This window comes from Pseudophryne corroboree, chromosome 6 (genome assembly GCF_028390025.1).
Source record: "Pseudophryne corroboree isolate aPseCor3 chromosome 6, aPseCor3.hap2, whole genome shotgun sequence".
NCBI lineage: Eukaryota > Metazoa > Chordata > Amphibia > Anura > Myobatrachidae > Pseudophryne > Pseudophryne corroboree.
The window spans coordinates 166,944,161-167,088,339 of record NC_086449.1 but is presented as its reverse complement, the minus strand read 5'-3'; the positions used below and the strand labels follow the sequence as shown (position 1 = coordinate 167,088,339).

The 144,179-nt window shown below is 47.1% G+C and overlaps 2 protein-coding genes across 6 annotated transcripts; one reads left to right on the top strand and one right to left on the bottom strand.

Moving 5' to 3' along the window:
* Positions 1-12,917: 12,917 nt before the first annotated feature.
* On the top strand, positions 12,918-32,380 carry LOC134936826 (low molecular weight neuronal intermediate filament-like). The gene is made up of 4 exons (XM_063932096.1): positions 12,918-13,745; positions 29,314-29,634; positions 30,270-30,394; positions 31,915-32,380. The coding sequence occupies exons 1-4, from the start codon at positions 13,047-13,049 to the stop codon at positions 32,156-32,158; spliced, it is 1,389 nt and encodes a 462-aa protein (XP_063788166.1). The 5' UTR covers positions 12,918-13,046; the 3' UTR covers positions 32,159-32,380.
* Positions 32,381-46,248: 13,868 nt separating this feature from the next.
* C6H2orf42 (chromosome 6 C2orf42 homolog) lies at positions 46,249-121,542 on the bottom strand. Of its 5 annotated transcripts, none has more exons than XM_063932090.1 (9): positions 121,343-121,542; positions 117,670-118,505; positions 110,478-110,603; positions 110,301-110,393; positions 88,770-88,874; positions 85,950-86,057; positions 85,625-85,725; positions 83,246-83,405; positions 46,249-47,207 (listed from the first exon to the last, which is right to left on the bottom strand). In XM_063932090.1, the coding sequence occupies exons 2-9, from the start codon at positions 118,490-118,492 to the stop codon at positions 46,996-46,998; spliced, it is 1,728 nt and encodes a 575-aa protein (XP_063788160.1). In that variant the 5' UTR covers positions 118,493-118,505; positions 121,343-121,542; the 3' UTR covers positions 46,249-46,995. The 5 variants fall into 5 exon arrangements, with proteins under 5 accessions (XP_063788160.1, XP_063788163.1, XP_063788161.1 ...); XM_063932093.1 differs by lacking the exon at positions 121,343-121,542 and adding an exon at positions 121,183-121,320; XM_063932091.1 differs by lacking the exon at positions 121,343-121,542 and adding an exon at positions 121,055-121,157.
* Between the last annotated feature and the right edge of the window lie 22,637 nt (positions 121,543-144,179).

The following is a 144,179-nucleotide window of genomic DNA, read 5'->3' as shown; positions in this document are numbered from 1 at the left end:
AGGACTGGAGTACTACTACTTGCTGATAGTGTGACCAGTGACCATTGACCACCAGTTTAATTAATCCGTTCTCTGACTGAAAAAAAAACGATACACAGTGTGACACAGTCACATACCATATCTGTGCTCAGCCTCAGTGTGCTGCATCATCATATGTAATACTGTATATCTGACTGTGCTGAGTGCTCACTGCTCACACAGCTTAATTGTGGGGGAGACTGGGGAGCAGTTAGAGCAGGAGTACATAAATAATATATTTTAAGTACAGTGCACACTTTTGCTGCCAGAGTGCCACACTGCCAGTGTGACTGACCAGTGACCACACTGACCACCAGTATATTGTGATTGTCTGCTTAGGACGGAGTACTACTTGCTGATAGTGTGACCAGTGACCACCACCAGTTTAATTAATCCGTTCTCTGCCTGAAAAAAATCGATACACAGTGTGACACAGTCACATACCATATCTGTGCTCAGCCCAGTGTGCTGCATCATATGTAATACTGTATATCATTATCTGACTGTGCTGAATGCTCACTGCTCACACAGCTTAATTGTGGGGGAGACTGGGGAGCAGTTATAGCAGGAGTACATATTTTAAGTACAGTGCACACTTTTGCTGCCAGAGTGCCACTGTCAGTGTGACTGACCAGTGACCACTGACCACCAGTATATTGTGATTGTCTGCTTACCACCAGTATATTGTGATTGTCTGCCTGAAAAAGTTAAACACTCGTCGTGTGGTGTTTTTATAAACGCATTCTGCAGACAGTGTCCAGCAGGTCCGTCATTACATAATATATACCTGTCCGGCTGCAGTACTAGTGTGATATATATATTTTAATTTTATCTCATTATCATCCAGTCTATATTAGCAGCAGACACAGTACGGTAGTCCACGGCTGTAGCTACCTCTGTGTCGGCAGTCGCTCGTCCATCCATAATTGTATACCACCTACCCGTGGTTTTTTTTTTTCTATCTTCTTGATACTAGTAGCTTACTTTAGGAGTCTGCAGTGCTGACAGACAGTGTCCAGCAGGTCCGTCATTACATAATATATACCTGTCCGGCTGCAGTACTAGTGTGATATATATATATATTTTAATTTTATCTCATTATCATCCAGTCTATATTAGCAGCAGACACAGTACGGTAGTCCACGGCTGTAGCTACCTCTGTGTCGGCAGTCGCTCGTCCATCCATAATTGTATACCACCTACCCGTGTTTTTTTTTTTTTTCTATCTTCTTGATACTAGTAGCTTACTTTAGGAGTCTGCAGTGCTGACAGACAGTGTCCAGCAGGTCTGTCATTACATAATATATACCTGTCCGGCTGCAGTACTAGTGTGATATATATATATATTTTAATTGTATCTCATTATCATCCAGTCTATATTAGCAGCAGACACAGTACGGTAGTCCACGGCTGTAGCTACCTCTGTGTCGGCAGTCGCTCGTCCATCCATAATTGTATACCACCTACCCATGGTTTTTTTTTTCTTCTATCTTCTTGATACTAGTAGCTTACTTTAGGAGTCTGCAGTGCTGACAGACAGTGTCCAGCAGGTCCGTCATTACATAATATATACCTGTCCGGCTGCAGTACTAGTGTGATATATATATATATATATTTTAATTTTATCTCATTATCATCCAGTCTATATTAGCAGCAGACACAGTACGGTAGTCCACGGCTGTAGCTACCTCTGTGTCGGCAGTCGCTCGTCATCCATAAGTATACTAGTATCCATCCATCTCCATTGTTTACCTGAGGTGCCTTTTAGTTGTGCCTATTAAAATATGGAGAACAAAAATGTTGAGGTTCCAAAAATAGGGAAAGATCAAGATCCACTTCCACCTCGTGCTGAAGCTGCTGCCACTAGTCATGGCCGAGACGATGAAATTCCATCAACGTCGTCTGCCAAGGCCGATGCCCAATGTCATAGTACAGAGCATGTAAAATCCAAAACACCAAATATCAGTAAAAAAAGGACTCAAAAATCTAAAATAAAATTGTCGGAGGAGAAGCGTAAACTTGCCAATATGCCATTTACCACACGGAGTGGCAAGGAACGGCTGAGGCCCTGGCCTATGTTCATGGCTAGTGGTTCAGCTTCACATGAGGATGGAAGCACTCAGCCTCTCACTAGAAAAATGAAAAGACTCAAGCTGGCAAAAGCACAGCAAAGAACTGTGCGTTCTTCGAAATCCCAAACCCACAAGGAGAGTCCAATTGTGTCGGTTGCGATGCCTGACCTTCCCAACACTGGACGTGAAGAGCATGCGCCTTCCACCATTTGCATGCCCCCTGCAAGTGCTGGAAGGAGCACCCGCAGTCCAGTTCCTGATAGTCAGATTGAAGATGTCAGTGTTGAAGTACACCAGGATGAGGAGGATATGGGTGTTGCTGGCGCTGGGGAGGAAATTGACAAGGAGGATTCTGATGGTGAGGTGGTTTGTTTAAGTCAGGCACCCGGGGAGACACCTGTTGTCCGTGGGAGGAATATGGCCATTGACATGCCTGGTGAAAATACCAAAAAAATCAGCTCTTCGGTGTGGAAGTATTTCAACAGAAATGCGGACAACATTTGACAAGCCGTGTGTTGCCTTTGTCAAGCTGTAATAAGTAGGGGTAAGGACGTTAACCACCTCGGAACATCCTCCCTTATACGTCACCTGCAGCGCATTCATAATAAGTCAGTGACAAGTTCAAAAACTTTGGGCGACAGCGGAAGCAGTCCACTGACCAGTAAATCCCTTCCTCTTGTAACCAAGCTCACGCAAACCACCCCACCAACTCCCTCAGTGTCAATTTCCTCCTTCCCCAGGAATGCCAATAGTCCTGCAGGCCATGTCACTGGCAATTCTGACGAGTCCTCTCCTGCCTGGGATTCCTCCGATGCATCCTTGCGTGTAACGCCTACTGCTGCTGGCGCTGCTGTTGTTGCTGCTGGGAGTCGATGGTCATCCCAGAGGGGAAGTCGTAAGACCACTTTTACTACTTCCACCAAGCAATTGACTGTCCAACAGTCCTTTGCGAGGAAGATGAAATATCACAGCAGTCATCCTGCTGCAAAGCGGATAACTGAGGCCTTGGCATCCTGGGTGGTGAGAAACGTGGTTCCGGTATCCATCATTACTGCAGAGCCAACTAGAGACTTGTTGGAGGTACTGTGTCCCCGGTACCAAATACCATCTAGGTTCCATTTCTCTAGGCAGGCGATACCGAAAATGTACACAGACCTCAGAAAAAGAGTCACCAGTGTCCTAAAAAATGCAGCTGTACCCAATGTCCACTTAACCACGGACATGTGGACAAGTGGAGCAGGGCAGGGTCAGGACTATATGACTGTGACAGCCCACTGGGTAGATGTATGGGCTCCCGCCGCAAGAACAGCAGCGGCGGCACCAGTAGCAGCATCTCGCAAACGCCAACTCTTTCCTAGGCAGGCTACGCTTTGTATCACCGGTTTCCAGAATACGCACACAGCTGAAAACCTCTTACGGCAACTGAGGAAGATCATCGCGGAATGGCTTACCCCAATTGGACTCTCCTGTGGATTTGTGGCATCGGACAACGCCAGCAATATTGTGTGTGCATTAAATCTGGGCAAATTCCAGCACGTCCCATGTTTTGCACATACCTTGAATTTGGTGGTGCAGAATTATTTAAAAAATGAGAGGGGCGTGCAAGAGATTCTGTCGGTGGCCAGAAGAATTGCGGGACACTTTCGGCGTACAGGCACCACGTGAGAAGACTGGAGCAACACCAAAAACGCCTGAACCTGCCCTGCCATCATCTGAAGCAAGAAGTGGTAACGAGGTGGAATTCAACCCTCTATATGCTTCAGAGGTTGGAGGAGCAGCAAAAGGCCATTCAAGCCTATACAATTGAGCACGATATAGGAGGTGGAATGCACCTGTCTCAAGCGCAGTGGAGAATGATTTCAACGTTGTGCAAGGTTCTGCAACCTTTTGAACTTGCCACACGTGAAGTCAGTTCAGACACTGCCAGCCTGAGTCAGGTCATTCCCCTCATCAGGCTTTTGCAGAAGAAGCTGGAGACATTGAAGGAGGAGCTAACACAGAGCGATTCCGCTAGGCATGTGGGACTTGTGGATGGAGCCCTTAATTCGCTTAACAAGGATTCACGGGTGGTCAATCTGTTGAAATCAGAGCACTACATTTTGGCCACCGTGCTCGATCCTAGATTTAAAACCTACCTTGGATCTCTCTTTCCGGCAGACACAAGTCTGCTGGGGTTCAAAGACCTGCTGGTGAGAAAATTGTCAAGTCAAGCGGAACGCGACCTGTCAACATCTCCTCCTTCACATTCTCCCGCAACTGGGGGTGCGAGGAAAAGGCTCAGAATTCCGAGCCCACCAGCTGGCGGTGATGCAGGGCAGTCTGGAGCGACTGCTGATGCTGACATCTGGTCCGGACTGAAGGACCTGCCAACGATTACGGACATGTTGTCTACTGGCACTGCATATGATTCTCTCCCCATTGAAAGAATGGTGGAGGATTATATGAGTGACCGCATCCAAGTAGGCACGTCAGACAGTCCGTACTTATACTGGCAGGAAAAAGGCAATTTGGAGGCCCTTGCACAAACTGGCTTTATTCTACCTAAGTTGCCCTCCCACAAGTGTGTACTCCGAAAGAGTGTTTAGTGCCGCCTCTCACCTTGTCAGCAATCGGCGTACGAGGTTACTTCCAGAAAATGTGGAGAAGATGATGTTCATTAAAATGAATTATAATCAATTCCTCCGTGGAGACATTGACCAGCAGCAATTGCCTCCACAAAGTACACAGGGAGCTGAGATGGTGGATTCCAGTGGGGACGAATTGATAATCTGTGAGGAGGGGGATGTAGTTGTACACAGTGATATATCGGAGGATGATGATGAGGTGGACATCTTGCCTCTGTAGAGCCAGTTTGTGCAAGGAGAGATTAATTGCTTCTTTTTTGGTGGGGGTCCAAACCAACCCGTCATTTCAGTCACAGTCATGTGGCAGACCCTGTCACTGAAATGATGGGTTGGTTAAAGTGTGCATGTCCTGTTTATACAACATAAGGGTGGGTGGGAGGGCCCAAGGACAATTCCATCTTGCACCTCTTTTTTCTTTAATTTTTCTTTGCGTCATGTGCTGTTTGGGGAGTATTTTTTTGAAGGGCCATCCTGCGTGACACTGCAGTGCCACTCCTAGATGGGCCAGGTGTTTGTGTCGGCCACTTGGGTCGCTGAGCTTAGTCACACAGCTACCTCATTGCGCCTCTTTTTTTCTTTGCGTCATGTGCTGTTTGGGGAGTGTTTTTTGGAAGGGCCATCCTGCGTGACACTGCAGTGCCACTCCTAGATGGGCCAGGTGTTTGTGTCGGCCACTTGGGTCGTTGAGCTTAGTCACACAGCTACCTCATTGCGCCTCTTTTTTTCTTTGCGTCATGTGCTGTTTGGGGAGTGTTTTTTGGAAGGGCCATCCTGCGTGACACTGCAGTGCCACTCCTAGATGGGCCAGGTGTTTGTGTCGGCCACTTGGGTCGTTGAGCTTAGTCACACAGCTACCTCATTGCGCCTCTTTTTTTCTTTGCGTCATGTGCTGTTTGGGGAGTGTTTTTTGGAAGGGCCATCCTGCGTGACACTGCAGTGCCACTCCTAGATGGGCCAGGTGTTTGTGTCGGCCACTTGGGTCGCTTAGCTTAGTCATCCAGCGACCTCGGTGCAAATTTTAGGACTAAAAATAATATTGTGAGGTGTGAGGTGTTCAGAATAGACTGAAAATGAGTGGAAATTATGGTTTTTGAGGTTAATAATACTTTGGGATCAAAATGACCCCCAAATTCTATGATTTAAGCTGTTTTTTAGGGTTTTTTGAAAAAAACACCCGAATCCAAAACACACCCGAATCCGACAAAAAAAATTCGGTGAGGTTTTGCCAAAACGCGTTCGAACCCAAAACACGGCCGCGGAACCGAACCCAAAACCAAAACACAAAACCCGAAAAATTTCAAGTGCACATCCCTAGTACCCTATCACACACCTCATATATTTATTTACGCTCTCAGACAGGAGAAACTGTGCGCCGCTAGCGTATTACAGTACATACATCATAGCCCAGCCGGCTTCTGGCCACCAACGGCGGCTGATTGAGTATGGCAGGGGCTGGGGGAAGCGACCCCACCTCCCTGCTTACGGCCATGAGAGTGGCCGCGGAGCCCGGTCACCCTGCCTGTGATGGGAGGAGGAGCAACAATGAATGCCCGGGGAGGAAGGAGAGTACCAGGTTGCTGCTGTTGCTACCTGCCATGACTGGTCAGTAGTATAAGGCAGGAGTCCACTACAGGCTGACAGGCAGCTAGCGTGGCCCCAAATGCTATAAAGTGTACCGGCTCAGGGGGCAGATGTCACCCTGCCTAGCCCGCCACTGACAGGGATGGGGCCTTTAAGACTCAATGCTCACTGCTACGTACCCTGTACATCCCTCATTGAATTTCCTGATTTGATCTGGGCAAACCATGTTGCCAGAGCCGGCCCCAACCAATACGATGCCCTAGGCAAAATTTTGGCTGGTGTCCCCTAGCACCACTGCTAGTTCCGCCTCTGACCCTGCACCCCTTTCTCAGCACCTTCACCCCTCACCGATAGCAATCTACATTTTGGACTTCTTATCCCCTATATTTTAAATAGGAACATTGCGCACATTCGGTGCACAGCCCAAAAAGAGGTGTGGTCTTGCTTGGAAGGGGCATAATAATACACCCAATTCGGGCATGGCTACACAATAATACAGTTACACCCAATTCAAATTACGCACACAGTAGTGCAACTTTATTCACATGCAATAGTTTCTCTAATTCACATTATATCACACAGTAGTACCACTTTACCTTATATACATTACTAATAACAGTAGTGCCCCTTATTCACATTACATCACACTGAATTGCTCTTTATTCACATTACACCACACCAAATTGCTCTTTATTCACATTAGACCACACAGTAGTGCCCTTTCTATATGTTACGTAACACAATAGAGTTCCATATACACATATGCCGCACATTAATAATGCCCTTATACACATAATGACACACATAATGTCCCTTTCACATATGCCACACATTATTAGTGCACTTATGCACATAATAACTCACATAATGCCCTTTACACATTTGCTGCACATTATTAATTCATTTATACACATGACACACATAATGCCCCATACACATATGCCAAACACTACTGCACAACCAACCCACCTGCGAAAAGAACTCACATTGCCGCTAAAACTGGTAGCTTTGCTAATGTCGGGCACCTTCTTTGATGAAAATACATCTTATATGCATTACTATGTGGCTAGGATGCACAAACAGCTTCTGATTAAAATGATATTCTGCATGCCTATATTCTGTGTGCGACTGTGGCCGTATCTGCATATGAAATGCTACTTTATAGTGATTTCCAGGAATACACTGTAACGTAGCCTTTCGCATGCAGATACAGCGGCAGTCACACAAAGAATATAGGCATGCTGCATATCATTTTAATAAGCAGAGGCTGCTTGTGCCCCTAGGCATTTGCCTAGTTTGCCTATGCCTGCTCATCTGTTGTATGTATCACACACATTCTGGCTGCCTTTATTTTAACATTGTGATGTGATGTGTGTTAACATTGGCTAGGATGCTCCCAATCCCAAACCTAAATCTGCACATTACACATTTGCTCCCCTTGACCCCACCTCAGCAGCACCACATGATCTTGTGCTGCAAATTGTATTCATGTACTTAAGGCTCTTCATTAATCATAGTGCTTGTTGTTTTCCACACAAGAAATCTGGGAGTATCAAATTATGAGAGGAGCACTGAGGCTGCAAATACATCATGTTGTTTTTGGGTGTTGAGTGCAGTGTATCAGTGTGTCTTGCCACTAATCCTAACTACAAATGTATACTATTGTATCCAAGATTTGTCTGTAATCCTAGGACTATATACATTTTTAAGAAGCAGAATTGCAACAAAATATGTCTGAGCCAAACCCCTCCCCAACTCATCCAAACCCAGAACATCTGTCCAAAGGGGCTTATCCAGGTCTCATCAACCACCATAACCCAGTCGGCGGTGCCACTGCACACGAGCAGGCACCGTCTTGCGCATGCACAGGTGCCAAATGAGATCGGAGCGCAATGAATGCGAGTTCTCAGGACGAGCGGGGTGGGGTGGGGGCGATGGAGGGAGCGTTGCGGGGGCGGTGTGGGGAAAACGTGGCGGATTGGTGGTGTTTTTGGGGTGGTTGCATGATGTAACACGCAGCCACTCTGATGAGAAAAATGGCGGCAGACACTGGGCAGCCCATTCTGCATGCTGGGCGGCCTTGCCCTGTGATGGACGGCCCCCAGCATGCGAAAGAAAGGACTGCAGAGTCTACTTTTTAGCAGAATAGCAATCCGTACTGAATAACCCCAAAACCAAGAATATGAACAGCCCAGACATATGATCCACAGACATTATTAAAGTTGCCATCCCAAATTATTGACATTTAACTTGATGATGTGATAAAACTATTCCATACCAGTAGTGGTCCCAATTTTAAAAAGGCAGTCACAACGTGACCATAGATGGTGGCTTGGATCGGATGTCTGCACATGGCAATGTCATACGCAGAAATCACCACCGACCTTCTGCTAAAACTAAATACAAGGTCAGTTCTCCATGCTAATCCTACATCTCTGCCACTTTCAACACTGTTGCCCAGCACTCCTGCACATACTTCACTAAACTGGCCTTCATGGCACTGCTGTTTCCAGCTTCAGTTACCTCCTCCTTCCTGCTGTTGCTCCTCCTCCCCTCACATTACACATTGGGGTCCCACAAGTATCCATCTCAACTCCTCTGCTCTTCTGACTGCATATATCTCATCCCTTCTATCTCCTGCACACCTCTATGCCGATGACACCCAAATCTACCTCTCCTCCCAAACACTTCGCCTTCACTTCTTTCTGATGTATCCTGCTGTCGCCCAACTAGCTAAAGCTCAACCTGTCCCACACCTTTACAGTCTCCAGATGTCCCCACATACAGTATCTCTTTCAATGGGGACAGCGGACAGCATCAGTGCCAGATTAACAGCAGGGCATATGGGGCAATTGCCCAGGGCCCCCACACACATGCCCACCCCCCAACATTTATACATCGCCAGTATTGGGGGCACTGTGGCATTACTGAACTGGGATTTGTGTGACATTTAATTAGATTTACTAAAGCTTCTAAAACAGACATGTGGAGGTGTTGCCCATAGCAACTAATCAGATATTTTTCTATAATTTTCTAGAATGCAAAAGCTAAATAATAGCTATAATCTGATTGGTTGTTATGGGCAACATCCCCACTTTTTATTTTTAGAAGCTTTAGTAAATCTGCTCCTTAATGTGAACTGGAGGCCCTACATTTGTGGTACTGGTAGTATTTACATATTACACATTTTAATAGCATCGCTGCACACCTTGGGGGTCATTCCAACCCTATCGCTTGCTGCAGTTTATCGCAGCAATCGGGTCGGATCTGCGCATGCGCCGGAGCCGCAGTGCGCCGGCACATGATAGACAGTTGAAGGCCGCTGTTCCCTTGCGATCGCCTCTGCCTGACAGAGGGGGCAGAGCGGCGGCATTTGGCCACCGTTATGGGGGCGTGGTCCAGCCAACAGAGGCATGGCCAGACTGTGCGGGGGGGCCGCAGCGGCTGCATGACGTCACGCGCAGCCGCTGCGACCAAGGGCAGCGACGAGCAACTCCCGGCCAGCGACGAGCAACTCCCGGCCAGCCGCAGGAGCTGCGCTGGCCGGGAGTTACTCAGCAAGTACAAAAGCATCGCCGCTATGCAATGCTTTTGTACTTGTGCGGGGGGAAGCCGGACAGACATGCGGGGCGGACTAGCCCTGTGCTGGGCATCCCCCCGCATGTCTGGGAACATGATCGTAGCTGTGCTAAATTTAGCACAGCTACGATCAACTCGGAATGACCCCCCCATTGTCACTTCCACGTTCAAACATTAGCCAGATAACATCATTTCTCACCTTTGATGCTTCAAAATGTTTTACCCAATCTCTCATTATTTCCCACCTCAACTCCTGCACCATCCTCCTGCCTGGCCTCCCTCTGTCAATATTTAACACTGCAGCACGACTGATCTTCCTGCTCCTAAGCTCCACTTCTATCTGCCCGCTCTCTTCACTGAATCCAATACAAACTTCTCACCCTCACCTACAAAGCCTTCTGCCAAAACACACCCACTACATCTCTAACCTCATCTCACCCCATATTCCATCGGGTGTGGTTCATCAAATCGACAGTGTCTAGGTCGACAATGTTTAGGTCGACCACTATAGGTCGACAGTCACTAGGTCGACATGGATGGAAGGTCAACAGGGTTTCTAGGTCGACATGTGCTAGGTCGACAGGTCTAAAGGTCGACATGATGATTTGTTTTTTTTTTTGTCGTTTTCTTCGTAGAGTGACCGGGATCCCAAATGAGTGCACCGCGTCCGCTCGCCATGCTTCGGGCATGGTGCCTTCGCTCCGCTACCGCTTCGCTCGGCACACTTTCAAGTTCCAATCGTAGTCCACGTGGATCGTTAAGTATGAAAAAATTCAAAAAAATAAAAAAAAATTGAAAAACTCATGTCGACCTTTAGACATGTCGACCTAGCACATGTCGACCTAGAAACCCTGTCGATCTTCCGACCATGTCGACCTAGTGACTGTCGACCTGTAGTGGTCGACCTAAACATTGTCGACCTAGACACTGTCGATCTTCAGACCGGATCCCATTCCATCCCACCCAGTCCACTTTGCCAATGATATGTGCCATAAATCCCACAGGTAACCACGTACCACTCCCATGATTTCTCTTGTGACGTTCCTCACCTATGGAATACATTTTTATGCCTAAAGTGGACATTTTTCCAGTCTCCAAAGAATAAAAAGATCCTTAAAAATCCTGTTCATGAAAGACTCCCACCTAACTCCTCTCTCGCTGACCCATCTGCCTCTGACCATATTCTCTCTGCATGTCGCTCTTGTCTGTCCATAAGAATGTAAGCACTGACGAGCAGGGCCCTCTCTCCCCTTGTCTGCTCCAGGTTCATCCACCTGTGAATCCTTGTATCTTGGCACTGGTTTGTTATATACCTTACCTATGACACTTTATGTACAGTATTATACAAGATTGTATGCTACATCAATGCTTCTTGACTATCCTGTAGTTTTGCCTTTGCTTGATTTGCCAGTTGTGACGCTCATCCAATTACAGCAGAGTGCTTTTTGTTTCTGTAATAATGCTTTAGCTGCACTGCACATATCCCCTTTATTAAACCTAGGAAAAGTAAAGCCCTACATACACTACAGGATAGAATTACATCTTTCATAACTACATTTTCTGGCAAAACAATAGCATCTTTATTGTCTGTTCTGTCCAGTGCAGAAGACTGCTCTTTTCTTTAGAGCTTTGATGATGATATATCACTTTCATAGCTTGGCCAGATACATGTTCTGCCCGATACCTGCACCTTTTACTAAACGTATTTGTGTAACAAAAATATTTACAAAAATAATGGCATATGGCTTAATAACAGTAAGCATCAACCATATCAATAATTGTTTCAGGTTGTATGTTGCCCTGCTCTTTGGTACAAGTGCTGATGCAAGATGACAGGTACAATATAAATATATATATATATATATATATATATATATATACACACACACACACATACAAATTCATACATGCACCAATAGATATTTTCCTCCACCTTTCTATGACTCTACAATGTGCTGTCTTTGTCGCTTGGTGTCCCATCTGAGCCAATCATGCACTTGTGGTTAGTGTAGGGGTCAGTGGGTGTGGGCACTGCTGCAGTTATCCTTCCGTCAGACTGCAGGATTGTGCCTTCCCTACCTTCCACACCCACCAAATCTTCCTGCAGTAGGGTGGTCCATGTACAGTATCTAGAGGAACTGGGCAGATTAGAGAACTACAAGGAGGGACTGACGTGACATACAAACTGTTATTGTACTAGGATGTTGATAATTGCCGACCTGCATGTATATACATACATACATATATAGATAGATAGATAGATAGATAGATAGATAGAGAGAGAGAGAGAGAGAGAGAGAGAGAGAGAGAGAGAGAGAATGATGGGAGGATGACTTCTGACTGCTGGCATCACAGGGTTAATAGAACAGTCTATTGTCCCTTTATGAATTATATTTCTTATACTCAGGATATTTCAGATATATGACATATTTGCACTGCCCAGGCCCCTATAAAACATCAGTTTATTTTAAATTGAGAAAGTTTGAAAAATAAAATTACTTTGCCATATGAAAACTACATGCATATAATCTTATCATTTTAATACTTTCACATTTAAGAGACAAAAGTATAATGCTAATATTTACAGCTACTCCAGTATAATGATGAGAAAATAACGAAGATCTATCCAGCACGTAAACAGTTAACAGAAAAGGGTGTGTACAGTCCCTGCAGCCATACTCTTATTGTCTATTCTCTATATTCTGCAGGTCACTTTTGGAAGGCAATGTGTCTTCTGCTACTAGAAACTATTTTATGATTTCTGCATTTAAAAAAAAAAAAATTATATGTGCCATATTCATGCTACACTACATCTGCTTACTGTATAATTAATAGAAATAGATCAATTAATAAAGTACTGATATTTTTTACACAGTGTTGCAATGTACTGTATTCCTCACCTGCAGCAGGACAGCATTGAGGAGAAATGATTAACCCTTTCCTGCCTGATGGGATAACTGGTTGCTGAAAGGGCTGCAGAGAATGTTGCATAGATAGATCACGTGCTGCAGTTGTGGGTGTGACTAGGTCTTAGCCTGGGTGGATGTGCAGCATGTTCCTGTATATATAGTGATGCTGGTGAGTCTGCAGTGTGCTTGTGTGCTGCCTGGAAGAAGGAAGGTATCATATCCTTAGTCATCCCAAGAAGCATCACCATCTCCAAGGCTAAACCATGACTTCCAGGGATCTCTACACATCATCCTACAAGAAAATCTTTGGGGAGTCTCCCAGGTCATCTAGCCACCTCTACAATACCAGCTCTAGAACATCTCAGGCATACAGACCCAGGGACACCTACACCAGCGTGTCTTCCTATAGAAAGATCAGCAGGTCCCCCACCAGCCACCAGGACCACTTTGACTTGTCCCAGTCCACAGCCCTCAGCAACGAGCTGAAGATAGTGAGGACCAATGAGAAGGAACAACTGCAGGGTCTCAATGACCGTTTTGTCACCTACATCGAGAAGGTCCACCATCTGGAGCAGCAGAACAAGCTGCTTGAAACAGAGGTGACCTTGCTCAGGCAGAAGCAGTCAGAGCCCTCCAGGCTGAGCCAGATCTATGAGCTGGAGCTCAGGGAGCTTAGGTCCAGGCTGGAGGAACAACTCCATGAGAAAGACCAAGCTCATCTGGACTGCCAACACCTGGAGAACTGCATTCATCAACTGCAGGAGAAGCTGGAGCAGGAGGCTGGCAAGAGAGAGGAGGCTGAGGAGGCTATGAAGAACTTCAGGAAGGACGTGGACCAAGCTACCCTGGACCGACTACAGCTGGAGAAGAAGGTGGAAGCCCTGCTGGATGAGCTGGCGTTCCTGAGGAAGGTCCATGAGGAGGAGGTGACTGAGCTGCAGGCTGCAGTGACAGAGGCACAGGTGGGTCCCAGGCAGAGGAAGAAGGGGCTGATGCCTAGCAGGGCGGTGGCTCATGCTGCGGAGGGGGGAGCAGGGGGACGGAGTGCAGTGCAGTTTGCTGAGCACGTGTCTCTGCCAGTGCAGTCCAAGCCAGTGCATTGCCTTTGCTCTGCAGCATTTAATTGTATACCTTAAACTAAACATATCCTTGCAGTCGTAAAACATTGGAGGTACTATTACAATTATACAGCCAGATCTTTTTATACACCATGTGAGAAATTGCAGGTTGTTGTCCCCCTCCCATTATTGCACAGGGGACAGGAGATATCTGGATTCAGGAGCAGTTTGTTATGTCAGGAGGAGTTTGTTAGGAGAAAATTGTTCCAGAGGACAGGCTCTGAATTGGTTGTCAGTTTCATTATATAGGGTCCATAATATTTCTGTAGCAGGGTGTCTGTGTGTCACTAGCTCAGACTGAGACACCACTGAAGACAATTACTGTATACATTGTTTCTCCTGTCCATTGCAGAAGGAAACGTATTTAGGGAAAGGGCTGAATGACAAGGCTACAGCTGCAGAATCTAGAGAAGAGGATTTAGCAGTAGTGATTTTATTGTCAGGGATTTTATTGTCAGGTTTACATAGGCACAGTACAAGGGAATGATACAGTATGTGTGGGTGTGTATTGTACGCACTAATAAGGGAATCCCTGATAAATGCAGACACCAGCACAGTGGCTGAAGCGTAACAAAACCAATGGATGCTTTATAAACACAGTGAGATCCTGCCAGAATAAACCACATCGGGTAGATAGAATGCAATGAGAATAGGGAAAACATCAAACACAAGAAACAGAAGCATTTCTATTTAATTGTCATAATGTATGCTATGTGTGTGATGTGCGTGTATACACTTACTGACATGTGTTATGGTGACACAGTACAAAATAATGTATTTTGTTATAATGGAATACAAATATATATTTTAGGTGTGGATTTGTTTTGCTTTTGTGATAATATTTTTTAGAATTGTTATGTATATTTCCTAGTAGAAGAGAAGAGATAGTTTCAATATTATACCATATATAAATCGATATACAATGACGTAGCTAATGTATAGTTGGGATACGGTCAGGATCCCGGCAGTCGAAATACTGAGGCCAGAATCTCGACACTATTTGGAATGCCGGCACCAGCATCCCGTATAGTTATTTATAAGTACTTTAAGTCAGCTAAGAGTCGTCAAGCTTAGTAAAGACTAATGTGATACAAAGGGGTCGATGTAATTACAGGTGACTTGCCGTCTAGCAGTGCCACGATGCTCAGCTACGCACATTATCCGCCATATATGGTACCCACAACATCCCTAGTTTCTTGGGTACATGTATGGGAGGAAATTCAATTAGGTGTGATATAATCGCTCTATGCTTGACTCGCGGTACCCTGGACTCCAGTCATGAGTAAGTGTGGATGTATGGTGCACTTACGGTACCGCCATACTCACAGGCATTTGTATGCAGCCCAATAGGGTTGTATACAAAAATCCATGAGTCCGGGGTGAGATCAGCTGCGAAAGGGCAAACTGCAGTGCTGTTGCCTGCAATGGCAACTCGTCCCCTTTGCGGCTTATTGGATTGACCCCATAGATTTTTTTCACAGCCCCATAGTGCTGTGAGCTAAATTATGTAATTGCAAGCCGCAAGGGGGGCCAGTTCCAATGCCATTCCTGGCTAATTAACGCCATTGCAATGGCAATTTACCCCCCTTGTGTGTGGACGCATGTTAAATGAATTCCCCCCATGGTGTGCTATTAAAAAGGGCTGCAGTGTGCCCTTCCTGAATGACGTATTGCAGCCCTCGTTTTTCAATTGAATTGCCCTCAAATGAGTATATGCCGTTAGCAGCAATGGCTGCCAGGAGATGGCGGCATTGTGACCGGTTCTCTGGAACCTTGTGACCAACATCACCAAAGTTTCATTTAGCACCCTGCAATGTTTTGTTACCATAATTAGTAGGGATGTCCGCCTCCACACTTTGCAGCTAATTGGAAACCCCTTTATGGTGCCCTTATATATAATAATAATAATAATAATAATAATAATAATACTATCAATTACAAGTACACTTGGCAGAAATGGAGCTGTTTATATATGTGTACATTTTTAATGTATATTTGCTGTGCACCTAAATACAGGTAAGTGTTCTGTTATTTGCAGCTTCAGAGAGAGTTATTTGAAAAAAGATGAAGACGTATGGTGCGCTGGAAGCTGCCCAATGAATACCAAGTGAAAAAAAGGTGTCACCTCACACCACAAATATTATCAAAAACACAAAATGTCACCAGGTTCTCTTCAGGCGCTTGATTAAAGTCTCTGAGGATATTTCTGAGTATTCTTATTCAACACCAGTTCTTGCCCTCAGAAAGAAATAAAGTGCACAATAGTATAGTACTGTCAACCTTTAGACAAAAATAATCTACGAATAAGGTATAATTCGTACCAGATGGTAGTGTCTAAATAATAGACAATATGCGTGATATAAGAGAGAGGATAAGGGTTTTTCTTGAGTGGTCCTCAGTGATTCATCCGCCCATCACTCCATATGAAAGATTCTCATAAAAAAGGGGATAAGGGCAAAAATAGTGTAATACTGCTTTCACGGATATATAAAACCAAATTGGATAGTTGGACTCTCACCATAATAAAGGCATCACAAGGCAATGTATATGGTACAGGAGGGAGGATATGAATTTTCCTCATACGGTCCCCAGTATTTCATCCACACATCATTCCATAGTTAAGATTCTCATAAAAACAGAATAGGAACAAATATAGTATAATACTGCTTTAATAAATATAAAAAGCCAAATGGGATGGCTGGACTCTCACCATAAGATGGAAATAACAAGGCAGATAGAAAAATAAACCAGGCGTCCCCAGCACCTCGCAAGTCCTCCTATGGGTCCTATCCAGACTCCCACTTGGTCACCAGCCAACGCGTTTCAATACTTTGAAGTATCTTTTTCAAGGCATATGTTGTTCCTGTTCCAGAGGATATCCTATTTATACCCCCATACTGATGACATCATCTCTCATAAGCAAACGCCTATTTCCAGACATGGATTTACCTATCCTCTAAACATCCTATACTTAACATTATTACACATCCCATCCCCTTATCCTTTCCAGACATTTAGTGTTTCCCTCCTTGGCGGCAAATGTTCTGATCTCCCGAAATCTGCCTCTCAACCCCCCGGTTCCTTGAGTGATGTCACATCCGCCGGGTGACCCGCACGTGTATTCCACCGCTCTCTCCGATAGCGAAGTACTTCCGTTTCCGTCACTTCCGGTCACGGCAGATTCCGCGTTTACGTCACTTCCGGTCCAGGCGGATTTTGCGTTCCACCGTTAATTCCGGGATTTTCCTTATATTCAGCCGCTCAACACATAATAAAAGTGTCCTCTGTTGTTGGGGTATTTATTTGATAGGCCAATAGTCACTCATTTTTCCAAGGATAAAATCCAGCACCATGTGTAAATAAAAAATAAATATAATTAGATATTACTAATAATACAAAGTATATTTACACATGGTGCTGGATTTTATCCTTGGAAAAATGAGTGACTATTGGCCTATCAAATAAATACCCCAACAACAGAGGACACTTTTATTATGTGTTGAGCGGCTGAATATAAAGAAAATCCCGGAATTAACGGTGGAACGCAAAATCCGCCGGGACCGGAAGTGACGTAAACGCGGAATCTGCCGGGACCGGAAGTGACGGAAACGGAAGTACGTCGCTATCGGAGAGAGCGGTGGAATACACGTGCGGGTCACCCGGCGGATGTGACATCACTCAAGGAACCGGGGGGTTGAGAGGCAGATTTCGGGAGATCAGAACATTTGCCGCCAAGGAGGGAAACACTAAATGTCTGGAAAGGATAAGGGGATGGGATGTGTAATAATGTTAAGTATAGGATGTTTAGAGGATAGGTAAATCCATGTCTGGAAATAGGCGTTTGCTTATGAGAGATGATGTCATCAGTATGGGGGTATAAATAGGATATCCTCTGGAACAGGAACAACATATGCCTTGAAAAAGATACTTCAAAGTATTGAAACGCGTTGGCTGGTGACCAAGTGGGAGTCTGGATAGGACCCATAGGAGGACTTGCGAGGTGCTGGGGACGCCTGGTTTATTTTTCTATCTGCCTTGTTATTTCCATCTTATGGTGAGAGTCCAGCCATCCCATTTGGCTTTTTATATTTATTAAAGCAGTATTATACTATATTTGTTCCTATTCTGTTTTTATGAGAATCTTAACTATGGAATGATGTGTGGATGAAATACTGGGGACAGTATGAGGAAAATTCATATCCTCCCTCCTGTACCATATACATTGCCTTGTGATGCCTTTATTATGGTGAGAGTCCAACTATTCAATTTGGTTTTATATATCCGTGAAAGCAGTATTACACTATTTTTGCCCTTATCCCCTTTTTTATGAGAATCTTTCATATGGAGTGATGGGCGGATGAATCACTGAGGACCACTCAAGAAAAACCCTTATCCTCTCTCTTATATCACGCATATTGTCTATTATTTAGACACTACCATCTGGTACGAATTAATTATACCTTATTCGTAGATTATTTTTGTCTAAAGGTTGACAGTACTATACTATTGTGCACTTTATTTCTTTCTGAGGGCAAGAACTGGTGTTGAATAAGAATACTCAGAAATATCCTCAGAGACTTTTTAATCAAGCGCCTGAAGAGAACCTGGTGACATTTTGAGCTTCAGAGAGAGGCCCATTGTGTGTTCTTCAGAGATAGGAAATTAGATGCATAGGAAAATAATCTTCCCCCTTGTTATCTCTATCATCTTTCATATTGATTATTTTGCATATATATTTGAGAATGCTAGTAGCGGTTGTATTATAAGGCAGCTAGTCCTTTTTGTTGAGTGGCATATTAATGAGCAACACAAAGCCACTCTTCTAATTATAGAAATTAACTCATTGTGGCTTGAGTAAATCATTTATAGTTTGTCAGGGAGAAGTAAAACCTGAGTACACCCACAGACTGGACAGAATGAAGTACCATTGAGTTTACAATCCAGGAGGATGGAACATCTGTGACGCGTTGGAGCCACAGCGCACACAATCAGTTCCTGCATCTCTTTTCCCTCATTTGCATACAGTGCCATAGGCAAACAAGATGAATTCCATAAAACAAAATGGCTATAGGATGGAATCATTTTTGAAACAAATAGCTAGTATGATCTATAGATAGTTTTTTATGTTCTAGCCAGTCATGCATAATCAGAAAAGGTAGGGGAAGTGGGAACAGAAGGTAATGTAATAACGCTGCCTTTGTCACTGCAGACATTCAGAAATACTGTAAGGCAACCAATGACATTGTCTGTAATGGTGTGGGGAAGTAGTGACAGAGGAGAATGGATTATTGTCTTACATGAGAAAGAGGTGACCTGAAAAATCTGATCTATGCAGGCAGGAGGAGTCACTGCAATGTCTTTATTGTCAGGACGAAGCAGGAATCAATTTCTCCTTCACAGATGAGTGGAAATAACCGAGAGAGATGTACAGGGTGAAGTCATAGATTCGTGCTGAAGTCCACTGGGAATAGATTTGGGACCCCACCTTAAAAATATTTAGTCGGTATATAATAACTAAAATTTGAAAGCACCATAACATCTTGGTCAACATTTAATTCTATATCAACCTAGATGTATATGTTGATCAAATAAATCAATTATATTAATATACATATATATATATATATATATATATATATATATAGAGATAGAGATAGAGAGAGAGAGAGAGAGAGAGAGGAAGGAAACAAATCCTCAGTCAAACTCCCAATATGCATTCTGAAATATCAGCACCCATTTTTCCTCCTCGGACCCCTACATTCCGGATTAGCCATCTGTCATTCCCAAGTAGTTCTGAATTCCTGCCGGTAATAGCCTGTACCACATCTTCTATTAGTCATCTGCCTCGGTGATCGCTATAGTAGGGCTAGGAAGGAGACATGTTCAAATCTTCATGTATTCCTATATTTATGTTTGCTGAGATATGAATTGTCCTCTGACCATTTACAAAATGGGTTTTTCCATTAAATGAGCACATATTGCTTATATATTTTATCAATAAATGTATCATATGTATTATATTCATATATAGCAAAGGCGGATATCACCATTAAAAAAATAAAATAATAATAATAATCTTTTCTGTATAACAACTTTCTTTTAAACTTCCGCCTCACTCAGGTGGCATTGCAGACTTGTTCCTATGAGTGTGACCCTATATCTTCCCTGGGCTAGATGACACATGTTTTATGGACTATTGTCCTTTTAACTCTCTATCGGCTGATGTCTCCCATTTATGAACATAGCTAATTAACTTCATATAAAATAAAAACTCAGACACATATTTGCCATGGAAAATTATCAGCTTTTATTTATTTAGACAGAAATTATGGTGGCAAAGAACCAACGACCTAAATATAATTTAAAGAATAATTTTTGGCCCGCAGACAACTTGCTGCAATGTTCTGATCCCCCGATGGCTAGGTTGGGGAATCGTGGATATTAAACATGTTTGAAAATACGGAATCCTCAATCCCTACCAAAAACGGTTGGTATCAGCAAATCAGTGATTTTAAACATGTTTAATTTACCAGATTCCCCAATAGATCGTCGATCATTGAAGGCCGCTGATCAGTGTATCCAGTCGGCAGATCAGCGTTGTTGCACCTGGGAAGCGGGGCAGTGATGTATGTGGACCTTAACTGTAACAAATAAACTGTGGGCCAACTGCCCTCTCACAACCTCAACAAATCAAATAAGGATGGGGCCAGCTTCCAGCTCATCTTTACGAATCCAAGTCGAATGGGAACCAACTGCCAGCCCATTTGGGAAATTAAGTTTAGGATGATGGGATTCAAAGTCCCCTCCCAATGACACAAGAAGCCTATCTGGAGCGATGGTGCCGCTGATCCCAGTAGGATAATATAAGCCTATCTCATGCACTGGTGGGCAGAGTACAACCAAACGGGTCTTCTTTCCTGCAAAGACCGACACAAAACCACAACCCCAAGAAAGAGACCTCCCCCTAATTCTAACACCAAGATAATCTTCCACATATACCTCTATGGTTGGTCCATAAGCCCTATCAGACTAACTGCCCCAGCAGATTAACCCTTCATGCTCCTAAATGAGACCTGGCCCTTGGCCTAGAGGTTTATGCTACGCCTTTCAGATATAAAATGATCTCTGTATTGTTTCTCCCACGCTCAACATATGGGCTTCTTGCCAGGCATTCACAGGTGGACCTATTTATACACAAGCCATTTATTACAGGTAATATAGACAATCGGGAAACTTATTCACAGTTTAAATTGTACCTATGTAATCTTTAATAAAAAGAAATAAATAAATAATCTAGATAAATGTGTCCTCTGCACATGAACGTTTCAGAGGGATTCATTTGTCTACAGACTTGCTCTCCCTCTGGAGAGGAATGGTAATAAGACTTAAAGATTGCAGTGTCCGTCCTGCATTTTATTCCCTCAATCTTCTGTGTCCAGATGTTCATTTAATGCATTTGTCTTACCCACAATACCTTGGGTTCCACCTCTGGGATTTACCATCAGCTGTCACTGGGTTAACACTTTCACTGCCAGAGAGATGTTCATTGTGCTTATTATTTTTACAGCATTGTACACTCTCCTCTGCTTTTCTCATATTGAATATAAAAACACTTAAATGTCAGTTTTTGATCACACATTGACAAGTAATGATCAGATGCCTAATAGTGTAGATAAAGGCCATGAAGGTTATAATGCTATATGTGCCAGTCAGTGCCTGATCAACCATGATTAGGCTGCTGCCTAGAGCACTGGGACTTGGGGAAGGGGGCTGGGGGGTGCCACGCAGGTGGCAGCCAGTGAATAAAATGAAGACATACTTGCCTACTCTCCCGGAACAGCCTGGAGGCTCCCAAATTAAGTAAGTAGTACAGACATTGAATTGTGTCATCATGGCCCCAGCAGCCACTCCATAAGGGCGGTAATCACGGCATTGTCTAGCGAGGTTGTGACAACAATGATGCAACTGCGTCACCATGTCACCATCACCTCCCACTTCTGTTGCCCCATATCCCCCACAGTGCCGACCTGCCTGTCCTCTCCTGGAGGGGGCAGCCCTGAGGTCAGCAAGTAAGAATGAAGACTTAATTCATTTCATATAAGCGGTGGACACACAGCCAGTTAAAGCTGCGTGTTGGTTATCTGGTCATCGCAAAGCGGATTTGAGGGGAAAGTGTTTAATGTGACTGCCAGATGGCTGTAGCGATGTTCTCATTTTACTTACTGCTAAAGCCTTTATGCACATTGTGCTACAGCGCCATCTGGGTAGCTGGAAGAGCTCAGAACAAGAAGATAAAATTAACTTGCGCCTAAAAGACTGCGACTCGGGTCACCACTCCTAAGGAGCACCACTCCTCAAAACAATACACAACCAGAAAAAAATGGAACGGCTCCCAAGAGCTGCCTTATATGTATACACCAGTCACTTTTCGTTGGATTCCAAAGATAAATCCTCAAAAGAAAGAAAGAAAGAAAGAAAGAAAGAAAGAAAGAAAGGAATACATTCATGCAGTGTCAATGTCCATATGTGTATTAATTATTCGTATAGATGATCCTCAACTGACCTTTGGGCTATGCCCTATGTTCACATCAAGGTTTCTTTATATCTCCAAAATTCATAAAATCACTTCTTAGCTTATTGGAATATGGCTCACCTTCGGTAAATGCCCTATGTGCATCAAAAGGTTTCTTTCTAGTACCCCATTCATCAGGATCAGGCTGAACGATGTCTGGCTCTTATATTGTCACGATATATGGAGTACATCAAACCAACAATCCATGCAGTATCAGGTATAAACCGATTTATTCGTATAAAAATATAAAAGTATATACAGTCCACTATACCATAGGTCACAAAAATACACAATATTCCCAACCGGCAAGATCTATATTACCGCACACCCCTCAGATGAAAAAAACGGGGGAAAAAAGGGGAATCATGTGTAAGGTAAAGCAGATGTAGCAAAAAAGGTCTTTACCAATTCCTCACGATAAGTGACGTTGTGGACCTATGGAAAATGTCGCAATTCCACCGGTGCGTTTCAGAATCAATGTTCCTTCATCAAGGTGTGGGTGGAAGAGCTGCATGTCATTATCTTTAGAGTTGTCCTTGCATTATTCAGAAGCCAAAGTGTCCTTTACACTGCACAGACATCATTAGATCAGTAGGTACCTTGGCCCTCATTCCGAGTTGTTCGCTCGTTCTTTTTCATCGCATCGCAGCGATTTTCCGCAAACTGCGCATGCGCAATGTTCGCACTGCGACTGCGCAAAGTAAATTTGCTAAGAAGTTTGGTATTTTACTCACGGCATTACAAGGTTTTTTCTTCGTTCTGGTGATCGTTGTGTGATTGACAGGAAGTGGGTGTTTCTGGGCGGAAACTGGCCGTTTTATGGGAGTGTGTGAAAAAACGTTGCCGTTTCTGGGAAAAACGCGGGAGTGGCTGAAGAAACGGGGGAGTGTCTGGGCGAATGCTGGGTGTGTTTGTGACGTCAAACCAGGAACGACAAGCACTGAACTGATCGCACTAGAAGAGTAAGTCTCGAGCTACTCAGAAACTGCACAGAAAAATCTTTTCGCAATATTGCGAATACTTCGTTCGCAATTCTGCTAAGCTAAGATACACTCCCAGAGGGCGGCGGCTTAGCGTGTGTACTGCTACGAAAAGCGGCTAGCGAGCGAACAACTCGGAATGAGGGCCCTAGCTCAAACATGTCAGTTGTACAAACATGCCGACATTCTGGCTGCTCCCCCCCGTGCATAGGATCAGGGCGCTGAACGGGGTCGGAGCATTACAGCGCTATCATGTCATTGTTTCTCCACTCTCTCTGCACAATGCCAAGATTACCAGCATTGTGAGTCAGGAGGCGGGCCCATGATTACTTGATTCTGCGTGAATCGTGATATCGGACAACCCCACGGGACCGCGACAACTGCAGGGGACTGCGGGTGGGGGGCGTCTAGCCAAGAGACTTGACCACTCTTCCGGGAGGCCGGGAGCACCACCCAGTTTTCGGGAGCCTCCCGTCCGTTCTGGGAAAGTAGGCAAGTATGTAGTTGTATAACTTTCATTACCTACACATGTGCAGCAGGAATGTAGATTTCCTGAGCAATGCATACCCACTGTGCTCTGTGCATTACAGTGGGCACTGCAGTGTATTAGCCTGCGGCGTCCGGAACCCTTAGTCAGGCCCAGGTGACAGTTTGGCACAAATGCTCCCAGTTTAATTATATATGTGAAAAATGAGGAATCTGCAAGGATGCAGAATGTAGTATAGGGGTCGTTACTTGCTGAGCGAGGGCTAGGTGCATGGGTGCAGCAAGATTTGTTTTTGTTATTTGCAGTATGTGGTTGGTTAAATGACATTGAAGTATTGGAGTGGACTCATTTATAGGGTGTTCCCTGTCCACAAAGGGACTACTTTATCCACGTGTAGTGAGGTGGAGGAAACCAAGTTTCTGCCTTTAGTTATGGCCTATGGGCCTACTTCAGACCTGATCGTAGCAGCAATTTTGTTAGCAGATGGGCAAAACCATGGAGGTCATTCCGAGTTGTTCGCTCGCAAGCGGATTTTAGCAGATTTGCTCATGCTAAGCCGCCGCCTACTGGGAGTGAATCTTAGCATCTTAAAATTGCGAACGATGTATTCGCAATATTGCGATTACACACCTCGTAGCAGTTTCTGAGTAGCTCCAGACTTACTCGGCATCTGCGATCATTTCACTGCTTGTCGTTCCTGGTTTGACGTCACAAACACACCCAGCGTTCGCCCAGACACTCCTCCGTTTCTCCGGCCACTCCTGCGTTTTTTCCGGAAACGGTAGCGTTTTTCCCCACACGCCCATAAAATGGCCTGTTTCCGCCCAGTAACACCCATTTCCTGTCAATCACATTACGATCGCCAGAACGATGAAAAAGCCGTGAGTAAAATTCCTAAGTGCATAGCAAATTTACTTGGCGCAGTCGCAGTGCAAACATTGCGCATGCGCATTAAGCGAAACATCGCTGCGATGCGAAGATTTTTACCGAGCGAACAACTCGGAATGAGGGCCCATGTGCACTGCAGGTGTGGCAGATATAACGTGCAGAGAGAGTTCAATTTGGGTGGGTTATTTTGTTTCTGTGCAGGGTAAGTACCGGCTGCTTTATTGTTACACTGCAGTTTAGATTTCAGTTTGAACACACGACACCCAAGTCTAACTCTCTCTGCACATGTTACATCTGCCTTCCCTGCAGTGCACATGGTTTTACCCATCTGCTAACAAAATTGATGCTACGATCAGGTCTTACGTGACATGGCTTTATTATCTGTCAGGAATGGTCTTTATGGGAAAGTGCAATTCTAGATGCACTTCCACCAAGTAATAAAAAGCCTGTAACACACAAAGGTGACACAAATTAAAGACAGTGTCATTATCTCCTCACACTCAACACAAGTATAAGACATACTGTAGCTGTGCCGATGCCAAATTGTATTTTAGGAGAAAAATCAAAAAGTTAAATTAAAGAAGATGGGATCCCTACAGGGATACCAAGTCCTAATAGTTAGGACCTTTACATCATATTTTCACTCTTAATACCACGCTTGTTTCCAGTATGCGCTCAATCCTGTTGAAATTATTATTATAATTATTATCCTTTATTAATATGGCGCCACAAGGGATCCGCCGCACCCATTACACAGTACATAATCAAATTAGCAAACTAGAAAACAGCACTTACAGTTCAAAACAATATAGGACAGGTATAGATAACGAGGGTTTAGGTGCCATCAAAGGGAGTATGAAGTGTAAGAGTGTAAGTAAGAAAAAAAAAAAGGCACATGAGGAAAGAAGTCCCTGCTCTTATGAGCTTACAATCTAAAAGGTGAGGGGCTAACAGGCCGGGGTGACATAGAAGGAGTAGACAGTGAGCATAGACAAGAGGGTTAGGAGGAGAGTTGGCTGGGTTTGGTGAAGAAGTGGGTCTTGAGAGCCCGTTTGAAGTTTTGTAGAGAGGTGGAGAGTCGGATGGGTAGAGGTAGAGAATTCCAGAGATAGAGAGCAGCACGTGTAAAATCTTGTAGGTAGGAGTGGGAGGAAGTAATCAGTTGGCAGGAGAGATGGCGTGCATTAGCAGAGCGAAGAGGATGGGTGAGAATGTAAAGAGAGATAAGATCAGAGATGTAAGATGGAGAAGAGTGGTTAAGGGCTTTGTAGGTGAGTGTGAGAAGCTTGAATTGGATTCTGAATGGGAAGGGTAGCCAGTGAAGGTCCTGCAAGAGAGGGGATATGGAAGTAGTACGTTTGGTGAGGAAGATGAGACGGGCAGCAGCATTGAGGATAGATTGGAGTGGAGAGAGGCATTTTTGAGGGAGGCCAGATAGGAGGAGATTGCAGTAGTCCAATCTGGAGATGACCAGAGAGTAGATGAGGGTCTTAGTAGCATCCTGTGTGAGAAAGGGTCTGATCCTGGAGATGTTTTTGAGATAGAAACGGCAGGTTTGTGAGAGGTACTGAATGTGTGGTTTGAAGGAGAGGGAGGAGTCAAGGATTACTCCAAGACATCGCACTTGGGGGCTAGAGGAGATAGTTGTGCCATCAATGGATAATTAAATTGTGGGAGGTGAGGTTATGCAGGAGGGAGGGAAGATGATCAGCTCAGTCTTAGACATGTTAAGTTTAAGAAAGCACTTGGACATCCAGGAGGAGATAGCAGAGAGACAGTTGGAGATACGAGTGAGGAGAGCAGGGGAGGAAAGGTAGATTTGAGTATTGTCAGCGTAGAGATATGTTAAGTCAAAAGAGCTAATGAGCTCACCTAATGAGGGTACAGAGAGAAAAGGAGAGGCCCAAGAACAGAAGCTTGGGGGACACCTACTGGTAGAGGAAGTGGGGGGGGGGGAGGTGGAGCCAAAAGCAGCAGAGAGGTCAAGGAGAATAAGCAGAGAGTAGTGGCCCCTGGATTTAGCAGCAAGGGGGTCATTGCAGACTTTCGTGAGGGCAGTTTCAGTGGAGTGCAGAGGATGGAAACCAGACTGGAAAGGGTCAAGCAGTGAGTGGGAAGAAAGAAAGACAGTCAGGCGGTTGTAGACAGTACGCTCAAATAGTTTGGAGGCAACAGGGAGGAGAGAGATGGGTCGGTAGTTGGAGAGATTGGTTGGATCAAGGGTAGGTTTTATAAGAATAGGGAAGACAAGTGCATGCTTGAAGGCAGAAGAGACAGTGCCTGATGAAAGCGAGAGATTGAGTAGATGGGCAAGATGGGAACAGGAGGAAGAAGAGAGGAAGCGGAGAAGGTGGGAGGGAATAGGGTCAAGTGGGGAGGTGGAGGGGGGTGAGGACCAGATGAGGACCATGACTTCCTCTCCAGATACAGGGAAGAAATATGTCAGAGGGAAGGAAAGGGGGATCGGGAAATGGAGGAGGGGGGTTGCTCAGGTTCTGGTGGGATGTTATGTCCTGATGAATGGAGTCAATTTTGGATGTGAAGTAGGTGGCAAAGTCAAGAGTAGAAAGTGAAGGGGGGAGTTGAGGATGGGTGGGCAGAGGAGCGAGTTGACAGTGGCAAAGAGGCGACAGAGGTTTGAGGAATGTGAGGAGATGAGGTTTTTGAAGTAAGATTGTTTAGAGAGGGTAAGGGCAGCAAAGTAGGATAAGAGCATAAATTTGTAGTGGAGGAAGTCGGCTTTAGAGCGTGATTTCCTCCACTGTCGCTCAGCGGTACATGAGCAATTTTGCAGATATCTGGTGGATTTGGTGTGCCAGGGTTGAGGTGTCGATCTGAGAGGGTGAATAGTGGTTGGTAGGGCAATAAAGTCAAGCGCACAGGTAAGGGATGCATTGTATAGGGAAGTAGCTTGTTCTGGACAGGAAAGAGAGAGAATAGGAGAGAGGAGTGAGTCAAACAGGGAGGATATGGAAGTGGTGTCAGTAGCCTCAATGTTACGCTATGTGATGGTAGTCTTAGGTGGTAGAGATGGAGAAGCAGACAGAGATAGGTTAAAAGTGAGCAGGTGATGGTCAGAGAGGGATAACAGGGAGTTGGGGAAATCAGAAAGATCACAGTGGTGAGTGAAGACCAGATCCAGTGAGCTCCAGCTCACACGGGAGGGGGAGGTGGTCCACTGGGAGAGACCAAGAGAAGAGGTGAGGTTAAGGAGTTTAGAGGCAGGTGATTTTGTGGGGTTATCGATAGGGATGTTAAAATCACCTAGGATAATGAGGGGAGCCAGGAAGCAAAGTTGTCAAGGAATTTGGAGGGCATGCCAGGGGGTCAGTAAATGACAGCTACTCGAAGATGAACAGGTTGGAAGAGGCATATAGCATGGACCTCAAATGTAGAGAATGTAAGGGATGGTTCAGGTGGTATGAGTTGGTATCACTAGCTAGAGGGTAGTAGGAGCCCAACACCACCACCGTGATGACCTCCAGGTCAGGGTGTGTGTGAGAACGGGAGACCCCCAGCAGAGAGAGCAGCAGGAGAAACTGTGTCAGAGGGGGTAATCCAAGTTTCAGTGAGGTGGCTAGGAGATGCAAGAAATTTGAGATGAAAAGGTTGGGACCAGTATATTACAGACAGATCTGGCATTCCAGAGGGCACAGGAGAGAGGGAGAGAGTCTGAGGGAGTGATGTGAATGAGATTATAAGGGTTGCTGTAGCAATGAGGTGAGATAGATTTAGAAATGGGGGGTGGGGAGGCAGTCACTAAAATGCCACCTGGATAGACATGTGTGTGGGGAGGGGTGGGAGGAGGGTGGTGTGGTAGATAAGTGGGTGCATCAGTACAAGTAGAAATGTTTAGCCCCACATTATTTCCACTTTTGTAAATGTATTTTACGGTTGCGTTATTTCAACGTATATTAGAACAATCTGTATTACTTTGGAAATAGTTATTATTTTCCCTCTATGAGCGGGAGCAAATTGCATCACATAGAGGAAGAAGAACATCCAGTTAGTGAAACAGGAGATGTATGAAACCTACCTTGGAGAGAGATACAATGCCAACCAATCAGCTCCTAACTACCATTTTTCAAACACAGCCTGTAAAATGACAGAAGCTGATTGGTGGGCACTTGATCTCTCTCTGCTTTATCTCTCTCGAAGGTTTGATACATCTTCCCCTGCAGTTAGCTTGCATACTGCTTGGACTTGGACTTGCAGGACAATTATTATAAGAATAAATATAAATGTCTTGATTATTAAGAATAAGGACTTACAGTAGTTCAAACATTTCATAAGTGATGAAATCAGCAAAGTAAAAAAAGGCAAAAAGATTTTAAAATATCAGTAATTCAACTCTATGAGTCTGCAGTCTCTGTGAATGTGAACTGGCCCATTTCTCAAAACTTAATCAGTATTAACATTCATGAAAAGTGCTACACATGACGCATATGTAAATCATGATTAAAAACCAATATTGTTCTTTTGCAGGTGACTGTGGAGATGGATGTAGTCAGTAAGCCTGATCTGACAGCGGCCCTGAAGGAAATACGTATGCAGTATGAGGTCCTGTCTACACGCAACCAGCAGTCGGCTGAGGAGTGGTACCAGACCAAGATTGCCAACGTTTCCCAAGAGGCAGCTCGGAATAATGATAACATTCGCCAAGCTAAGGAAGAGCTCACAGAGTACCGGAGACAGCTCCAATCCCGAACCCTGGAGATCGATGCGCTGCGTAGTGCTAATGAGTCACTTGAGAGGCAGCTTCAGGAGGCTGAGGACAGGAATAACGAAGAGGTTTCGCAAATGCAGGTAACTACTGTATGTAGAACTTTTAGAAATAGCTCCATGTGTCTGACTGCAATGTAAGAGGTGATGGGTTCGAGTCCCGGGTATGTAGACCTTTTATAATGACCACATATAAAGTTATCTCAGGAGTGTGAGAGCGGCTATCTCTCCCCTTTCCTTAGCTCTAATCTTACTCAGTTATTGCAGGACATCTAAGACCCCTGTGTTAGGGAAAAGCATAGCTTGAAGAGACATACAGGTATATCCACCATAGTCCTTAATTGATAATAAGTTGATTTGCAGTTGACATTTTATTCATTTTACTGCTGCATTATGGTTGAAATACGACAATTACATATATCAGCTTCTAAGCAACAATAAGGGTTCACTAGATAGAATAGAGATTCCATATTCTGTTCACAATAGTGCATCAGATCATGAAGTATTTATAGGATTAGCATGTTCCCAAGTGGATGATGAGTTTGTATGGTACAGACCATAACAGATCATTATTGACTGTGCACAAGAGAGATAAACCCCACAGTAATGTGATTTTGTGCGGCTACCCACCATTCCTAAATGAAGGTCTTCATTACCCTATAACACCTCTTGTTAGTGCCGTCACTTTATTGCACATTGTCATGATGTTTTCTCTTCAGGAAACAATCAACCAGCTGGACAATGCTCTGAGAACCACTAAGGGAGAAATGGCCCGTCATTTGAGAGAGTACCAGGACCTCCTCAATGTCAAGATGGCTCTGGATATTGAAATAGCAGCATACAGGTAATGGGGCCAACTGTTGAGGCAGTGATGTAGATTTGTCACCAACTCAAACCCTAAGTAACACCATTTGTGAGAGCACAAAGGGTGTGCAGTGCCAAAGAATAATCCATTGATTGGACCATTGTAGCCATTGGGCCTGGTGAATGTACGCCTTGTTACTGAGCATTGCAACAGTGAATGCTGCGGATCAGTGCACACGCAAGTACAGGCGATGCAGAGCCAGTCACATCTTCCCTTATAACTGGGCTGTAGTTTTTGAGGGCATGTTGGCAGAACCGTGGGCCATGCAGTGTTGGGCATAAGCGTGGATATGCTTGGCGTATTTTCTGCATCTTGTATAGGTTGGATAAAATGCACACTGATGATGATGATGATTAGTAGCAGATCAAACAGGAGATGTATTAAGCCTCCTAAAGATTGAACAAGTGGAGCAGTTGCCCACAGCAACGAATCCGCTTCCAGCTAGCATTTATCAAGTGCATTCTATAAAGTGTACTTCTTTACTCTTGATACATCTCTCCCAAATGTACAGAGAGAGAGACACCTGGGAGGAGGGTTGGTTTGTACTGCCAAGGTGCTGCAGCCATGCAGTGTGACCATGTCTCCATCAGCGGTCTGTGCAGAGGGCCCCAGTATTCCTTCCTGGGCATGCCCTCTCCACCACACATAAGTACCAGGGCAAATATATCTAACAATAGCTCTGCGTACACACATGTTGTGGCAAAATATATGCTTTCTTATCTCTTTCTTGTGGCTTAAAAGCTAAATAAAAGTATCTACATAGGGTCTGAGTCACACGCAGGTCTGTATGCGGCCGAAGCTAGCTCATTGTAACAAATGCGCCACTGGGAACATACGCATCTCTGCGTGTCTCCAAGTGATTCCGAATAGGACAGATCTATGGCATTTCTCTCCATATGGGTAATGGGCATTTCAGGTTGTCAACTGGGTGGTAGCTGGTCATATACACCGCAGCTGGCCATATACACGGAGAACACTGTGGGAGTGGGTGTGTAGCCAGAGTTGTGTCTTATTCAGAGTCATGCATGTGCAGAAGGGGGCGGCTACCTCAGACGGATCCGATGGACTGAGCATAGGGTGGATGTAAGTCCCGGTACCTGTGATGCCGAGTGCCAGCTAGCGGAAAACAGTGGGCCAGCATTCTGGGGGAGGTTTACCAAACCTTCTACAGAGTGAAGTTGCCCATAGCAACCAATAAGCTTTTATCTATCATTTTATAGCATGTAGTTGATAATGCTAGCTTGAAGCTCATAGGTTGCTATGGGCAACATCTCCACTCTTTAGAAGGTTTACTACATTTCCCCCTCTGTTAGCAAATATCTGTATTCTGAATGGCGCTGCATGCAGACATGTGTGCGACTCAGAATCCGGCCCGTAGCATTTAGCCATGCAGACCTTGCATGCCTGCCCCCTGTAGTGCTATGTTTAAGTATGAATATAAATTATACACAGCTTTCTAGATAGGCGATCCCTCAACCAGAGTTTGTATTTGTCCACAGGAAACTCCTGGAGGGGGAGGAGACGCGTTTGACCACGGTGGGCGGAGGCAGCATGTTTGGCATTGGCTACCCGTATTCCTCTGGTTCTTACTCTGGAAGCAAAAGTTACACCTCTAGTACAATCACCACCCGGAAAGAGGAGAAAAAAGAAGCATCTGACGGCGGCAAAGGAGGGGCCTCTGCCCAGCCCAAAGCACCAACGTCAGGAGATGCCAGCTCAGAAAAGACCACCTCTAAGAACTGACCTAGCTATAAAACATTGAAACCCACACATCTTCCATACTAATACTTGTTTTTTATGTTTTTATTTTGAAACATTTTGCAAGTAGTCTAGCGTTGACCCATAGAGGTTAAAAGAAGAAGCCATAAAGATATTCATCCATATTTATTGGAAGCGTAACCATAAGCTACTGTACTGACACATTACAATCACCAGGTATAATAAACATACAAAAAAAAGTTTTAATCTATGGACTGTATTATTATGGGTACTTATAGCTTACATGCAGATACCGTCCTCCCCACCCCGCTTCCCACGTCTGTGCCCTGCAATACATTGTCTATTGTATGACCTCGATGTAGTGATTTCAATTATGGTCTGAAGTCTGCAATGTTATGAATTCAGTATTTCGGGACTAGAGGACATCTTCAAAGAAGAACCATGCAAGTAGAAACTTGTAGCGTCAGCTTCAACATAACATATGGGGGAGCATTTTATCCTTTTATGATCATATAATATATTGGTACTGATTTAGTAGGGAACAATGATATATGCAGACATCCATTGGAGTGTATAGTGCAATGCGAAGTATGAAGAAGATCTGGAAGCCAGGTTGGGCAATTCCCTATTTTCCAGGTTCTTTCCCAGATTAACGTACAAAATCCTGAAAAGATGAGGATACAGATGGCGCGGTACAGGTGTTAACTGGAGTTACCTCTGTAGTGAAGCCATCTTCTCACTTGTACCTCAAGTCTAGGCTCAGACCTCACTTCGACAGAGTCAAGGGTTCTCCAACTAAACAAAGACAGTAAGAGATGAACCGTAGGCAAGTATTTCTATTAGTAATGACCCTAGAGGTATATTCAACTGGAACCCTTAACTTAAAAAGGAGTGCTGAAAATAAGAAGATGTACTTAAGTTCTGCAATGCGATACTCAGTACACAATATATTATGCAGTATAGGAGTAGTTTGTTCCTGCACAATCTGTTTAAAACAGCAAAACTGGATTTAAATAACACAATATTACATTCATATAAATAACACTTTACACTAAATATATCTTTACTAACTATACTACAAATATGGGGGTCATTCCGAGTTGTTCGCTCGCTAGCAGATTTTAGCAGCATTGCACACGCTAGGCCGCCGCCCTCTGGGAGTGTATCTTAGCTTAGCAGAATTGCGAACGAAAGATTAGCAGAATTGCGAATAGAAAATTCTTAGTAGTTTCTGAGTAGCTCGAGACTTACTCCTACACTGCGATCAGCTCAGCCCGCTTCGTTCCTGGTTTGACGTCACAAACACGCCCTGCGTTCGGCCAGCCACTCCCCCGTTTCTCCAGACACTCCCGCGTTTTTCCCTGACACACCTGCATTTTTTAGCCAACGGCGGGAAAACGCTGAGTTGCTGCCCAGAAACGCCCCTTTCCTGTCAATCATTTACCGAACACCAGAGCAACTGAAAAGCGCCGCAGACGCTACAGCAAAACAGCTAAGTTTTTAGTAAAATAACTAAGCACATGCGCTCTGCGTACCATGCGCATGCGCAGTTAGCGACTAATCGCAGTATAACGAAAATCGGCAACGAGCGAACAACTCGGAATGACCCCCATGGATTCATTGGCTATTTACTAACAAATACCATTTTACAATAATCCTACAAATCTATATCTACAAGATTTAGAGATTACTCAGTAATGCAAATAATCCCTACTCCCCTATGTATACCAGGGTTCAAAGAACATTCTGGAAAAAAGGATTATTTAACATAACTCAAGTGTCCTTGAACACTCTGTAAGTCATGGGTGAACTCAGTGTTTTGGATCCTGGCAATCCAGGGTGCAGTTGGGTCTCTGTGTGCACAGATAGGGCCTTTGCTGCATACCTGTATGTTGCAGTGCTGTTCTATAGATTAATACACCTGTTAGGTGTAATAAATGGGTTTCTGTCACCAAAGTCAAGATCTCAGGAAGAACACAGCTTCCTCTCCGGAAAGGTAGGTACAGCATACACTGTGACACGTCTGCAACTGGCTGTGGCACTACACGACTCTCTTAGCTGCAGCCTGACTCTGGATTTTTCTGTAGGCTTTTCTCTCCTCTGGCTATGTATAGGGGTGTGCGGGGTGTTATCCAGGTCTCTCTCTGGTATTTACGTCACTGCCACCCCAAAGCAGGTCTATCTCTTCTGTCAGTTATCTCAGACTCTTCAAGTCATGGGCTTTCTCCAGTCTCTTAACCCGTCTCTCTGCACTACCCCCAGAGCATCCTGGAGTGTACAGTTTCAGGCAGTACACAATATCTGGGGGAAAACAAAGTCTATACTTTTCACATTTTTTGTACATCAGCCCCACAGTGAGGATAGTTCTCTACAGAGACATTGAATGTAGCAGGTGCACAAGTGGCAAAATAGGCTTCCATTAATGGGACTAAACAGTAGGTCTCAGGAACTGGACAAAGATAAAGAAGAACTGACAAGTATTTCAGAATCCACAGAAAATAAAGCAAGGTCAGCACTCAGTAGAGGTCATGGAAGAAAGATCAATAGAGATGACAGAGGGCTCTGTGGAAGGAATGGTGCAGTGACTCACACGGCTATATTTTTAAAGGGACTATACCATAAGTGTAATCCGTATCCAGACCTGACAAGGCGTCATCTTTATGTAGTCTGTTTTGAAGACAGAATGTAATAGGTGTTCTGGCTGTAATGCAACCTGAAAGAATTTTCTACAATGTTAACACATAACTAGATTGATAAAAAGATCCTGAATCTTCTATACTTTTCGTAAAGCAAGACAGCCCCGTTATTTATACATACTTCATACAATAGCACTTAAACCAGTCGTGTAGATTTACTCGATATCATATTCTTTTCTGTAACATATTTCCTGATTGTAAAGCATTTATCACAACCAAGATAACACATAGCATAACCTCCTGCCTGCTCTAAGAATGCTTAATGACACATCCTGCCTATTCTTGGAAGTGCATAATGGAAAAAGTCAAATTCAATTATATGTGGACAACATGATATATCTTAATATGTCCTCTGCTAGCCTGCAGGCTCCAGCTCCAGGGGGAAAATAAATAAATACATAAAGAAAGAGATACAGAATATGTAACAGATATGCCACTCTTGGGTGTGCGGTCACACTCTGATATACACACGAGATCAAAGGCTAAGGTGTATGTATATCAGAGCGCAACCGCACACCCAAGAGTGGAATCTCTTTCTAATAAAATGGCCCCTGTTGTGACAAAATAGGGTGAAACAGATACAGAATAAGGGGAAAATATAGTCCTGTTCAAGTTCTTAATAGAAATCAATTTTGTATCAGTCATCTATGGTGAGGAAATATATCAGGCCCTTTAAACTATATAGTAATTTTGTCATTTTTCTGTCAGATGTGTATGTCTGTCGTCTGTCAGTGAGCAGGGATGTGTTGCTGTCAGTGAGGTGGGGATATGCTGCTGTCAGTGAGGTGGGGATGTGCTACTGTCAGTGAGGTGGGGATGTGCCGCTGTCAGTGAGGTGGGGATGTGCTGCTTTCAGTGAGGCGGGGATGTGTTGCTGTCAGTGAGGCGGGGATGCGCTGCTGTCAGTGAGGCAGGGATGTGCTGCTGTCAGTGAGGCAGGGATGTGCTGCTGTCAGTGAGGCAGGGATGTGCTGCTGTCAGTGAGGCGGGGATGTGCTGCAGTCAGTGAGTCGGGGATGCGCTGCTGTCAGAGAGGCGGGAATGCGCTGCTGTCAGTGAGGCGGGGATGTGCTGCTGTCAGTGAGGCGGGGGATGTGCTGCTGTCAGTGAGGCGGGGATGTGCTGCTGTCAGTGAGGCATGGATGTGCTGCTGTCAGTGAGGCATGGATGTGCAGCTGTCAGTGAGGCAGGGATGTGCTGTTGTCAGTGAGGCGGGGATGTGCTGCTGTCAGTGAGGCGGGGATGCGCTGCTGTCAGTGAGGCAGGGATGTGCTGCTGTCAGTGAGGCAGGGATGTGCTGCTGTCAGTGAGGCAGGGATGTGCTGCTGTCAGTGAGGCAGGGATGTGTTGCTGTCAGTGAGGCGGGGATGTGCAGCTGTGCTGTCCATGAGGCGGTGATGTTCTGTGTTTCTTTGAGTGCCGGCTTCCAGGCTCCCTCCCTGCAGTCCCCGGTGGCTGCTGCTGCAGTGGGCGCAGGACACTGACTGGAGGGGTCGCCACGGCTTATAGGGGATTTTGTTTCACCTGCCTCATCCTGGCAAAGCAATATCCCTGATAAGCTCCATCTTTTCGGGGCTGCGGCCGTGAAAACACACAGGTTTCACTGAACCTGTGGGTTTTCGCACAGAATTTTTTTTTTTTATGGGAGATCTAATTGGATACCCCGTAAAAAAATATAGGTAAAACAATGGGAAAACTCTATCGCGCCTAATTGGATACCGCTATGTGAGTGATGTTAGTGTTTACAGCTGTGGAGTGATACAGCTGTGGCTCTGTGATGAGGTTTTGGTGACAGTTGGAAGTACTGTAAGTTTGGTGCTCTGCCTCTGATAACAGCAGGAAAGATGTTCAAGATGAGCACGTTCACTATAGGCAGTGCACCAATCCAAAACCTGTTTTGCCATCTGACAAATGATGTTGGGACAGTATGACTGATATGGGTGCAGCGTAATGGCTGTGAGAGGAAGCAGAGGTCTGCATGCTCTGGCACGGGAGGACATTACAATGTAACAGTACACATGTGAGAGGTCTTTGAACCACCCTCGTACATAAGTAGGATTATTCACTACCCATATACAATGGTGATATCTGCATTACAGTGATATTCGACTGTGGACATTACCATCTATAGCGCTTCTGCAAGTGTAACAGGCCCATAAGGGATCATGAAAAGGCCCGCCTATGCGTGTTACATTTGCACTTGAACAATTGGTTGCTTTAACCTGTATCCCCCGGTTCAAATAATTTACAAACCATTATTTTATTTAAGTATGGACACTGTTGTTTCTTTTTGTATATGTGGTAACTATAGGCTTCTTGATAATACACATCACTTCAATTCTGGTATTCTCTGAGAGCATCTGAGCTTTTAAGTTCCAGGGGGGCCCCCACTCTGCTGTAGAAGAGTGGGGGCACCCTTCTATAAAGGTGAGGGCGCTGTTCACTGTACAAAAAATGGGTGGTATTCAGTATACCTGTTGCTGGGATCCCGGCGCACAGTATACCGGTGCCGGAATCCCGACAACCGGCATACCGACACGTTTTCTCCCTCTTGGGGGTCCGCAACCCCCGTGACAGCAGCCTGGTGAGTGCAGCGAGCCCGCAAGGGGCTCATTTGCGCTCGCCCCGGTCAGAAGCCGGCGGTCATGATCCCGGCGCCGGTATGCTGGCCGCCGGGGACACGGCCGCCGCCAACTCATACCACACCCCAAAAAATGGACTCTACTTGTATTCATTTTTTTAAGTTGTCATAATAAAGAGCATTGTTTGCCAAACTCATTTCTCAAGGCACTCTAGATGTCCAGGCTTTAAGAATAAGCTTGCGAACAGGTGAATTAATTAGTACCTCAGAAATTTTATTAAACCATCTGAGCTCAAGCATGGATATCCTTAAAACCTGGACTGTTCAGGAGCCACCATGAAGACAGAGTTTGGGAAACAACTACTTTTAAACATGAGACAGGATGGGGATTAACCCCTGGTGTCCCCCAGCACACCAAACTATATGGGTAACATGACTTGAAAACCTACATATAATAGAAATCCAGAGGTCTTCGTTACATATATCTGCAGAAATATGGCAAAGCCACCAGGCCTCGACAAGGCTCCTCTGATGCTGGTGGTCCTAAATCTAATACTATATCTGGGCCTGGGGTGCAGAACCCCACAAACCGGCACAGGCCAGCCACCCCAGGGCAGCACACATGTGAGAAGGTAAAGTGTTAGTATGTGTTAATTAAAGGGAACGCAAAATCTGTATACAAAAAGTGATACACTAGTGACGGTGTAATTAAAAGACCTAAAGGATTAATAACAGTGTTAAGGGGGGTGCTAAATAAATATAATAGTGTGCTACCCCACAGCAGCCCAGCCACTCCAATCAGGGGGAACTGCACCCCAGACCCATTTCCAGTACTAATAATAATAATAGCCCTTCTGGGTCATACTAAATATAGTGCCACATGATAATGGCACCTAATAGATCTTTTAATTACACCGTCACTAGTGTATCACTTTTTGTATACAGATTTTGCGTTCCCTTTAATTAACACATACTAACACTTTACCTTCTCACATGTGTGCTGCCCTGGGGTGGCTGGCCTGTGCCGGTTTGTGGGGTTCTGCACCCCAGGCCCAGATATAGTATTAGATTTAGGACCACCAGCATCAGAGGAGCCTTGTCGAGGCCTGGTGGCTTTGCCATATTTCTGCAGATATATGTAACGAAGACCTCTGGATTTCTATTATATGTAGGTTTTCAAGTCATGTTACCCATATAGTTTGGTGTGCTGGGGGACACCAGGGGTTAATCCCCATCCTGTCTCTTGCTTAGAATTACCCCTCCCTTTCAAGCACCTGAAGTATATTGTCAAATTGATATGAGCAACTTGCATTCTGTTTTACTTTTAAACATACTGTATCTCTGCAGTGCTAAGGGTTAACTGTGTCCAAGAGAAAAATGATGACACAGCTACTAACGACAAGCAAATTCAATAAATGAATCCAGAGGAGGAATGGTGAATGGATGGGCCCCTCAGGGAGTGCTGCAGGATCTTGGGGAGGTGGCCACGGCATAGTGGGGCCTGGCTACAGCATTATGAGTGTGTGGCTATGCCTCCCTGCACTCCTGGGCCCATTCAAAGACCTGGGCTCAGATTTGCGGGGGATGGGGCTGGCTTCTTGATACAGGTCAGGTAAATGCTGCCTAAATAAAACAGATGTGCTAAAATAAAGCATTTGCAAGTGGTGCATCAACCATAAAGTGTCAGCAAAAAAAGAAAAAAAAAGAAGGCAAATCGGCTGATAAGGAGTAAACATAAATAGAATCCTTATTGATGCATACTATCAGAACGAGAACTTGAAAGCATTTTATTAAAAGACATTTTCTTTATGGACCTAAAGTAAATCTTACGATTACGAGATAAATATATTCTGCCAGATTTCAGATCTATTTAGTGATATGAAAGGAAATAGAATTCTCAGATTCTGTCTGTTATAAGAAACAGTTCTCTGGGGATCCTCGGTGAAGGGAAATGATCATTCTGCAGCCTCTTAAGGGCCCTACACACTCGGCGATGCGCCGCCGAGGTGCCCGACGGCCGATACGGCCGACGAGCAACCCGGCGGCGGGGGGGCAGTGACGGGGGAGTGAAGTTTCTTCACTCCCCCCGTCACCCGGCTGCATTGAAGTGCAGGCAAATATGGACAAGACCGTCCATATTGGCCTGCATGCACAGCCGACGGGAGATCAGCGATGAACGAGCGCGGGACCGCGCATCGTTCATCGCTGGAGCCTCCACACTGAAAGATATGAACGAGTTCTCGTTCATTTATGAACGAGATCGTTCATATCTTTCAGAATATCGGCATGTGTGTAGGGCCTATTACTCTGCAGCCTGATTGTCTTAATGAGTGACACAGAAATAGTTTCTAGCAATAAACAGCACTAAACCTTGTGTAATAAATGGATATGATATTGATCAGTGCTAATTGCCATCAGGGTAGAATACATATCAGCATCTCAGACATGGATACATTGCTTTACGAAAGTGTTATTTGGTAAAGATACAGGATGCAATGTATAGCAATTGTCTATATAATTGCACAAGGACATCTGATGGAGGGATGGACAACTATATTCCTTGTCTGTCCCATGTCTCTCTATTGTTGTAGGGCCTACAAATGACTAGTTACACTTAGGGTAGCCACCTCTCCCGGATTTCCTGGATTCTCCAGGTTTTGGTGGCAACCAGGAATCTGATGCATGAGGTGGCAACCCCAGTTACACTGCATTGCAATATCTACAGAAATGCCCCACGCATACCGTATTATTGTATGTGTGCGCCTAGCAAGGGGATCTTAGTTTTTGCTTTTTTAGACAATCCTTCACGTATTATTACAAGTGGAACAGGTGTTGGCAACGACCAAAATTGAAATGCCAACACGCATTTCGCCATCAGGCTTTAGCAAGGCTACAATGTTACTGTAGGAAGTAGGGATTTTTATTGAGCCTGAAACCAATCTATGGGCCTTATTCAGGAGCGATGCGACTGCATATTTTGAGACGAGCCCGCTGTGCGATTGTATTGCATTAACTGCAAACGCCTCTGCTTGACTGACAGGCAGAGGCGTATGCGGGTCAGCGAAGGATAATTTTCGGGGCGGTGATGGGGAAATGGGCGTATCGGCATCGTTTTTAGGGGGGTGGCAGCGTATCGTCACATGCAGCTGCTCCGATCAAAAGAATGACGGCAGGTACGCAGCCAGGCTGCGCCAGCAGGAGGCTTCCATAGTTTCTGCGACCACGCTCTAATTGCAGCACAATCTAATTGCGGCACGATCTAATTGCCCTGCAATGGGCGGCCCCCAGCATGCGATTGCAAGAGTAGCAGACCACAACAATTTTTGAAAAATTGGATAAGGGAGGTATCGGGAGCTTGCATACATGCGTTAATGAAAAAATAACTGCAATGGCCGTGGTAATTTTTACCAGAAGAATTGCGCACTTAACTGGATACGCCTCATAGACAGGTCATTTTCACCAATTGTATTTACGATAATTAGATGAATTGACCATTGCTTGAAAAACAAATTTATTCTTTTGCAACTATCATTCTTCTTATTTTTAAAAATGAATGTCCACATAGATCATAGGTGTTCGCAGGAGCTGACACAGGGTGGCCGCTCTGAGACTCCACCCCCCCCCCCCCCCCCCCCCTTCGGAATATAAACTGCTCACCTGGGCGGCCCAGGTGACAGTCTATGTCCCAGAGCAAGGTGTGGAGGAACTCGGGGGGGGGGGGGGCATGTCGGCTCCTGCACACACCTGTGATATTGATTCTAATATAGCAAATAAACCTATATTTTTATTCATTGTAAGACACATTTCTTCATAGTTGCTAATCTAATTTTAAATCAATCTAAACTAAACTAATCTAAACTATACTAACATGAATATGTCAGATAAAGATGTGTTTTCTAAAAGGTTTGTTTACTTATAAAAACATAAGTGAATAAAAGGGGGCAATTCAGGTCTGATCGTAGATGTGCTAAATTTAGCACATCTACGATCAGTTTCTCAGACATGCGGGGGGACGCCCAGCACAGGGCTAGTCCGCCCTGCATGTCTGACCCTACTCCCCCCCCCCTCCCCCGCAAGGGTGCAAAAGCATCGCATATCGGCGATGCTTTTGCACCCACAGAGTAGCTCCCTGCTAGTGCAGCTCCTGCGTGCTGGCAGGCAGCATGCCAGGTCACAGCGGCTGCATGTGACATCACGCACCCTTCGCGCCTCGCAATGGTCCGGACACGCCTGTGTTGTCAGGACCATGCCAACGGCATTCCTGTGTTGTCCGGACCTACCCCGCCTGTCAATCAGGCAGAGGCGATCGCAGCCCTTAGATGCTGATAACATCTCACTGGGCTCCCAGGGTGCGCACTCCAGCAAGGGCTTCAGACTGCGATCACTGCCAACGCAGCGATACAGTTTGAATTAGGCCCAAAGAGTTCTGTTACAGCAGTGGTTCCCAAACCGGGTGCATTGGCACTCTGGCGTGCTGCAGGACAACTACAGAGGTGCCATACTTGGTGGTCCAGAAATAAACAAAATTATTTATGGTCAGAGTTTTCCATGCTCCGCTACTTCAGTCCAGGTTTTAAGGATGTATTGGATGTAAGGATGTATTGCACATGCGTTCACAGCCTTGCTATGCAAAAAAGTCCTCCCCCATAGGTAGCGTCTAGTTGATCGTACGGGCAGCAAAAAGTTGCTACGTGCGATCAACTCGGAATGATCCCCCCCAGGCCAAGTGACGATGCTGACATTCATAATGACATGGTGATAATGCTGACATGTTCATTAGGTTGACAATGCATTTATAAAGTATCCCTAGTCCACACGCTCACCCCTAATACTGACATTCTGGTGCCGCCATGACTGCATACTAGAAAATGTGTATAGTGATTAACCTGCATATATTATCTTTGGACTGTTGGTGACAAATCAGGATTTTGGTACTTACCGATAAATCCCTTTCTCCAATTCCACAGGGGACACTGGAGCGCAGTTACAATGGGGAAATAGTAGGCAGTAACTGGGAGCTGGCACTTTAAAACTCTAACACTGTGGCTAGCTCCTCCCCTACTATGTCCCCCCTCCAAGCCAGTCTACGTAAAACTGTGCCCGAGGAGAGCTGGAATAGACAAACGTTAAAGTAGAGGAGGTTAACGAAGCCATGTAAACCAGGATAACACGAAACAAAACTGGAAACCTTTCTGAAACAAAGGTTAACCTGAACCAAACAAGCAGTCACATAGTGACCTGCAAACCGTCAAGTGAAAAAGGAGGAAACAGCGCTGGGTGGGCGTCCAGTGTCCCCTGTGGAATCGGAGAAAGGGATTTATCGGTAAGTACCAAAATCCTGATTTCTCCTTCATCCACTAGGGGACACTGGAGCGCAGTTACAATGGGGATGTCCCAGAGCTCCCAAGACAGGAGGGAGAGCGCTGAGAGTCCTGTAAAACCGCTCGGCCAAACTGCGATGCAGAGGCCGCAAAAGTGTCAAACCTGTCAAATTTGACAAACGTATGTCGGCCCAACCAAGTCGACATAAAGTAGTCATGGAGACCCCGCGGGCAGCCGCCCACGAGGGCCCCACAGAGCACGTAGAGTGCGCTGAAATTGAAGACGGAGGTTCCCGAGAAGCTGCCAAATAAGCCTGTCTGATGGTCAGCCGAATCCATCGGGACAAAGTTTGCTTAGAAGCCGGTCAAACACGGCGGGCAGCATCATATAGAACAAATAAAGAGTCCGACTTCCGAATAGCTGAAGTCCTATCCACATAGATCTTGAGCGCCCTGACAACGTCCAACGATCTTGAATCCGGAGAATCCACCGAGAGGGCCGGAACCACAAGTGGCTGATTGATGTGAAAATCGGACACCACCTTCGGTAGAAAAGACATGCGAGTACGGAGCTTGGCCCTATCTGCATGAAATACCAGGTAAGGAGGTCGACAAGAGAGAGCCCCAAGTTCCGACACCCATCTGGCCGAAGCCAGAGCTAGGAGAAGGACCACCTTCCAGGTGAGATATTTCATCTCCACCGACTCCAGAGGCTCAAACAACGAAGACTGCAGAAAAGAGAGAGAACCAGATTGAGGTCCCATGGTGCTGTCGGAGGGCGAAAGGGAGGCTGAATTCGTAGACCCCCTGAAAGAAAGTCTGAACTTCTAGTAGCAAGGCTAACTTTTTTCTGGAAGAAAACCGAAAGAGCAGAGACCTGCACCTTTAGTGAACCCAGTCTTAAGCCTGCCGTGAAACCCGCCTGCAAAAAACTGAGAAAACTCTCGACATCCACACCAGGCCACATAGGCCTTCCAAATGCGGTAGTAGTGAGACGATGTGACTGACTTTCTAGCCTGGAGCACAGTAGGTATAACCGTACGAGGAATCCCCTTCCTGTTCAAGATGGCCTTCTCAACAGCCACGCCGTCAAACGTAGCCTGCGTAAGTCTGGATAATGAAAAGGACCCTGTTGTAGCAGATCGTCCTGTAGTGGCAGGGGCCAAGGCTCGGCTACTGACAACAGGTGTAGGGTGGTGTACCAAGCCCTGCGCGGCCAATCTGGAGCCACCAGGAGGACCAGAGCGACTCTCTTGATGCGTTGCAGAACCCGAGGCAACAATGGGAAAGGAGGAAAGAGGTAACCGAACCGGAAATTCCAAGGAGCCGTGAGGGCATCCACGCCCGCCACCGCCGGGTCCCTCGTCCGAGAGTAATACAGAGGCAGTTGATGGTTCAGGCGGGACGCCATAAGGTCGATCTGTGGTTTTCCTTACCGGCGGACCAGCTGACAAAACACCTGGAGGCGGAGTGACCACTCTCCCGGGTGCATGTCCTGTCGGTTGAGATAATCGGCTTCCAAACTGTCCACTCCTGGAATGAATATTGCCGAGAAGGACAGAGCATTCTCCTCTGCCCAAAGAAGGATGTTGGTGACCTCCCTCATCGCTGCACAGCTGCAAGTGCCGCCCTGACGGTTGATGTACGCTACCGTCATGGCGTTGTCGGACTAAACTCTGACCGCGCAGCAGGTGATGTGCCTGAAGTAGGGCGTTGTATACCGCCCGTAGTTCGAGAATGTTTATGGGGAGAGCGGATTCGTGAATCGACCAGCGCCCCTGAAACCGATGTTCGAGGGTCACTGCTTTGGAGACCGCGCACCCGCTGATGAAGGAATAGATGAGATCCTGATCACTGATGTAGAAGACATAGCTGGAACGGTCAAGAGTGAAAGCGACCGTATGGAAGAGCTTCGAACGCCGCTACCATCTTTCCCAGAAGGCAAATGCACAGACACACTGACACCCGACGGTGTCGAAGCACCGACCTCACCAGCGTCTGAAGAGACAGGATCTTGTCCTGGGGAAGGAAAACCTTCTGACGGACCGTGTCGAGAATCATCCCCCAAAACAGCAACCGTTGTGAGGGGCATAAGTGACCAGCTCCCTTGGGCACAAAACAAAGACTGGCTTGGAGGGGGGACATAGTAGGGGAGGAGCTAGCCACAGTGTTAGAGTTTTAAAGTGCCAGCTCCCAGTTACTGCCTACTATTTCCCCATTGTTACTGCGCTCCAGTGTCCCCTAGTGGATGAAGGAGAAAGTATATTTAAAAGGCTGCAACAACGCAGATTAAGGCGCCGTCTGCAATATGGATCTCATGCTAGGTATCATGGCCGGTCAGTGGTAACGACCACTATTGGTTAGTATGTTAAGTAACCGTACAGATATGCTGTTGTGCAACAGGGATACTTGTTCTTCACCTTTCCAGAATGCCCAAGGAGCACAGCCAAACAGCACACTCTCAGTGGCTATAGCGTAGCAGCATACTGTGCCTCTGCCCAGACTCCTTTCTCTCAGTCTCTATAGTACTGGAGTAACTACAGGATGCACACTGTTTTAGTGAGAGTGCTCTTGTGCCAATCATCACACAATGGCGATACCGCACTTTTAGGGCCGCCCTCTGCTTCTGGAATTAAAAGAGTAGCCATGAGTAGAAAACTGATTTTAGAGCTGTTTTTAAAGAAAATAGAAGGAAACCTAGACCGACGTATTGCAACAGAAAATAACTTCCTTACACAAGTCTGTCCTACAACTGGGCAAATAGTGATATTTGTAACTGTATTTCAGTGATTTTGCTCAGGTGGATGTAAGCTGTACTAAGAAGAAACTTACATTTTCAAGGACTCCTTCAGACCAGCGTTTCTGCAGATGTTGTCAGGTCAGTTTGGTACTAGTTGAAAAATCATGTCTGCTCCAGAATTACTGATCACAGTGCCTGCACCCACACCTGTCCAAGGGAGCAGCAGTATAAGCAGTGGCTGCATAGCTGATGCCAGAACATTACACATGATTTTCCAGTACTTTACTCTGACCCATAACTGACACTGCAGCCCGTGAGCAGCAGATGTGTACAGGCACCATGGTAATTGATGCATGTAATGTACTCTGATCTATGTGAAGCATTAGTGTGGACTGCCAGTCTACAGTGATTTATGATTTCCCTTAAGAGTCTGTTCTGCCGACAAACCAGAGAAATAGAAATAAAGGCAAAAGTGTGACAATCCGCTTGTTATACAATAGCGTGTGGGCAGTGATGTCATCAGGGGTGTGACCATGTGCTAAAACAGGCCTGGCCAACCTGTGGCTCTCCAGCTGTTGTGAAACTATACATCGCAGCATGCCCTGCAGAGTTTTAGCATTCCCGAATAGCAAAACTGTGGCAAGGCATTCTGGGACTTGTAGTTTCCCAACAGCTGGAGAGCCACAGGTTGGCCAGGTCTGTGCTAAAAGGACATAACTCATGACATCACGTAAAAGAATAGAAAACACATAGCCTATTCACACAAGTAAAGAAAATTGTGGAGAGTATAGTATGTCTAAGTTTATATGGTTAGGATGTTCACGTTCAGCTATCACAGTTATTATACACTCTTCTTTCCAAGCTAACAATTACAGTCATTCCATCAGAATAATAAACTACAATTTCTCTCACTATGTTAAATACAGACACTTGTCTAAAAAGGGGTTTGAGGAGACAGATAAAATGTACAGACTGCAAATATACAAAATCTTTCCGGTAGAGGAAATACTTCTGACTTCTGTAATGTTCTTCTCTCACATTAAATGAGAAGATATGAGGACTCATCAGCACTTAACAACTGGAACGAGCTCCCAAGTCTTTTACCCCTAGAGATCGCCAAGCCAGTGAGAGGACGCTGTAGAGAGGGCCCGTTGTGAGTGGAACACATCCATTGGCCAAGAGGACGTATGGTTCATTTAAAACATTGCTTCTGAAAGTCATAGGTGCTTGTACTGACAACATTTCAAAGCATCGGTCACATAATTAAACTAGCAATCTTAAATTATTAAAACAAAACAAAACGTGAAGACAAGCACACGCGCACACAAAACTGTATATCATAGCAGCGGATAAGAAAAAGAACTGCGTATTACTGCACAAGAAATGTTACGGCCCAGCAGTCACTGTATAGGATAAACCTCCTTTGGCAGCTGAATGACTAAAACAATATGGCGGCTCTTGCCCATCAGATTGTGTTAATCAGGCTGCAGCATTGTCATCTTGGTAAATGTGATTGTACAGAATCAGTCAAATGTAATAGTGGTGAGAGGGGTGATCTCTAGGGTGTGTTCCAAAGTGTGGGGAGAGGGCTCCTGGAAATCTGGCAAGGGTCCATTACGATGATGTCCATATTCAAATTTAATGCGCAGCTCGCCGATTTTGGAGAGTGGTAGAATGTCTGGGATCCACTCAATGGTGAAGGGAGTAGGCTCCTTCTGCTCTGGAGAGGTGTTACCTGGTAAAGAAACAAAAGGTTAGGACATCAGAGCGATGGTATAACACTCGGATGGTACCAAATAACCAAATGTGCTCATACAAATAAATCTTTTTATTAAGAATTAAAGGGGATTTTTGTCTGATTCCATCGAGAGACACTGCAAAAGTCTGAAACTCCTCATTTCTATATCCGTTCCAAGGGAAGGCCCCAAAGTGTAGGATAAACAGAACAATGCAAGGAGAAGAAACATTACGCTCCACCAAACATAGAGAACTGAACCAAAGAGCGTAAAGGGCAGTAGCCTGTGCTCTATGGCAGTTTTTTTCTGGAAACAGGAAATTCTACCATCATAGCTGGTATATTTTGACAATCCGCTCTAAGAAAATAGCACAACAGCTGGAGAGCCGCAGGTTGAAGACCCATGGACTAGAGAGACACCTACCTGGCCACAGAAATTTCAGCAGTTTAGGGGAGTACTGGTACCCTTATTTCATAGTGCCGTTACCTTGTTTCATAGGAAAAAGGACTGGTGGTAATGCAGTGTGCCCATATGGAATCAGAGAAATCCATTTAACGCAAGTACAAAAGTGTTCTTCTATTTCCCTATATGGGGGACAATGCATTGCAGATACCCCCAGGATACAGTACACTCAGGTAAAGCTGTGCGCACAACATCTCATCTTCAGCTAGTCTTCTTGGATGCAAAAATAAGAATTTACTTACCGATAATTCTATTTCTCGGAGTCCGTAGTGGATGCTGGGGTTCCTGAAAGGACCATGGGGAATAGCGGCTCCGCAGGAGACAGGGCACAAAAAGTAAAGCTTTAGGATCAGGTGGTGTGCACTGGCTCCTCCCCCTATGACCCTCCTCCAAGCCAGTTAGGTACTGTGCCCGGACGAGCGTACACAATAAGGGAGGAATTTTGAATCCCGGGTAAGACTCATACCAGCCACACCAATCACACCGTACAACTTGTGATCTAAACCCAGTTAACAGTATGATAACAGCGGAGCCTCTGAAAAGATGGCTCACAACAATAATAACCCGATTTTTGTAACTATGTACAAGTATTGCAGATAATCCGCACTTGGGATGGGCGCCCAGCATCCACTACGGACTCCGAGAAATAGAATTATCGGTAAGTAAATTCTTATTTTCTCTATCGTCCTAGTGGATGCTGGGGTTCCTGAAAGGACCATGGGGATTATACCAAAGCTCCCAAACGGGCGGGAGAGTGCGGATGACTCTGCAGCACCGAATGAGAGAACTCCAGGTCCTCTTTTGCCAGGATATCAAATTTGTAGAATTTTACAAACGTGTTTTCCCCTGACCACGTAGCTGCTCGGCAGAGTTGTAATGCCGAGACCTCTCGGGCAGCCGCCCAAGATGAGCCCACCTTCCTTGTGGAATGGGCCTTAACCGATTTAGACTGTGGCAGGCCTGCCTCAGAATGTGCAAGTTGAATTGTGTTACAAATCCAACGAGCAATCGACTGCTTAGAAGCAGGCGCACCCAACTTGTTGGGTGCATACAGTATAAACAGCGAGTCAGATTTTCTGACTCCAGCTGTCCTGGAATATATTTTCAGTGCCCTGACAACTTCTAGCAACTTGGAGTCATCCAAGTCCCTAGTAGGTGCAAGGCACCACAATAAGCTGGTTCAGGTGAAACACTGACACCACCTTAGGGAGAGAACTGGGGACGAGTCCGCAGCTCTGCCCTGTCCGAATGGACAAACAGATATGGGCTTTTTTGAGAAAAAACCACCAATTTGACACTCGCCTGGTCCAGGCCAGGGCCAAGAGCATGGTCACTTTTTATGTGAGATGCTGCAAATCCACATATTTGACTGGTTTTAAACCAATGTGATTTGAGAAATCCCAGAACTACGTTGAGATCCCACAGTGCCACTGGAGGCACAAAAAAGGGGTTTGTATATGCAATACTCCCTTGACAAACTTCTGGACTTCAGGAACTGAAGCCAATTCTTTCTGGAAGAAAATTTACAGGGCCGAATTTGAACCTTAATGGACCCCAATTTGAGGCCCATAGACACTCCTGTTTGCAGGAAATGCAGGAAACGACCGAGTTGAAATTTCTTTGTGGGGCCTTCCTGGCCTCACACCACGCAACAAATTTTCGCCACACGTGGTGATAATGTTGTGCGGTCACCTCCTTTCTGGCTTTGACCAGGGTAGGAATGACCTCTTCCGGAATGCCTTTTTTCCCTTAGGATCCGGCTTTCCATCGCCATGCCGACAAACGCAGCTGCGGTAAGTCTTGGAACAGACATGGTACTTGCTGAAGCAAGTCCCTTCTTAGCGGCAGAGGCCATAAGACCTCTGTAAGCATCTCTTGAAGTTCCGGGTACCAAGTCCTTCTTGGCCAATCCGGAGCCATGAGTATAGTTCTTACTCCTCTACGTCTTATAATTCTCAGCACCTTAGGTATGAGAAGCAGAGGAGGGAACACATACACCGACTGGTACACCCACGGTGTTACCAGAACGTCCACATCTATTGCCTGAGGGTCCCTTGACCTGGCGCAATACCTGTCCCGTTTTTTGTTCAGACGGGACGCCATCATGTCCACCTTTGGTATTTCCCAACGGTTTACAATCATGTGGAAAAAACTTCTCAATGAAGTTTCCACTCTCCCGGGTGGAGGTCGTGCTGAGGAAGTCTGCTTCCCAGTTTCCATTCCCGGGATGAAAAACTGCTGACAGTGTTATCACATGATTTTCCGCCCAGCGAAAAGTCCTTGCAGTTTCTGCCATTGCCCTCCTGCTTCTTGTGTCGCCCTGTCTGTTTACGTGGGCGACTGCCGTGATGTTTTTCCCACTGGATCAATACCGGCTGACCTTGAAGCAGAGGTCTTGCTAAGCTTAGAGCATTATAAATTTACCCTTAGCTCCAGTATATTTATGTGGAGAAAAGTCTCCATACTTGATCACACTCCCTGGAAATTTTTCCCTTGTGTGACTGCTCCCCAGCCTCTCAGGCTGGGCTCCGTGGTTACCAGCATCCAATCCTGAATGCCGAATCTGCGGCCCTCTAGAAGATGAGCACTCTATAACCACCACAGGAGAGACACCCTTGTCCTTGGATATTGGGTTATCCGCTGATGCATCTGAAGATGCGATCCGGACCATTTGTCCAGCAGATCCCACTGAAAAGTTCTTACGTGAAATCTGCCGAATGGAATTGCTTCGTAGGAAGCCACAATTTTTACCAGGACCCTTGTGCAATGATGCACTGTTTTTAGGAGGTTCCTGACTTGCTCGGATAACTCCCTGGCTTTCTCTTCCGGGAGAAACACCTTTTTCTGGACTGTGTCCAGAATCATCCCTAGGCACAGCAGACGTGTCGTCGGGATCAGCTGCGATTTTGGAATATTTAGAATCCACCCGTGCTGATTGTAGCAGTATCCGAGATAGTGCTACTCCGACCTCCAACTGTTCCCTGGACTATGCCCCTATCAGGAGATCGTCCAAGTAAGGGATAATTAAGACGCCTTTTCTTCGAAGAAGAATCATCAATTCGGCCATTACCTTGGTAAAGACCCCGGGGTGCCGTGGACAATCCAAACGGCAGCGTCTGAAACTGATAGTGACAGTTCTGCACCACGAACCTGAGGTACCCTTAGTGAGAAGGGCAAATTTGGGACATAGAGGTAAGCATCCCTGATGTCCCGGGACACTATATAGTCCCCTTCTTCCTGGTTCGTTATCACTGCTCTGAGTGACTTCATCTTAATTTGAACCTTTGTAAGTGTTCAAAAAAAATTTTTTTAGAATAAGTCTCACCTAGCCTTCTGGCTTCAGTACCACAATATAGTGTGGAATAATACCCCTTTTCTGTAGTAGGAGGGGTAATTTAATTGTCACCTGCTGGGAACACAGCTTGTGAATTTTTTCCCATACTACCTCCTTGTCGGAGGGAGACTTGGTAAAGCAGACTTCAGGAGCCTGCGAAGGGGAAACGTCTCGACATTCCCATCTGTACCCCCGGGATACTACATGTAGGATCCAGGGGTCCTGTACGGTCTCAGCGCCATGCTGAGAACTTGTCAGACGCGGTGGAACGCTTCTGTTCCTGGGAATAGGCTGCCTGTTGCAGTCTTCTTCCCTTTCCTCTATCCCTGGGCAGATATGATCTTATAGGGACGAGAGGACTGAGGCTGAAAAGACGGTGTCTTTTTCTGCAGAGATGTGACTTAGGGTAAAAAACGGTGGATTTTCCAGCAGTTGCCGTGACCACCAGGTCCGATGGACCGACCCCAAACAAGTCCTCTTCCTTTATACGGCCATACTGTGCCGTTTGGAATCTGCATCACCTGACCACTGTCGTGTCCATAACATCTTCTGGCAGTTATGGACATCGCGTTTATTCATGATGCCAGAGTGCAAATATCCCTCTGTGCATCTCGCATATATAGAAATGCTCTATAGTCAATAAAATACTGTCCCTGTCAAGGGTATCAATATTTTTAGTCAGGGAATCCGACCAAGCCACCCTAGCTCTGCACATCCAGGCTGAGGCGATCGCTGGCCGCAGTATAACACCAGTATGTGTGTATATACTTTTTATTATATTTTCCAGCCTTGTCAGCTGGTCCTTGAGGACGGCCCTATCTATAGACGGTACCGCCACTTGTTTTGATAAGCGTGTGAGCGCCTTATCCACCTTAAGGGGTGTTTCCCAACGCGCCCTAACTTCTGGCGGGAAAGGGTATACCGCCCATAATTTTCTATCGGGGGGAACCCACGCATCATCACACACTTTATTTAATTTATCTGATTCAGGAAAAACTATGGTAGTTTTTTCACATCCCACATAATACCCTCTTTTGTGGTACTTGTAGTATCAGAAATACGTAACACCTCCTTCATTGCCTTTAACGTGTGGCCCTAATAAGGAATACGTTTGTTTATTCACCGTCGACACTGGATTCAGTGTCCCTGTCTGTGTCTGTGTCGACCGACTAAAGTAAACGGGCGTTTTAAAACCCTTGACGGTGTTTTTGAGACGTCTGGACCGTACTAATTGTTTGTCGGCCGTCTCATGTCGTCAACCGACCTTGCAGCGTGTTGACATTATCACGTAATTTCCTAAATAAGCCATCCATTCCGGTGTCGACTCCCTAGAGAGTGACATCACCATTACAGGCAATTGCTCCGCCTCCTCACCAACATCGTCCTCCTACCTGTCGACACACACGTACCGACACACAGCACACACACAGGGAATGCTCTGATAGAGGACAGGACCCACTAGCCCTTTGGAGAGACAGAGGGAGAGTTTGCCAGCACACACCAAAAACGCTATAATTATATAGGGACAACCTTATATAAGTGTTTTCCCTTATAGCATCTTAATATATATATAAGCATATCGCCAAATTAGTGCCCCCCCTCTCTGTTTTAACCCTGTTTCTGTAGTGCAGTGCAGGGGAGAGCCTGGGAGCCTTCCCTCCAGCCTTTCTGTGAGGGAAAATGGCGCTGTGTGCTGAGGAGATAGGCCCCGCCCCTTTTTCGGCGGCCTCGTCTCCCGCTCTTAACGGATTCTGGCAGGGGTTAAATATCTCCATATAGCCTCCGGAGGCTATATGTGAGGTATTTTTAGCCAAAATAGGTATTCATTTGCCTCCCAGGGCGCCCCCCTCCCAGCGCCCTGCACCCTCAGTGACTGCCGTGTGAAGTGTGCTGAGAGGAAAATGGCGCACAGCTGCAGTGCTGTGCGCTACCTTTAGAAGACTGAGGAGTCTTCTGCCGCCGATTCTGGACCTCTTCTTACTTCAGCATCTGCAAGGGGGCCGGCGGCAAGGCTCCGGTGACCATCCAGGCTGTACCTGTGATCGTCCCTCTGGAGCTGATGTCCAGTAGCCAAGAAGCCAATCCATCCTGCACGCAGGTGAGTTCACTTCTTCTCCCCTAAGTCCCTCGTTGCAGTGATCCTGTTGCCAGCAGGACTCACTGTAAAATAAAAAACCTAAGCTAAACTTTCCTAAGCAGCTCTTTAGGAGAGCCACCTAGATTGCACCCTTCTCGGCCGGGCACAAAATCTAACTGGCTTGGAGGAGGGTCATAGGGGGAGGAGCCAGTGCACACCACCTGATCCTAAAGCTTTACTTTTTGTGCCCTGTCTCCTGCGGAGCCGCTATTCCCCATGGTCCTTTCAGGAACCCCAGCATCCACTAGGACGATAGAGAAACTATGAAAAAATGCAGAATTTGGTAAAATTATGGAGAGAACACCAGGTAGCTTGCCGGGATAGTTACTCGGCCTAGGCCTCATGCTGCACGGTCCAGTAGGCACTCGCTGATCTGGGAGAGGGAGCAGAGGTATTTATCAGTTTAACTTGAAATGAGATAAGCCTGGAGAATGGTAGATGTTAGCTACTGAGCAATAGTCCATAAAGCTGGTGGCAAACCCCACTTCTGTATGAATGAAAACTATCTGTAATCCATAAAAAGCAGGTCCAAATCACCCAAGGAACTGGGAAAATGAACTGCGCTTATTCATTGAGCTATTTTTATGAAAAAGATAGTAGCCACACTGCCAAAAGTGAAATAGTGGATATTTAATTCTTAAAAGACTAGTTACCAGGCCGTCAAAATGACCGAACATCATAACAGTAATGTCAGCGCCGGGGGCTGTGCACACCTGAACAGAGCAACAATTGAATTGCTCCTTGGGAGCGCCATCTAGTGGCCGCTGGAGTGCAAAACACTTGAATTCCCCCTTAGAGGGGAGGAGCAGCGTTGGCCTTTTATTATATAGACTATTTTAGGCACATATAAACATAATTTATAAAAACACAATTCATATTCACACAGAATCTATGGGCAATTTTATATTTACACACAGCAAATGATTGGCCAATATAACAGAAATAGCAGCATTTTATTGAGATGGCCTCTGGTGAACAGGTTGTGAAGGTGTTCTTAATTCAGAAACAAAATGTTCCACTGGATACAATTCAATAATATTCCTACCAGCCCTGTTTATATTGAAGATGACAGTTTAGAGTTTCCATCAAATTTGGGAGCCATAGTTCATGTTTAATTACTTACTGGTACTTCCTTGTGCGCCATCTAGTGGCAGCTGGGGCGACCAACAATTGAATCGGCCCCTATGTACGTTTATGATGGTGTGTGACAGTATGTTGTGAGTAGATGAAGGTAGGAGTAAATAAATTCTAGCCTATCTGGGCACTAACTAAACAATACAGATTCCCCCTCTCAGAGTGGTAGGACCTAATGCCCCTACCACAAACATAGGCATAGTACTCACAGTCAGTAAAGCACAGTGTCTCATAACAAGCCTCCTGCCTGTTCCCCCAGGTATAAAACTCAGAGTAAAACCCTGACCCACCTTTTATCAGCATCTTACAGGTGCAGGTACTTAATTAGCTTGCTCTCAGGAGGAAAGACCTGAAATGTGCCTAATGAATGGAGCCTGCCTTCTCTCTCTATCAATGCCCCCAGGAACCCTCAAACAGTTTTTACTAAAGCCCAAAATCTAACCAAGTCTGTGTTGCAGAAACAGACATTTTCCTGGGGGTTTAAATCATATAGGTCAGAAACATGGGACCAACATATCTCCCTTTATCACTTTACTAGTGCTTTTATCACAATGTATATACTGTATAACTATGTGACTGTGTGTCTGACTGAATGACTGTACATATGTACAGATGTAGCCATGCTCATCTTACCGTGATGCAGCATGTTGCATCCAAGCATGGTGCATGGCGTGCCAGGCTGCAAATATTCAAAGCCTGACATGCCATGCAGCAAGCCATGTCGCAAAGATGAGCATGACTACATCTGTATGTGTATCTGACAGTATATATGTATGTATGTATGTATGTATGTGTATACGTGTGTGACATAGGGCCTAATTCAGAGTTGATCGCAGCAGCAAATTTGTCAGCAGTTGGACAAAACCATGTGCACTGCAGGGGGGTCAGTTGTAACATGCGCAGAGAGAGATCGATTTGGGTGGGGGGTGTTCAAACTGAAATCTAAATTGCAGTGTAAAAATAAAGCAGCCAGTATTTACCCTGCACAGAAACAAAATAACCCACCCAAATCTAACTCTCTCTGCAAATGTTATATCTGCCCTTCCCTGCAGTGCACATGGTTTTGCCCAACTGCTAACAAATTTGCTGCTGCGATCAACTCTGAATTACCCCTATGTATGTATTCACGTTCATGTGCACACCAAAGGCCTTATGCACTAGGGCCCTCATTCCGAGTTGTTCGCTCGCTAGCAGATTTTAGCAGCATTGCACACGCTAGGCCGCCGCCTACTGGGAGTGTATCTTAGCTTAGCAGAATTGCGAACGAAAGATTAGCAGAATTGCAAATAGAAAATTCTTAGCAGTTTCTGAGTAGCTCGAGACTTACTCAGCCATTGCGATCAGTTCAGTCAGTTTCGTTCCTGGTTTGACGTCACAAACACACCCAGCGTTCGCCCAGACACTCCCCCGTTTCTCCAAACACTCCCACGTTTTATCCTGGCACGCCTGCGTTTTTCCGCACACTCCCAGAAAACGGTCAGTTTCCGCCCAGAAACACCCACTTCCTGTCAATCACACTCCGATCACATCAACGATGAAAATTCTTCGTTCGGACGTGAGTAAATCTACTAAGTTTTGTGCTAAAATACTTAGCGCATGCGCACTGCGTACCATGCGCATGTGCGTTTTTGCCTTAATCGCTCCGTTGCGGAAATCGGCAAAGAGCGAACAACTCGGAATGACCCCCTATGACCGGATCACCATGTCCCAAAGATTGGTCTTTAGTGCTCCCACCACCACACAACCCAATATTAAGTGCTTTAATCCAGCTCTGGTTGCTATTCAATATTTAATTATGTATGACTACAGACATTCCAACATGACCCATCTCATGAGAAACAAAATGCTCGGCTCCTGGACATTTCTCTTAATTTATGCTTGACATCACCTGTGTTGAACTAATTGATGAGAAAGGTGATTCACCATAGGTGACTGCAATCATACATTATGTGGGAAGTCCAGAAGGAGACCATTTTATAACTGATGGAAAGGGTTATGTTGAGGGGCCGATGACTGTTCTCTTACTTGGCTGTTACTTTACTGTTATTTTTTGAGTTGATATATATTGTAATTGTTGCAATGATAAATAAATCAATCAAACAAAACAACACCCATGAGGTCAACTATTTCCAAAAGCACAAATAGAAAATGAAACACTGATAGAACCAAATTAAGGTCCCATGGCACTATTGGAAAAAATAAGAATTTACTCACCGGTAATTCTATTTCTCGTAGTCCATAGTGGATGCTGGGAACTCCGTAAGGACCATGGGGAATAGCGGGCTCCGAAGGAGGCTGGGCACTCTAGAAAGATTTATGACTACCTGGTGTGCACTGGCTCCTCCCACTATGACCCTCCTCCAAGCCTCAGTTAGGACACTGTGCCCGGACGAGCTGACATAATAAGGAAGGATTTAGAATCCCGGGTAAGACTCTTACCAGCCACACCAATCACACCGTACAACTCGTGATACTATATCCAGTTTGACAGTATGAAAACAACTGAGCCTCTCAACAGATGGCTCAACAATAACCCTTTAGTTAACAATAACTATTTACAAGTATTGCAGACAATCCGCACTTGGGATGGGCGCCCAGCATCCACTACGGACTACGAGAAATAGAATTACCGGTGAGTAAATTCTTATTTTCTCTGACGTCCTAGTGGATGCTGGGAACTCCGTAAGGACCATGGGGATTATACCAAAGCTCCCAAACGGGCGGGAGAGTGCGGATGACTCTGCAGCACCGAATGAGAGAACTCTAGAATTTTGCAAACGTGTTTGCCCCTGACCAAGTAGCTGCTCGGCAAAGTTGTAAAGCCGAGACCCCTCGGGCAGCCGCCCAAGATGAGCCCACCTTCCTTGTGGAATGGGCATTTACAGATTTTGGCTGTGGCAGTCCTGCCACAGAATGTGCAAGCTGAATTGTACTACAAATCCAGCGAGCAATAGACTGCTTAGAAGCAGGAGCACCCAGCTTGTTGGGTGCATACAGGATAAACAGCGAGTCAGATTTTCTGACTCCAGCCGTCCTGGAAACATATATTTTCAGGGCCCTGACAACGTCTAGCAACTTGGAGTCCTCCAAATCCCTAGTAGCCGCAGGCACCACAATAGGCTGGTTCAGGTGAAACGCTGACACCACCTTAGGGAGAAATTGGGGACGAGTCCTCAATTCTGCCCTATCCATATGGAAACTCAGATAAGGGCTTTTACAAGATAAAGCCGCCAATTCTGACACTCGCCTGGCTGAAGCCAAGGCCAATAACATGACCACTTTCCACGTGAGATATTTCAGATCCACGGTTTTTAGTGGCTCAAACCAATGTGATTTTAAGAAACTCAACACCACGTTGAGATCCCAAGGTGCCACAGGAGGCACAAACGGGGGCTGAATATGCAGCACTCCTTTCACAAATGTCTGAACTTCAGGTACTGAAGCTAGTTCTTTTTGAAAGAAAATCGACAGAGCCGAGATCTGTACTTTAATGGAGCCTAGTTTTAGGCCCATATTCACTCCTGCTTGCAGGAAATGCAGAAATCGACCTAGTTGAAATTCCTCTGTTGGGGCCTTTTTGGCCTCGCACCATGCAACATATTTCCGCCATATGCGGTGATAATGCTTTGCCGTAACATCTTTCCTGGCCTTAATAAGCGTAGGAATGACTTCTTCCGGAATACCCTTTTCCTTTAGGATCCGGTGTTCAACCGCCATGCCGTCAAACGCAGCCACGGTAAGTCTTGGAACAGACAGGGCCCCTGCTGTAGCAGGTCCTGTCTGAGCGGTAGAGGCCACGGGTCCTCTGAGAGCATCTCTTGAAGTTCCGGGTACCACGCTCGTCTTGGCCAATCCGGAACCACGAGAATTGTGTTTACTCCTCGCTTTCGTATTATTCTCAATACCTTTGGTATGAGAGGCAGAGGAGGGAACACATAAACCGACTGGTACACCCACGGTGTCACTAGAGCGTCCACAGCTACCGCCTGAGGGTCCCTTGACCTGGCGCAATATCTTTTTAACTTTTTGTTGCGGCGGGACGCCATCATGTCCACCTGTGGTTTTTCCCAACGGTTTACCAGCATCTGGAAGACTTCTGGATGAAGTCCCCACTCTCCCGGGTGGAGGTCGTGTCTGCTGAGGAAGTCTGCTTCCCAGTTGTCCACTCCCGGAATGAACACTGCTGACAGTGCTAGTACATGATTCTCCGCCCATCGGAGGATTCTTGTGGCTTCTGCCATCGCCATCCTGCTTCTTGTGCCGCCCTGTCGATTTACATGGGCGACTGCCGTGATGTTGTCTGACTGGATCAGCACCGGCTGGTGTAGGAGCAGGGATTTTGCTTGACTTAGGGCATTGTAGATGGCCCTTAGTTCCAGAATATTTATGTGAAGGGAAGTCTCCTGACTCGACCATAGTCATTGGAAGTTTCTTCCCTGTGTGACTGCCCCCCAGCCTCGAAGGCTGGCATCCGTTATCACCAGGACCCAGTCCTGTATGCCGAACCTGCGGCCCTCTAGAAGATGGGCACTCTGCAGCCACCACAGTAGAGACACCCTGGTTCTTGGAGACAGGGTTATTAAGCGATGCATCTGAAGATGCGATCCGGACCACTGGTCCAACAGGTCCCACTGAAAGATTCTGGCATGGAACCTGCCGAAGGGAATTGCTTCGTAAGAAGCCACCATCTTTCCCAGGACCCGCGTGCAGCGATGCACTGATACCTGTTTTGGTTTCAGGAGGTCTCTGACTAGAGATGACAACTCCCTGGCTTTCTCCTCCGGGAGAAACACTTTTTTCTGGACTGTATCCAGAATCATACCCAGGAACAGTAGCCGTGTCGTCGGAACCAGCTGTGACTTTGGGATATTCAGAATCCAGCCGTGCTGGTGCAGCACCTCCTGAGATAGTGCTACTCCCACCAACAACTGTTCCTTGGACCTCGCTTTTATTAGGAGATCGTCCAAGTACGGGATAATTAAAACTCCCTTTTTTCGAAGGAGTATCATCATTTCCGCCATAACCTTGGTAAATACCCTCGGTGCCGTGGACAGTCCAAACGGCAGCGTCTGGAATTGGTAATGGCAATCCTGTACCACAAATCTGAGGTAGTCCTGGTGAGGATGGTAAATGGGGACATGCAAGTAAGCATCCTTGATGTCCAGGGATACCATGTAATCCCCCTCTTCCAGGCTCGCAATAACCGCCCTGAGCGATTCCATCTTGAACTTGAATTTTCTTATGTATGTGTTCAAGGATTTCAAATTTAAAATGGGTCTCACCGAACCGTCCGGTTTCGGTACCACAAATAGTGTGGAATAGTAACCCCGGCTTTGTTGAAGTAGGGGTACCTTGATTATCACCTGCTGGGAATACAGCTTGTGAATTGCCGCTAGCACCGCTTCCCTGTCTGAGGGAGCAATCGGCAAGGCAGATTTTAGGAACCGGTGGGGTGGAGACGCCTCGAATTCCAGTTTGTACCCCTGAGATACTATTTGAAGGATCCAGGGATCCACCTGTGAGCGAGCCCACTGATCGCTGAAATTCTTGAGGCGGCCCCCCACCGTACCAGGCTCCGCCTGTGGAGCCCCACCGTCACGCGACGGACAAGAAGCGGGGGAGGACTTTTGCTCCTGGGAACCTGCTGTTTGTTGCAGCCTTTTTCCCCTACCTCTGCCTCTGGATAGAAAAGACCCGCCTTTTCCACGCCTGTTTTTCTGGGTCCGAAAGGACTGAACCTGATAAAACGGCGCCTTCTTAGGCTGTGAGGGGACATGGGGTAAAAATGCTGACTTCCCAGGCGTTGCTGTGGAAACTAGGTCCGAGAGACCATCCCCAAATAATTCCTCACCCTTATATGGCAACACTTCCATGTGCCTTTTAGAATCTGCATCTCCTGTCCACTGGCGAGTCCATAAGCCTCTCCTAGCAGAAATGGACAATGCACTAACTTTAGATGCCAGTCGGCAGATTTCCCTCTGTGCATCTCTCATATATAAGACTGAGTCTTTTATATGGTCTATGGTTAACAGGATCGTGTCTCTGTCTAATGTGTCAATATTTTCTGACAGTTTATCTGACCACGCAGCGGCAGCACTGCACATCCAAGCTGACGCAATAGCTGGCCTAAGTATAATGCCTGAATGTGTATATACAGACTTCAGGATCGCCTCCTGCTTTCTATCAGCAGGTTCCTTGAGGGCGGCCGTATCCGGAGACGGTAGTGCCACCTTTTTAGACAAACGTGTGAGCGCTTTATCCACCCTAGGAGGTGTTTCCCAACGTGACCTATCCTCTGGCGGGAAAGGGAACGCCATTAGTACCTTCTTAGGAATTACCAATTTTTTATCAGGGAAAGCCCACGCTTCTTCACGCACTTCATTTAATTCATCTGATGGGGGAAAAAAATAAGAATTTACTTACCGATAATTCTATTTCTCGGAGTCCGTAGTGGATGCTGGGGTTCCTGAAAGGACCATGGGGGATAGCGGCTCCGCAGGAGACAGGGCACAAAAAGTAAAGCTTTACGATCAGGTGGTGTGTACTGGCTCCTCCCCCTATGACCCTCCTCCAAGCCTCAGTTAGGATACTGTGCCCGGACGAGCGTACACAATAAGGAAGGATTTATGAATCCCGGGTAAGACTCATACCAGCCACACCAATCACACCGTACAACCTGTGATCTAAACCCAGTTAACAGTATGATAACAGAGGAGCCTCTGAAAGATGGCTCCCTACAACAATAACCCGATTTAGGTAACAATAACTATGTACAATTATTGCAGATAATCCGCACTTGGGATGGGCGCCCAGCATCCACTACGGACTCCGAGAAATAGAATTATCGGTAAGTAAATTCTTATTTTCTCTATCGTCCTAGTGGATGCTGGGGTTCCTGAAAGGACCATGGGGATTATACCAAAGCTCCCAAACGGGCGGGAGAGTGCGGATGACTCTGCAGCACCGAATGAGAGAACTCCAGGTCCTCCTTAGCCAGGGTATCAAATTTGTAGAATTTTACAAACGTGTTCTCCCCCGACCACGTAGCCGCTCGGCAGAGTTGTAATGCCGAGACCCCTCGGGCAGCCGCCCAAGAAGAACCCACCTTCCTTGTGGAGTGGGCTTTTACCGATTTTGGCTGTGGCAGGCCTGCCACAGAATGTGCAAGCTGAATCGTACTACAAATCCAGCGAGCAATAGTCTGCTTAGACGCAGGAGCGCCCAACTTGTTGGGAGCATATAGTATAAACAGTGAGTCAGATTTCCTGACTCCAGCTGTCCTTGAAATGTATATTTTTAAAGCTCTGACAACGTCCAACAACTTGGAGTCCTCCAAGTCGCTTGTAGCCGCAGGCACTACAATAGGCTGGTTCAGATGAAATGCTGACACCACCTTAGGGAGAAAATGTGGACGAGTCCGCAGTTCTGCCCTGTCCGAATGGAAAATCAGATATGGGCTTTTGTAAGATAAAGCTGCCAGTTCTGACACTCTCCTGGCCGAAGCCAGGGCTAGTAGCATGGTCACTTTCCATGTGAGATATTTCAAATCCACATTTTTTAGTGGTTCAAACCAATGAGATTTGAGAAAGTCCAAAACAACATTGAGATCCCACGGTGCCACTGGAGGCACCACAGGGGGCTGTATATGCAGTACTCCCTTAACAAAGGTCTGGACTTCAGGAACTGAAGCCAATTCTTTCTGGAAGAAAATCGACAGGGCCGAAATTTGAACCTTAATAGATCCCAATTTGAGACCCATAGACAATCCTGATTGCAGGAAATGTAGGAATCGACCCAGTTGAAATTCCTCCGTCGGAGCACTCCGATCCTCGCACCACGCAACATATTTTCGCCAAATGCGGTGATAATGTTGCGCGGTTACTTCCTTCCTTGCTTTAATCAAGGTAGGAATGACTTCTTCCGGCATGCCTTTTTCCTTTAGGATCCGGCGTTCAACCGCCATGCCGTCAAACGCAGCCGCGGTAAGTCTTGAAACAGACAGGGACCCTGCTGAAGCAAGTCCCTTCTCAGAGGTAGAGGCCACGGATCTTCCGTGATCATCTCTTGAAGTTCCGGGTACCAAGTCCTTCTTGGCCAATCCGGAACCACTAGTATCGTTCTTACGCCTCTTTGCCGTATAATTCTCAATACTTTTGGTATGAGAGGCAGAGGAGGAAACACATACACCGACTGGTACACCCAAGGCGTTACCAGCGCGTCCACAGTTATTGCCTGCGGGTCTCTTGACCTGGCGCAATAGCTGTCCAGTTTTTTGTTGAGGCGAGACGCCATCATGTCCACCATTGGTCTTTCCCAACGGGTTACAAGCATGTGGAAAACTTCTGGATGAAGTCCCCACTCTCCCGGGTGAAGGTCGTGTCTGCTGAGGAAGTCTGCTTCCCAGTTGTCCACTCCCGGGATGAACACTGCTGACAGTGCTATCACATGATTCTCTGCCCAGCGAAGAATCCTTGTAGCTTCTGCCATTGCACTCCTGCTTCTTGTGCCGCCCTGTCTGTTTACATGGGCGACTGCCGTGATGTTGTCCGACTGGATCAACACCGGTTTTCCTTGAAGCAGAGGTTCTGCCTGGCTTAGAGCATTGTAGATTGCTCTTAGTTCCAGAATGTTTATGTGAAGAGACGTTTCCAGGCTCGACCACACGCCCTGGAAGTTTCTTCCTTGTGTGACTGCTCCCCAGCCTCTCAGGCTGGCGTCCGTGGTCACCAGGATCCAATCCTGTATGCCGAATCTGCGGCCCTCCAATAGATGAGCACTCTGCAACCACCACAGAAGAGATACCCTTGTCCTTGGAGACAGGGTTATCCGCTGGTGCATCTGAAGATGCGACCCTGACCATTTGTCCAGCAGATCCCTCTGGAAAATTCTTGCGTGGAATCTGCCGAATGGAATTGCTTCGTAAGAAGCCACCATTTTTCCCAGGACTCTTGTGCATTGATGTACAGACACCTTTCCTGGTTTTAGGAGGTTCCTGACAAGTTCGGATAACTCCTTGGCTTTTTCCTCCGGGAGAAAAACCTTTTTCTGAACCGTGTCCAGAATCATCCCTAGGAACAGCAGACGTGTTGTCGGAATTAACTGGGATTTTGGAATATTCAGAATCCACCCGTGCTGCTTTAGCACTTCTTGAGACAGTGCTAATCCCATCTCTAGCTGTTCTCTGGACCTTGCCCTTATTAGGAGATCGTCCAAGTATGGGATAATTAATACGCCTTTTCTTCGAAGAAGAATCATCATCTCGGCCATTACCTTGGTAAAGACCCGAGGTGCCGTGGACAATCCAAACGGCAGCGTCTGAAACTGATAGTGACAGTTCTGTACGACGAACCTGAGGTACCCCTGGTGTGAGGGGTAAATTGGAACGTGGAGATACGCATCCTTGATGTCCAAGGATACCATAAAGTCCCCTTCTTCCAGGTTCGCTATCACTGCTCTGAGTGACTCCATCTTGAACTTGAACTTTTTTATGTACAGGTTCAAGGATTTCAGATTTAGAATAGGTCTTACCGAGCCATCCGGCTTCGGTACCACAAATAGAGTGGAATAATACCCCTTTCCTTGTTGTAAAAGAGGTACCTTGACAATCACCTGCTGAGAGTACAGCTTGTGAATGGCTTCCAAGACCGTCACCCTGTCGGAGGGGGACGTTGGTAAAGCAGACTTCGGGAAACGGCGAGGTGGATCCGTCTCTAGTTCCAACCTGTACCCCTGAGATATTATCTGCAGGATCCAGGGATCTACCTGCGAGTTAGCCCACTGCGCGCTGAAATTCTTGAGACGACCGCCCACCGCCCCCGAGTCCGCTTGAGAAGCCCCAGCGTCATGCTGAGGCTTTTGTAGAAGCGGGGGAGGGCTTCTGTTCCTGGGAAGGAGCTGCCTGTTGCAGTCTCTTCCCCCTTCCTCTGCCTCGTGGCAGATATGAATATCCCTTTGCTCTCTTGTTTTTAAAGGAACGAAAGGGCTGCGGTTGAAAAGTCGGTGTCTTTTTCTGTTGGGGAGTGACTTGAGGTAAAAAGGTGGATTTCCCGGCTGTAGCCGTGGCCACCAAATCCGATAGACCAACACCAAATAACTCCTCCCCTTTATACGGCAAAACTTCCATATGCCGTTTTGAGTCCGCATCACCTGACCACTGTCGCGTCCATAAACTTCTTCTGGCCGAAATGGACATAGCACTTACCCGTGATGCCAGTGTGCAAATATCCCTCTGTGCATCACGCATATAAAGAAATGCATCCTTTATTTGCTCTAAAGACAGTAAAACATTGTCCCTATACAGGGTATCAATATTTTCAATCAGGGACTCTGACCAAGCTACCCCAGCACTGCACATCCAGGCTGTCGCTATAGCTGGTCGTAGTATAACACCTGTATGTGTGTATATACTTTTTTGGATATTTTCCATCCTCCTATCTGCTGGATCTTTAAGTGCGGCCGTCTCAGGAGAGGGTAACGCCACTTGTTTTGATAAGCGTGTGAGCGCCTTGTCCACCCTAGGAGGTGTTTCCCAGCGCGCCCTAACCTCTGGCGGGAAAGGGTATAAAGCCAATAACTTCTTTGAAATTAGCAGTTTTTTATCGGGGGCAACCCACGCTTCATCACACACCTCATTTAATTCATCTGATTCAGGAAAAACTATAGGTAGTTTTTTCACACCCCACATAATACCCTGTTTTGTGGTACCTGTAGTATCAGCAATATGTAACGCCTCCTTCATTGCCAAAATCATATAACGTGTGGCCCTACTGGAAAATACGGTTGATTCGTCACCGTCGCCACTGGAATCAGTGCCTGTGTCTGGGTCCGTGTCGACCGACTGAGGTAACGGGCGTTTTACAGCCCCTGACGGTGTTTGAGGCGCCTGGACAGGTGCTAATTGATTGTCCGGCCGTCTCATGTCGTCAAACGACTGCTTTAGCGTGTTGACACTATCCCGTAATTCCATAAATAAAGCCATCCATTCTGGTGTCGACTCCCTAGGGGGTGACATCCCCATATTTGGCAATTGCTCCGCCTCCACACCAATATCGTCCTCATACATGTCGACACACACGTACCGACACACAGCAGACACACAGGGAATGCTCTTAAAGAAGACAGGACCCCACTAGCCCTTTGGGGAGACAGAGGGAGAGTTTGCCAGCACACACCAAAAGCGCTATATATGACAGGGATAGCCTTATAATAAGTGCTCCCTGTATAGCTGCTTTAATATATATATATTTTTGCCACAATTTTGCCCCCCCTCTCTTGTTTTACCCTGTTTCTGTAGTGCAGTGCAGGGGAGAGCCTGGGAGCCTTCCTGACCAGCGGAGCTGTGTGAGGAAAATGGCGCTGTGTGCTGAGGAGATAGGCCCCGCCCCTTTTTCGGCGGGCTCGTCTCCCGCTCTTTAACGGATTCTGGCAGGGGTTAAATATCTCCATATAGCCCCCGGAGGCTATATGTGAGGTATTTTTTGCCAAAAAATAGGTTTACATTGCCTCCCAGGGCGCCCCCCTCCCAGCGCCCTGCACCCTCAGTGACTGCCGTGTGAAGTGTGCTGAGAGGAAATGGCGCACAGCTGCAGTGCTGTGCGCTACCTTAAGAAGACTGAGGAGTCTTCTGCCGCCGATTCTGGACCTTCTTCTCGTTTCAGCATCTGCAAGGGGGCCGGCGGCGAGGCTCCGGTGACCATCCAGGCTGTACCTGTGATCGTCCCTCTGGAGCTAATGTCCAGTAGCCAAAGAAGCCAATCCATCCTGCACGCAGGTGAGTTCACTTCTTCTCCCCTAAGTCCCTCGTTGCAGTGATCCTGTTGCCAGCAGGACTCACTGTAAAATAAAAAACCTAAGCTAAACTTTTCTAAGCAGCTCTTTAGGAGAGCCACCTAGATTGCACCCTTCTCGGCCGGGCACAAAAATCTAACTGAGGCTTGGAGGAGGGTCATAGGGGGAGGAGCCAGTACACACCACCTGATCGTAAAGCTTTACTTTTTGTGCCCTGTCTCCTGCGGAGCCGCTATCCCCCATGGTCCTTTCAGGAACCCCAGCATCCACTAGGACGATAGAGAAACTACGGGTAGTTTTTTCTCCCCAAACATAATACCCTTTTTTGTGGTACCTGTATTTATATCAGAAATGTGTAACACCTCTTTCATTGCCTCAATCATGCAGTGAATGGCCTTAGTGGGCATCAGGTTAGACTCAGCGTCGTCGACACTGGTGTCAGTATCAGTGTCGACATCTGGGTCTGAGGTAGCGGGCGTTTTAGAGCCCCTGATGACCTGTGCGACGCCTGGACAGGCACGAGCTGAGAAGTCGGCTGTCCCACATTTGGCATGTCGTCAAATTTCTTATGTAAGGAGTCTATACGTGCACTCATTTCTTTCCATAAGCTCAACCACTCAGGTGTCTGCCCCGCAGGGGGTGACATCCCTTCTAAAGGCATCTGCTCCGTCTCCACATCATTATCCTCATCAAACATGTCGACACAACCGGACCGACACACCGCACACACACAAGGAATGCTCCAACAGAGGACAGGACCCACAAAAGCCCTTTGGGGGGACAGAGTGAGAGTATGCCAGCACACACCAGAGCGCTATATAATGCAGGGACTAACTGAGTTATGTCGCCTATAGCTGCTTTTTCTATATAATTTATACAGCACCTAAATTTAGTGCCCCCCCTCTATTTTTTTTTTTACCCTTTTCTGTAGTGTAGACTGCAGGGGAGAGCCAGGGAGCTTCCTTCCAGCGGATCTGTGAAGGAGAAATGGCGCCAGTGTGCTGCAGGAGATAGCTCCGCCCCTTTTCCGCGGCCTATTCTCCCGCTTTTTTCTGGATTCTGGCTGGGGTATTTTCCACATATATAGCCTCTGGGGCTATATATTGTGGTATTTTTGCCAGCCAAGGTGTTATAATTGCTTCTCAGGGCGCCCCCCCCAGCGCCCTGCACCCTCAGTGACCGGAGTGTGAAGTGTGTGTGTGAGGAGCAATGGCGCACAGCTGCAGTGCTGTGCGCTACCTTGGTGAAGACTGATGTCTTCTGCCGCCGATTTTCCGGACCTCTTCTTGCTTCTGGCTCTGTAAGGGGGACGGCGGCGCGGCTCCGGGACCGAACACCAAGGACTGGGCCTGCGGTCGATCCCTCTGGAGCTAATGGTGTCCAGTAGCCTAAGAAGCCCAATCCGGCTGCAAGCAGGCGAGTTCGCTTCTTCTCCCCTTAGTCCCTCGCTGCAGTGAGCCTGTTGCCAGCAGGTCTCACTGAAAATAAAAAACCTAAATCTATACTTTCTTTCTAAGGGCTCAGGAGAGCCCCTAGTGTGCATCCAACCTCGGCCGGGCACAAAATCTAACTGAGGCTTGGAGGAGGGTCATAGTGGGAGGAGCCAGTGCACACCAGGTAGTCATAAATCTTTCTAGAGTGCCCAGCCTCCTTCGGAGCCCGCTATTCCCCATGGTCCTTACGGAGTTCCCAGCATCCACTAGGACGTCAGAGAAACATACATTAAGGTAATTGAATATGTAACTCTTCTTGTAAGTCAGTTGGAACCTCAGAAATTTATTGTTGATCCCTTCTGAAAATATTTAGACAGAGCCAAGACTTGCACCTCAAAAAAACAAAGTCTGAGCAAATTAAAGTGTGAAATCCTTTGCATTCGCACCAAACCATTAGCCTTCCATACCCTGCAATAGTTTCTTCTCAACAATACCTTTCAACATTGTCTGGATAACTTCCTCCAACAGTTTCAAAAGCCACAACGCTAAAGCCAGATGAGGAAGGTCCAGGTATGGAAAAGAACGTTGAGATAATTAAAAATCCTCCTTTAGAGGACGTTTCCATCCGGGCTCTGCTGCAATACTTAAAATATCCGAGTACCAGGATCACTACGGCCAATTACTGAAACTCCTTTCCTACTGAAGCACAGGTATTTATAGAAACAGATACACCAACCGATAATTCATGGGGTCCACTATGAACTCCAAGCGGGTCCCCGGATCTCATGTAGAACCTATCCACTTTGTGACAGTGGCAAGAGGCCATCAAGTACACCATTGGTTGACCCCAATTTTTTTACCAATAGGCTGAATACCTCTTGTTGGAGAAACCATTTACTTGAAAGAATTAAGTATCTTCTTAGGAAGGCCACCTCCCAACTCTCAAACCTGGGATTGTATACCGCAGATATTACCAGAACATACAGCTCATCTATATCATTGTTAGGGGCCTACCGGTTACACCTAATATATTTGGAGGCTATTAAGGTTAAGGGGATTTTGGGCTAGATGCATCATCGCTTGGAAAGTGATAAATTGCTCGGGGATAATGTACCAGCCAATCAGGTCCCAACTGCCATGTCACAGGCTGTATTTGTAAAATGGCAGTTAGGAGCGGATTGGCTGGTACTTTTTCACTCTCCATTTTATCACTTTCTAAGCAATGATGCATCTAGCCCTTTGTCTACTATTCCATTAAACATGTCTGTAGGCCCCTGGTTCCAGTGTTCCCCATGGAAGAAAGAGAAAATAGCTTGCACTTGTACAGAGTTTTTCACCAACTTCTTGCTTAAATCTCACCCTTCCAAAATAGATTAGGCTATTCCAGAGACTGTGGAAATTTCACACTGGATTTCAAGCATCTTGGATTGTGTGCCCCTCTATTGTTAAAGTGTAGTGTGAAGTCCAGTGTGAAGTTTACACAGTCTGTGTTGATTTGGGGAGCCATGTCATCTGCTGGTGTTGGTCCACTGTGCTTTATTAGGTCCAGAGTCAACGCAGCCTTCTACCAGGACATTTTAGAGCACTTCATGCTTCCTTCAGCAGACAAGCTTTATGGAGATGCTGACTTCATTTTCCAGCAGGACTTGGCACCTGCCCACACTGCCAAAAGTACCAAAACCTGGTGAGATTACTGTGCTGGATTGGCCAGCAAACTCACCTGTCCTGAACCCCATAGAGAATCTATGGGACATTGGTGGTCATTCCCAGTTGTTTGCTTGCTGCCGATTTTCGCAGTGCAGCGATCAAGTGAAAAAATGGCAAAAATGCGCATGCGCATGGTACGCAGCGCGCATGCGCTAAGTACTTTCACACAAAACTTTGTAGATTTACACAAGCTCGAGAGACGTTTTTTCATCGCTCGAGCGACGTTTTTTCATCGCTCGAGTGACCGTAGTGTGATTGACAGGAAGTGGGTGTTTCAGGGCGGAAACTGGCAGTTTTCAGGGAGTGTGATAAAAAACGCAGGCATGTCAGGTAAAAACGCAGGAGTGGCTGGAGAAACGGGGGAGTGGCTGGCCGAACGCAGGGCGTGTTTGTGACGTCAAACCAGGAACTAAACGGACCGAGCTGTTCGCAATCTAGGAGTAGGTCTGGAGCTACTCAGAAACTGCAGGGAATTATTTAGTAGCAGTTCTGCTAATCTATCGTTCGCTATACTGCTAAGCTAAGATACACTCCCAGAGGGCGGCGGCCTAGCGTTTGCAATGCTGCTAAAAGCAGCTAGCGAGCGAACAACTCGGAATGAGGGCCATTGCCAAGAGAAAGATGAGAGACATGAGACCGAACAATGCAGAAGAGCTGAAGGCCGAGATTGAAGCATCCTGGTCTTCCATAACACCTCAGCAGTGCCACACTGCCACGCCGCATTGAGGCAGTAATTCATGCGAAAGGGGCCCAAACCAAGTACGGAGTACATATGCATGATTATACTTTTCAGAGGGCTGACATTTCTGTATTTAAAATCCTATTTTTTATTGATTTTATGTAATATTCTAATTTTCTGAGTTTTGATTTGGGGTTTTCTTAAGCTGTAAGCCACAGTCATCAAAATTATAACAAATAAGAGAATTTTTGGACTTACCAATACATTTATTTCTCTGAATCCACTCGGGGACACTGGAGATTAGACAGCAGGGGTGTGAAGAATGGAGACCGGAGTAGGCACAATATATGTAAAAAATTTTTAGTGCACAACTGGCTCCTCCCCCTTCACGCCCCCTGTCCCTCCAGTTTGAAAAATTGACAGAGAGAGGAGAGAACATGAAATAAAAACATTCGGGAAGGAACCAACCACGCCATAACATTAAACATCAACCAAGCAACTGTCAAACGGTTATCTGAAAAACTTGTTTGAGCCAAAAGAAGAATACGCAGGCTGGCAGAACCGCGGTGGGCGTCCAGTGTCTGTCCCCAAGTGGATTCAGAGAAATAGATTTATCGGTAAATACCAAAATCCTCTTTTATCTGTCATCCACTAGGCGACAATGGAGATTAGACAGGTCCGAAGCCTGTAAAACCAAACGGACGAAATTTGAATCCCTTGTCGCAAAAGTATAAAATTTGTAAAAGCGAGTGAACATGTGTGCGGAGGATCACGTTGCCGGTCTACAAAGTTGGCCAGTCGAAGCTCCTCGGGCAGCCGCCCAAGAAGCTCCTACCGATCTGGTGGTATGAGCACCCATCCGAAACGGGACTCTTACCACTGGAGACATACGCTTGCTTGATGGTGGAGTCTCATCCATCTGGACAAGGTTTGTTTTGTAGCTGGCCAACCCCTCTTTGGACCATTATACAGCACAAACAAAGGGGGTCATTCAGAGTTGTTCGCTCGTTGCCGATTTTCGCTATGCTGCGATTTGCTGTTAAATGCGCATGCGCATGGTACGCAGCGCGCATGCGCTTAGTTATTTTACTAAAAACGTAGTAATTTTGCTGTTGCTCAAGCAACGCTTTTCAGTTGCACTGCTGATCGGTGAGTGATTGACAGGAAGTGGGTGTTTCTGAGCGGCAACTCAGCGTTTTCCCGGCGTTTGCTAAAAAACGCAGGCGTGTCAGGAAAAAACGCAGGAGTGTCTGGAGAAATGGGGGAGTGGCTGGCCGAAGGCAGGGCGTGTTTGTGATGTCAAACCAGGAACGAAACGGACTGATCTGATCGCAATCTGTGAGTAGGTCCGGAGCTACTCAGAAACTGCTAAGAATTATTTAGTAGCAATTCTGCTAATCTTTCGTTAGCAATTCTGCTAAGCTAAGATACACTCCCAGAGGGCGGCGGCCTAGCGTGTGCAATGCTGCTAAAAGCAGCTAGTGAGCGAACAACTAGGAATGACCCCCAAAATTTCTTATTTTTTAAGGGAATTTGTAGTCTGTACGTAAACCTTTAATGCCCTGACAACATCCAGGGAACAGTCCCCTTCTGACACTTGACAAGATGGGACCACAATTGGTTGGTTTATGTGAAAACCCGAAACCACCTTAGGCAAAAACTCTGCCCTGGTACGGAGTTCTGCCCTATCCTCGTGGAAAACAAGAAAAGGACTCTTACAAGATAGGGTTCCCAATTCCGATACCCTCCTTGCCGAAGCCAAGGTAAGCAGCAAGACAGTCTTCCAAGACACATATTTAAGATCTGCCCTTTCCAAAGACTCGAAAAGGTCAGATCTCAAAAATTCGAACACCAGGTTTAAATCCCACGGAGCTGTGGGAGGACGAAAAGGTGGTTGTAGTCTCAACACTCCCTGCAAAAATGTCTGTACCTCCTGTAAGGATGCCAGACGTTGTTGGAAAAAGATTGAAAGGGCCGAGACTTGTACTTTTAAAGACCCCAATCTCAAACTTATGTCCAAACCAGCAAAAAACGCAACAATCTGGTAAGGCGAAATTGTCTGGGGTTCCAACCCTTAGGCTGGCACCAATCCATATATCTCTTCCAGATTCTTTAATAGTGTGCCGCTGTAACCGGCTTTATTGCCGCTAACATGGTAGGGACAGCAAATTTTGGAATACCCCTTTCCTTCAGTATCCTTGTCTCAAGAACCACGCCATTAACCGCAAGCGTTTCAAGTCTGGGTGTAGAAATGGACCCTGTGACAACAGATCTTCCTTCTGCGGCAACCTCCAAGGCACCTCCGCTAGGAGACGCCTCAGATCCGAGTACCAACTTCTGCGAGGCCAGTCCAGTGCTATCAGAATTACCCATGCTGTTTCCCGTTTTACCTTTTTTAACACTCTTGGTAATAGAGGAAATTGTGGAAAGATGTATACCAGATCGTAAGGCCAGTGAATCGCCAGTGCATCCACTGCCTCTGCTGCTGGATCCCGTATCCTGGTCACATATCTCAGAAGCTGATGATTGTGTTGAGATGCCGTAAGATCTACCTGGGGTAACCCCTACCGTCTTACCACTGGCTCGAAGACTTGGGCGTGTAGACTCCACTCTCCTGGGTGCATGTCTTGACAGCTGAGGTTATCTGCCTCCCAGTTGTCCACTCCTGGAATGAAGACTGCCGACAGAATTATGTTGCGCTTTTCTGTCCAAGACAGAATCTTTGTAGCCTCCTTTAAGGCCTTCCTGCTCTTCATTCCTCCTTGACGGTTTATATACGCAGCTGTTGTCACATTGTCCGTGCTGTGCTTGTACTAGACTCTCCGCTTGAAGAGGCGCATTGTAAACGGCTCGTAATTCCAGCACATTTATCGGTAGACGACTCTCGTACTGAGACCACCTCTCCTGAAATTGATGGTTGTTTAGTACTGCACCCCATCCTCTGAGACTTGCATCCGTTGTTAAAATGATCCAATCCCAGATTCCAAAACGTTTCCCGCTGATTGGTCCACAGGAACCTACCACCAAATCAATGAAATTCTGGCCTGAGACGACAAGCGAATCTTCCTGTGAAGACACAGGTGCATACCTACCCCCTGTGCGATCAGGTTCATCTGGAAAGGTCTTGAGTGAAGTCTGCCGTATTCAATTGCTTCGAAAAATGCTACCATCCTCCCTAGAAGCCATATGTAAAGATGTAGAGATAGCGCCTGATTTTGTAAAACCTGGTAAACCATGTTTCTGATGTCTTGAATCTTGTCTTCCGGGAGGAAGACTCAACCGTATCGTGTCCAGGATGAGGACCTAAGAATTGAATTCTTTGGGTTGGTCAGTTGGATTTTTTGAAGTTGACAATCCAACCATGAGTCAGGACCTGATAAGTTATCTGTGCGTCCTGGATCAAGATTTCCGGGGATAGTGCCTTGATAAGAAGGTCGTCCAAATAAGGTATTAATGTTATCCCCACAGACCTCAATTTCGCTACTATGACCGCCATGATCTTTGTGAAGATCCTTGGAGCTGATGATAGAACGAACGGTAGTGCTCTGAATTTAGTGGTTCTTTTCCACAGCAAACTTCAGATATGCTTGATGTGGTGTCCAAATTGGAACATGGCGGTATGCATAAATTCCTGTTGTTCCAACCCTGCAATGACCAACTGTAAAGATTCCATCTTCAACCGGTAAACTGTCAGAAATTGATTTAAAACCTTTAAGTTTAGAATGGATTTGACTGAACCATCTGGTTTGGGTACCACAACAAGATTTGAATTAAAACCTGTCCCTCTCTGTGGTACTGGCACTATCACCTGCTAGAAGCAATTTTTGGATTGCTGTTACCAATGCCCTTGCCTTATGAAAGCACCAAGGTAGACCCATAGTAAACAATTAAATGTGAGGGCGTATTAGAAATTCTATCTTGTATCCCTATGAGACTATATTGTTGACCCAGACTTCTGGAGAGGTTTCGGCCCAGGCTTCCTGAAACCTTGTCAACCGGGCGCCCACCTTGGAGGACTCAAGATGAGATGGGAGACCGTCATGCCACAGTTTTGTCAGTGGGCTTAGAGTCCTGATTTCATGCTGTTGACTGGGAATAGCCTCTGCCTCTGTTTCCACGAGGTTGCCCTCCAAAACTTCTACCTCTGGCACGAAAGGACTGTGTCCTAAATGAAGTAAAAGCCGGACCGGAATAACTCCTTACGGCCGGGAGTGGTTCTAGGATATGTAGTAGGCAGAAATGTCGATTTTACAGCCGTGGCCTGTGAAATCCATTTGTCCAAGTCTGGACCAAACAAAGTCTCCCCAAGTAAGGGAACAGCTTCTACAGCCTTTTTTGAGTCTGAATCCACCTGCCAATCTCTGGGCCATAATATCCGCCTGCACGATACTGCAGAAGTCGAAATACGTGATGCTATCCTACTAGCATCTTTTGCAGCTTGGCAAAGATAAGTGGCTGTCTCACGGATATGCTCCGCTAAGCAAGATATCTCCTCCTGGTTATTATCTTCTGCCACTGCACGAACTATCTGACCAGCCCAAGCAACAATGGCCTTATTAACCCAGGCACTCATCAGCGTCAGTCTGTGGGATGCTCCTGCTGCCACAAAGATGGACTTAAGCGCCGTGTCCAACTTGCGGTCAGAAGCATCCTTTAATGTAGTCACATTTGGTATAGGTAAGATAGTCTTTTTTGACAATCTAGCTAAGGATGCATCCACATTAGGTGGGACCTCCCATTTTGCCTTGGGCAAAGTATAATTTACCACAAACTTCTTGGGTAATTGGAAGCGCTATCTGGATGTTTCCAAGCTTCACCCATCTGTTCCTGGAGTGTCTTAGGAATGGGAAATACTGCCGTTTGTGGCTTTTGAGACTCAAACATATCAAAAACCTCAGGTTCCTTTACCTCTTCCTCCTTGAAATTAAGGACCTGCTTTACGGCTTCAATAAGGGAGTCCAAGCCCTTGACCTCTGAATCCTCCTCTGGAAGAGTAATCTCAAATACCTCTTCTAACGATTCCGTCATCATCATTTACATAGAGACCCTCTTCCTCCTCTGACTCTTCTTGCAATACAGGAAGGGATCTCTTTACTGATTTGCGCACAGGTTTTTCTACCCGTGTAGGCGGAGTAGAAAATGGAATGGAATTCCTCCATAGCCTTAGAAAAATCTGCAGTACATTCTAAATGTTGCTTGCGAGATTCCACCATTTACTTTGAAATATCTGCTAAGACATTTTCCCATGTTCCGGATGTACCACTACCCCCGGCCTGTGCGTTCGTACCCAAACAAGTGTTGCACACTCCGGAGCTGCCAACACTTGTGCTCTTTTTCTCACATTTAGAGCACACGTAGCAAATTTTTGTGGTCTTGGTTGGTGCTTTTGCAGCCATGTTTATAGTACACATACAAACAGCAACCAGCAGTCCTGTCACTCTATTAGAATAGATGGAGACAGACTGTAGGGATTAGGGGAGCAATGAAACAGGGGAGGTACACAGCTGGTTATTAGAAAAACAAATTCAACAAAAATGAAAATTAAAAAATAAGAATTTACTTACCGATAATTCTATTTCTCGGAGTCCGTAGTGGATGCTGGGGTTCCTGAAAGGACCATGGGGAATAGCGGCTCCGCAGGAGACAGGGCACAAAAAGTAAAGCTTTAGGATCAGGTGGTGTGCACTGGCTCCTCCCCCTATGACCCTCCTCCAAGCCTCAGTTAGGTACTGTGCCCGGACGAGCGTACACAATAAGGAAGGATTTATGAATCCCGGGTAAGACTCATACCAGCCACACCAATCACACTGTACAACCTGTGATCTGAACCCAGTTAACAGTATGATAACAGCGGAGCCTCTGAAAAGATGGCTCACAACAATAATAACCCGATTTTTGTAACTATGTACAAGTAATGCAGATAATCCGCACTTGGGATGGGCGCCCAGCATCCACTACGGACTCCGAGAAATAGAATTATCGGTAAGTAAATTCTTATTTTCTCTATCGTCCTAGTGGATGCTGGGGTTCCTGAAAGGACCATGGGGATAATACCAAAGCTCCCAAACGGGCGGGAGAGTGCGGATGACTCTGCAGCACCGAATGAGAGAACTCCAGGTCCTCCTTAGCCAGGGTATCAAATTTGTAGGATTTTACAAACGTGTTTGCCCCTGACTAAATAGCCGCTCGGCAAAGTTGTAAAGCCGAGACCCCTCGGGCAGCCGCCCAAGATGAGCCCACCTTCCTTTTGGAATGGGCATTTACATATTTTGGCTGTGGCAGGCCTGCCACAGAATGTGCAAGCTGAATTGTATTACACATCCAACTAGCAATAGTCTGCTTAGAAGCAAGAGCACCTAGTTTTTTGGGTGCATACAGGATAACAGCAAGTCAGTTTTCCTGACTCCAGCCGTCCTGGAAACATATTTTCAGGGCCCTGACAACATCTAGCAACTTGGAGTCCTCCAAGTCCCTAGTAGGTGCAAGGCACCACAATAAGCTGGTTCAGGTGAAACACTGACACCACCTTAGGGAGAGAACTGGGGACGAGTCCGCAGCTCTGCCCTGTCCGAATGGACAAACAGATATGGCTTTTTTGAGAAAAAACCACCAATTTGACACTCGCCTGGTCCAGGCCAGGGCCAAGAGCATGGTCACTTTTCATGTGAGATGCTTCAAATCCACAGATTTGACTGGTTTTAAACCAATGTGTTTTGAGGAATCCCAGAACTACGTTGAGATCCCACAGTGCCACTGGAGGCACAAAAGGGGGTTGTATATGCAATACTCCCTTGACAAACTTCTGGACTTCAGGAACTGAAGCCAATTCTTTCTGGAAGAAAAATCGACAGGGCCGAAATTTGAACCTTAATGGACCCCAATTTGAGGCCCATAGACACTCCTGTTTGCAAGAAATGCAGGAATCGACCGAGTTGAAATTTCTTCGTGGGGCCTTCCTGGCCTCACACCACGCAACATATTTTCGCCACATGTGGTGATAATGTTGTGCGGTCACCTCCTTTCTGGCTTTGACCAGGGTAGGAATGACCTCTTCCTGAATGCCTTTTCCCTTAGGATCCGGCGTTCCACCGCCATGCCGTCAAACGCAGCTGCGGTAAGTCTTGGAACAGACATGGTACTTGCTGAAACAAGTCCCTTCTTAGCGGCAGAGACCATAAGTCCTCTGTGAGCATCTCTTAAAGTTCCGGGTACCAAGTCCTTCTTGGCCAATCCGGAGCCATGAGTATAGTTCTTACTCCTCTACGTCTTATAATTCTCAGTACCTTAGGTATGAAAAGCAGAGGATGGAACACATACACCGACTGGTACACCCACGGTGTTACCAGAACGTCCACAGCTATTGCCTGAGGGTCTCTTAACCTGGCGCAATACCTGTCCCGTTTTTTGTTCAGACGGGACGCCATCATGTCCACCTTTGGTAATTCCCAACGGTTTACAATTATGTGGAAAACTTCCCCATGAAGTTCCCACTCTGCCGGGTGGAGGTCGTGCCTACTGAGGAAGTCTGCTTCCCAGTTTCCATTCCCGGAATGAAACACTGCTGACAGTGCTATCACATGATTTTCCGCCCAGCGAAAAGTCCTTGCAGTTTTTGCCACTGCCCTCCTGCTTCTTGTGCCGCCCTGTCTATTTACGTGGGCGACTGCCGTGATGTTTTATCCCACTGGATCAATACCGGCTGACCTTGAAGCAGAGGTCTTGCTAAGCTTAGAGCATTATAAATTTACCCTTAGCTATATTTATGTGGAGAAAAATCTCCAGACTTGATCACACTCCCTGGAAATTTTTTCCTTGTGTGACTGCTCCCCAGCCTCTCGGGCTGGCCTCCGTGGTCACCAACATCCAAACTGAATGCCGAATCTGCGGCCCTCTAGAAGATGAGCACTCTGTAACCACCACAGGAGAGACACCCTTGTCCTTGGATATAGGGTTATCCGCTGATGCATCTGAAGATGCGATCCGGACCATTTGTCCAGCAGATCCCACTGAAAAGTTCTTGCATGAAATCTGCCGACTGGAATTGCTTCGAAGGAAGTCACCATTTTTTTTTTTTTTTACCATGGCCCTTGTGCAATGATGCACTGATTTTAGGAGGTTCCTGACTAGCTCGGATAACTCCCTGGCTTTCTCTTCCGGGAGAAACACCTTTTTCTGGACTGTGTCCAGAATCATCCCTAAGCACAGGAGACTTGTTGTCGGGATCAGCTGCGATTTTGGAATATTTAGAATCCACCCCTGCTGTTGTAACAGTATCCGAGATAGTGCTACTCCGACCTCCAACTGTTTCCTGGACTTTGCCCTTATCAGGAGATCGTCCAAGTAAGGGATAATTAAGACGCCTTTTCTTCGAAGAAGAACCATCATTTCGGCCATTACCTTGGTAAAGACCCGGGGTGCCGTAGACAATCCAAACGGCAGCGTCAGAAACTGATAGTGACAGTTCTGTACCACGAACCTGAGGTACCCTTAGTGATAAGGGCAAATTTGGGACATGGAGGTAAGCATCCCTGATGTCTCGGGACACCCGATAGTCCCCTTCTTCCCGGTTCGTTATCACTGCTCTGAGTGACTCCATCTTGATTTGAACCTTTGTAAGTGTTCAAAATTTTTTTTTTTTTTTTAGATTTAGAATAGGTCTCACCTAGCCTTCTGGCTTCAGTACCACAATATAGTGTGGAATAATACCCCTTTTCTTGTTGTAGGAGGGGTAATTTAATTATCACCTGCTGGGAATACAGCCCGTGAATTTTTTCCCATACTGCCTCCTTGTCGGAGGGAGACCTTGGTAAAGCAGACTTCAGGAGCCTGCGCAGGGGAAACGTCTCGACATTCCAAACTGTACCCCTGGGATACTACTTGTAGGATCCAGGGGTCCTGTACGGTCTCAGCGTCATGCTGAGAGCTTGTCAGAAGCGGTGGAACGCTTCTGTTCCTGGGAATGGGCTGCCTGCTGCAGTCTTCTTCCCTTTCCTCTATCCCTGGGCAGATATGACTCTTATAGGGACGAAAGGACTGAAGCTGAAAAGACGGTGTCTTTTTCTGCAGAGATGTGACTTAGGGTAAAAACGGTGGATTTTCCAGCAGTTGCCCTGGCCACCAGGTCCGATGGACCGACCCCAAATAACTCCTCTTCCTTTATACGGCAATACACCTTTGTGCCGTTTGGAATCTGCATCACCTGACCACTGTCGTGTCCATAAACATCTTCTGGCAGATATGGACATCGCACTTACTCTTGATGCCAGAGTGCAAATATCCCTCTGTGCATCTCGCATATATAGAAATACATCCTTTAAATGCTCTATAGTCAATAAAATACTGTCCCTGTCAAGGGTATCAATATTTTTAGTCAGGGAATCCGACCAAGCCACCCCAGCTCTGCACATCCAGGCTGAGGCGATCGCTGGTCGCAGTATAACACCAGTATGTGTGTATATACTTTTTATGATATTTTTCCAGCCTCCTGTCAGCTGGCTCCTTGAGGACGGCCCTATCTATAGACGGTACCGCCACTTGTTCTGATAAGCGTGTGAGCGCCTTATCCACCCTAAGGGGTGTTTCCCAACGCGCCCTAACTTCTGGCGGGAAAGGGTATACCGCCCATATTTTCTATCGGGGGGAACCCACGCATCATCACACACTTCATTTAATTTATCTGATTCAGGAAAAACTACGGTAGTTTTTTCACATCCCACATAATACCCTCTTTTGTGGTACTTGTAGTATCAGAAATATGTAACACCTCCTTCATTGCCCTTAACGTGTGGCCCTAATAAGGAATACGTTTGTTTATTCACCGTCGACACTGGATTCAGTGTCCGTGTCTGTGTCTGTGTCGACCGACTAAAGTAAACGGGCGTTTTAAAACCCCTGACGGTGTTTCTGAGACGTCTGGACCGGTACTAATTGTTTGTCGGCCGTCTCATGTCGTCAACCGACCTTGCAGCGTGTTGACATTATCACGTAATTCCCTAAATAAGCCATCCATTCCGGTGTCGACTCCCTAGAGAGTGACATCACCATTACAGGCAATTGCTCCGCCTCCTCACCAATATCGTCCTCATACATGTCGACACACACGTACCGACACACAGCACACACACAGGGAATGCTCTGATAGAGGACAGGACCCACTAGCCCTTTGGAGAGACAGAGGGAGAGTTTGCCAGCACACACCAAAAACGCTATAATTATATAGGGACAACCTTATATAAGTGTTTTCCCTTATAGCATCTATTATATATTTCTAACGCCAAATTAGTGCCCCCCCTCTCTGTTTTAACCCTGTTTCTGTAGTGCAGTGCAGGGGAGAGCCTGGGAGCCTTCCCTCCAGCCTTTCTGTGAGGGAAAATGGCGCTGTGTGCTGAGGAGATAGGCCCCGCCCCTTTTTCGGCGGCCTCGTCTCCCGCTCTTAACGGATTCTGGCAGGGGTTAAATATCTCCATATAGCCCCCGGAGGCTATATGTGAGGTATTTTTAGCCAAAAAAGGTTTTCATTTGCCTCCCAGGGCGCCCCCCTCCCAGCGCCCTGCACCCTCAGTGACTGCCGTGTGAAGTGTGCTGAGAGGAAAATGGCGCACAGCTGCAGTGCTGTGCGCTACCTTAAGAAGACTGAGGAGTCTTCTGCCGCCGATTCTGGACCTCTTCTCGTTTCAGCATCTGCAAGGGGGCCGGCGGCGAGGCTCCGGTGACCATCCAGGCTGTACCTGTGATCGTCCCTCTGGAGCTAATGTCCAGTAGCCAAGAAGCCAATCCATCCTGCACGCAGGTGAGTTCACTTCTTCTCCCCTAAGTCCCTCGTTGCAGTGATCCTGTTGCCAGCAGGACTCACTGTAAAATAAAAAACCTAAGCTAAACTTTTCTAAGCAGCTCTTTAGGAGAGCCACCTAGATTGCACCCTTCTCGGCCGGGCACAAAAATCTAACTGAGGCTTGGAGGAGGGTCATAGGGGGAGGAGCCAGTGCACACCGCCTGATCCTAAAGCTTTACTTTTTGTGCCCTGTCTCCTGCGGAGCCGCTATTCCCCATGGTCCTTTCAGGAACCCCAGCATCCACTAGGACGATAGAGAAATGTAAATACATTTTTTTTGTACCAGCCATAGGTTTACAAACCCCACACCACCAACTGTTCTTACAGCTTGTCTCAGGCTTGTGCCTCTGTTGAAATCTGATGCTCCACACCTCAGGACCTATTGAGAATCAGTGAGATCTTGGCGCTATGGCAACTAAGAGCCCGCCTTGTTGCTCCCCTCCCTCCTATTCTCCAGCCAGCTCTCTTTACATGCCTTATTCTAACTAAAATGGCCGCCACTTACATTTTAGTCACCTCGCTACCCGTCTTATAATGGCAGGGAGGGCGCTTCTCACCATTGGTTTCCGGAGTTCGCCTCCTGCGCCATAGGAAGACTGCTGAGCTCCCTTGCGCCTCCGCGCCTGCACTTCCCCCGCCTGTCTGGGTCTGTCAAGCCGCTTCTTCTCTGCACGCTGGACGCCTTCCCTCGACTATCGCGCCTGCCGTCAGTAAAAGCCCAGCGGCTCTGGCGGTTACCATCCGGCTCAGAGAAACAAACTGCTGGCGCCAGCTCTCTCTCCTCTGTGAAACTGCTGTGCTCGGTGGGGGAATGCTGCTTTCCACCGGGATCCGTGTCTCACAAATATTCTAGAGAGTATCTTAGTGTAACCTGCTCCCTCCTTTAGTGAGGTGGGATTAGGCCACTGCAATCTTGAAATACACTTCTTTGTGATGTGCTTCTACCTCCTCAGCATAATTCTTCAAATCAAAGAGACGGGGGGCGTGAAGGGGGAGGAGCCAGCTGTGCACTTCAATTGTTTTACATATATTGTGCCACCTCCGGTCTCCATTCTTCACACCCCAGCTGTCTAATCTCCAGTGTCCCCTAGTGGATGACAGAGAAAAAGGCTTGAAATATCTCACTTTGCATGTAATGAGTCTATATAATATATTAGTTTCACCTTTTAAGTTGAATTACTGAAATAAATGAACTTTTGCACGATATTCTAATTTTCTGAGTTTCACCTGTATATGTGGGTTCAGTATGATTTACCGACGGACACAATACTGATGGTCATAATCCCGACAACCATGGTACCTACAGTCAAAATACGGAGGCGGTCAAAATACCGACACTCATTATGCCATGTTCAAAATGCTGACATAGTCTGAATACCGCCTTTTGAAAAGCCGGTATGACAATATACCAACATGAGTTTTTCTGTTGTTTTTTTGGTGTGTCCATGTCGACATGGACACCGTGTAAAGGTCCATACACACTGAGCGCTTTTCCCCGCTGCCCAGCGATGTCAGCGGGGGTGAGCGGCTTTCCATAGCAGGATGATATGGAAAGCCGCTCACTCCGCCGTTCATCTACTGGTAATACCAGTAGATGAACGGCGGTTGCCAGCGATGAAGCGGGAGTGCGAATCAGCGCTCACCGCTTGTCCATACACACTGGGCGGCTTTGAGCTGAAAGCAGCTCAAAACATCAAAAGTGAGCTGCTTTCAGCTCAAAATTGCCCAGTGTGTATGGGCCTTAAGTGTACTGCGTCACCTCGCATGCTTCGGGCACGGTGCCTCGCTGAGCTCGTCATACTATTATTTTCCCCCCCAGGTCCACTGGGATGGTAAGTATGAACAAGTCTGTTTTAAGGAAAAAAATCTTTAATAACGCATGTCTGCATTTTGGCATGATGGGATTTCAAATGTCAGTATTCTGACTATGTCGGCATTTTGAACATGTCGGTATAATGAATGTTGGTATTTTGACCGTGACGGTATTTTGACTGTCGGTCAATGGCTATCGGGATTATGACTGTCTGTACTGTGTCCGTTGGTAAATCAACTGCTACCCCTATATTTAATAGCCTTATGGGGATATGCAATTTGCTCCAGTAATCTCAGAGCTGTTGATTTCACACACCCCTGCCTATTTAATTGCAGCCGGTTTTTAAGGCATTTTCGCCAATGCCTTTACATCTTTTTTTTTTTTTTGTGAAAAGGCATTGGCGAAAAATCCCTCAAAATAGCTGATCCACATGTCTTTCGCTCCTGCTGAATTTTTCACCTAGGCGAAAAAACGGCCCTGCTATTGAATAGAGTGAATACCCATTCGGCCTAAAAATAGTGAAAAGTCATGTTTTTTTACACCTAAGCAAGAAAACCCTGACCTAATACCATCCCCCCTTAGGCACCAATAGTTCCTGTGTCTGTATATCATGTAGAATTTCATTATAAGCAACTATATTGTCTGCCTGCACGTAGATCACTACATTGCTGGCTTTTAATTCTGTAGTGCAAATAAGAAATAATAAAATCCAAGACATACCAACTTTTAGAAACGTTTTTAATTCCAGGGGCCGGATGGGCTGTTTTTCTAGCCGTCCGTAAGTTTCTGCAATGTTTTCCACCTCCACCTTAGGACATTTGAATAGATCAAATGTTCCGTCTCTGTTCTGAACAAAACTTCTGGTAATTTCGAGCGGCATCTGAGCGAACAATAAAACAAAACAAATCCACTATTACCAGACACTATAAAACAGTAATAACTACAGTGTTTGGGTCATGCACTTAGGGCCTTATCTGTGTGAAGTACGTACGTGCTCCCAATGTTTGAATGAGCTTCCGTCGAGGGCTCCGCTTTCCTCTCATACCCCAGAAACATACTGGTAGGTTGTCTTATAACAAAATGGAGCCATTCGGGGTGCATGGATGAGAATTTAGAATGAAAGCTCCACTGGGACAGGAACAGACTACATATTTTCTCAATCTTTACTCTCCCAAAATCCACCTATAGCCTATCATATTCCCACCTGATATAACTCCCTCTGCATGTTTTACAAGCTACAAGCCCATTTCACTTCCAGCAAGGTTGTTTTCTCCCTTTCTTTGTCTCACGTCAGAATAGCCTTCATCAACCTAATATGGTAGTTTTGTTTTTAGGTTTCATTGGCATTTAAACAGTGGGAACTACCACAACAATACCCGACCACAACGTCAGGTATTGATCAGGACTACTTTTGAAGTGGATCCTAGCTAACTGACCAGTGTGTTTTGTGGACATAATTGCAAGCTGGCACAAGGAATTTTCTGGAGACTACAATCAGTGTACATTTAGTCTTTGTGAGAGGACTTTGGATATTCACAAAAGACTGGTAATACCCATCTGTAATCTATGATGGAAAATCTACAAGAGACTGGTAACGTTCACATACGCGCTGTTTTTTTCTTGTTTGTAACTGTAAAGGTTCAAAAGATTGGATCTACAAATGGACATTACAGATGTTATCTTTTCTGCCACGGACAGAAACACAGAGTTTGTGGCAACCTGGTTTTATTGGTTAGAATTTACAGAATCAGTTGACTACCTTATATGGGATGGTATCAGGATCCTGGCACATGGGATGCCGGAAGTCAAAATAATGAAGGCGGCATCCCGACGCTCAGGATCCTGACACCTATTTGGTAAGTAAACTACCGCTTACCTCCCTAACCATCTGTTCCCGCAGCCTGACCCTAACCCTTCCCCTCCCACAGCCTACCCCTAATCCCCCCTTCCCACAGCATAATCCTAATCCTTCCCCCCCGCACTGACTAACCCTAACCCTCCCCAGGGGTGCCTAACCCTAACCCTCCCTCAAAACAGCCTAACCCTAACCTTTTCCGAACGGATCCCATATAATTAGTGCGCCATGAAGAGAAGAGTGGGGATTACTTTATACCTTATGGTTTCCAGGACGGCTGTTTATGGCCTGCAGATGTACTTTTAGTGTAACGCCTCTTCCCCCTCCCTTTCATATCTCACACCCTGTCTCTTTCCTTTGTCTCATTTGTTTTCCTCTCAATTACTGAAAAACCAGCACCACTGTTTGTGTAAGCCTTACGTACTATACTCTTTGTATGTACTATTGGTATTCAAAAAATATATATAATTTGACACATGGTGTCTATATATAGTAGATACATGGTTAACACAGGTATAGGCGTGATAAAGGGATATACAGGTTGAGTATCCCTTATCCAAAATGCTTGGGACCAGAGGTATTTTGGATATCGGATTTTTCCGTATTTTGGAATAATTGCATACCATAATGAGATATCATGGTGATGGGACCTAACTCCAAGCACAGAATACATTTATGTTACATATACACCTTATACACACAGCTGGAAGGTAATTTTAGCCAATATTTTTTGTAACTTTGTGCATTGAACAAAGTGTATCTATAGTCACAAAATTAATTTATGTTTCATATACACCTTATATACACAGCCTGAAGGTCATTTAATACAATATTTTTAATAACTGTGTGTATTAAACAACGTTTGTGTACATTGAGCCATCAAAAAACAAAGGTTTCACTATCTCACTCTCACGCAAAAAAGTCCGTATTTCGGAATATTCCGTATTTCGGAATATTTGGATATGGGATACTCAACCTGTATTTAGTTTCCAGCACTCTTTTATTCTTATGTATTGATGTACATCAGTAGACTCATACAAGCTTCCATGAACTCTTGCATCTATTAGTGCTGCCTGGAAGGTTATACCTGATCTGGACCTACACCCAGACCAGCCTTCAGCCAGCGAAATGGAGATGTTGCGGACAGAAGTATAGTAATAAATAGCCAGCATGTACAGATTACAACACAGGATTTCCCCCCCAATTAATAACAGAACAAACATGAATGAGCGCTGACCCCTTACCTCTAGCGTGTCAAAGATCTGCTTGACATGTAAAATGTTGGTTATGTGCCAGGTGTACTTGGAAAAGGTCCCCAGGGGGAGGGCATCTTTTCTCACGAAAGCTGGAATATAAAACCATCCAATTATACCTCTGATGAGGCAATATCCCGACCCAATCCCATGACTGAACAATTAGTATTAGTGGCGGTCTGCAGCACCCAATCTCTGCTTACATACGGCAGAGGTATTTATCTGATGAGTTACAGCTGCACTGGATACTTCAGTCGATTTAAGTGAGATATTTCTATTATAGAAAATAAAAATAAGACTTAGTTTAGGAGAGTACCTGTGGTGCAGTTGGGAAGCCGCATGCGTGCATTACCCATAAACAGCCTCTGTGACAGCGCATCAAAGAAAGACTGGGGAATGTGGAACACCAGAGGCTCCGGCTTACCTGGAACATAAACAAGAACGACAACGTTTTTTGGGGACGAATCAATAAGCGAGAGATTCTCTTCACAAACTAACATGTATGCAAAAGGAAATCATGTAATTAATTTATGGCCACAGAAGCTTATTATGGCATTGGCCTTACGAGGCTGGTCAAATCCCAGGGGCCAGGTAGACAATGTTCATATAAAAGGACTGCGAGTAATTACGCTAGATAATACCCATAGACAAACGTCTTTCCTGGTTCTCTAACAGATCCTGCGGGCTCAGACATCTGACTGAGCAGTTCCTGAATACATCCTTATGGTATTACACTTTGTACATGGTCACCAGTGAGCTATACATGCTGCAATATTACATGATCATCATTTGTGTTTGGGGCTAGTAAGTTGCAGTCAGTAGAGCTTATTTACCAACCCTGCTTTTCATGCAAAGTCTGTCCATCACAAGTTAGACAATGACTGACTGCACTTAAGAGGGGTACACTTGATTGCTTAGATTTTAAGAATGGATCTCTCGTGTGCATGCCCCCCCAGCGATAGCGATGCGCGGCCCCGCGCGTCGCTACCGTCGGTGCTAGATTGAGCCTGCATGTTCAAGATGTGATGTGTGCAGAGCAGTCTGTGACAGATCGCTCAGCACACATCTCTTTAGTGTGTACTGGCCTTAAGCCGAAAGCATAAATTGCACTTAGGGCCTAATTCAGATCTGACCGCAGCAGCAAATTTGTTAGCTAACGGGCAAAACCATGTGCACTGCAGGGGGAGCAGATATAACATGTGCAGAGAGAGAGAGTTAGATTCTGGCCAGAGCCGCCACTAGTAGTGGAAGAAGTCCTCTGGTATTCCTTTGAGAAAGTCACGTAATTCGTGACGAAACGCGTTAGCCTCCTCCCCTCATACTCTGATCACCGAATCTACCTCACCGGCACTGTTCACCCACGGGGACGCTCCCCGCCCTACCAGAGGACTTTTTCCACTACCAGTGGCGCCTCTGGCCAGCGCTATTGCACAGCGCCTCTTCCCGCTATTAGCGGCTACTATCATCCACGGGGAAGCTCCCCGTCTCTCACCAGAGGACGTCTCAGTGGTGGCTCCGGCTAGCGCTATTGCACAGCGCCTTCCTCCGCTATCAGTAGCTACCAACAGCGGCTCTGACTAGTATCATCGGAGAGCATCTCTCCCCTGCATTTACTAAGTGGGCACTACTAAGGATTTCCACCAGCCCACGGGAGAGCACAGGAACACTACAAGAAGCGGCCCCTGTCAGCGCACCCGTGTTTTATTCCTCTCCTTCATCATCACACTAGTGGGCAAATTAGAGGACTTCACCGAGGACACTCAGTGGCACCAGCCCACAGGAAAGGTAATACCACATACACCTATTGTCATATGAATATATTGCCGGGACTTCTACCATTCATCAGTGTTAAGTGCACGCTGCCTCTGCACTTATACAAAGTTTGACGTTTCCTTTATTGCTTACATAGAGGGAAATCCCTGGAGAGATACACCAATCAGTCATACCAGTGTTATAAATTCTAAACAGTACTGTTATTGCAAACTGAACTGAGTTAATTTCACATACAAGAAAAGATACTTTCTATGTGGATACTGTTTATTCAAAATATTTTCGGTGATTCAGAGTAGATACTTTATCTATTGATGTATTGTATACATGTATATTTATTATTAGTGTTTTATCATAACAAATAAATAATCTTTTACATATTATATAATTGTCAGCTCTCCATATACATGGTCTATGTGTAATACCCTAAGCGCAGTCGTTCTTTTTCCTTTCAACTATGGCAGGTGCAGTCTGACTATGGCGTCTGTTGCTGCGGGTGTGCGTCTGAGAACTCAGCCGTTGTCACTCACAGACATGCAACACTCCCATAACAAGCCCATGAGACAGACCTTTATTGCGTTCACTTCTAGTTACTGCCCAGGAACGCCAAACACTTTGCCACCTCATTTCTGACATATGCAGCGCAGGGGGTACTCTGATTTCTACTGCACATGCGCAGTTGCAAATAATTGCTCGACTACATGACCATCAGCATTTCGTGCACCTCTATATCTCAATGGCCTTGGGGACTCTCCCGCTCCCCCCCCGTTCCAGGGTCCAGTAGGGGCTGGAGCAGCTGAGTTCTCTCAATCACAAAGTTAATGAGGAATAAAATAAAACATTACATGCTGCACAAGCACGAACATAAAAAGACAAGCTTTGATTGGGCAAGTGGGGGGAGCCACAAATTTAGTTGCATTTAGTGGCTACACAAGAACCAGAGCTCCTTATACCCTAAAGCTGGCAGTTCTACCAAATATAATGAATAAGAAGACTATAGTGTATATGTTCGTGAAGCTCTTTTGAAACCCATTGTGTGCTGCGATTGCAGTGTCTGTAACCGTATGAAATGGACAACTATCAACATTTGCTTCCTGCCCTTTATAAAGGCTGATAAGTGTTCTGAAATCACAGCGCTGCGCTTTATATATAAAGGGCAGTTCCTTATCCATACCAGGATGTCTCTCCAGCATCTGAATTTTAACAAAATGCTATGAGCAAACCCAAACTGTGTAACCTATGAGCCGTTATCACAGGGAAACAACAAGTCGCTGTTCTAAGTCCTCCACAGGATACTGACCGGCCTCCCATATTTATAGCTCCATCAGACTTAGTTTAACACCTTCACATGCAAGCAGCTACATACCATCAAACTGATAATGCATGGTCTGGTGGATTCTTTCAGTCACACTGGACAGCCAGTCCATGAAGGTAAGGGACACTTGAGTCTCGTCCATCAGCTGACTACACGCTGAGAAGAGGAAGCAAGAAGTACTGGATCAACTGGTCTTGCCTTGGTTGTATGCATTAAGGTAATCAGACATTGTAAAAGATATCAGATGGAAAGCAGCAAAGCAGAGCAATGTAGCAAGTTTGGTGATGTGATTATCAGGTATCTGAAAGGAACATTCATTAAAATTCAGGAATAGTATGGAAGGGTTTTACTGCACGAGAACCAGATACACCAAATTATATATGCTGGTTATTAACACACTTGCCATTCACTAGCACTATTACCAGTCACAAGTATGTGTATTATGCGGCTCACAGTGTACTGCATTTGAATGCAACAATTATGTTACTCATACACGGACTGTATTGTAATCAGGAAAGCAACATTAAAAACACATAGATTTCCATTTACTACTCATGCAACAGATAAGATCCAATTGTTCTACCTCATGAATTTAACACAACTTGTAATGTGTAAAAAAAAAAAAAAAAAAAGTAAAAGTAAAAGCGTCCAATGCCCTCTATCAGTATTGGCAACCATCAGTAAATAAGTCACATTTATGAAAGGAAGCTCAAAAAATAGGATTTTAATACCTACTGGTAAATCCTTTTCTCCTAGTCCGTAGAGGATGCCGGGGACTCCAAAAGGACCATGGGGTATAGACGGGATCCGCAGGAGACATGGGCACACTAAAAGACTTTGACTGGGTGTGAACTGGCTCCTCCCTCTATGCCCCTCCTCCAGACCTCAGTTATAGGAACTGTGCCCAGGGGAGACGGACATTTCGAGGAAAAGGATTTTTGTTAAACTAAGGGCGAGATACATACCAGCTCACACCACAAACACACCGTACAACTGGATTAGCAGGAATACCAGATAACAGTATGAACTAACAATAGCAACAAGCTAAATATAATTGATACACAACCTTCCTGTAACCGAAAACAACAAGTATCAATACAAAAGCAAGTAACAGTCCGCACTGGGATAGGCGGCCAGCATCCTCTACGGACTAGGAGAAAAGGATTTACCGGTAGGTATTAAAATCCTATTTTCTCTTACGTCCTAGAGGATGCTGGGGACTCCAAAAAGGACCATGGGGTCTATACCAAAGCTCCAGACCGGGCGGGAGAGTGCGGACGACTCTGCAGCACCGATTGAGCAAACATGAGGTCCTCCTCAGCCAGGGTATCAAACTTGTAGAACTTAGCAAAAGTGTTTGAACCCGACCACATAGCTGCTCGGCAAAGTTGAAGAGCCGAGACCCCTCGGGCAGCCGCCCAATATGAGCCCACCTTACTGGTAGAATGGGCCTTTATTGACTTCGGCAATGGCAAACACAGCCGAAGAATGAGCGTGCTGAATCGTATTACAAATCCAGCGTGCAATAGTCTGCTTGGAAGCAGGATTTCCAATCTTGTTGGAAGCATACAGGACAAACAGAGCTTCGGTTTTCCTAACAAGAGCCGTTCTGGCGACATAAATTTTCAAAGCTCTTACGACATCAAGAGATTTTGGGACTGCCACAGCATCCGTAGTCCTCAATTCCGCTCTATCCACATGAAAAATCAAATATGGGCTCTTGTGAGACAAAGCCGCCAATTCTGACACTCGTCTGGCAGAAGCATGACAAAAGCATGACCACTTTCCAAGTGAGAAACTTTAACTCAACCTTTCGCAAAGGTTCAAACCAGTGAGACATAAGAAACTGTAACACCACTTCAAGATCCCACGGTGCCACGGGTGGCACAAATGGAGGATGGATATGCAGCACTCCCTTCACGAAAGTCTGAACCTCAGGAAGGGCGGCCAATTCTTTTTGAAAGAAAATAGATAAAGCCGAAATCTGCACTTTGATGGAACCCAATTTCAGGCCTGCATCCATGCCTGCCTGCAAAAAATGAAGGAAACGACCCAAGTGAAATTCCTCCGCAGGAGCTGTTTTGGTTTCACACCACGACCCATATTTTCTCCAAATAAGGTGATAATGTTTTGCCGTGACCTCCTTTCTAGCCTTAAGGAGAGTGGGGATGACTTGCACGGGAATACCTTTACGAGCTACGATTTGGCGTTCAACCTCCACGCCGTCAAACGCAGCAGCGGTAAGTCTGGAAACACGCATGGCCCCTGCAGTAACAGGTACTCTCTTAGAGGAAGCGGCCAAGGATCTTCTATGAGCAATTCCCGAAGATCCGGATACCAGGCCCTCCGTGGCCAATCTGGAACGACGAGTATTGCATGAACCCTTGTTCGTCTTATGATTCTCAGCACTCTTGGAATGAGAGGAAGCGGGGGCAACACATACGCCGACTGAAACACCCACGGAGTTACCAGGGCGTCCACTGCACTGGCTTGGGGGTCCCTTGACCTGGAACAATACCTCGGAAGCTTCTTGTTGAAGCGAGACGCCATCATGTCTATTTGAGGGATTCCCCAACGCCTTGTCACTTCTACAAACACCTCTGGATGAAGGGCCCACTCTCCTGGATGGAGATCGTGTCTGCTGAGGAAGTCTGCTTCCCAGTTGTCCACGCCCGGAAGGAAAACTGCTGACAGAGCGCTCACGTGCTGTTCCGCCCAGCGGAGAACTCTTGTGGCCTCCGCCATTGCCGCCCTGCTCTTTGTTCCGCCCTGGCGGTTTACGTACGCCACCGCTGTTATGTTGTCCGACTGGATCAGGACAGGTAGACCTTGAAGAAGGTTCTTCGCTTGCAGAAGGCCGTTGTAAATGGCTCTTAACTCCAGAACATTTATGTGGAGACAAGATTCCTGGCTTGACCATTTTCCCTGGAAACTTCTTCCTTGTGTGACTGCACCCCAGCCCCGGAGACTTGCATCTGTGGTCAGCAGGACCCAATCCTGGATTCCGAATCTGCGTCCCTCTAGAACAGAGGTTCTCAAACTCGGTCCTCGGGGGCACACACAGTGCATGTTTTGCAGGTCTCCTCACAGAATCGCAAGTGAAATAATTAGCTCCACCTGTGGACCTTTTAAAATGTGTCAGTGAGTAATTAATACACCTGTGCACCTGCTGGGTTACCTGCAAAACATGCACTGTGTGTGCCCCCGAGGACCGAGTTTGAGAACCTCTGCTCTAGAAGGTGAGAACTTTGCAGCCACCACAGGAGAGAAATTCTGGTCCTGGAAGATAGACTTATTTTCCGGTGCATGTGCAGGTGAGACCCGGACCATTTGTTCAGCAGATCCCACTGAAACACCCGGGCATGAAACCTGCCAAACGGAATGGCTTCGTAAGCCGCAACCATCTTCCCTAGCACTCGAGTGCATTGATGAATCAACACTCTTACGGGTTTCAGAATCTCCTTGACCATGGTCTGGATTTCCAGAGCTTTTTCTGCCGGAAGAAACACTCTCCGTAGTTCCGTGTCTAGGATCATGGCCAAGAAGGGCAGCCGAGTTGTCGGACTCAACTGAGACTTTGGCAAATTGAGAATCCAACCATGATGTTGCAGAACCGTCAGGGAGAGTTCCACACTTCTTAGCAACTGCTCTTTTGATCTCACCTTTATCAGGAGATCGTCCAAGTATGGGATAATTGTGACACCCTGCTTGCGTAGGAGTACCATCATTTCCGCCATCACCTTGGTGAAGACCCTCGGGGGCGTGGAAAGCCCAAACGGCAACGTCTGAAATTGGTAATGACAATCCTGCACCGCAAATCTTAGGAAGGTCTGATGAGGAGGATATATCGGGACGTGTAAGTAGGCATCCTTTATGTCGACTGACGCCATAAAATCCCCCCCCTTCTAAACTGGAGATCACAGCTCGAAGAGATTCCATCTTGAACTTGAAAGTTTTCAAGTATGGATTGAGGGATTTTAGGTTCAGAATCGGTCTGACCGAGCCGTCCGGCTTCGGCACGACAAAGAGGCTCGAATAGAACCCTTCCCCCCGTTGGGACAATGACCCTATATTGACACAGCTTTTGTATCGCAGCGTTTATTACTTCTCTTTCTGGAAGAGAAACTGGCAAGGCCGATTTGAAAAAGCGGCGGGGGGGGGGGGGGTATCTCCTGAAACTCTAGTTTGTACCCTTGGGACACTATGTCTAAGACCCAAGGATCCAGGGCCGATTGAAACCAGACCTGACTGAAGATTCGGAGATGGCACCCCACCGGCACAGACTCCCGTAGGGGAGCCCCAGCGTCATGCGGTGGACTTGGCAGAGGCGGGGGAGGACTTTTGGTCCTGGGCGCCAGACACAGCAGGCGACCTTTTTCCCCTTCCTCTACCTTTTGAAGCGAGGATGGACGAACCCCTTCCTTTTTTGTATTTATTAGGCCGAAAGGACTGCATCTGATAATGGTGCGCCTTTTTCTGTTGTGCGGGAACATAAGGAAGAAAAGATTACTTACCCGCAGTAGCTGTAGACACCAGGTCAGCAAGGCCCTCACCGAACAAGACACTACCTTTAAAAGGGAGAGCTTCCATAGCTTTCTTGGAGTCGGCATCAGCATTCCATTGATGAATCCACAGCGCCCTCCTGGCCGAGAACGCCATGGCATTGGCCCTTGATCCCAAGAGGCCAATATCCCTCGCCGCATCCTTTAGGTAATCTGCAGCGTCCTTGATATAACCAAGAGTCAAAAGAATGTTATCCTTATCAAGGGTATCCATATCAGAAGCTAAATTATCAGCCCACTTAGCAATAGCACTACTCACCCACGCCGATGCCACAGCAGGTCTGAGGAGTGCACCAGTAGTAACGAAAATGGCCTTCAATGTCGTCTCCTGCTTGCGATCTGCCGGATCCTTGAGGGCAGCCGTGTCAGGAGACGGAAGCGCCACCTTTTTGGATAGTCGGGACAGAGCCTTGTCCACGTTGGGTGACGACTCCCATTTCTCCCTGTCATCAGAGGGGAAAGGATATGCCATAAAAATTCTCTTGGGAATCTGCCACCTTTTGTCAGGCGACTCCCAAGCCTTTTCACAAAGAGCGTTCAGTTCATGAAAGGGGGGAAACTTTACCGCAGGCTTTTTCCCTTTAAATAAACAAACAAACAAACAAACAAACAAACCCTTGTATCTGGAACAGGAGGTTCCTCAGAAATATGTAAAACATCTTTAATAGCCACAATCATGTACTGAATAATCTTAACCAGTTTCGGATGTAAACTGGCCTCATTGAAGTCGACACTGGAATCAGAGTCTGTGTCGGTATCTGTATCTGCCATCTGGGTAAACGTTTTTGTGACCCTGAGGGGGTCTGTACCGGAGACAAAGCGTCCTCCATGGATTTTCTCCATGTTTGTGTCTGAGAATCAGATTTATCTAGCCTCTTAGACAATAATGCCACGTTTGCATTCAATGTACTCAACATATTTACCCAATCAGCAGTCGGCTGTGCCAACAGAGTCATTCCCAAATCTTTCTCCGCGCTCCCAGTAATGAGGAACACTCAGCCTCAGACATGTCGACACACAGTACCGACACACCCACACTCACACCGGCCAAAAGGGGACAGACCCACAGGGAAGCCTGAAGAGAGAACACAGAGGGAGTATGCCAGCTCACACCCCTGCGCCCATATACTACTAAATAAATAATATATGATGGCTGCGCTGTAATTATAATAGGATTTTGGTACTCACCGTTAAATCCTTTTCTCCTAGTCCGTAGAGGATGCTGGGGACTCCAAAAGGACCATGGGGTATAGACAGGATCCGCAGGAGCTTGGGCACACTAAAAGACTTAAGACTGGGTGTGAACTGGCTCCTCCCTCTATGCCCCTCCTCCAGACCTCAGTTATAGGAACTGTGCCCAGGAGAGACGGACATTACAAGGAAAGATTTTTGTCTCAACTAAGGGCTACCAAAGTACCAGCCCACACCATAAACATACCGTACAACCGGAACAACACCAAACCAGATAACAGTATGCATAAAACTCCAGCAACCAGCTGCAACAACCCAATACACAAGTCGTGTATAAACTAACTTAACCAGTAAGAAAATATATATAAAGCAAGAAATAGTCCGCACTGGGACGGGCGCCCAGCATCCTCTATGGACTAGGAGAAAAGGATTTAACGGTGAGTACCAAAATCCTATTTTCTCTTACGTCCTAGAGGATGCTGGGGACTCCAAAAGGACCATGGGGATTATACCAAAGCTCCGTAACGGGCGGGAGAGTGCGGACGACTCTGCAGCACCGACTGAGCAAACGCCAGGTCCTCATCGGCCAGGGTATCGAACTTATAGAATTTAGCAAAAGTGTTCGAACCCGACCAAGTAGCCGCTCGGCAAAGCTGTAGTGCCGAAACACCTCGGGCAGCCGCCCAAGAGGAGCCCACCTTCCTGGTAGAATGGGCTTTAACCGACTTCGGCACCGGCAACCCCACCGAAGAATGAGCTTGCTGGATCGTACTACAAATCCGGCGTGCAATAGTCTGTTTTGACGCGGGATGACCAACCTTGTTGGCCGCATACAAAACAAACGCTTCAGTTTTCCTAGTAACAGCTGTCCAAGAAACGTAAACTTTTAACGCTCTTACAACATCCAGAGATTTTGGAATCGCCACTTCTTCCGTAGCCGCCGGAACAACAATAGGTTTGTTAATGTGAAACGACGAAACCACCTTTGGCAGAAATTGTTGACGAGTCCTCAATTCCGCCCTATCCGAATGAAAAATCAAGTACGGACTCTTATGAGATAAAGCTGCCAATTCCGATACTCGCCTGGCAGATGCCAGCGCCAAAAGCATAACCACCTGCCAAGTGAGAAACTTCAACTCAACCTTCCGCAAAGGTTCAAACCAGGAAGACATGAGGAACCGCAAAACGACATCAAGGTCCCATGGTGCTACAGGCGGTACAAACGGTGGATTGATATGCATTACACCCTTCACAAAAGTCTGAACCTCTGGGAGGGCAGCTAACTCTTTTTGAAAGAAAATAGACAAAGCCGAAATTTGCACTTTGATGGAACCCAATTTCAGGCCAGCATCTACACCCGCCTGTAAAAAGTGGAGAAAACGACCCAAGTGAAAATCCTCCGCAGGAGTCTTTTTAACCTCACACCAGGAAACATACTTCCTCCAGATACGGTGATAGTGTTTCGCCGTAACCTCTTTCCTAGCCTTAATAAGAGTTGGAATGACCTCCCTGGGAATACCCTTACGAGCTAAGATCTGGTGCTCAACCTCCATGCCGTCAAACGCAGCCGCGGTAAGTCCGGAAATACGCATGGACCCTGTAACAACAGATCCTCCCTTAGAGGAAGTGGCCAAGGATCTTCCACCAGTAAGTCCTGAAGATCCGGATACCAGGCCCTTCTTGGCCAGTCTGGAACGACGAGAATCTCCTGAACCTTTGCTCGACGAATGATCCCCAGCACCTTTGGAATGAGAGGCAGAGGAGGGAACACATACACCGACTGGAAAACCCACGGCGACACCAGGGCGTCCACCGCCGTGGCTTGTGGGTCCCTTGCTCTGGAACAATACCTCGGGAGCTTCTTGTTGAGCCGAGACGCCATCATGTCTATTAACGGAATTCCCCAGCGTCTTGTCACCTCTGCAAAAACCTCTTGGTGCAGAGCCCACTCTCCCGGATGGAGGTCGTGTCTGCTGAGAAAATCCGCTTCCCAGTTGTCCACCCCCGGTAGGAAAACTGCTGACAGTGCGCTGACGTGTTATTCCGCCCAGCGAAGTATCTTTGTGGCTTCCGCCATTGCCGCTCTGCTCCTTGTTCCGCCTTGCCGGTTTATATGGGCCACCGCTGTGATGTTGTCTGACTGTACCAGGACCGGTCAACCCTGAAGAAGACTTCCTGCTTGGAGCAGGCCGTTGTAAATGGCTCTTAACTCTAGAACATTTATGTGGAGACAAGCTTCCTGGATCGACCATTTTCCCTGGAAATTTCTTCCTTGGGTGACTGCACCCCAGCCCCGGAGACTTGCATCTGTTGTCAGAAGTACCCACTCCTGGATACCGAATCGGCGTCCTCCCAGGAGGTGATGAGCTTGTAGCCACCACAGGAGAGAAATTCTGGCTCTGGAAGATAAACTTATTTTCCGGTGAATGTGTAGATGAGACCCGGACCATTTGCTCAGCAAGTCCCACTGAAACACGCGGGCATGAAATCTGCCGTATGGAACGGCTTTGTACGCCGCAACCATCTTCCCCAGAACCCGAGTACAATGATGTATCGACACACTCGACGGCTTCAGAAGTTCTCTGACCATCGTCTGCAATTCCAGAGCCTTTTCTTCTGGAAGAAATACCCTCTGTAACTCCGTGTCCAGAACCATGCCCAGAAACGTAAGCCGAGTGGTCGGAGTCAACTGGGATTTCGGCAAATTGAGAATCCATCCGTGTTGTCGCAGAACCGATAGAGACAACTCCACACTTCTCAGCAATCGTTCCTTGGACCTCGCCTTTATCAGGAGATCGTCCAAGTACGGGATAATTGAAACCCCCTGTTTGCGAAGAAGAACCATCATTTCCGCCATTACCTTGGTGAAAATCCTCGGAGCCGTGGAAAGCCCAAACGGCAACGTCTGAAATTGGTAATGAGCATCCTGTATCGCAAACCTGAGGAAAGCCTGATGCGGAGGATATATCGGGACATGTAAGTAGGCATCCTTTATGTCGACTGACGCCATAAAATCCCCCCCTTCTAGGCTGGAGATAACAGTTCGAAGGGATTCCATCTTGAACTTGAAAACTTTCAAGTATGGATTGAGGGATTTTAGATTTAGAATTGGTCTGACCGAACTGTCCGGTTTCGGCACAACAAAGAGGCTCGAGTAAAACCCCTCCCCCCGCTGCGACGAGGGAACGGGAATAATGACCCTCTGTAGACACAGTTTTTGAATTGCTGCTAACACCACCTCCCTGTCCGGCAGAACTACTGGTAACGCCGAAATGAAGAACCGGTGAGGGGGCAACTCCTGAAACTCCAGTTTGTATCCCCGAGACACGATCTCTAGTACCCAAGGATCCAGGCCTGATTGAATCCAGACCTGACTGAAATTTTGTAGACGGCCCCCCACCGGTTCGGACTCCCCCAGGGAAGCCCCAGCGTCATGCGGTGGACTTGGTAGCAGCAGGGGAGAACTTTTGGTCCTGGGCGCCCGAACCTGCAGAAGGTTTCCTTCCCCTTCCTCTACCTTTTGAAGCGAGGAAGGACGAACCTTTACCACGCCTGAATTTATTGTGACGAAAGGACTGCATTTGCTGATGTGGTGCCTTCTTCTGTTGTGTGGGAACATAAGGAAGAAAAGAGGACTTACCCGCAGTCGAGACCAGGTCAGCCAAGCCGTCCCCAAACAAGACAGTACCTTTGAAGGGTAGCGCTTCCATAGCCCTCTTGGAGTTGGCATCAGCGTTCCATTGATGGATTCACAGGGCCCTTCTGGCTGATATCGACATGGCACTGGTTCTTGAACCCAAGAGACAGACGTCCCTCGCCGCATCTTTTATGTAATCTGCAGCGTCCTTAATATAACCAAGAGTTAGAAGGACATTATCTTTATCAAGAGTATCCATATCATTAGCTAATTTCTCAGCCCATTTAGCAACAGCACTACTCACCCATAACGACGCCACAGCGGGTCTGAGTAATGCACCCGAATTAGCGAAAATGGACTTCAGAGACGTCTCCAGCTTGCTATCCGCCGGATCCTTGAGAGCTGCCATGTCGGGAGACGGAAGTGCCACTTTCTTAGACAAACGAGATAAAGCTTTGTCAACAGTTGGAGATGCCTCCCATTTTTCCCTGTCATCAGAGGGGAAAGGATACGCCATGTAAATTCTCTTGGGAATCTGCCATTTCTTATCCGGCGACTCCCAAGCCTTTTCACAAAGAGTATTCATTTCATGAGAGGGGGGAAATTTCACCTCAGGTTTCTTTTCCTTGAACAAGCAAATCCTTGTTTCCTGAACCGCAGGTTCATCAGAAATGTGTAAGACATCTTTTATAGCCACAATCATGTACTGAATACTCTTAACCAAACGTGGATGTAACGCTGCCTCAGTGAAATCGACGTCGGAATCAGAGTCCGTGTCGGTATCAGTATCTACCACCTGATTAAATGGCCGCTTTTGCGACCCAGATGGGGTTTGAACCTGAGACAAAGCCTCTTCCATGGACTTTTTCCACACCTGAGTCTGCGCCTCAGACTTATCTAACCTCTTTGATAAGGAAGTTACATTTGCGTTTAATGTACTGAGCAATGCTAGCAAATCAGGTGTCGGCTGCGTCGACAGTCCCAATTCTAGCCCCGCATTCACTCCCCCAATAACCTCCTCCGGTGAATAAGCTTCCGCCTCAGACATGCCGACACGCAGTACCGACACACCACAACACACAGAAGGTCCCTGCTAGGTGACAGGCCTACCAAAAAAGCCCAGATAGAGGACACAGAGGGAGTATGCCAGCTCACACCCCAGCGCCCATATATCGCAAAAAACAATATATGTACCCAGCGCTGCCTACACCACTATTAAGCACCAACACTGCGGCCCCCCTCAGAACAAGCCCCCCGTTATTTGGAAAGCGTGGAGGTCCGACCAGCGTCTATCCCTCAGCCGCGTGCAGCAGGGAAAATAGCGCCCGTGAGCTGCGGGTCGAAGCTCCGCCCCCTTCCCGGCGCGCTTCGGCCCGCCAATTTCAAAATTGTAAAAGATGCCGGCGGGGGTCTGTACACGGTGCCGAGGCACCCACAATCATTCTGCCGCCCTAAAAGAAACTCCAGTAACATGCTGCCCAGGGCGCCCCCCCCCAGCGCATACCGTTGGTGATGTGTGTGGGAGCATGGAGCACAGCTTCACGCTGTGCTGTACCTTCCGTTACTGAAGTCTTCTGCCGTCCTGAAGTCTTCTGATCTTCTCATACTCACCCGACTTCCGACTTCTGGCTTCTGTGAGGGGATTGACGGCGTGGCTCCGGAAACAAGCAGCTAGGCGCACCAAGTGATGGAACCCTCTGGAGCTAATGGTGTCCAGTAGCCGAGAAGCAGAGCCTTGAAACTCACAGAAGTAGGTCCTGCTTCTCTCTCCTCACTCCCACGCTGCAGGGAGCCTGTAGCCAGCAGGGCTCCCTGAAAATAAAAAACCTAACAAAAGTCTTTTCTAGAGAAACTCAGTAGAGCTCCCCTAGTGTGCATCCAGTCACTCCTGGGCACAAAGTCTAACTGAGGTCTGGAGGAGGGGCATAGAGGGAGGAGCCAGTTCACACCCAGTCTTAAGTCTTTTAGTGTGCCCAAGCTCCTGCGGATCCCGTCTATACCCCATGGTCCTTTTGGAGTACCCAGCATCCTCTAGGACGTAAGAGAAAAATAAGAATTTACTCACCGGTAATTCTATTTCTCGTAGTCCGTAGTGGATGCTGGGAACTCCGTAAGGACCATGGGGAATAGCGGGCTCCGAAGGAGGCTGGGCACTCTAGAAAGATCTTAGACTACCTGGTGTGCACTGGCTCCTCCCACTATGACCCTCCTCCAAGCCTCAGTTAGGACACCGTGCCCGGACGAGCGTACACAATAAGGAAGGATTTTGAATCCCGGGTAAGACTCATACCAGCCACACCAATCACACCGTACAACTCGTGATATGAATCCCAGTTAACAGTATGAAACAACCGAGCCTCTCAACAGATGGCTCAACAATAACCCGATTTAGTTAACAATAACTACGTACAAGTATTGCAGATACACCGCACTTGGGACGGGCGCCCAGCATCCACTACGGACTACGAGAAATAGAATTACCGGTGAGTAAATTCTTATTTTCTCTGACGTCCTAGTGGATGCTGGGAACTCCGTAAGGACCATGGGGATTATACCAAAGCTCCCAAACGGGCGGGAGAGTGCGGATGACTCTGCAACACCGAATGAGAGAACTCCAGGTCCTCCTCAGCCAGGGTATCAAATTTATAGAATTTTGCAAACGTGTTTGCCCCTGACCAAGTAGCAGCTCGGCAAAGTTGTAAAGCCGAGACCCCTCGGGCAAGCGCCCAAGATGAGCCCACCTTCCTTGTGGAATGGGCATTGACAGATTTTGGCTGTGGCAGGCCTGCCACAGAATATGCAAGCTGAATTGTACTACAAATCCAACGAGCAATAGTCTGCGTAGAAGCAGGAGCACCCAGCTTGTTGGGTGCATATAGGATAAACAGCGAGTCAGATTTTCTGACTCCAGCCGTCCTGGAAACATATATTTTCAGGGCCCTGACCACGTCTAACAACTTGGAGCCCTCCAAGTCCCTAGTAGCCGCAGGCACCACAATAGGCTGGTTCAGGTGAAACGCTGACACCACCTTAGGGAGAAACTGGGGACGAGTCCTCAATTCTGCCCTATCCATATGGAAAATCAGATAAGGGCTTTTACAGGACAAAGCCGCCAATGACCACCATCCACGTGAGGTATTTCAGATCCACGGTTTTTAGTGGTTCAAACCAAAGTGATTTTAAGAAACTCAACACCACGTTGAGATCCCAAGGTGCCACAGGGGGCACAAACGGGGGCTGAATATGCAGCACTCCCTTTACAAAAGTCTGAACTTCAGGTACTGAAGCTAGTTCTTTTTGAAAGAAAATCGACAGAGCCGAGATCTGTACCTTAATGGAGCCCAGTTTTAGGCCCATATTCACTCCTGCTTGCAGGAAATGCAGAAATCGACCTAGTTGAAATTCCGCTGTTGGGGCCTTTTTGGCCTCACACCATGCAACATACTTCCGCCATATGCGGTGATAATGATTTGCTGTAACCTCTTTCCTTGCATTAATAAGCGTAGGAATGACTTCCTCCGGACTGCCCTTTTCCTTCAGGATCCGGCGTTCAACCGCCATGCCGTCAAACGCAGCCGCGGTAAGTTTTGGAACAGACAGGGCCCCTGCTGCCGCAGGTCCTGTCTGAGCGGCAGAGGCCATGGGTCCTCTGATATAATTTTTTGAAGTTCTGGGTACCAAGCTCTTCTTGGCCAATCCGGAACCACGAGTATCGTTCTTACTCCTCGCCTTCTTATTATTATTCTCAATACCTTTGGTATGAGGGGCAGAGGAGGGAACACATAAAACGACTGGTACACCCACGGTGTTACCAGAGCATCCACAACTATCGCCTGAGGGTCCCTTGACCTGGCGCAATATCTTTTATAGCTTTTTGTTGAGGCGGGACGCCATCATGTCCACCTGTGGCCTTTCCCAAAGGTGTACAATCCTTTGGAAGACTTCTGGATGAAGTCCCCACTCTCCCGGGTGGAGGTCGTGTCTGCTGAGAAGATCAGCTTCCCAGTTGTCCACTCCGGGAATGAACACTGTTGACAGTGCTAACACATGATTTTCCGCCCATCGGAGAATCCTTGTGGCTTTTTGCCATCGCCATCCTGCTTCTTGTGTCGCCCTGTTGGTTTACATGGGCGACCGCCGTGATGTTGTCTGATTGGATCAGTACCGGCTGGTTTTGAAGCAGAGGTCTTGCCTGTGTAGAGAAGTCACCTGACTTGACCAAAGTCCTTGGAATTTTCTTCCCTGTGTTACTGCCCCCAGCCTCAAAGGCTGGCCTCCATGGTCACTAGGACCTAGTCCAGTATGTCGAACCTGCGGCCCTCCTTTAGATGGGCACTCTGCAGCCACCATTTTAGAGATACCCTGGTCCTTGGAGACAGGGTTATCAGCCGATGCATTTGAAGATGCGATCCGGACCAATTGTCCAACAGGTCCCACTGAAAAATTCTTGCATGGAACCTGCCGAATGGGATTGCTTCGTAGGAAGCCACCCTTATTCCCAGGATTCGCGTGCAATGATGCACCGATACCTGTTTTGGCTTCAGGAGGTCTCTGACTAGAGATGACAGCTCCTTGGCTTTCTCCTCCCGGAGAAACACTTATTTCTGGTCTGTGTCCAGAACCATCCCCAGGAACAGTAGACGTGTCATAGGAACCAGCTGTGACTTTGGACTGTTTAGAATCCAACTCTGCTGTTGTAGCACTTTCCAAAATAGTGCTACCCCGACTAGCAACTGCTCCTTGGACCTCGCCCTTATAAGGAGATTGTCCAAGTACGGGATAATTAAAAACTCCCTTTTCGAAGGAGTATCATCATTTCGGCCATTACCCCGGTAAACACCCTCGGTGCCTTGTACAGTCCTGTCTGGACTTGGTAATGGTAATCCTGTACCACAAATCTGAGGTACTTCTGGCGAGGATGGTAAATGGGGACATGCAGGTAAGCATCCTTGATGTCCTGGGATACCATGTAATCCCCCTCGTCCAGGCTTGCAATAACCGCCCCGAGCGATTCCATCTTGAACTTGAATTTTTTTATGTATGTGTTCAAGGATTTTAATATAAATGGGTCACACCGAACCATGCGGTTTCGGAACCCCAACCCGTGTAAAATAGTAACCCCGTCCTTGTTGAAGTAGGGGCACTTGAGTATTACCTGTTGGGAATACTGCTTATTAATTGCCTTTAGTACAGCCTCCCTGCCTGAGGGAGTTGTCGGCAAGCCATAATCTAGGAAACGGCTGGGGGGAGATATCTCGAATTCCAGCTTGTACCCCTGACATACTTCTTGAAAGAAACAGGGATCCACCTGTGAGCAGGCCCACTTATCTCTGAAATTTTTTAGACGGCCCCCCACCGTACCTGGCTACACCTGTGGAGCCCCCGCGTCATGCTGTGGGCTCAGAGGAAGCGAGAGAAGAATTTTGAATCTGGGAGCAGGCTGACTGGTGCAGCTTTTTCCCTCTTCCCTTGTCTCTGTACAGAAGGGAAACGCCTTTGACCCGCTTGCTTTTCTGAAGCCGAAAGGACTGTACCTGATACAGTGCTTTCTTAGTCTGTGAGGAAACCTGAGGTAAAAATATTTCTTCCCAGCTGTGGATACGAGGTCCCAGAGACCATCCCCAAATAATTCCTCACCCTTATAAAGCAGAATCCTTTTAAAGTCAGCATCACCTGTCCCGTGACAGGTCTCTAATACCCTCCTGACAGAATGGACATTACATTCATTTTGGATGCCAGCCGGCAAAATATCCCTCTGTGCATCCCTCATATATAAGACGACGTCTTTAATATGTTCTCATGTTTGACAGGGTCACCGACCACGCTGCAGCAGCACGATCTGCAGGTCTCCGTCTAGTACCTGAGAGTGTAAATACAGACCTCCTGTCTTTTATCAACAGGTACCTTCAAAGTGGCCGTTCCTAAAACGGCAGTGCCACCTTCTTTGACAACCGTGTGAGCGCCTTATCCACCCTAGGGGATATCTCCCAGCGTAACTTATCCTCCTGGCGGGAAAGGGTACGCCATCAGTAACTTTTTAGAAATTACCAGTTTCTAAACGGGGGAACCCACGCTTTTCACACACTTCATTTATTCATCTGATGGGGGAACAAAACACTGCCTGTTTTTTCTCCCCAAACCTAAAAACCCATTTATAGAGGTGCTTGGGTTAATGTCAGAAATGTGTAACACATTTTTTATTGTTGGGATCAAGTCACGGATGTTCCTAGTGGATTGTGTATATGTCTCAACCTTGTCGACACTGGAGTCAGACTCCGTGTCGACATCTGTGTCTGCCATCTGAGAGAGCGGGCGTTTTTGAGCCCCTGATGGCCTTTGAGACGCCTGGGCAGGCGCGGGCTGAGAAGCCGGCTGTCCCACAGCTGTTACGTCATCCATCCTTTTATGTAAGGAGTTGACACTGTCGGTTAATACCTTTTACCTATCCATCCACTCTGGTGTCGGCCCCACAGGGGGCTACATCACATATATCGGCCTCTGCTCCGTCACCATATAAGCCTCCTCATTCAACATGTCGACACAGCCGTACCAACACACCGCAGACACACAGGGAATGCTCTAAACGAGGACAGGACCCACAAAAGCCCTTTGGGGGGACAGAGTGAGAGTATGCCAGCACACACCAGAGCGCTATATAATGCAGGGACTAACTGAGTTATGTCCCCTATAGCTGCTTTTTTTATATAATGTATACTGCGCCTAAATTAAATGCCCCCCCTCTCTTTTTTAACCCTTTTCTGTGTTGTAAACTGCAGGGGAGAGCTAGGAAGCTTCCCTCCAACGGAGCTGTGAGGGAAAATTGCGCCAGTGTGCTTGAGGGAGATAGCTCCGCCCCTTTTCCGCGGCCTATTCTCCCGCTTTTTTATGGAATCTGGCAGGGGTATTTACCTCATATATAGCCCCTGGGGCGATATATTGAGGTATTTTTGCCAGCCAAGGTGTTTTTATTGCTGCCTCAGGGCGCCCCCCCCCCCCAGCGCCCTGCACCCTCAGTGACCGGAGTGTGAAGTGTGTGAGAGGAGCAATGGCGCACAGCTGCAGTGCTGTGCGCTACCTTGGTGAAGACTGAGTCTTCATGCCGCCGATTTTCCGGACCATCTTCTTGCTTCTGGCTCTGTAAGGGGGACGGCGGCGCGGCTCTGGGACCGAACACCAAGGACTGGGCCTGCGGTCGATCCCTCTGGAGCTAATGGTGTCCAGTAGCCTAAGAAGCCCAATCCGGCTGCAAGCAGGAGAGTTCGCTTCTTCTCCCCTTAGTCCCTCGCTGCAGTGAGCCTGTTGCCAGCAGGTCTCACTGAAAATAAAAAAACCTAAGTCTATTTCTTTCTAAGAGCTCAGGAGAGCCCCTAGTGTGCATCCAACCTCGGCCGGGCACGAAATCTAACTGAGGCTTGGAGGAGGGTCATAGTGGGAGGAGCCAGTGCACACCAGGTAGTCTGCTTCTGCCATTGCCATCCTGCTTCTTGTGCCGCCCTGTCGATTCACATGGGCGAATGCCGTGATGTTGTCTGACTGGATCAGCACCGGCTGGTGTAGGAGCAGGGATTTTGCTTGACTTAGGGCATTGTAAATGGCCCTTAGTTCCAGAATATTTATGTGAAGGGAAGTCTCCTGACTTGACCATAGTCCTTGGAAGTTTCTTCCCTTTGTGACTGCCCCCCAGCCTCGTAGGCTGGCATCCGTGGTCACCAGGACCCAGTCCTGTATGCCAAATCTGCGGCCCTCCAAAAGATGAGCACTCTGCAGCCACCACAGAAGAGACACCCTGGTTCTTGGGGACAGGGTTATCAAGCGATGCATCTGAAGATGCGATCCGGACCACATGTCCAACAGGTCCCACTGAAAAATCCTGGCATGGAACCTGCCGAATGGAATTGCTTCGTAAGAAGCTACCATCTTTCCCAGGACCCGCGTGCAGTGATGCACCGATACCTGTTTTGGTTTTAGTAGGTCTCTGACTAGAGAAGACAACTCCCTGGCTTTCTCGTCCGGGAGAAACACTTTTTTCTGGACTGTGTCCAGAATCATTCCCAGGAACAGTAGACGTGTCGTCGGGACCAGCTGTGACTTTGGGATATTCAGAATCCAGCCGTGCTGGCGCTGCACTTCCTGAGATAGTGCTACTCCCACTAACAACTGTTCCTTGGATCGTGCCTTTATTAGGAGATCGTCCAAGTATGGGATAATTAACTCCCTTTTTTCGAAGGAGTATCATCATTTCCGCCATAACCTTGGTAAATACCCTCGGTGCCGTGGAGAGTCCAAACGGCAGCGTCTGGAATTGGTAATGGCAATCCTGTACCACAAATCTGAGGTACTCCTGGTGAGGATGGTAAATGGGGACATGCAGGTAAGCATCCTTGATGTCCAGGGATACCATGTAATCCCCCTCCTCCAGGCTTGCAATAACCGCCCTGAGCGATTCCATCTTGAACTTGAATCTTTTTATGTATGTGTTCAAGGATTTCAAATTTAAAATGGGTCTCACCGAACCGTCCGGTTTCGGCACCACAAATAGTGTGGAATAGTAACCCCGGCCTTGTTGAAGTAGGGGTACCTTGATTATCACCTGCTGGGTGAATCGCTGCTAGCACCGCCTCCCTGTCTGAGGGAGCAATCGGCAAGGCAGATTTTAGGAACCGGTGGGGTGGAGCCGCCTCGAATTCTAGCTTGTACCCCTGAGATACTATTTGAAGGATCCAGGGATCCACCTGTGAGCGAGCCCACTGATCGCTGAAATTCATGAGGCGGGCCCCCACCGTACCTGGCTCCGCCTGTGGAGCCCCACCGTCATGCGGCGGACTTGGAAGAGGAAGCGGGGGAGGACTTTTGCTCCTGGGAACCTGCTGTTTGTTGCAGCCTTTTTCCCCTACCTCTGCCTCTAGAGAGAAAAGACCCTCCTTTTCCCCGCTTGTTTTTCTGGGTCCGAAAGGACTGAACCTGATGAAATGGCGCCTTCTTAGGCTGTGAGGGGACATGGGGTAAAAATGCTGACTTCCCAGACGTTGCTGTGGAAACTAGGTCGGAGAGACCATCCCCAAATAATTCCTCCCCCTTATAAGGCAAAACTTCCATGTGCCTTTTGGAATCTGCATCTCCAGTCCACTGGCGAGTCCATAAGCATCTCCTAGCAGAGATGGACAATGCACTTATTTTAGATGCCAGCCGGCAGACTTCCCTCTGTGCATCTCTCATATATAAGACTGAGTCTTTGATATGGTCAATTGTTAGCAGAATCGTGTCTCTGTCTAGTGTGTCAATATTTTCTGACAGTTTATCCGACCACGCAGCGGCAGCACTGCACATCCATGCTGACGCAATAGCTGGTCTAAGTATAATGCCTGAGTGTGTATATACAGACTTCAGGATCGCCTCCTGCTTTCTATCAGCAGGTTCCTTAAGGGCGGCCGTATCCTGAGACGGTAGTGCCACCTTTTTAGACAAACGTGTGAGCGCTTTATCCACTCTAGGAGGTGTTTCCCAACGTAACCTATCCTCTGGCGGGAAAGGGAACGCCATTAGTACCTTCTTAGGAATTACCAATTTCTTATCAGGGGAAGCCCACGCTTCTTCACACACTTCATTTAATTCATCTGACGGGGGAAAAACTACAGGTAGTTTTTTCTCCCCAAACATAATACCCTTTTTTATGGTACCTGGATGTAAATCAGAGATATTTAACACCTCTTTCATTGCCTCAATCATGCAGTGAATGGCCTTAATGGGCATTAAATTTGACTCCTCGTCGTCGACACTGGTGTCAGTATCCGTGTCGACATCTACTTGTGCCATCTGAGATAGCGGGCGTTTCAGAGCCCCTGATGACTTTTGAGACACCTGGACAGGCACGAGCTGAGAACTCGGCTGTCCCGCAGTCGGCATGTCGTCAAATTTCTTATGTAATGAGTCTATACGTGCACTCATTTCTTTCCATAAGCACATCCACTCAGGTGTCTGCCCCCCAGGGGGTGACATCCCTTCTAAAGGCATCTGCTCCGCCTCCACCTCATTATCCTCATCAAACATGTCGACACAGCCGTACCGACACACTCCACACACACAGGGAATGCTCAATATAGAGGACAGGACCCACAAAAGCCCTTTGGGGGGACAGAGTGAGAGTATGCCAGCACACACCAGAGCGCTATATAAGGCAGGGACTAACTGAGTTATGTCCCTTATAGCTGCTTTTTAATATAAACTATATACTGCGCCAAATTAAATGCCCCCCCTCTCTCTTTTTTACCCTTTTCTGTAGAGTAGTCTGCAGGGGAGAGCCAGGGAGCATCCTTCCAGCGGAACTGTGAGGGAAATATGGCGCCCAGTGTGCTGAGGGAGATAGCTCTGCCCCTTTTCCGCGGCCTATTCTCCCGCTTTTTTATGGAATCTGGCAGGGGTATTTACCTCATATATAGCCCCTGGGGCTATATATTGAGGTATTTTTGCCAGCCAAGGTGTTTTTATTGCTGCCTCAGGGCGCCCCCCCCCAGCGCCCTGCACCCTCAGTGACCGGAGTGTGAAGTGTGAGAGGAGCAATGGCGCACAGCTGCAGTGCTGTGCGCTACCTTGGTGAAGACTGATGTCTTCATGCCGCCGATTTTCCGGACCATCTTCTTGCTTCTGGCTCTGTAAGGGGGACGGCGGCGCGGCTCCGGGACCGAACATCAAGGCTGGGCCTGCGGTCGATCCCTCTGGAGCTAATGGTGTCCAGTAGCCTAAGAAGCCCAATCCGGCTGCAAGCAGGCGAGTTCGCTTCTTCTCCCCTTAGTCCCTCACTGCAGTGAGCCTGTTGCCAGCAGGTCTCACTGAAAATAATAAACCTAAGACTATCTTTCTTCTAAGAGCTCAGGAGAGCCCCTAGTGTGCATCCAACCTCGGCCGGGCACAAAATCTAACTGAGGCTTGGAGGAGGGTCATAGTGGGAGGAGCCAGTGCACACCAGGTAGTCCTAAATCTTTCTAGAGTGCCCAGCCTCCTTCGGAGCCCGCTATTCCCATGGTCCTTTCGGAGTTCCCAGCATCCACTAGGACGTTAGAGAAATATACATATATAGCACCAAATTGTTTGTGCCCCCCCCCCCCGTTTTGCTCCCCAGTACTTGTAAGGAGAGTAGAGGTCCAGGCCAGCGTCTCTGCAGCGGCTGTGAAGAGATAAAATGGCGCTGGTGAGCTGTGCGGCTAAGCCCCGCCCCTTCCTGGCGCGCTGTAGTCCCGCTTAAATTTGAAATTCTTTATACTGGCGGGGGTATGGTGCCCGGGCACCGAATATGCCTCTTTGCCAGTAAAAAAGACCCTCAGTAAAAAGACCCTCGGTAACTTGCTGCCCAGGGCACTCCCCCCCCCAGCGCCCTGCACCCTGTGAGTGCCGTTGGTGTGTGTGAGCATGGTGCGCAGCGCGACCGCTGCGCTGTACCTCCGTTACTGAAGTCTTCTGCCGTCACTGAAGTCTTCTGTTCTTCTAATACTCACCCGGCTTCTTACTTCTGGCTTCTGTGAGGGAGGTGACGGCGCGGGTCCGGGAACAAGCAGATAGGCGCACCAAGTGATCGAACCCTCTGGAGCTAATGGTGTCCAGTAGCCTAAGAAGCAGAGCCTTTAACTCAGAAGAAGTAGGTCTGACTTCTCTCTCCTCAGTCCCACGAAGCAGGGAGCCTGCAGCCAGCAGGTCTCCCTGAAAATAAAAAAGCCTAACAAAGTCTTTCCAGAGAAACTCAGTAGAGCTCCCCTAGTGTGTGTCCAGTCACTCCTGGGCACAGAATCTAACTGAGGTCTGGAGGAGGGGCATAGAGGGAGGAGCCAGTTCACACCCAGTCAAAGTCTTTTAGTGTGCCCATGTCTCCTGCGGATCCCGACTATACTCCATGGTACTTTTGGAGTCCCCAGCATCCTCTAGGACGTAAGAGAAACAATAATTCTGCTCTCAGAAAAAAGAAGAAATCTCTCCAACAATTGGACCGATGTTAAGCACAGCATCAGCGGATGGAGTGTAAGTAAAGATGCGAGCCCACATTCCCAAATGATGGGCTGGTTATCCCCTAGATTGGTGAGATTTCCATTTTAGATACATTTTTCATAATCCATAAATTAGTACGCAATAGCGGCCATCAGCAGGCATGATTACACTTAAAGTGGAGGACTTAAAAGATGGGAAGATTATTAACCCTGCGTGTACCTGGTTTCTTTGCAGCAGAGTTAATACCAGTTTTTTTCAGTGTATTCTTCTTCAGACAGTTAATCGCAGTATCTTGAACCATGGCATTTGCTCCTTAAACATATAAAGAAAAGTCAATCCTGAACTCTAAATTTTATTTTAAGAGGAAAGAAAAAATATATATAATAAGCATCTTACCTTGCAAATCATCCTTTCTAAGTTTCTTGGGTTTCAGCATTGGGGAGGATTCTTCATGTATCTGTACCACTGTTTCCACCGTATCCATCTTGCTATCTGTTTCTAACACCGTTATCTCTTTAAGACCTGTAGATTTCAAAGGATGAACAAATTAACGGCAAATATTTACAATATACAGTATTGCAGGTTTAGGAGATCCAACTCAATGGGGTGAATCCAGCTAGGTGCCAGTTAGGTCCTGTGAGATGGTTTCACAGCGAGCTTGCACTGCAAACTGCATCTGCAATTCATTCCAAACTTGCATTGCTTTTGTTGAGGAAAATAAGATTTTAAACCTACCGGTAAATCTATTTATCCTAGTCCGTAGAGGATGCTGGGGACTCCGTTAGGACCATGGGGTATAGACGGGCTCCGCAGGAGATAGGGCACCTAAAAAGAACTTTGACTATGGGTGTGCACTGGCTCCTCCCTCTATGCCCCTCCTCCAGACCTCAGTTAGAGAACTGTGCCCAGAGGAGATGGACAATACAAGGCAGGATTTAGAAATCCAAGGGCAAGATTCATACCAGCCCACACCAATCATACCATGTAACCTGGATCATACATAACCAGTTAACCGTATGAACAACAGTAGTAACGGTCCAAGACTGATTTCAACTGTAACATAACCCTTATGTAAGCAACAACTATATACAAGTCTTGCAGAGTTTCCGCACTGGGACGGCCGCCCAGCATCCTCTACGGACTAGGAAAAATAGATTTACCGGTAGGTTTAAAATCTTATTTTCTCTTACGTCCTAGAGGATGCTGGGGACTCCGTAAGGACCATGGGGTTTACACCAAAGCATCCAATCGGGCTGGAGAGTGCGTATGACTCTGCAGCACCGACTGAGCAAACGCAAGGTCCTCATCAGCCAGGGTATCAAACTTGTAGAATTTAGCAAAAGTGTTTGACCCCGACCAAGTCGCCGCTCGGCAAAGTTGTAATGCCGAGACGCCTCGGGCAGCCGCCCAAAAAGAGCCCACCTTCCTAGTGGAATGGGCCTTAACCGAATTTGGTACCGGCAATCCAGCCGTAGAGTGAGCCTGCTGAATCGTATTACAGATCCAGCGAGCAATAGTCTGCTTCGAAGCAGGTGCGCCAATCTTATTGGCCGCATACAGGACAAACAGAGCCTCTGTTTTCCTAATTCTAGCCGTCCTGGCTACATAAATATTTAAGGCCCTGACTACGTCCAGGGATCTGGAATCCTCCAGGTCACTTGTAGCCACAGGCACTACAATTGGGTTGATTCACATGGAATGAAGAAACCATCTTAGGCAAAAATTGCGGACGTGTCCTCAATTCAGCTCGATCCACATGAAAAATCAAGTAGGGGCTTTTGTGTGACAAAGCCGCCAATTCTGATACTCGCCTTGCTGATGCCAAGGCCAACAACATGACCACCTTCCAAGTAAGAAATTTCAACTCAACCTTGTTAAGGGGTTCAAACCAGTGTGATTTTAGGAACTGCAACACCACGTTGAGGTCCCACGGTGCCACTGGAGGCACAAAAGGAGGCTGGATGTGTAGCACTCCCTTTACAAATGTCTAGACTTCTGGAAGAGAAGCCAATTCCTTCTGAAAGAAAATCGAGAGGGCCGAAATCTGAAACTTAACAGAGCCTAATTTCAGGCCCATATCCACTCCTGTCTGTAGGAAGTGGAGAAAACGACCCAGATGAAAATTTTCCGTAGGTGCATTCTTGGTCTCACACCAAGACACATACTTTCGCCAGATACGGTGATAATGCTCAACCGTCACCTCCTTCCTAGCCTTTATTAAAGTAGGGATGACCTCTTCCAGAATCCCCTTTTTCGCTAGGATTCGGCGTTCAACCGCCATGCCGTCAAACGTAACCGCGGTAAGTCCTGAAATACACAGGGCCCCTGTTGCAACAGGTCTTCCCTCAGAGGAAGAGGCCAGGGATCTCCTGTGAGCATCTCTTGTAGATCTGAGTACCAGGCCCTTCGAGGCCAGTCTGGGACAACGAGTATCGTCTGTACTCTTCTTTGCCTTATGATCCTCAACACCTTTGTGATGAGAGGAAGAGGAGGAAACACGTAGACCGATTTGAACACCCACGGTGTTATCAGAGCGTCTACTGCCACTGCCTGAGGGTCCCGAGACCTGGCACAATACCTCCGAAGCTTTTTGTTGAGGCGTGACGCCATCATGTCTATTTGAGGAGTTCCCCAAAGACGTGTTATGTCTGCAAAGACTTCTTGATGAAGTCCCCACTCTCCTGGATGGAGATCGTGTCTGCTGAGGAAGTCTGCTTCCCAGTTGTCCACTCCCGGAATGAAGACCGCCGACAGAGCGCTTACATGATTTTCCGCCCAGCGAAGAATCCTGGTGGCTTCCGCCATCGCGACTCTGCTTCTTGTCCCGCCTTGGCGGTTCACATGAGCCACTGCTGTGACATTGTCTGATTGAATCAGAACCGGTAGGTTTCGAAGAAGACTCTCCGTTTGTCGAAGGCCGTTGTAAATGGCCGAGTTCCAACACATTGATGTGTAGACAGGACTCCTGGTCTGAGCATAGTCCCTGAAAATTTCTTCCTTGGGTGACTGCTCCCCATCCTCGGAGGCTCGCGTCCGTGGTTACCAGGATCCAGTCCTGAATTCCGAACCGGCGACCCTCCAGCAGGTGAGCACTTTGCAACCGCCACAGGAGAGACACTCTGGCCCCTGGGGACAGAGTTATTTTCCGATGTAAGTGCAGATGGGACCCGGACCACTTGTCCAGAAGGTCCCATTGAAAAGTCCTTGCATGGAACCTTCCGAAGGGAATGGCCTTGTAGGCCGCCACCATTTTCCCCAGAACTCGAGTGCATTGGTGAACTGACACCCTTTTCGTTTTTAGCAGGTCTCTGACCATGTTCTGGATGTCCTGGGCTTTCTCTATTGGGAGGAAGACCTTCATTTGTTCCGTATCCAGTATCATACCTAGGAACGGTAGTCGAGTTGTCGGAATCAACTGTGACTTCGGTAGATTTAAAATCCAACCGTGTTGCTGGAGCACTCTCAGAGAGAGCGCCACACTGCTCAGCAATTTCTCCCTTGATCTCGCTTTAATCAGGAGATCGTCCAAGTATGGGATAATTGTGACTCCATGCTTGCGCAGGACCACCATCATTTCCGCCATTATCTTGGTGAAAATCCTCGGGGCCGTGGAAAGTCCAAACGGCAACGTCTGAAATTGGTAATGACAATCCTGTACAGCGAATCTCAGGTATTCCTGATGGGGGGCCTATATGGGGACATGCAGGTACGCATCCTTTATGTCCAGAGACACCATAAACTCCCCCTCCTCCATGTTGGCTATTATCGCTCTGAGTGATTCCATTTTGAATTTGAATCTTTTTATGTACAGGTTTCGGGATTTCAGATTCAAAATAGGTCTGACCGAACCGTCCGGTTTTGGGACCACAAACAGGGTTGAGTAGTAACCTTTTCCCTGCTGGTGCAGGGGAACCTTGATTATCACTTGCTGTATAGACAGCGTTTAAATTGCAGCTAACACTACATCCCTTTACGATGTAGAAGCTGGTAGGGCCGATTTCAAAAATTGGTGCGGGGGCACCTCCTCGAATTCCAGTTTGTACCCCTGGGAAACTATTTCCAACACCCAGGGATTCAGGTCTGATCTGACCCAGGTCTGACTGAAAAGTCGAAGACGTGCCCCCACCGGTGCGGGCTCCCTCAGGGGAGCCCCAGCGTCATGCTGTGGGTTTTGGAGCAGCCGGGGAGGACTTTTGGTCCTGGGCACCTGCCGAAGCAGGCTCTCTTTTGCCTCTGATCTTACCTCTGGCGAGGAAAGAGGATCCCCGACCTCTTCTGGACTTGTACTCACCCGGCTTCTATCTTCGGTATCTGTGAGAAGGACGGCGGCGCGGCTCCGGGACGAACTCCAGGTGAGACCTGTGTTCCGACACCCTCTGGAGCTAATGGTGTCCAGTAGCCTAGAAACAGAGCCCAACCGTAAAGCCAGCCCTGCTTCTCTCTCCTCAGTCCCACGATGCAGGGAGCCTCTTGCCAACAGGACTCCCTGAAAATAAAAAACCTAACAAAATTCTTTTAAAACAGAAAACTCTGGAGAGCTCTCTGCAGTGTACCCTTTCTCCTCTGGGCACAGAATCTAACTGGGGTCTGGAGGAGGGGCATAGAGGGAGGAGCCAGTGCACACCCATAGTCAAAGTTCTTTTTAGGTGCCCTATCTCCTGTGGAGCCCGTCTATATCCCATGGTCCTTACGGAGTCCCCAGCATCCTCTAGGACGTAAGAGAAATAAGCGTATTTCTGTGCACACCCACTTGAGCAGGTGAGAAGGTATGGAAAATCTTTATGTTAAGGTAAAAATAACGGGTAAAGGCCCTCATTCCGAGTTGATCGCTCGCTAGCTGCTTTTAGCAGCAGTGCAAACGCTAAGCCGCCGCCCTCTGGGAGTGTATCTTATCTTAGCAGAAGTGCGAACGAAAGGATCGCAGAACTGCTCCGAAATATTTTCGAGCAGTTTCTGAGTAGCTCCAGACCTACTCCTAGCTTGCGATCACTTCAGACTGTTTAGTTCCTATTTTGACGTCACAAACACGCCCTGCGTTCGGCCAGCCACGCCTATGTTTCCCCAGCCACTCCTGCGTTTTTCTCCGACACGCCTGCGTTTTTACACACACTCCCCGAAAACGGTCAGTTACCACCCAGAAACACCCACTTCCTGTCAATCACTCTGCGGCCAGCAGTGCGACTGAAAAGCGTCGCTAGACCTTGTGTGAAACTGCATCGGACTTTTGTGAAAGTACGTTGCTGCACGTGCGCCCCTTACGCATGCGCAGAGGTGCCGCTGTTTTACCTAATCGCTGCGCTGCCAACGAAAGCAGCTAGAGATCAACTCGGAATGACCACCAAAGTGCAAAACCTTTGGTTCACCCCTCCTACTGAATAATCATGCACTTGCATAATTTGGCCAATAAACACATACCAATTTTCAGGTGAATTCTTTTAAAAAGCTGCGTTGTATTGATGGGAGAGAGGGTTCTGAATTTGCAGATGGGAGGTGAAAGTGTTTTTTCAAACTTGTATTGCAACACTGAGAAATCATTTTACAGACATTTTTATGCTGGAAAGACTTTAATTGGCTAAGGACACACCTGCTGACTATCATGTTTCTACCATTAATAAAAAGTGCAAAAATCAGCCATTTAACACCTTTTAAGAATTGTGACCGCGAACAGCCTTCTATAAGGCCCTGCTATGTGAGCTGCAACTTTTTGGAGGCCTCGGGTGGTTTCACCACTTTTTCATCAACTTCTAATGCATTTCTTTTAGGTTGCTTTTTGTAGAAGAGTCGATCAACTTTGACACAAATCCTGCAAATTGTCATTTCTAGTTGAATCTCGCATTTCAAGGCTGCGCGTATGCACGTGATGCATGCGAGTTTCATAATACAAACTCGCTTTTGCAAACTCACTCCTGATTGAATTGACCCCGATGTGTGATGCTGTACATCTAAGCGCAGGCTATGACAGCGTTCTGCTGTATGGGCCATTTCTTTTCTATACAGAGTTCAGCAGGTATAAAAACTGCATCTTAAGCTTGGAAAAGGGCTCTCTTGACACTTGCAAATTAGTTTTGAACACAAAAGAGAAAGAACCCCTGGTGCGCTACAATACTAATAGCAGCCTTACAGACCAAATAAGAACCTTTCACCGTGATTCTAAAATGGTACAATAGATATAGAAAGCTTGGAACTCCACGTGGCGCTACTTAAATACCATCAGGAAAAAACTTACACAGTGTAATCACATAAAGTTTCAGCTTTTCACAACTGTCTCAGTTTGGGAACATAGCCAATGTAATCTCATGGAATTTCAGCTGTCTTGATTTAAGAACAAAAGCTAAAAAACATAAAATGTACAGAACATAGTGCAATACTGTTTAACAAATCGATGAGTGTTTAGGTTGTATCGGTCCCACTCACATAAGGATGTAATTTATATCGCATGTAGATAGTCACAGGATATGAATGATGGCTTTCACTTTATAACGGAATCTTTCTCCTCAAAACAAATCCGTAAATCACAGTGTCTCACAACAACTTGCTGCCTGTTTCCCAAGGTAGTGAGCCAGGCTCACTACCTTGGGAAACAGGCAGCAAGTTGTTGTGAGACACTGTGATTTACGGACTTGTTTTGAGGAGAAAGATTCCGTTATAAAGTGAAAGCCATCATTCATATCCTGTGACTATCTACATGCGATATAAATTACATCCTTATGTGAGTGGGACCGATACAACCTAAACACTCATCGATTTGTTAAACAGTATTGCACTATGTTCTGTACATTTTATGTTTTTTAGCTTTTGTTCTTAAATCAAGACAGCTGAAATTCCATGAGATTACATTGGCTATGTTCCCAAACTGAGACAGTTGTGAAAAGCTGAAACTTTATGTGATTACACTGTGTAAGTTTTTTCCTGATGGTATTTAAGTAGCGCCACGTGGAGTTCCAAGCTTTCTATATCACTTGCAAATTAGGTGCGGTGGAATTTTGTGACATCATATAGAATAAAATTATTCTGACACTGTATCAAAGTTCATTCGTTTGTTAATTTGAAGACATGGTTTACAAAATTCACTATGTTTTGTCATTTTGCGCTACAGCAGCTGCAGGAAGTGCGCCCTCTGCTCATGCTGACTTCTGTGTACAAAGTGAGATAGTTATCCCACACAGGAAAATGAAATAATGGTGTATTTTTAAACCAGCATGTCAAATGCATTTACTGTCACAATAACCGTATAAAAAACTTCTGTGTACAGCCATGGAGGCACTATTATCACACACAAACAGTCACAGAGCACAGGCTGAACTACACCCAGCCCATGCACAACAAACGCTGCAGGTTTTGCCTGTCATAAATAGACTGCCTGTCACCAATATATTTATAAGTAAAAAAAAACCAATGTATACATGTAATAGCACTGTAGTAAATATAAAGGCTCTTTACAAATAAATACCAGTATGAGAAAAGAATCATGCCTTTTTCTAGCAGCAGACTCAGGGCACTGTACCTAGTTTGAAGGGAAAATAATAAATACATTTTTACTAGCAACAATTCCCTGCTCTCATTGCTTTGTGGAGTGTCATTTCCTTACCTTCAGACATGACATAAAAATATTCTGTGAATTCCTCAGTAAGGCTGTCATCGCTAGCAAAAGCGCCCATGCAGGTGTAGAAATGCAAACATCGCTCCTCGCTTTCAGTCTTTGGCGCTGCTCCTTTGGATGCTTTGTGGGACTCGCAGGAACAAAGGAAGAGGTGGCTTGTTCCTTTTTGCGGGCCTGATTTCTGAGTGAAGTACACATGAAGGTAGCCCAGGCTGTTCTGCTGGCTAGTTTTGCATCGCACTACCAAGACAGACTTAGTTACCCTCTGGACGAGGGGTCCCATGCACTCGCTAGCTAGCAACCAGATATCCTGCTTGATTTCTGTTGGGATCTGCATAGCATTTAATATGGAGCTTTTAAGTGGCAGAGGCTCAGCCTCAATTTGGCAATTCAAGGCCAGTTTTATGTGCTGGCACTGGTTCTCTACTACCCCTCGAGCTGCAGCTTTAAGACATGATGGAGCAAAGCAGCGGCCGGAGCTAATCTGAGTGATAATTGTCCCCTCAGCTGTCTGTATGGTGGTCTCAGAAATACCCAGTACCACCAGACATCTGTGGTCAGGTCCTCTGTCCCTTTGTCTGACTGAGAAGATCTGCATGTCCGATCCTGTGAGCACCTTCACTGCATCCTTGCTTGGCTGTTTATTATTTCGACACCGGAACACGGTACCGCAGCTCTTGTTTTTGCAGCTCAGGCCACGAGTTCCATTGTAAGTACCACAGCGTGGACATTTCCTAACACCTCGTAAGGTGGGTTTTCCCAAGTTGGAGAGGAAGTCAGGGACTTTCGGTTTAGCAGGACTAGGTTCCATGTTTGTTTACACCCTAAAATTACAAATAACAATGAATTAGACTTGCTAACCCTTGAATCCTTCTCTAACATCGTGAGTCTCAAGGCAGCAAGCATCAAAGCAGATACAATTCCTCGCCCATCACTTTTACCCAGTCTGGTCGCAAATAACAGAGGCAAACACTACAACAACATCAAAATGTGTCAGAAGTAAAATCATCAATCACACAACATACGTGATGTGGACATACAAATATATTTTACAGGAGTTCCCACATACATAAAGGTCACACACAATGTAAAGAAATGATCAGTGAATCAGGTCCTATTGGCTCGTTCAACACAGACGCTGTTCCACCGCATTTCACAGACTAGAATGACGCACTATGTGATGGTTCCTGCAAGTTGCTGATCCTTGGTAGTTTGGACCCTGAAATATAAAACAGCAATAATATAAAATGGAAAACCAGGTGTGTTGTGCATTTAGGATTGCCGACTTGCTGGGACTATTCCCACTCGTGGGGGTCCAGGACACCCATAGAGTGAGAATAGAACCTGTGGCGAGCCCTCAAGGGGCTTCGTTGCGCTCTTGGCCCCCTGCAGGTATTCTTATCCCCATGATCCCGGCGTCGGTATGGTGACTGGCAAAATCCCAAGCGCCGGTCACCCATACCCATCTGTCCGCTGTCTTGCAATAACAATCGCTTAGTAAATATAGCCAACTGTGTAGAAAACAAAGCAGTATGTCCCTATCTGAACGTTACAGTATAATCAATTCTGGACACAGATTATGATGCATGTGCCAGGAAATGATCACATATGAGCAACAATCTACTAAAACAATTTACAGTTGTATAGATTATAAAGGGGGTAATATACTTATTAAAATAACCAATGCCGGCATGTATCAGTAGACATACAGAAAAACAAGATCCAATCACAGGTTACTTAACCAGAGCATGTATTCATTCTTGCAGGTGTTGTATATTCAACACTTACATGGTGTCATTATAAAGCAGAATGCTTTATGAAGCATTTTCTTTTGACTACCCCCACACACAATATCCACAATAAATCACCAAATGTGCAAGGTAGTGTATAATCTTCTAGATTATGTTCATATGCTGTTATTAATGTATTTCCTGGATTAGTCATTTCAATGCAGTGTGTTTAATGTGATATTCCTGTGTAAGAACAAACTACTTTTTACAACATCTGTGACTTCTTTTTATAAAACTGCATCCCTTAATTTGGAAACTAACTTCCAAAATGTAACAGCGTTGGTAGATCCTGGTCGTGGAGTTTACGTATTCTCCAGTGTTCTATCTGCAGTCTAAAAGGCAAATAAATATTGTAGTTTCACTCCCTCTCATATACATTCTTCTTCCAGCTGGAGACACAAGCTTTCTCTGAAGCAATTCCTCATTCAGTGATAAAGTAGTACCAAGTTATCTTCGATCCACCCAGATCTACTTCATTGCATACTTTTAATTAGAGATGAGCGGGTTCGGTTTTACTCGGAACTCAAAACGGCATCTTATTGGCTCACGGATGTCACGTGTTTTGGATAGCCAATAAGAAAAATCTGGATAAAACCGAACTGGCATTAATTGTGGCGTTAAATCCGAACCCGTTCATCTCTACTTTTAATCTATCCTTTGGATCTTCTGCATGTTTGCAACTGACTGATAAACTATAATAGGTCCATTTATTCATCTGCTCCCATATCAGTCACTGCATACCACTAAAAAAATAATACCTTTAAGGGATCATAGTGATTTATTATAACCATAAACTACTGCATATTATCAACAAGCGCATGAAACGACTGCAATGCTCAATGTACAAGGCTCAATGGACCGTTAATGTAAAGCACAACAGAATATGCAGGCGCTACATAATGTTAACAGTCTTTCCATTTATTTTTTTATATTTATTACCAGTTTCTTATATAGAGCACATATATTCCACAGTGCTTTCTAGAGAATATTTCAGTCATTCACACTGGGAATACCTACAAACTGCACACAAACTTTGTCAGGAATTGAACTGATGACGTGTGGCAGTAATGCTCTCCCCTTCGCCAGGCCTAGATTAATGGGAGCGACAGGGATAGTCACACCTGGGTCCCCATACACAGATGGTCTGCCCAGACAGTCACAGGGCTACCGTGACGCAGCTTCTCCATGCATAGTGCATACGGTCCGGCACCTGTCTATTCTAAACCCCCCACCCCCCCTTCCCCCTTTGGCAGTGACAGCGCTATGCTACTGACAATGTGAGATAAGACTACATGACTTCTTGTCCCCAAGAAGATAAGAAGTAGGGTGCTGGAGCACAGCTGCCTGACAAGTAGTGTGGCATAGTGCAGTGTGGGGAAGAGGGGGGGGGGGGGGGGGGGGCAATGTAGTGTCTAATTTTAATATTTGGGACATTGTGTTACATAAGGGGACAACTGTGTGGTATGTTCATGACTGGGCGGCACAGTATGGCATGATGTCATTTAGTAGTTGCCCGGATGCCCCCACAAACCTTAATCCACCTAGCACTAAACCACAATCCATGACAATAAATAACCACATACTGTAGGAGTGTAACACAGAGGTCAGTGGGTGAGCATAATGAAGCCACTGGGAGTAAGGGATATACAGTGCCCCCTCCTCTTTGGGTACCATGTTACAATGCCACATTCATTTATAACTGGAGGTGTACTTGCTGCTGCAGCACCCGCACAAAGCCCCCATGTCACAGTAGCACTAGGCGCGCCATGACGTCACTTCCGCCGCCCGGTATGTATGGGGGCGACTGTCGATATGAAGCGGGCGGCGCTCTCCCTCCCGCAGACCGCCACAGAGCTCCTCCTCTCGCTTACCTCCAGCATGCACACCGCTGCCGCGTGTCCCTATCTTTCAAGCCGGGCGCTTGCCTCAGACCCCTCACCGGAGAGGCTTACAAACGGGGCGAGCTCTGTTACCGAGGGCGTGATTGAGCGGTCCGAGTCACGCGGGAAACTACGTCACCGGGGGATGACGGGAAATGTAGTCCTGAGGGTTCGGAGAGCCCAGGCTGCAGTACACCGGCTCCTGATATCTGTGTTATTATTGCTGCAGAGGAAGGGTGGGCTGGCCAAGTGGTGATGTGGAATGGCAAGTCACAGGATGCTGGCACAGTCAGCTGTCCTCTACCTTGCAGGGTTTTTGTCATTATGTTCCATGTTCACAGTTAACATAAGTATGAATAGAATAGCATATTTAAAAATGTGTTGGCATCTCGCATAGACATGTTTTTGAGTTGTGCCCCTCTCTCCCAAACAGCTAATTCATCCTCGATAATCCCACTTTCTCTTACGTCCTAGAGGATGCTGGGGTCCACATTAGTACTACGGGGTATAGACGGGTCCACTAGGAGCCATTGGCACTTTAAGAGTTTGAGAGTGTGGGCTGGCTCCTCCCTCTATGCCCCTCCTACCAGACTAAGTTTAGAAAATGTGCCCGGAGGAGCTGGTCACAGCTAGGGGAGCTCTAAGGAGCTTCTTTAGTAAAGTTTATTTCTCCTTCATCCACTAGGGGCCACTGGAGCGTAGTTACAATGGGGAAATAGTAGGTAGTAATTGGGAGCTGGCACTTTAAAATTCTCACACTATGGCTAGCTCCTCCCCTACTATCTCCCCTCCAAGCCAGTCTTAGTTTAGTGCCCGAGGTAGCTGGTTCACTTGGGTTTAGCTGAAGAATTTTTTCTTTTTTCTTTATTATTTTATTTTTCTTACTTACACAACACAGACTGGCAGCTCTGCCACTGTCAGTCTGCACCGCGGGAGCTGCCGGCGGGGTCCCATCGCAGCTGCGTGCGGCTCGGGATGGGCCCCGGCTGAGGGAGACACTGTGCTCTCCTGCGTTGGCGGACACCGCTGCGTGCGGCGCGTGTCGGGACCACTCCATCCAGCAGAAGATTCCGGCAGCAAGGCAGCAGTGAGTATAAAAAATGGCCGGACACCGCTGCGTGCGGCGCGTGTCGGGGCCGCTCCACGACGACCGGACACCGCTGCGTGCGGCGCGTGTCGGGGCCGATCGGTCGGGCAAGATTCCGCTGAGTGCGGCTCCTGACGACACTACATCAGGACAGCGGTGAGTACAATCTCCCCCCCTCCAGACTGATGTATGTTTTTACTTGATTTAATGTATGGCACATCATGGTCTCCTAGTTTGGGGGACATGGTGCGGAATTGATATCAAGAGATTTCGGATAAATTTTGTTATCAGGAGCTTGTGAGTGACTCTAAACGAACGTCCTAAAAGGCGCACTTACTGATTTAAACTTGGCGCCATTATGTGGGGAGCGGAGCTTCAGCCCGCCCTGTAAGCGGGCTTAGCGCTCTTCACTACCCGGCTGCAGCAGACAGGCAGCTGGGTGATATACAAATACATCTCCCCGCGGGTAATACAAGGGGCGGAGCTAACTCCCGCTCCGTTCGGCGGGCTCAGGCCCCCCGCTCTCCGGCCGCATTCTCCGTTCCCCGGCCGCAGCATACAGGCGGCAGGGAAGATACACTCCGTTCCCCGGCCGCAGCATACAGGCGGCCGGGGGATACATTTACATTCTCCGTTCCCCGGCCGCAGCATACAGGCGGCAGGGAAGATACACTCCGTTCCCCGGCCGCAGCATACAGGCGGCCGGGGGATACATTTACATTCTCCGTTCCCCGGCCGCAGCATACAGGCGGCAGGGAAGATACACTCCGTTCCCCGGCCGCAGCATACAGGCGGCCGGGGGATACATTTACATTCTCCGTTCCCCGGCCGCAGCATACAAGCGGCCGGGGAGATACATTTTCTAAGTGAGGCGGCCGGGGGATAGAGGGACCCTTTCCGCTGTCTATGCAGCGGATTCAAATTTGGCGCCGAAGCAGGGGGGCGGAGCTAACTCCCGCTCTGTACGGCGGGCTCTCTCCGCTCCCCGGCCACTGCAGCATAACATCGCCGCTCCACAGTCCCCCGCCCTCCGGGCCGCTCAAAGCTCATTTCCTCTCCTGGCTGTGCAGGGAGGATTTATTATGTGCATAGTACAAGGTATGAGGGGGGGTGATGGCTTATAACAGCGGGCTCCCAGCTCGGTTACTGTCTCTAGGCAACAGATCCTGTCTCTGGGTGTCAAAGTCAGAAAAATATCTCTATGCACACTACCATATTTGCACCTCACACAGGTCCGTGCTGCGCATGCGTATGCTCTCCCGTACGTGCGCATACTCACAGTCGCGGGCACCCGCAGGCGCACGGTATGCGTATTTACGGTAGAGTTTATGTGATCGTAGCGTGCGACTCAATCGTTACATATTTTCACTATATAATGTATTTTGTAGATCATGGTCCCTTTGATAGATTCTGAAAGTTTGGTTAATGTAGAATGTTCATGAACAGAGAAATCCCTCTTTGATACGAAGGGACAGACAGGAGTAATACAGTGGTGTTTAGTACCCATCGGAAGAGTATTTAATTAGCAATATTCCGGTGTTGGTTTGAAGCGGATTAATCGCTCGTGCGAATAGTTATGGACATAAGAAGTTTATGAACATTTACTGTATTTGCACTTACTTATCCGTGCGGCGGGAAACCCAGTTTCCCTCCCACCTGAGCTGTTGGAAATAGTCACGGCCCACCTGTATGAATCAACCTATGACCTTTTGTTATAATGCGAGGAGGAATTCCTGTGTCCAATGAACAATGAGATTGTAGGGACCATTGAATTGTATTGTGTGTGGGGCATAAATAGACAAGCCGATCACATCCAGCACTCACTCTTCAACGGTTATCATTGCTGAAAATCGGGAGCTGGATGTCCAGAGGCGCATGCGATCGTTTCCCCTTGTGCGTAAGTGTTTCTCCGCAACCATACTGTTCTTACTGTTATTGTGGGCCATTTCTCTCTCTCTCTCTCTTCTCCTCTTTCTCTCTTATTTTCCCTTAAAACGTAATTGTATTGTATTGTATTTCCTGTGTAGTTATCTGGTTAGGTAGTCTATGTTATATTGTAGTGTATGACTTGTATTGTGTTAATTCTTTTGCAAGTATATCATTCATAATATATATTTATTAGGCGTTGGACCCTAAGCCCAGGTATCTGTGTATTTCTTATAGTGTTTAGTATTCTCAGAGCGTCGGTGACGCTCGAACAGCATTTGAGTTAATAAGGTTACACTAGGTTGCATCTACACCCTATTTCTACACTAAGGTTTTACTGCATAATATACTGTTTATGGTTTAGATATAAAGGTTTAACATTGTGAGCGTCAGCGCCGCTGGTGATCTCCTCGTGGTCCCGAGCGTCCGCTACGCTATAGCGAATCATTACGTTAGACGGCAGCCAATAGCGTGCCTGCCTGTGATCTCTTGGCCGTGAGCGAACGTGACGCTTGAGCGTCTCGACTACGGCTAAGCGATTGCTACGCAACGAGCGTACCCTAACGGTACTCCATACGTGAATAGCGTACAGTGTTCTTAGACCTCACAAAGGGTTTTATATAAGATAAATATCTAGCTTTATCATGGGGTTTTTAGTTTTTGTATGCATTGTGGTGCTGAAATATAGCTACATTCCTCCCTACAGGGCAGTCCCCAACATTTTATACATGTAGATCAGGGAACCTGCTCTATTACACAGTATTTATATACCCTATTAGGTTCACAAACACAGTATTTCTCTACCCGGTTGGGTTCACTGTGGTGTGTGTGTGTGTGTGTGTGTGTGTGTGTGTGTGTATATATATATATATATATATATATATATATATATAATAGGTTTATATACATATATATATTTAAGTGTGTGTGGGTATGTATATAGATATATCCATACAATACCATATATAGGGGATAAAACAAACACTTCCGCAATGTTTTCTAATAACAGAATACCTCACCTTGCCACATAACATTTTCCCCCCATCTTTTCTCGCAGGCTGGTCACCATTTTGGAAAGCCAGCGCAACCTCCGAGAAACATCTGGTACACCTAAATTAGCGGTACACTACATACAGGGCGGGGTGTTGCCTTCCCTTTATGATTCCTTGGTGTCACTAGTTACTAATGCTATTAGTAATTTGGGGAATGTGTTTAAGGCATCAGACAAATAACGCTGTGGCTCAGTACGCTAGTAGCGGGTATCTGAACATCCAAAAAAATAAAAAATAAACTTTAAGGGGAGATCCTATAGCCTAGGGCTAAGACTCCGGTCCCACAGCGCAGCGCTACTGGTTCAGGTCTCCGGTGCCCCAGAGAGTTTATTTGAATCGTGTACGTCTCTACACATTATAGTGCAGACCTTACATAGGGCTGTGTTTATTTAACCCACCTTTTCTCCTTTCGTTTGTCTCACCTGGGATAGTCAAAGAACTCCCTCTTAAGTGTGAAGTATGCGGTGGAGCCATCTGCTTAGCCCTCCACGCACCTGCAGGACACTCCTGTTTGAACAGCTCAGATTATGCAGGTAATGTCACTATTAACCAGAGTCCTGGTACGTCATTTCACCTCTCCAGGTTTCTAAAGGAACCTTGTTAACCTTCCATGTTAGAATACTAATGATGTCTGTTTTTTGTGGAGTCGGAACCAGTGTCTCCGAATATCCAGGTGCATTAGACAGCAGTTCGGCTGATACTGCAGGTAAAGGAGACGGACACGTCAAGTCCATCAGGGTTCAACGCCGATGACGAAATGACAGCGACTGGTCCAGTTTCGGATGAGCTGGGCAGGCTCCGGTAGGCGGCCGGCAGACACCCGAATACACCATTTCAGGTATCAAACAATGTTTGTTTTCCTATCCTTTCCCCGCAGGCGGCAGGAAAGGGTATCAGAACCTCTCCAGGGTATACCCCTCGATGTATCGCCGGTCCAACAAGCTGCCGTTTTCCTGAGGCAACCTGGCTCAGGGATCCACCGAAGACACATATACGGCAGCGGGGTTTCTACCTGGTCCGGAGCAGGTAGGTTGTGGAACAATTGTCCTCTAGGTTATAGGTTGTTTCGCATCAGAATCAATTGATACTTCGGTACAGGTCAGAATCACGATTCTGCTTTATGTTCTTTGGAGGTCTCCACGTCTGCAGACTCGGAACCTGCATTTTCGATTGGGCTGTCTTAACCCGACGACCTCTGGGGCTGCGACAGTGACAGGTGAACATGAAATCCTACGGGGCAGATGGTTCAGGGGAAGAAACTTTCTGCAGGATTTCTTGAACCATTGGAGGTAAGTCCACTTTGATTTCTCCTACTACTGCCCAAGCTCCAAGACAGACCTTTATCGGTCTTTCCTTTAGATTTTTCCGTGCCTTTTCAAGCTTTTGACTCCACACGGGCGATATCTCCGTAGCCAGGGGATCTCGGGGTTAAAAGGCGGAAGCAGAGGTTCAACATCCTCGGTCCAGTCTGATTTTCGCTCATCCTATACACCCACTACAGGGGGACAATGCTTGGGCGGTTACAGACTAGATTTTGGGGTACAACCGTCTCAGGAGTCCCTCGGCATGGATCAGCCGATTTACAATGACAAGAGAGTCATAATGCAGGCGGCGCTCCATATGCTTCTAATCGCAAAGGGTGTTGTTCCCTGTTTTTCACAGATCATTTGAATCGGGATAGTTCTCAGGCCTTTGTTTTCTTTTCACGTTCCGAAGCAAGTTGGCTCGGCCAGGCCTATTCTGGCCTTAGAATCCTTTCAGTCTGTGATCGCTAGTTTGAACAAAAAAGGGAGTTTTACGTGTCCTTTGTCTTCAGAGATGCCTGTTTACGGTTTTCCGCTGGGTTTTCCTTATCAGGCTTTTCTCAGATTCGCATTATAGGATTCTTATTTTCACTGTCAGTCCTTTCCTTTTGATCTCTCTTCCGCTCCCACAGGGTTCAGAAAGATCACAGAATAACTCTTTTTCAAGGGCAGGAGGTGACGTTGGTTCCCTAATGGGACAATCTACTACTACTATCCCACTCTGTACATTAGGGGCTTCTGAATATCCGGAGGATCCAGGAGCTTCTGGTTCGACACAGATCCAATTTATGCTCCTCATAGACGTTTTTTCAACAAGGTCCGTCGGAGGATTTTTCCTTCCTCGGTACCAGGTACTCTATTTCTTCAGTCAAGCTGCAACGCAATGAGTGGTCGCCTACATTCCCCTCTGAGCGGGGGACAACAATTTTCTTTCCAGGTCAAGCTACCAGGTCAGACTCCCGGGTGAGGGAACATTCCCCGGCGTTTTGTCAGCTGGTCCGCTGTGGGCGTAGATTTTGGATCGACCTCAGGGCGTTTTGACTGACTCTTTAACCTTTTCCTACTCTCGGACGTGAGTTCTGGCGGCAATAGCCGAGGATGCCCTCGGGGTTCCTGGGAGTTTCGGGTTATTCTATCCTGCCTCCTTTTCTAATTCTACCTCACGGTCGATAACACAGGAGGGAAATATGCGTGCTAGTCCTCTCCGTGGCTCTGGTTGGGCCGCGCATGACTTGAAGATACAGACACCTGTTGTCAGTAGAGGAGCCTTGGCTCCTACCTCGACTGGACTGTCTACTTCAACAGGGTCCTTTTCTTTGTTCATCTTACACTGAGTTCGTTTAAACGTGTGACTGTTCACGAGACCTCAGAAGGGAGGAGTTCCCTAGTTCGGTTATGCCTACTGGGCCCCGATTTCAGAAGTCTGTTACCTCTTCTCGCTTTTGCCACTTTTGGAAAACTTTAAGGGACATAATAAGGATAAAAAGGGGTTTTCCCCTTCTTTCAGTTACCATTCAGCCTTCATCTTGGTTTTCTCTGGGAGGTTTTGCATGGCTGCGCTTCAAACCACATTGACCTGAAATTTTGGGTCTCTTCCTTTTTCGGTTTTCTTCCAAAAGAGATTTGCCTGGCGGCCGTAAGTTCGGGCTCTCTTTCAGGGAGTACTCTATTGGCAACTCCCCCGGTTGAGCTTCAGCCTCAGCGGTCGTTCCTTCCAGAGGGGATGTACGTTTTTCATATAAATCTGACACTAGTGTCTTTCAGTCCTCTTTGAATGTTGTCAGGGCTCGCCGACTCTCTCTACAGAGGTCTTAGGCTATTCGACAAAGTGTTTTTCCTCTTTGTTCTGTACGATACTCCCGTACTAAATAACCAGGGTCCCCGCATATGCTGGGCTGTTGGATTCATCTGACCATCAGACAGTCTTCTTGGCGGTTGCTCGGGAACCTCCGTTTTCCTTTTCAGCGCACTATATGCGTGTTGTGGGACCTTCGTGGGCAGCTGCCCGTGGGGTCTCCATGAATACTTTGTCGGGCGGCTACTTGGTCGGACCGACATTCGTTTTGTCAAATTCTACAAGTGTGACACTTTTGCGGCCTCTGCATCACAGTTTGGCCGAGTGGTTTTACAGGACTCTCAGCGCTCTCCCACCCGTTTTTGGGAGCTCTGGGACGTCCCCATTGTAACTACGCTCCAGTGGCCCCTAGTGGATGAAGGAGAAATCAGGATTTTGGTACTTACCGATAAATCCCTTTCTCCGATTCCACAGGGGCCACTGGACGCCCGCCCAGCGCTGTTCCTCCTTGTTTTTTGCTTAACGGTTTGCAGATCACCATATGACTGCTTGTTGAGTTCAGGCTAGCCTGGTTTTTTTTGTCAGGTTCTGTTCCAGGTTTGGTTTAGGTTATCCTGGTTTACAGGGCGTCATTAACCTCCTCTACCTTACGGTTTGTTTATTCCAGCTCTCCTCGGGCACAGTTTTACGTAGACTGGCTTGGAGGGGAGATAGTAGGGGAGGAGCTAGCCATAGTGTGAGAATTTTAAAGTGCCAGCTCCCAATTACTACCTACTATTTCCCCATTGTAACTACGCTCCAGTGGCCCCTGTGGAATCGGAGAAAGGGATTTATCGGTAAGTACCAAAATCCTGATTTTAGAGTTTATTATTTTACAGGGAGCATCGTGGGACTAGGGGGGGAGGGGGGAGTGCTGTCCGCTGTGCGAGGTCTGAGCCACTATCTCCGCTGACAGGACACTGAGCTCCTGAGGGGATATAACGTTCCCCGCCACAGGGGATCGCTCACCCCGGCAGCATGCCGCCACCCCCTTACAGAGCCAGAAGATCAGTGGCGAGTGAGTTACCGGCCCCCCTAGCAAGCGGGGAGCTGGTGTGAAGATGGCGGCAACAGGGTATGGAGCGCAGTACTAACCGTTCCAGGGCTCAGCGGTACATAGTGCGCTGCTGTGAGGGGCGCCCTGAGCCAGCGCCTACACCCTACACTGACCTCTCAAGCCTGTCAGGGTCCCGGGATCGCTGCCAGCACAATCCCTCTGGCCAGTATAATCTCCAGAAGAGCGGGAAGACTGCGCCATTAAGGGGGCGGAGCTTCTCAGAGCAGACCCAGCAACGTTCAGCGCCATTTTCCTGCATGCAGAAACGTTGTCAGTGAAGAGCAGTACCTCCAGAGCAACTCCAGCTATCTCTTACGGTACCAGGGGGTTGTAGAAGGGTGGGGAGGGAAGCTGTGTAAAGACTGTGTAACCTATTAAGGTGCACAGTCAGCATTGGTTGGGGTCTCCCTCCTATACCTTGAAAGCGCTGTGTGTGGGTTGGCTCCAATCTCTGTGTCTCTCTTGCCATTCTTGGGGGTGAAACTCTGTCTAGCCTCGTGTGTGTGTGTGTGTGTGTGTGTGTGTGTGTGTGTGTGTGTGTGTGTGTGTGTGTGTGTGTGGAGAGTGTCTGTGGTCTCCATTTAGCTATGTCCAGGAACTCTGGGGCAGATGTATTAAGCCTGGAGAAGTGATAAAGCAGTGATAAGTGCAAGGTGATAATGCACCAGCAAATCAGCTCATAACTGTCGATTTACATATTGGAGCTGATTGGCTGGTGCGTTATCACCTTGCACTTATCACTGCTTTATCACTTCTCCAAGCTTAATACATCTGCCCCTTTGTGTCATATGCTGCAGAGGATATGTCCTCTCAGGATGATCTCATTCCAAATAATCAGGATTGCACTGTTTTAGTGCAGATACCAGCAAGGGAGCCTGAATTGTTATCCTCTATCAAATCTGTGATAACTCAGATTTCTACTAGGGTTGCACAGAATGAATCTGCAACTCAGGTTTTACAGAACTCTATGGCAGTTTGGTCCGGTTCTGTTACCTCAGGGTCCCCCTCTGTTGGTTCCCACAAACGTGCTCTTGCCCAGATTATGCAAGATTATTATTATTATTATTACATTTTATTTATAAGGCGCCACATGTGTTTCGCAGCGCCGTACAAAGGACAGTACAGGGAGACAAAACATAGCATTACAGTAAATAATTAACAGAAATAGAGTACAGGTAATAGAGCACCACACGTTCTCAAGACATAATACAGCTAAGATGTAAGTATTGATGGAGTGATCATCGTACTACTAGAGGCTGGTGGCCATAGATGGAGATGAGCCTTTACTAGCAGGATAAAGATGGTCATTGAGTAGGGGAGAGCTGCGAGTGAAATGTGTCGAGACGAGGGCTTAGATAACAAGAGGAAAGAGGGCCCTGCTCTGAAGAGCTAACAATCTAGTGGGGAGGGGCGACAGACAGATGACAAGAGGTGCAGGTAAGTGGGAGGTAGCCAGATGGCAGTATGCAAGCAAAGCTGAGGTGTTCACGGCATGAGGCAGGGGGGTGGAGGCGCGGCTTCAGCACTGGGTTATGCATCGGGAGGGTATGCTTTGATGAATAGGTGGGTTTTTAGTGCCCGTTTGAAGCTTTGCAAGGTCGGCGAGAGTCTAATGGAGCGGGGGAGTGCGTTCCACTGAAGGGGTGCAGCACGGGCAAAATCCTGAACTCGTGCATGGGAAGCAGTGACCAGGGCGGTGGAGAGGCGACGGTCATTAGTCGACCGTAGGGGGCGGGAGGGAGTATGAAGGGAAAGGAGGTTGGAGATGTAGGGAGCAGTGGAATTAGAGATGGCCTTGTATGTGAGGGTGAGGAGTTTGAAGATGACACGGATACCGATTCTGACACGGCAGACGTTGATGGGGATGTGCTGCGGGGGGACGCATCTCTTGCAAAAAAGGTGCAGTTGATGATAGAGGCTATCAGGGATGTGTTGAATATTGCTGATACAACACCTGAGCAGGTTGAGGAGGCTTACTTCACTGACAATAAGAAAGCCTCGCTACCCTTCCCTGCGTCCAAAGAATTAAATGCTATTTTTGAGAAAGCGTGGGAAAACCCGGAGAAAAAAATTAAAGATCCCTAGAAGGGTTCTGGTTGCTTTCCCCTTCCCTGAGGAGGATAGGAAAAAATGGGAAAACCCACCCATAGTGGACGCGTCTGTGTCCAGACTCTCGAAAAAGGTGGTTTTACCTGTCCCAGGATCTACCGCCTTAAAGGAGCCGGTTGATCGCAAAATAGATACTACGCTCAAATCCATATACACGGCTTCAGGGGCGATACTGCGACCTACTATTGCCTGTGCATGGATTTCCAAAGCCATAGTAAAGTGGTCAGGCATGTTACTTAAGGATTTGGATACAATGGTTAAAAGTGACGTTGAATTGTTTTTACATAACGTTCAGGATTCTGCAGGATTTATGGTGGAATCCATGAAAGACCTGGGTTCAATGGCTGCAGGAATATCTTCCATGTTGGTCTCAGCTCGTCGAGGACTGTGGCTGCGCCTGTGGTCTGCCGACGCGGAATCCAGGAGAGGTGTGGAGACCCTACCCTATACAGGTCAGGCTTTCTTTGGGGAAGTGTTAGATGCGTGGATCTCCACGGCTACAGCGGGTAAGTCACCTTTTCTCCCCTCAGCTACACCTGCTACGAAGAAACCATTTTCTTCAGCTGCATCACAGTCCTTTCGGGTTACTAAAACAAGAAAGGCCAAACCGTCCAACACCTTCTTTAGAGGAGGTCGTCCAAAATCCAAGAAACCTGCTGCCGTGGGTTCCCAGAAACAGAAGCTTGCTTCAGGTTCGCAAAAGTCCTCAGCATGACGGTGGACCGCGCGGCCCGGAGGTAGGGCCGGTGGGGGCGAGACTCAGACATTTCAGTCACGTCTGGGTGTCGTCCGGCCTTGATCCCTGGGTACAATATATTGTGACCCAGGGGTACCGGCTGGAATTTCAGGATCTCCCTCCTCATCGGTTCTTCAAATCAGGGTTGCCAGCTTTACCAGCAGACAGGGCTACCCTATAGGGAGCCATCCAGCAGTTGGTGGAGGCACAGGTTATTGTACCAGTTCCTCCCCAGATGCAAAACAAAGGTTACAAGTCGAACTTTTTCATGGTACCGAAACCGGATGGTTCGGTCAGGCCCATTCTGAACTTAAAATTACTAAACCCCTTTCTGAGGGAGTTCAAGTTCAAAATGGAGTCTCTAAGGGCGGTGATATCAGGTCTGGAGGAGGGGGAATTCCTGGTATCCCCGGATATCAAGGATGCGTACCTCCACATTCCGATTTGGCAGCCGCATCAGGCTTATCTCCGATTCGCACTGTTGGACTGTCATTTTCAATTCCAGGCCCTGCCATTCGGCCTCTCCACAGCACCGAGGGTATTCACCAAGGTGATGGCGGAAATGATGGTTCTCCACAGACAGGGGGTGAACATAATTCCTTATCTGGATGATCTGCTGATAAAAGCATCGTCCAAGGAGAAGCTGTTACAGTCCATAGCTCTCACGACCCAACTTCTCAAGGAACATGGTTGGATCCTGAATCTTCCAAAATCACATTTGGAACCAACCAGGAGGTTGTCGTTTCTGGGAATGATCCTCGACACGGAAGTGCAGAGGGTGTTTATTCCAGAGGAATAGGCGTTGGTGATACAAACAATGGTCCGGGATGTCCTGAAGCCAGCCCGGGTGTCGGTTCATCAGTGCATTCGCCTTCTGGGAAAGATGGTGGCCTCTTATGAGGCTCTGCAGTATGGGAGATTTCATGCTCGGTCCTTCCAACTGGATCTCCTGGACAAATGGTTGGGATCTCATCTGCGCATGCACCAGAGAATACGTCTGTCGCCAAAGGCCAGGATCTCACTCCTCTGGTGGCTGCAATTACCTCACCTTCTGGAGGGCCGCAGGTTTGGAATTTAGGACTGGATCCTTCTAACCATGGATGCAAGTCTCCGGGGCTGGGGCGCATTCACTCAAGGGGAAACCTTCCAAGGAAGGTGGTCAAGTCTGGAAGCCGGCCTGCCGATAAACATTCTTGAATTAATAGCCATCTACAACGGGCTTCTCCAAGCGGCCCATTTTCTATGAAATCAGGCTATTCAAGTGCAGTCGGACAATCTAACGACAGTGGCTTACATAAACCGACAGGGTGGCACTAAGAGCAGAGCTGCAATGTCAGAAATAACAAGAATCATCCTCTGGGCGGAAAAACACGCGTTGGCGCATGTCCGCAATCTTCATTCCGGAAGTAGACAACTGGGAAGCGGACTTCCTCAGCAGACACGATCTCCGTCCAGGAGAGTGGGGCCTCCAACCGGAGGTGTTCACGGAGGTGACAAGTCTTTGGGGTGTACCTCAAATAGACATGATGGCCTCTCGTCTCAACAAGAAGCTTCGGCGGTATTGTTCCAGGTCGAGGGGCCCGCAAGCCGTGGCGGGGGATGCCCTAGTGACTCCGTGGGTGTTCCAGTCGGTGTATGTGTTTCCTCCACTTCCACCCATTCCAAGAATTCTAAAAATCATAAGGAGAACAAGAGTTCGGGCAATCCTCATTGCTCAAGACTAGCCAAGAAGGGCTTGGTACGTGGATCTTCTGGATCTGCTGCTAGAAGAGCCGAGTCCTCTTCGGGAAGACAGCAGGCAGCAGGGATCATTCATTTATCAAGACTTACCGCTGCTACATTTGACGGCATGGAGGTTGAACGCCAGATACTAGCTCGTAGGGCATTCTGAACAAAGTCATTCCTACCCTGATACAGGCTAGGAAAGGAGTAACGTCTAATCACTATCCTCTCATTTGGAAAAAGTATGTATCTTGGTGTGAATCCAAGAAATTTCCTACGGTGGAGTTCCAACTGGGACGTTTCTCCTCTTCCTGCAAGCGGGTGTGGATATAGGCCTGAGGTTGGGATCTGTAAAGGTCCAGATTTCGCCCCTATTCATTTTCTTCCAGAAACAGTTGGCTGCCCTCCCTGAGGTTGTCTTTTTTGAAGGGAGTTCTGCACATCCAGATCCCCCTTCGTGCCGCCTACAGCACCCTGGGATCTTAACGTGGTGTTTCAGTTCCTCCAGTCGGACTGGTTTGAGCCTCTACAGGAGGTAGAGGTCAAGTTTCTCACGTGGAAGGCTGTCACTTTGTTGGCCTTGGCTTCTGCTAGACGTGTGTCGGAGTTGGGGGCTTTGTCATTTAAAAGCCCATACTTGATCTTCCATGAAGATAGAGCTGAGCTCCGGACATGTCCACAGTTCCTTCCGAAGGTTGTGTCGGCATTTCATATCAACCAACCTATTGTGGTGCCAGTTGCTACTGACTCCTCAATTTCATCAAAGTTCTTGGATGTTATAAGGGCTCTGAAAATCTACGTGAAGAGGACTGCTCGTCACAGAAAATCGGACTCTATGTTTGTCCTGTATGATCCCAAGAAACTTGGGTGTCCTGCTTCTAAGCAGACGATCTCTCGCTGGATCAGGTTCACTATCCAGCATGCGTATTCAACGGCAGGATTGCTGTGTTCTACGTCTGTTAAGGCCCACTCTACTCGTAAGGTGGGTTCTTCCTGGGTGGCTGCCCAGGGTGTCTCAGCTTTACAGCTTTGCAGAGCGGCTACTTGGTCTAGGTCGAACACGTTTGCAAAGTTCTACACGTTCGATACTTTGACCAAACTTCAGGTCCTCAGAGGCCAATCAGTTCTGCATGTGCCTCCACGCTCTCCCTCCCGTTCTGGGAACTTTGGTACATCCACATGGTACTAATGTGGACCCCAGCGTGCTCTAGGACGTAAGAGAAAATAGGACTTTAATTACCTACCGATAAATCCTTTTCTCGTAGTCCTTAGAGGATGCTGGGCGCCCGCCCAGCGCTTCGTGATCCTGCAGTGGTTACTTAGTTCAGTACTGCTTAGTTCTTGGTAAGTACTGTTTTGTTACTTGGTAAGTAGTATTGTTCAGCCGTTGCTGATGTTTCAAGCTAGTTAGCTTGGTTTGCCTTGTGTATGAGCTGGTGTGAATCTCGCCACTATCTGTGTAAAATCCTTCTCTCGAAGATGTCCGTCTCCTCGGGCAGTTTCTAGACTGAGTCTGGTAGGAGGGGCATAGAGGGAGGAGCCAGCCCTACACTCTCAAACTCTTAAAGTGCCAATGTCTCTTAGTGGACCCGTCTATATCTCATGGTACTAATGTTGACCCCAGCATCCTCTACGGACTACGAGATAAGGATTTACTGGTAGGTAATTAAAATCCTATTTACTTGGACTGACCATTCTGCTTTAGTTGTGTCCTTTGACATATTTGATATTCCTGATGGTAGACCATCGTGGAGACTTAACGAAACCCTGCTGAAGATCCCTCAGTTTCAAGACTTAATTAAAACTAAACTTCAGGAATATTTTGATCTCAGTGTGCAGGATGAATGTAGTATGTCCGCTATATGGGAAGCCCATAAGGCAGTTATCAGAGGGTCCATTATTCAATATGCGTCCCGCCGAAAGAGAGAACAAGAAAATCATATTAATTTATTAACCGTCACCATTGCAAAATTAGATCGAGAACACAAGCGCACACATTCTAAGAAAATATTAGTCGAACTTTCTAAGGCCTGTGATGATCTACAATCTCTTTTGGCTGAAAGGGTTGAGCGTTCACTTCGATGGGCTAATCAATCATTTTTCGACAAGAGCAACAAGGCTCATACTCTACTAGCTAATAGGCTACGCGCCAAGAAAGCAAATCAAGTCATTCACACTATTAAGGAATCTTGAGGCAGCGTTACCTATGATCCCCAAAAAATGAATAGTATCTTTTCTGATTATTATAGGGTGCTGTACAATTTAGACCCCCCGACCGATCCCTCGACACATGCCTGTAAGACCCAACAATATCTTGACTCTTGCGCTCTTCCTCGGTTGGATGATGCAGCTAACTCTGCTCTAACTGCTGATATCTCTGCCGAGGAAATTGAAGCAGCATTAAAAACTCAAACCATCTAAGGCACCTGGCCCGGATGGCTATCCGATGGTGTATTATAAAACTTTTGCTCCTCAACTTATCCCAAATATGGTTTTTCTGTTTAATAAGATAACGCAGGGCACCCCTTTTCACACTGATTCCACGATTTCCCACATTATTGTTATCCCGAAACCCGGCAAAGACCCCTCATATTGCTCAAATTATAGACCCATCTCATTAATACTGATCTCAAGCTTTTTGCTAAGGTCTTAGCGACTCGCCTGAACATTGGCCCTCATTCCGAGTTGATCGGTCGCAAGGCGAATTTAGCAGAGTTACACACGCTAAGCCGCCGCCTACTGGGAGTGAATCTTAGCTTCTTAAAATTGCGACCGATGTATTCGCAATATTGCGATTACTAACTACTTAGCAGTTTCAGAGTAGCTCCAGACTTACTCTGCCTGTGCGATCATTTCAGTGCTTGTCGTTCCTGGTTGACGTCACAAACACACCCAGCGTTCGCCCAGGCACTCCCACCGTTTCTCCGGCCACTCCTGCGTTTTTTCCGGAAACGGTAGCGTTTTCAGCCACACGCCCCTGAAACGCCGTGTTTCCGCCCAGTAACACCCATTTCCTGTCAATCACATTACGATCGCCGGAGCGAAGAAAAAGCCGTGAGTAAAAATACTATCTTCATTGTAAAATTACTTGGCGCAGTCGCAGTGCGAATATTGCGCATGCGTACTAAGCGGAATTTCACTGCGATGCGAAGAAAATTACCGAGCGATCAACTCGGAATGAGGGCCATTGTACTGACATCACTGATAGACCCTGATCAAGTAGGATTTTTTCCAGGTCGACAGGCCTCAGACAACACCAGACGTATCATTAACCTGATCCACCATATAAACTCATCTAAAACACCCACGATTGCTTTGGCACTTGATGCCGAAAAGGCATTTGATCGCATCTCCTGGCTCTTTTTGTTTTCTACATTATCCTCATTTGGCCTTCATGGTCATTTTGTCACTGCTGTTACAGCCCTCTATTCTAACCCCTCATCTGTGGTTATGACTAATGGATTAAGCTCACCCCGATTTTAATTTAAGAAATGGCACTCGTCAAGGCTGCCCTCTCTCACCCCTACTTTTCGCCCTGTGTATTGAACCTCTTGCAGCCCGTATACGACTTAATATTGATATCGGAGGTGTTACAGTGGGTCGCGATTCATATAGAATATGTTTGCAGACGATGTGCTCGTGACTCTCTCTAACCCTTTGAAATCTCTCCCTAACTTACAAAAAGTACTACTTTTATATGGTTCCCTATCTGGTTATAAAGTAAATCATACCAAATCAGAGGCCCTCGCGTTTAATGTTTCGTTTCGTCTCATACTAATTTAACACTAACCTCTACTTTTTCCTTTCTTTGGAGACCTTCGGCTACCAAATATCTTGGCATCAATATTACCAAATCCTATCCTGCATCGAGAGACTGGGGGGGAGCAGTGTCCGCCCTGCGGGGTCTTCAGCCACTGACTCCGCTAACTGGACATTGAGCGCCAGGGGGGACAGATCGCGCCCCGCCATAGGAGAACGCTCACCCCGGCAGCCAGCCGCCACCCCCTCACAGAGCTGAAGTGTGGCGAGTTAATCACTGTCCCCCCTTACAAGCGGGGGGTCAGTGTGAAGAGGGTGGCTTAAGGGTGGGAGCGCGGTTTTAAGCGAGGAAGGCTCAGCGGTACTGCGGTGCGGCGCTGTGAGGGGCGCCCTGAGCCAGCTAAAAACCCTACACTGAGCACATCAAGCCTGTCGGGGTCTGCGGATCTCAGGCAGCACAAAATTCCTCAGGCCAGTATAATCTTCAAGAGTGGGAAGACAGCGCCATTGAAGGGGCGGAGCTTCTACTCAGAGCAGACCCAGCAGCGTTCAGCACCATTTTTCCTGCCTGCAATCACTGCCAGTGGATGTCCAGGTCCCTCCAGAGCAACTCCAGCTATCTGTACGGTACCAGGGGGTTGTAGAAGGGAGGGGCTGTGTCTCCTATTAAGAGACTCAGTCAGCGCTGGTTAGGGTCTCCCTATACCTCTAATAGCGCTGTGTGTGGGTTGGCTCCAATCTCTGTGTCTCTTTGCCATTCTTGGGGGGAAACTCTGTCTACCCAATACCCTGTGTGTTTGTGGGGTGTTTGGTGTGTGTGTGTGACAACATGTCTAGGGACACTGTTTAATATGCTGCAGAGGATTTATCTTCCCAGGAAGACTCCATACCATGTAATCAGGATTGCACTGTTGTAGTGCAGATCCCAGCTAGAGAGCCAGAATGGTTAGTCTCTCTGAGGGGGACTATTTCCCAGATTTCTGATAGGGTTGCTAGGACTGAGCATGCCACTCAGGTCTTACAATCCTCTATGGTCGTATGGTCGGATACTGCTTCCTCGGGGTCCCCTGCGGTACATTCTCACAAACGTGCACTTGCAAAGCTTATGCAGGATGACACGGACACCGATTCTGATGCTGCAGACGGTGACGGGGATGTGTTGAGGGGGACAGCATCACTTGCTAAGGGGGTGCAGTTGATGATTGAGGCTGTAAGGGATGTTTTACACATTTCTGACTCAGCTCCGGAGCAGGTGGAGGAGGCCTTTTTTTACAGATAATAAGAAGCCCCACCCTCACCTTCCCGGCATCCAAAGAATAAATGCTATCTTTGAAAAAGCCTGGGAAACTCCGGAAAATAAATTTCAAATCCCTAAGAGGGTCTTGGTTGCTTTTCCCTTCCCAGAGGAGGATAGAAAGAAATGGGTGTCCCAGCCGATAGTCGACGCCTCTGTTTCCAGGCTGTCCAAACAGGTGGTGTTACCAGTCCCGGGATCTACCGCGTTGAAGGATCCGTCAGATTGCAAGGTGGATGCTACGCTAAAATCCATTTACACGGCTTCAGGGGCTATATTACGGCCTACTATAGCCTGTGCTTGGATTGCAAAAGCTATTGCCAGGTGGTCAATCACTCTGCAGGAGGAATCGACTACGCTGGATAGAGGTGACGTTGATTTATTTTTACGCAATATTCAGGATTCTGCAGGGTTCCCGGTAGATTCCATGAAGGACCTGGGTTCCATGGCTGTGGGGATCTCCTCCATGTCCGTCTCGGCTCGCAGGGGTCTCTGGCTGCGCCAATGGTCTGTGGACGCGGAATCCAGGAAGAGCGTGGAGGGCCTACCCTATACAGGTCAGGCTCTCTTTGGGGAGGCGCTGGATGCGTGGATTGCCACGGCTACAGCGGGTAAGTCTCCTTTTCTCCCCTCAGCTGCTCCGGCTACGAGAAGCCTTTTACATCAGCCACGTCACAGTCCTTTCAGCCCGCGAGGCCTAGAAAGAACAAGCCTTCGAACACCTTCTTCAGAGGTGGTCTTGCCAAAGGAAAGAAACCTGCTCCCACAGGCTCCCAAACCCAGAAGCCCACTTCTGATACCCCTAAGTCCTCCGCATGACGGTGGACAGCTAGGCCTGGAGGAGGGTCAGGTGGGGGCAAGACTCCGGCAGTTCTGCCACATCTGGGTGTCGTCTGGCCTGGACCCCTGGGTCCTGGATATAGTGTCCAGAGGGTGTAGACTAGAATTTCAAAATCCCCCCCCCCCCACCTCACCGTTTCTTCAAGTCGGGCTTGCCAGCTCTGCCGGCAGACAGAACAATTCTTCTGGAGGCCATCAGAAAATTGGTGGTGTCAGTGGTCATTGTTCCTGTCCCACCTCAGCAGTGGAACAAAGGTTATTATTCAAACCTTTTTGTGGTACCGAAACCCGATGGTTCGGTACGGCCAATTCTAAACTTAAAGTCTTTAAACCCTTTTCTCAGGGAGTTCAAATTCAAGATGGAATCTCTCAGAGCAGTCATCTCAGGGCTGACGGAGGGGGAATTCCTGGTGTCTCTGGACATCAAGGATGTGTACCTCCCACATTCCCATTTGGTCGCCGAATCAGGCATATCTCAGGTTTGCACTGTTGGACAATCACTATCAGTTCCAGGTGCTGCCGTTTGGCCTCTCCACAGCACCAAGGATCTTTACCAAGGCGATGGCGGAGATGATGGTTCTCCGCAGCAAACAGGGGGTGAACATAATTCCATATCTGTACGATCTCCTGATCAAGGCGTCGTCCAGGGAGAAGTTGTTGCGATCCATTGCTCTCACGACACATCTGCTCAAGGAGCATGGTTGATCCTGAACCTTCCAAAGTCTCATCTGGAGCCGACAAGGAGGCTGTCTTTCCTGGGAATGATCCTAGACACGGAAGTGCAGAGGGTGTTTCTGCTGGTGGAAAAAGCATTGGTGATTCAATCAATGGTCCGGGATGTCTTAAAGCCTACCCGGGTCTCGGTTCATCAGTGCATCCGCCTTCTGGGGAAGATGGTTGCCTCCTACGAGGCTCTACAGTACGGAAGGTTTCATGCTCGATCCTTTCAGCTGGATCTATTGGACCAGTGGTCGGGATCTCACCTACACATGCACCAGAGGATCCGTCTGTCTCCGAAGGCCAGGATTTCGCTCCTCTGGTGGATACAACTGCCTCACCTTCTGGAAGGCCGAAGGTTCGGCATTAAGGACTGGATCCTTCTAACCACAGATGCAAGTCTAAGAGGCTGGGGAGCAATCGCTCAGGGGGAAACCTTCCAAGGACGGTGGTCGGATCAAGAATCCCTTCTCCCGATAAACATTCTGGAGCTAGGAGCCGTGTAGAACGGCCTTCTGCAAGCAGCACACCTTCTACAGGATCGGGCTGTTCAGGTGCAGTCGGACAACGTGACCACAGTGGCCTACATAAACCGACAAGGCGGAACGAAGAGCAGGGCTGCCATGTCAGAGGTGTCAAAAATCCTCCTCTGGGCAGAAAGGCACGCGGTGGCAATGTCCGCAATCTTCATTCCGGGTGTAGACAACTGGGAAGCAGACTTCCTCAGCAGACACGATCTCCATCCAGGAGAGTGGGGCCTCCATCCGAGGTGTTCGAGGAGGTAACCGGTTGGTGGGGGGTTCCTCACATAGACATGATGGCCTCCCGCCTCAACAAGAAGCTGCAGAGGTACTGTTCCAGGTCGAGAGACCCACAGGTAGTGGCGGTGGACGCACTGGTAACACCATGGGTGTTCCCGTCAGTGTATGTGTTCCCTCCACTTCCTCTGATACCAAAGGTTCTTCAACTAGTAAGAAGAACAAAAGTTCTGGCAATCCTCATTGCTCCAGACTGGCCAAGGAGGGCTTGGTACGTGGATCTACTGGATCTTCTGTTGGAAGATCCAAGGCCGTTACCTCTTCGGGAGGATCTGCTACTGCAGGGGCTGTTCGCTTATCAAGACTTACCACGGCTACGTTTGACGACATGGCGGTTGAACGCCAGATCTTAGCTCGGAAGGGGATCCCGGGTGAGGTCATTCCTACCCTGATACAGGCTAGGAAGGGGGTAACGTCTAAACATTACCATCGCATTTGGAAAACATATGTTTCTTGGTGTGAGTCCAAGAAGTTTCCTCTGGTGGAGTTTCAACTTAGACGTTTTCTCCTTTTCCTGCAAGCAGGGGTGGATATGGGACTCAGATTGGGCTCAGTCAAGGTCCAGATCTCTGCTTTGTCCATTTTCTTTCAAAAACAATTGCCTGTCCTCCCTGAGGTTCAGACCTTTTTGAAAGGGATTCTGCACATCCAGCCTCCCTTTGTGGTGCCCACGGCACCCTGGGATCTTGATGTGGTGTTGCAGTTCCTGCAGTCTGCTTGGTTTGAGCCTCTACAGGAGGCTGATCTCAAGTTTCTCACGTGGAAGGCGGTCACTTTGTTGGCCTTGGCTTCTGCACGATGTGTGTCGGAATTGGGGGCCTTATCTTGTAAAAGTCCCTATCTGATCTTCCATGAAGACAGGGTGGAACTTAGGACTCATCCACAGTTCCTGCCTAAGGTTGTATAGGCTTTCTATATCAACCAACCTATTGTGGTGCCCGTGGCTACTGACTCCTCAATTGCTTCAAAGGCCTTGGATGTTGTGAGGACTTTGAAGATTTATGTGAAGAAGACAGCTCGTCATAGGAAAAGTGACTCTATTTGTCTATGATCCCAAGAAACTTGGGTGTCCTGTCGATTTCACGCTGGATCAGATTCACTATCCAGCATGCTTATTCCACGGTAGGATTGCCGTGTCCGAAATCTGTAAAGGCCCACTCTACTCGTATGGTGGGCTCTTCCTGGGCAGCTGCCCGGGGTGTCTCGGCTGTACAACTCTGCCGAGCAGCTACTTGGTCTGGGTCGAACACGTTTGCCAAGTTTTACAAGTTCTATACTTTGGCCTCCGATGACCTCAAGTTTAGTCAAGCAGTGTTGCAAGAGCCTCCGTGCTCTCCCTCCCGTACTGGGAGCTTTGGTACATCCCCATGGTACTAATATGGACCCCAGCATCCTCTAGGACGTAAGAGAAAATAGGATTTTAATTACCTATCGGTAAATCCTTTTCTCGTAGTCCGTAGAGGATGCTGGGCGCCCGCCCAGCGCTGCGTTTTCCTGCATTGGTTTTATGTTTCAGTACTGCCTGGTATCTAGGTAAGTTCTGCGTTATTTGCTGTTTCAGTGGTTGCTGAGTTATTCCGGCATGTTAGCCAGATTTGCCTGTTGTGTTAGCTGGTATGAGTCTCGCCACTATCTGTGTAATTCCTTCTATCGAAGTATGTCGTCACCTCGGGCACAGTTTCTAGACTGAGTCTGGTAGGAGGGGCATAGAGGGAGGAGCCAGCCCACACTATTAAACTCTTAAAGTGCCAATGGCGCCTGGGGGACCCGTCTATACCTCATGGTACTAATATGGACCCCAGCATTCTCTACGGACTACGAGAAAAGGATTTACTGGTAGGTAATTAAAATCCTATTATTTCATAGATAGGATGGATTAAAGCCCTCAAAATGAACTTCCTCCCTCGCATTCTATATCTGTTCCAAACTATCCCAATTCTTGTGTCCCGAGCGACATTGACCTCCCTGCAAAAAATGTGCCACAAATTTATTTGGGCTAACCGTAAACCTCGTCTAAGGTGCACCATACTGTTAAGAATGTAACCTCGGGCGGTTTGGGTTACCCTAATCTACAAGCATACTTTAACGCAGGGGCGGCCAAACTTTTGGAGTCGGCGATCTACTTTGAAAGCTAAAAAGCTTTTGTGATCTACCTAGGAGGAATAATAGCGTGCGCCGCAGGCGCGCGCGCAAAAAAAGGGCGTGGTATAACAAAAAAGTGGGCGTGGTATAACAAAAAAAGGGACGTAGCCTTGCTGCACAGAGTGTAATGACTGTCTCGCACGAAATAACACATTGGCCCCCACAGGTAAAAACACATATGCCCCCAGAGTGCCAGATACACATATGTGCCCATAGTGCCAGATATGCCCCCACAGTGCCAGATACAGATATGCCCCCACAGTGCCATGTGCCCACACTGCTAGATATGCCCCCACAGTGCCAGATTACAGATATGCCCCCACAGTGCCATGTGCCCGCAGTGCCAGATATGCCCCCACAGTGCCAGATTACAGATATACCCCCACAGTGCCATGTGGCCGCAGTTCCAGATATACCCCCACAGTGCCAGA

Excerpts from the sequence above, each read along its gene's own strand:
- LOC134936826 (XM_063932096.1), top strand. The coding sequence starts at position 13,047 with ATGACTTCCAGGGATCTCTACACATCATCCTACAAGAAAATCTTTGGG. Across the intron at positions 13,746-29,313 it reads CTGCAGTGACAGAGGCACAG|GTGACTGTGGAGATGGATGT; the intron begins GTGGGTCCCAGG and ends GTTCTTTTGCAG. Across the intron at positions 29,635-30,269 it reads AAGAGGTTTCGCAAATGCAG|GAAACAATCAACCAGCTGGA; the intron begins GTAACTACTGTA and ends TTTTCTCTTCAG.
- C6H2orf42 (XM_063932090.1), bottom strand. The coding sequence starts at position 118,492 with ATGGAACCTAGTCCTGCTAAACCGAAAGTCCCTGACTTCCTCTCCAAC. Across the intron at positions 110,604-117,669 it reads TTTTTATGTCATGTCTGAAG|GTCTTAAAGAGATAACGGTG; the intron begins GTAAGGAAATGA and ends TGAAATCTACAG. Across the intron at positions 110,394-110,477 it reads TAGAAAGGATGATTTGCAAG|GAGCAAATGCCATGGTTCAA; the intron begins GTAAGATGCTTA and ends TATATGTTTAAG.